The sequence below is a fragment of the Elgaria multicarinata genome, chromosome 2 (genome assembly GCF_023053635.1).
Source record: "Elgaria multicarinata webbii isolate HBS135686 ecotype San Diego chromosome 2, rElgMul1.1.pri, whole genome shotgun sequence".
NCBI classification, from domain to species: Eukaryota; Metazoa; Chordata; class Lepidosauria; order Squamata; family Anguidae; genus Elgaria; species Elgaria multicarinata.
Window position 1 is genome coordinate 107536127 of NC_086172.1, and position 144179 is coordinate 107680305.

Consider the following 144179-nt stretch of genomic DNA (forward strand, 5'->3'; position numbering starts at 1 on the left):
ATTCCAGAGTGAACAAGAGATCAAATGAACAAAAGATAAAAAGAATGAAACATATTAAAATTATTATTAAAACAAAAACGAAAAGCAGAGTACCAATAAAACTTAGGCTAGTCAACCAAGGAAGGCTTCCTGGAAAATAAGACTTTTCAGGAGGTGCCAGAAACAACAGAGAGGGCATGACTACACCATAGGGTGTAGAGGGAGGGAGGGGAGGGGGAGGATTGCAGATTTACTGGCTTCCGTGATCCCCAGCATCTAGACAGCTGGCGACATCCTGGAAGGATGTTGTAGCTGCCACCCCCCACCCCCAAAAGGTGGAGCACTACTGCACTCCTTTGCAAAAAAGGTTAAAAAGAAAACAAAAATCCCAAAGCCGCTCCCCATGGGCATGGACTGCCCCTGTGCAGCTCCATGCCCATTCCCCTGTACATATGGTGACAGGAGGACCTGGGAACAGCGGCCACACGGCCCGTGCTCCACAGGATGGTCCTAGGACAGCAGAAAAGTCAGATTTTCCTCCATTCCCTATATCCTGGGGAAAGTCCTTGGTTGTCCTAGGTTCTCCCCGGTATCCTGTGCATCATTTGGATACACAGGGATGATCCTGGGACTACTCCAGGATATAGGGCTGGTGTAGACATGCCCAGAGTTGGCACCTGCCTGTCCTCCAGAGGCAGGGATTTCCATAGGAAGGGAGGTACCACACTGAAGGCTGTCTGTCCAGCAATTGGGCCATGTGGTACCACCAGGAGCATGTCCTCTGATGACCTCAGTGACTGGGCAGGTTGGTAAGGAAGGTAGCCTGGTCCCAAGTAATTTTGGGCTTTGTACTCTAGTACCAAAACCTTAAACTTGGCCCAGTAGCAGGTAGGTAGCCAGTGCAGTTCTCTCAGCAAAGGGGTTGCATACCGGAAAAGGGGAGCTCCCAACAACCGAGTTGCTGCATTCTACACTAGCTACGTTGTAAATACATCATAAATGAGGAATAGGAGAAAGGCACAGCAGCATCACAGGTCATCGCTACACCACCTGTAGAGAGGCTGTCTGCCACCTAGACAGTGGTAGTGTGGTGTAGTGTTTAGAGTGTTGAACTGGACTCAGCCATGAAGTTCACTGGGTGCCTTTGAGCCAGTCACTGACTCCCAACCTAACTTATCTCACAGGGATGTTATGAGGATAAAATGGAGAACATTATGTAAGCTGCTTTGGGTTCCCTAGAGGAAAAATGGTGAGATATAAATAATAAATGTGATAATAAAATAAATAAATGGACTTCTGGGAGCATCCTGTGAAAACTAAAATATAGCTTTGGTGCTAGCTGTGCACAATCAAGCAAATTGGTAGTGAAGCTTTGTACCTAGATGATAATAAAGGGGCCCTGTATCACACAGCCATTGGCTGAACTGCCAGGAACCATAGTTGTAAACAAAATCTTTAATTTATGGGCAGTCAGCATTTCACAGAATCAGTTGAATACATTTGCAATTAACAAGCATTTAAAAAATAAACACCAATTTATTTGGTGATACATTTTGACTCATATTATGTTAGTTGACTTCAACATTTTGTTTTTTAAAAAATCCCAATATTAGTGTATTGCACAAACCAACATGAAAACCATCAGTCTAACATACATCATATTCAAGTGACTGAAATTGAACAGGCTTGGACAATAAGCAAACATATTTTTCCTCTTTTCCTAAGAGCCCCTCCCATTTGGTTTGCAACTGGCAACAAGAATTTCCATGAAAAGCACAATTAAAATCAGCTAGAAAATGGTACTTTTACTTCATGTTCACTTAACAGCAGTCTAATACTTCGTAATAAATTGGGTGTGGGTTGGGAGAATCCCTGATCACAATCACACTCAACACACTGGAAGTTGTCTCATCTTGTACACACATTTGCAGAGGGAAAGGAATATTCCGCAGTAAGAATGTGGTACCTTGAATTCCACATAATTCCAGCATTATTAGATGCATGAGAAAATGGAGCTAAACCTCTGTTGTATTAGGTTTTATTTATTCATTACATTTATATACCGCCCCATAGCCGAAGCTCTATGGTTAAGGATGAAGGGTTGATATTATAGCATAACTGACATCCAGAGAGAGTGATTGGGTGTATCTGGATTGGAACCATGTGCACAAAAATATAGTCGTTTTGCTTGATCTCTGTTTAGGAGTATGGGGAAAGTGAGTTTCCACCCTCACTACTGAAAGTACTGCTTGTACAGTGGATACACATAGGTTCTTTTGCCTTAGCATGTGTACAGCCTATTGATGCATATAAGGAACTTTGGATTTGAGCTGGTGGCTGAAATTCTAGACATTTATCATTGAACCCAATGGGGTTTCTGTGTTAAATTGTATAGGATTGCATTGCACATCACTTTACATGCATTGGGGAGACACATGAATGTTTGGAGCTATGAGAAAACTTGGAGGTGTTTTTTAAAAGCACAGCTTTCATTTTAAAAAACAACAACAACTAAACTAACAGCTCCTAGTCATTAAGGCATCACAGAAAATGTCAAAACTATGATTGTAATATACGTAAACAAACATTTCACAAATGTAATCACTAAATTCATCCACCAACGATCAGGCATAAAACCTCTTTGCTGCAGAAGGCAAGTCTGCTCTTAAGCTCAAAACTGTCCAATAAAAAGGGGAAAAAAGAAAAAGTCCTGTTTAGATACTAAAAAGCAAGAAATCACTCTGCATTTTTCAAGCAATAGTATGGAAATGGCTGACCAGAAATCTCACAAGTGAAAAGAAGATAATGTAAATGGAAAGGTCAAAGAAACACTAAACGCACAAACAGTTGTAGGGGATATGATAAACATAAGGACAAGAGGAGTGTTAGGCACTTAATGGGCCTCTGAAATTCTATGGCTCAGCCAGAAGCTAGAGCATATAGGTAAGCTTGTGCAATGCCATCTCTTGGTGTTATTTGTTAAAAATGAGTGGCTGGATATTACAAGGCACTACAAGCTCCCTCAAAATAATTTTATTGCAACTAAAACAATACAGCAGTACTTGGTTACTTTAGTGGGCTATAGTACATCTGATTACATACCTGATAAAAAATGAACACCATTGCTGCCATCCAGACCTCAGTTACAGAAGCTTTCCTTCTCAAATTTAGTAGGACTTGCATTTATACAACAGTGACTTAGAATGTATTATACATAGACACTCAAATCTCCAATCCTATTATGTGTGTTTGGTAGTAAATCCCATACGAAGTAGATCTGTTGGGCTTGTGATCCATCAAATGAATCCTTAGCTATGTTTGGTGGCCTACTGGGGACTCTTGTTTTTGACTCTTGTTAGGACTGCAAAAACATGGGGAATACAGGCCACACTACATGGCTGTTAGTCTGAGTTTAGCTTTGTGCATCAGAAGCCGAGATCTCTGCACATATTTAGGGTTTGCCCCATAATCTCCCCAAAACAGAAGCTCCAAGTTATTTGCATACCACAGCTTCACATCCTTTATCCCCCTAGCTAAAATGGCCCTGGGTAGAGGGCATAATAACCAAAAACATTGGTTTTGTGCAACATCCATTTCAACTGGACTTGGGAAACAGCAACACATCCATGGTGGAGTATAACACAACCACATTTCATTTCTGCCTGTGCCTGTTCTTTCAGTCCGCATCTCCCTGTTCGTTTTAATTGATTTTACACAATTGAAAATAAGTAGTGTGGCAAGCCAATAATATATTTAACGTTTATGATAACACATGAGTTTGACACAAGAGGGCATTTTTGTGTCAAGAATGACTATTAAGGTCACAATCCTATGCACGTTTAGACAGAAAAAATCCTAGAACTCTCAGGATTCCCCAGGTAATCCTAAATGTGCATAGGATTGTGCGATGTTGTTCACCTTTAGTCACACGGTTTACTCTCCTGTTTGATACACTGCAGTTTGATACACTGCAGTTTGATAAAAAGTGTTAGAACAATACTTTAAATACGAAAAAAATACAAATACTGCACATTCTCCATTTAGCTTTATAAGAACACTTGTAAAGTAGCAGCAGAGTGATGCTCAATTAAGAGGAAGCTTTTTTGGCTATATATGTAGATTTTTGGTGATTGCAATGCATCTTTGGCATACTAAATGCATATATGTTTTTTTTAAAAAATCTTAGCTGTACATACACTTCTGTAATTAAATGATGCTGTTTTAACAAACTGAGGTCATCACAAATAATGTCAGACAATTTAAGATGCTGAAAAGATTTTGATTCAAAATCTGAAGGATGTTGAATTTAGTCCTCAGTGTAATCCAGAGCAGAAAACTACAGAGCAGAAAACTAAATGCCACACTTTCCCCCAAACTCTACGCATAACTCTTTGTATTATGCAGGGATCATTAGCATCATCACATAATCAAGGGGGAGAAGGAAATGGTGACTGTAACTACAGGCACGGGGTAACTAGTTAACCCTTTCCCCCCCCCAACAGAGCACACTCTCTCTCTGATGCTAATATGCCTGCCGCAAAGCATTGATACCTATGAAATTAGGTTCACTTCATGGAAAGTTGGGCAATCCAAACCAGACTATGTATACAGCATTCTTGGTGCCTAAGTATTCACTGTGGAATAGTGTGCAATATAGCATAGCTTTCTTTGGCCTTAGCTAGACCTCAGGATTATCGCAGGCAAATGGAGGAGTTATCCTTGCCTGCTCCCAGGATCCCCTGTGTGTCATTTGGATACACAGGGACAATCCCGGGACAAAGGCCTGGTCTAGCCATGGCCATAGTTGCTAGGATAAGCATTTTCTTCCTATTAGAGGCAGATACTGTGGACCTAATCTGGGCATTTTGCCTTTAAGTTCTAGGACTTCGAATGCATTTCCACCAATAATATGAATACTGTGAAAGAACAGCCTCATTGATTTGGGTATTTTACAATAGTGTTTCAAAGTGGACAATTTGCTCTTACATCATCAGAAATGGAACCCAAAGCATACAAATATACCAAGCAGCAGGCTCTCTGGCTCACATGCAAGACACAGTCTGGGATTTTTGTTTCAATACTTAACAGGCAAGCATAAGTTTCAAAGTGCAACTACTTGAACATCATGTAATATTACAACGTCCAACATGCTTCATTTAGAGTGAAGGAATTCAGCAAGTGCTTAACTTTTCTTGGTTAGCACTCAACTATTTTGCATAGAACTAACAAATCTGGAAGTTTGCAAACCTCGTTCTTGCTCCGACCAGCTACTGCTGCACATGGTTGAGCATAAAAGCTGATACTTTCATGATACCTGTGAATTCACTCATATGATACATTACGCTACACAATTTACACTATTAGTGTTTTCACATTGTTTTCGTCCCAAGTACATATAAACAAGGCACTAAGCAGTATAGAGTAGGCTTAGCTGTAAAAATGTAGCAAAACTTCAAAAATACTTGTAATTACTTAAAATTATATAACAAAAGAAGGATACTACCTGAAAAAGGCATCTAGCTAGATGTGCATGCATAGCGTACACTGAATTTACTATAAATCTGAGAAATTGTCTCAAGGGAGAAAAAGAAATGTTTTGCTTGACAATATTAAAAAACACCCCCCCTCCCATATTTCTTTGCACTGGGGATCTTTCATTCATTAAATATTAAGAATGCATTCTGTACAAACACAAATAAAATTACTATTAAGGCAGATTCACAACAAATGGCTTTGTTTTCAGATCATGGCCCTGTGCATGACTTCTTCAAGGACTTGAATATGTGAAACTATTTTAACATTTTTTTCTGGAACAAGGTCCTGATATCCTAACTACTGTAGTCAATTCCAAATTCCAGATTACTTCAGTGGTTCTGGCTATTACTAAATGTATTTCCAATCCCATATTATATTTACTTTAAGAATACTCCCTCACCACTGCTACTCATAAAACAGTCAAAAAATGTTTTTTTAAAAAATTGTGAACCCTAAGGTAAAACAGCAAAACATCTCTATAACACTGAAATAATATAATTTCACAAACTTTCTGTATTTAACATTCACTTTGAGAAAGCATCTGATGGAAACTATGAGGCGAAAAATAAATTATGAAAATGCATTCATAGTTTTTGATTTTTGTTAGGTTTGGGTTATGAAATATAAAATTCAGCATTACAGTTCATGTACTGTTAATCTACACTCAGGTTATTTGAATCTTAGAAATAACCTATAAAATAACCTAAACACTTCAGGAGCCACTTGAAGGTGCAGTTTTGTGTGTCAGAATTGCACATCTGTGATATGTGTAAGATTTTCCAAGTAATGTTCCAAGTATCAAATCCTTGATTAAGGCTAAAGCTAGAAAACTGTATGCCACTATGAGCAAGCAGAGAATTACATACAATTACTTCTTTAATACTGAGCAAGGCATTGGATTTCCTAAAATCAGTGTTAGCTTTTAGGTTGTCTGTTAGAGTGGCTTTCAGCAAAGGCTTCTCAAAGATTCCTGTACTTGCTGTACTAAGCCCTTTCTGCCTTACCATGATTAACTATGACTAGTAGATTGGCAGTTCAGTTCCCACTGTCCCCTTGTGTGGTAGATAAGGTAAACAAGAATAAGACAGGATCACCAGAGTCTGTGGTGCACTTTAAGATCCAAAGAACAGTACAAAAGAAGGATAGAAACTTCCCTTTTGACTCTAGCATCACCAGTCAACAGTGCACAAATGGAGGACTGCATATCAGACTGTTGGCCTTATCCATTCACGTATATACACAGTAAATCTAGGCCTGGTGAGGGAAGAGTTTGTGTCTTCCATGGCAACTGCCTGAACTAGGGAAGCCCTTCTCACACTCTGGAAGCTGTGACTTCGAGCCAATGCTGGAAATATGGAACTTCAGGAGCTATTCATTACAAACACATTTAAGACAATCTTAAAGACAAGGCAGAAGACATTGCAGTGCCATGAGCCAAAGTAGGTTTTTCAAGGTTACACAGCAGCAAGAATATGGAACCCCAAAAGGCAGGCTCACTGACTGCCTAACAGCCAATCCATGCTGTCTCTTTCCATTCGCTTTAGTACAATTTTTAGGTCCGAAAGTAAATTGGTTAAAATGCCAGACAGCTTTCATGGCATACAACAACCACATTTCACAGCCTGGAGTTCCAGGCAGAAAGCCTCTCTTCAGGTCACATGACCTCTGACAACTCCACTCGCCCTTCAGTGGCTATGACTTCCTTTTCCATGCTGGCGTTGGTCCTGCCTTCACACAGCTTCTGCTTCAGTTTATTGAGTTCATACTCATGTAGGATTTTTTGCGTTAAGTACTTCTCTCGCTTTATTTTGGCTTTCACCTCAGCTGGGACATCAGGGATCATCCAAGCCACGAAGAATTTGACAATGAAGACAACATGCTGTAAGGCAGGGAGGGGGACAACACAGAAACAGGAGGATATAAATAAGGAGCTATAGAATCAAACAATAATTCCTCCCTTCACCATCTTAAACATTTGTGATGTGTATTTGGGCCTAATGAAGCTTTATTACCTCTGCAACACTAGAGTAATGTCATGTTTTGTGCAATTGCTCCAGTACAACATTGAGTTGGTAAGACTCAATGGTACACAAATCTATAAAATAAAGTATGTTCCATCGTAACTATATCACTTGGTATAACAAACTTTAGGCCCCCTTCACACATTACTCTTGACTGTCTTCTCCATTCACACACACACACACACTTAATATACAGATTAAGTTCCTGCATAGTCATTTTTGTTACCAATAGGTCACAGAAGTTATCATGGCACAGAACTGTGGGGTTCCAATTCAACAACAAAAATTATAATACCTGCTAATAGCAAACCCAGTTCTCCATGTGCCAATCTTTATGTAGCCAAAGTGTCACAGCACATGCACAAGAAGGAATTATTAGTAAACTCAGAGGGCTGCCCCCCCTCCAAGATTTGCAGAAGTACCACACAAAAAAACTTTAGAAGAAATATTAAGGAGGGGTACCCAAACCAGCCCAATGAGGACTGAGCATGCTCAGTGGTCATGATATGTTGGCTGCCTGTTGAGATGGAAAAACATTTAAAACCAGGGGGAGCAGGAATGAAATGCTGTATTTTGGTAGATGGTGTGGCTCACACCCTGAATAGGCTCAGCACTCCACACTGCAACATTTTGTTGCACATCCCACTTGTAATAATGTTTTGTTTATTAAGCACCTACAAAAGCTAGAATACTATTACAGTGGATTTTTCATGAAAAGCTCTCATGACTGAAGCATCAGGATTTGACTGGCTTTAAGATTGGATCTGTAAAAGGGTGAATTACCTCATAATTAAAGGCCAAAGTAGACATGAGGTTAATTCTGTGTATGCAATTAAGATGGGAAGGTAAAGTTTAATTCTTTCTCCCCTTGTCGCAGTCCAGGCCAAATCCCCTCAGGAAAGTCCCACTGGTGTCAATGGAAGCTTCCTTTGAAATTAAAAATAGCAGCCTTCAAGAGATTATTTTTGTTGGAAGAGAAAGAGTTAAAGTTCCCCTGCCAAACCACGAGGCTCCATGGCTAGTCAGTCTTCTCCTTCACTGTTATTTTCATAACAAAAATACATGAACATTAATCACATTCATGCAATTAATCTCATGTCTAATTTGTGCCCAAAATGATATCAAAATTTGATTGGTATTCTAGTAACCTAGAAATGTTTGCACTTTGACATACCTGGCAGAAATGAAAAGCATACAAATAAATAAAAACTTCTCTTTTCTTTTTAAATAGACCACAGAGCTAAACTAACAGGTAGAACATAAAACCTGCAAGAGGTATCCTAGGCTGTTTTTGCATTGGCATCACCTTATTTATTTATTTATTTATTTTATTACATTTTATACCGCCCAATAGCTGAAGCTCTCTCGGTGGTCCACAAAAATTAAAACCATGAGAACCATTCAAAATATAAAACAAACAACAGTATAAAAACACAGTATAAAAGTACAATATGAAAGCACAACCAGGATAAAACTGAGCAACAATGCAGAGATTAAGGCTTTAGCTAGACCTAAGGTTTACCCCGGGATCGTCCCGGGGTCATCCCTGCTTGCTCCCAGGATATCCTGTGTGTCATTTATATGAACAGGGTGACCCCAGGATGATCCTGGGATAAACCTTAGGTCTAGCTAAGGTCTAATACAGATTTAAACAACAGATATAAAACAGCATTTATAACTGTAGCTAAACTATCTCTGTCCAGATATGGGCATAGTTGGTATATCAGCCTAAGCTGATAAAAGATGTCCCTTGCCACTGAGTTCACCTGCGCCTCAAGTGACAGTTCTGGATCCAAGAGCATCCCCAAACTATGAACCCGATCCATTAGGGGAAGTGCAACCCCCTCCAGAACAGGGTGAGCATCACCTAGCTGGACAGATGAACCACCCGCCAACAGTACCTCCGTCTTGTCTGGATTGAGTCTCAGTTTATTGGCCCCATTACCATGCTCAGGCACTGATTCAGAACAGCCACTGCCTCACCTGGGTTTGATGAAAAGGAGAGATAGAGCTGGGTGTCATCGGCATATTGATGATACCTCAGCCCACATCTCTGGATAACCTCTCTAGTGGTTTCATATAGATGTTGAACAGCATAGGGGATAAAATAGAGCCCTGTGGAATCCCATGGCCTAAATCCCATGGTACAGAGCAATAACCCCCAAGCACCACCTTCTTGAATCAGCCATCCAAGTAGGAGTGGAACCATGCAACACAGTGCCTCCAACTCCCAGCCCAGACGGATATCCAGAAGGATACCATGGTCGATGGCATTGAAAGCTGCTGAGAGGGCTAGAGAATCACCAGGGTTGCACTCCCCCTGTCCTTCTCCCGGCAAAAGTCATCCCACAAGGCAACCAAGGCAGTTTCCATTCCAAAGCTAGACCTGAAGCCCAATTGAAATGGATCTAGATAATCCGTTCTATTCAAGAGTGCCTGGAGTTGTCCTGCAACCACCCACTCAAACACCTTGACCAGGAAGGGGATGTTAGACACTGGCCTATAATTGTTAACATCCTCCGGGTCCAGGTTAGGCTTTTCAGGAGTGGTCTGATTACCACCTCTTTTAAAGAGGCTGGCACTACTCCCTTTCTCAGGGAGGCATTTATGACCTCCTGGACTCAGCTGGCAATCCCCTCCTTATGTGGTATTTAGCAATGTACATTTATTTACCACCGCAGTGATTGTTCTTATAACATTAAATTTGGTGACACAACCATGGGTGATGCAGTTAAGCCTGTGAAATTGTACATTTCCTCTATAATCTGTATATGCATAAATGATACCTGAACTTTGATAAACGACTTGTATTCAGTGAGTGTTTCCCCTAATTTCAAGTCATTCCTTCACACTTCATTCCTTTTTTAAAAAAAGTTAGTTCCACTATGTGCTAAAAAGTATTTTGTATCTTTTGAGAGCTCCACCTGCTTTCATTAAAACTGCAGTAATTCTACATTGACACTCCAGCTTATTGATTTCAGGAGACAAGGAGAGGCCATACCTCCATAATAATGATAAAAGCCATCTTCGCAGCCAGAATGTGCCAGAACTGCATTGTGTGTGTGTATTTCTTCTCATGGTCTGGCGGATACCGATAGTCCCTGTACCTGTTGAATACAAACATGTAAAGGTGAAGGGCCATGCTCAAACACAGACAGATTACAAGCTCTACGGTATTTATATTCAAGTACAGCTGTCATTTAAGAAGACTTTCAATCTTGATCTTAATGTTTTGATTTATTTATTTATTTTAAGGACAAGGCTCTTGTAACTTGTTCATGTCTCTCGTTTGCTCATTCAGAGTAAAAGCAGGTTGCGAAGACATGCTACCAGAGCGTACAGCTGTCATAAGGTGATGCTTGGAAAGTAAAGTACAGTGGATCATGGGGGAGCATAAATCGCAGAATAGAAATGTAACACAAGATGGGATGTACGAAACGGGTTCAAAGCAAACCCCTAAAGCTTAAACGGTGCAAACTGAAATCTCAGAATGAAAGGGAACTAGCCATACACTTTCACAGTGGATTTTTAGGACAGATTTATCCATCCAAAGCCACTGCTAGAAATGCAGGGCATGCACCCTGAAGTGGAAAAGGCATGCAGAAAGGTAAGCATGGAGATGACAAGAGGTTGAATCTGTTCCAAAGGGCAGATTGCATATGGATCTTTTTTATATGGGCACTGCAAAAATTCACTGTGTGATACATATAGTGGTTGTGTGCAATTGATCTTAGGCCAAATCATAGGTTTCCCAATAAAAAGTACAATTCCATGTCAAATTCTCCCTCCTCTTCTAGACATGTAGTTAAAGAAATGTTATTGGTTGTTGGGGTGGGGGTGGAGAATGCATGCTGTGATGATGTCATGTCACATATATCTTTAACTATACATAACTGGGAAAGGCAGGGGGTAGAGCTCAATAGGAGATCGCAGTTCTCAGTAGCAACCCCATGATCAGTATCAAATCTTCTTCTACCATGAATTATTTTGAGTTTATATGAGAATCAGGGTGCAATCCTATATATGTTTAGACAGAGAACACTCCTACAACTCCCAACATGCCCCAACCAGCATGGCTCACTGGGGCAAGCTGGGAGTTATAGGACTTTTGTGTGTTTGTGTGGTTTAATCATACATGGAATTGCAGCCGTAATCAACAAAGAAAGTCTAAATATGCAAAAGATTGCGCTCTAAGGCAATGAAAGCCTGGATTCACTACACTTCCTTTCTTCCACAATTTCTGCTATTATGTCTTTTTTTCTGCTATCATATTAGTTGATTACCGTATCTATTTATACCTTGTCTGCAAGGTGACACCAAATTACATTCCCTAAAACTCCTGTAATACAACAAACATCTTAACTCTGATAGCTAAAGGGTTCCTTCTTTCATCTTCTAAGAAGGCAGGCGAATGTAGGTGAAGATTTGAATTTCACAACTCAAACTAATATACATGTGAATTGATTTATTATGGAAGCCTACATATAAGTAAAAGAGATTAATTGCAACTAACCTGCAAGTAATAAAGTTGCCTGGGTTTTCATCAGGTCTGTTATTTTCAGGAAAATCTGAGATTTGGAATATGGAGAGGCTGTCGTTAATGTACCCACTCATAGGTGAACCAGTATCCGTGAAATAGGCATAATAGTAAACCAATCGAGGGATCATATCAGATGTGAAGGCTACAATGAATGCCTGCAGGAAAGAAATTGTACTACATGTTACATTAATCCTTTATTTATATTTCCTGTGACTGAATATCTAATATCTAAAGATAATTTGACAAAAGATAATTTGTTTTAGACCTGGATAAGTTACATTGCCTATACTAGCCTTTCAAGTAAGTCCACAAGGTATATAGCCCATAAAAGCTTTCCAGGCTTGGTTGCCCACATATACACATGTTAGCCATAAATGGCCTGATTTTTTATTTATTTTTTGGGATTTTTTTTTAAACCCACCATTTGAAAACACGTCACTACTTTGGCACTAGGAGGACATTTTTACTTGTTAATGGCTACTAGTCATGATGACTATGGGCCTGTTCAAGCAACAGGCTAAGCCATGCTTAGGCTGCTAAGCCTTTTGCAGCAAATGACTAGTAAGCATGTTTAAACTGTAGTTAGGTAGCACCGTGGTTAGAAATGGTTCACGCAACACACTAAGTCATGGTTCACACAACATGCTAAGCCATAATGTTTAGCTCAAAATGCTTAACCTCCATGGCTTAGCCTGTTATCTGAACAGGATCTCTATATTACTTCCAGTATCAGGGGCCTTATGCTTCTATATGCCAGTTACTGGGAACATGATTGAGAGGGTGCTGCTCTACTCATGTTCAGTTTATGGACTTCCTATTGGCATCTGGTTGGCCACTATATGAATGAAATTCTGGACTAGATAGCCACACATTCATTCATTTTTACTTCATTCCAAATTACCCCAAAGCTACTGTTCTCTGGGCAGTTCACAGAATTTAAAACCCAAAAAACAATGCAATAAAAATATAATATAAAAGCTTTAATATACAGAAATTCTAAATGATTTAAAACCACTAAAAACTGTTAACAATACAATAGAACCAATAAAACATCTGAAATTAAAAGTATTTGGATCCTATCCTATACAACTATTTATGCTTTCACTCAAAAAAATAAATCAATTTCTGTAATCTTCCAGATATTGTTGTTCAGCCCCAGTCAGCATGGTCAATGGCTGGGGATGATGGAATTGTTGTTCAGCAGTATCTGAAGGGCCACAGGTTGTCTACCCCTGTATTAATCACTTCTCAGAGCTACCATTACCATGGTTCCCTCAGGTAGGACATGAATATTAAAATACTATGGGTTGTATCCCATCTCAGTCTAATTTATTTCATTACATTCATTTCAATATGTGTACTCTAAGCAGGACTAGTACAGAATACAACACTTTGTTGATAGCATGGAGATCCCTAAGGCCATGGCTAGACTAGGCCTATATCCTGGGATCGTCCTGGTATCATCCCTGTGCGTCCACATGACACACAGGGGATCCCGGGAGCATGGAGGGATGATCCCTCCCTTGGCCCAGGATCTGACCCTACCCTTTAATCCCGCTTTTTCTGCAGTCTCGGGATGATCCTGAGCCCACAGAACGTGTGGGCGGGTGTCGTGGGTTGTCCTGGCTCCTCACAAGTAACCACAAGGACCCGGGCATGGGGCACAGAGCTCCTCAGCTCTGTGCCAATCGGGGGTGGGATGGAGGTTTCTTGTGTGTTTTTTAAACTTACCTCTCATTTGAGCGCTCCTGCGCTTCTTTCCCTTTAAAAAAACACCCCAAAATGGTGGCCGCGATGTTGTGTGCCGCGTGTAGAGCAGGGCGACAATGTCACAATCATAAAGTCACGAGATCTTTGCCCTACTATCCCCTCGTCTAGCCATGGCCTAAGTGTCTTCCAATCTATTTTTCTCAAGTGAAATAAACTGTTATAGCTTCTTCTTCTACTACTTACATTTGTAACAACAGACAAGATAGCCATCCCATTTAAGATTTCTTGCCAAATTCCTATGCTATGGGCTTTTGCTGCCACTGGCCTTCTATACTGAGTAGTAAGCTTCCAAGAATCTACACGAATCTCCAAGATATTATTCATCAGAGCAAGTAGTGGAGCCAAAGGAAAAGAGGCCACAAAGAGAGTAATAAATCCAAACTGAATAACTGTATGAAAAGAAGAAAATAAAGGTAAACATTTGAATACTGACATATTAGAACATACATGAACAGGTTATTAATTGGGGGCATAAGCATACAGTGGAAATTAAAATGTAGTGTGCAAGTATTCCTAAAGGAAATGAAATATGTTAAAAGAGGAGAATTTAGTTCAGGAAAAAAATCCCAGTACTTACTGATTAATAAAAGTAACACAGAGTGAATTTGCAAGATGAACAGAACAGATTTAATTTCAGTATAAGACTGACAATCTGTTCCCTGCCTAAGGCAAAAAGGAAACCCAACTTTGGCACAACACCCCATTTTCCATGCCCTCCTGCAACTAATCCTGTAACCAAGCCTAAGCATCTGTTACTAAACTATCGCATATTCTTTATGCTTCACCTTCACTTCCTTCCTCTTCCTCTGTTATTTCCCCATCTTGAATTTACACCATACATTTTTATGTTAATGATGATGATGATGATGATGATGATGATGATGGCCATGCTATAGGGTGCCAGGAGAAGGCTGCTTTAGCCCCAACCTTGGTCCATGGTTTTCTTGTAACTAAGTGCTTCTGTGTGTTGTAAACAGGTATTGCTAGGAAAGAAGGGAGTTCCAAAAGGTGACACCATTTTTAAAAATGGAATAAATGTGGTGTAGAGATGGTTACTAAAAGATGGGACAAGTAAAGATATTGTATGGTGCCCAGAGGGAATTAAACATGGTCTAAAAACAGAAACAAAATAATTATTTTTTGTAATTTTCTCTATCTCTGAATTTTAAATTTTTGGTAGTATGGTTCCTGTACACTTTAAAGAATATTTCACTCTACAGTGCTGTCAGATAAATGGAAAGTCCCTACAAACTTGACTTATCACCCCAATGAATATGGGTATGTTGCAGCCAAGTTAAGTAGTGCTAGCATTTACTTAAACCATGAATCATGACTGAGGGCAAGCCTAGATTTTAATATTTATAACACCCTTGCTTAAAGTGCTGTTAGGTTTTTTTTCCTGAGGCTTTAATTTCTGCCTTTGGCTTCTTAACAAAGAAGCAAATAAAACACAATGCAGTAGCCGTGTCAGCATCATAGAAAAAAATTAGCTACCATGCGCCATCTGTTGGCTACTCTGTGAAATCAAAACATGACAGCTGTTGGCTTTATATCTTTGTATATATTGTATTTTGCACATTGTGTCAGCAGAGAAGGTCTATCTTTCACTGCACAGCATGGAATTCTGCTGTGTACAGCTAAGACAGGAATATATCATGCACAGAGTCAGGGTTGTTTTGCTGAATGCTTGATAAAAGGAACCTTATTCCTGTTTGTAGACGCAACACATGAAAATGCTGATAACTTTACAGTACAGAAAATATTTATGCTAACTACAGATATTACACACAGCTGTTCTTTTTTGTGTCCAATAAGTCCATTCTTATCATGCATATAGATTTGACAGGTCTCTGCCCCTAGGAGGCAACTGCTGCAATTCCATGTAAATGTGTATGTACAGTTGCACTGCCTCATTCATGGAATTTTATTGGGGGTGGGTGGGTGTCCAGATGGTTTCTTCAGTTTGTAGCCCTCCCATGTTCTTAAGGTGCTTCCAGACAGAGAGCTCCTATCACTAACAATCACAACACACTGTGCAGCTATTCCATTTTTTCTTCCATGACAGGTTTTTTCCTGGTATGAAAACAGGTGAGGGGCACACACTGAAGCCTTCAATTGGAACCCCCCACCCCTATAAAATTCCAAGAATGAGGCAGTGAAACTGCACAATAAAAGCCTTATTTGGAAGCACCCCAAGTTCACAGAATACTTGAGCCAAGAGACATATGCATGCATATGAGCCCATTCCACAACATGGATAAAAACAGGCTGTGCATCAGCATATCCAGATACAAGTAGAAAGCTCTATGCATTTCAAAGCCATCCTTTGTGCTCACCCATTTCTAGGTATTCATAGAATAAGCCCAAAGCTCCAAAGATCTGCAGATCATGATCTTGCTCCCATCGACTGTATAAATTCTCTGGATTGCTCCTGGCTTTCCGACGGCCCCACCAATTCCAGATCCAGCTGTCGGTTGGGGAAACAGAAATCAGAGGATGGAGCATGTTGCAGCAGAGACCCAGGATTAGAGAACAGAAGTGTGTATCATCTGATATGTCTGTCAGGGATAGTTCAGGCACTGTTGTGGGACCTTGTAGGGTTTTTTTTTAGCTAAGCTTTAATTAGAAGTAGTCTGGAAGGCTTTGTTCAGTCTCCGGAATGTTAGAATCTGTGTGAATTGATCTCTGTCAGAATTCACAGAGCAAGGATGAGGGAGTTGTTCTAGTCCCTGTAGCCACCTGCTTGTCTTGGCCTTGGCAGAAAAGCTAACTATGAGAACTTGATAGAGAAAGGGTGGGGTTTTGCAGAATAATTGCCCTGATTGAAGCATCATCTTGGTGGGATGAGCAGTGCCACCCTGTTTGGACAAGGGCGTTGCTGAAAGGCCAAAAGGCCCTGTCTGTCAAATGCTCTGGAAGAGGCCTATGCCTCCCTTTTTAAGCTGGTGCAAAGACCTTTGCTAGGAACATTTGCATTCCTGGAAAACCTCCCTGTTCGGATCCATCATCATCTGAGACTCTGGGGGCACTCTGCACATGCTCCCTCCTAAGTGGCATTTTGATTACTAAGAACTTGCCATGAAAAGTACTGTGAAGCTTTTCATAGAACTGAACTCTCGTTTGCAGTGGATTGTATGTCTTTGTTTGTTGGCAGCTTAGGGTACCTGCAGACTGAGGCCAGATCTACACTGAGCAGGATATAACACTTTGAAAATGGCTTGATAAGTGTATATGTAGTGTGTCCTGGGCCTAAACAGTTGTCACTACTGTTATAAACCATTATAAAGCAGTAGTGTAGATCCTGCCTGGGTTTGATTTATGATTGTTGGACCTTCTTTCCTCTGCCTGGACTCATTTGGCAAGGAGTTGCCCATACAAAAGCAGTGGCATGGAACTCCTTGAGTCTGAGGGGTTTACCTTTCCCCATGAACTTGTTTAAGCCTTGACCGTGTTGCCTGCAGTTACTAACATATGATCTGAGGTTGGGCTAGTTCTCCTTGAGTGGTTCTCCTTTCAAGAATTTGCTCCTTTGTTTTCCTGGGGGATCATGTCAGGGATCACCTCCCTCCCTTGTCCGGGCTTGACCCTCCCTTGTGTTCAGAAACATGGAGATGGCAACAGGGAAACCACATTGATGGGGATCTCAACAAGGTAGTAATGATTAGCATTTGACTGTTCTGGAATTTCTTGGAGCTTATAGTTACTGACCATCAGCTACACAATTTCTGAAGTGTTTAACCATTAAGCTTTTGCTGTGTGATTTCCTGCAATAAAGAAGGCTCACTGATTTGGGTGTCCCATATCAATTTGACAGAATGTGTGCTTGCCTGAGGAAATGGGAATCCTGGCAATGACACCTATTGCTTTTCTACTTCACCTCTCCAGTAAAAAAGACCATCCATGACAGAGCTGGAAAACTCCAGATTACAGGGTCATGGTAGCTGTAGTTTGGCATTCTAAATTAAGCAACTATAATCACATAATGCAGTTGACTGTGTCAACTGGCTCCATCACTGCTGTCATGTCCACTGCCCTTTGATTTGGGGTAAGGCATGGATTGGAGAGGCTGCACCATGTGCATAGGCTCTCCACATGATTTGAAACTCTGGCAGCACAGGGACCCTTGTGGTTAAATTTGTTTCTCTGAACTTGCTGAAGGATGAACTTACTAAAACACTGCTCATCAAATACTCAACTCATTTGGGTTATTTTTTAAAACATGCCATTGACTCAGCATTAGTGCATCACTTACGGTACAATAGCCTCTTGGATGTTACCCCAGATCTGTTTGCCAGCCATGACAATGGTAAGCTGTGTCGTCAGTTCTATCAAACATCCTGCAGGATCACACTGATGGAAGAAAAGCAAAAGCAAAGAAAAATGTAATTGGTCTGTCGCTTGAAAAAAGTACAGTGAAAGAGAGTGGCTTGCATTTTGCATATGACCTCCCTTCCTAAAAGACTCCAAGAAGGAAGAAAAGATTGCCACATGGGCTGAGCTCTGGAATTGCTTAACTATTGTATGATTTCATTATTAATGCCAAGGAGATGCAGCTTGACAACTACATTTGCTATATGCACCAACCTCACCATTGGGCTGACAATTTACACTAGGCATGTGCTCCGCTCCGATTAGGAGCGGAGAAGCAGTAGCGGATTGGCCTGCTCCGCCTTACCCAGAGGCGGAGTAGAAGCGGGCCGCGGACCCCTAGAAGCAAGGCGAAGAGAAGCGACCATTTTTCGGAGCTCCTAGTTCAGGCGGAGCGCTCCGGTCGCCATCTTGAAAACATTTCGCCATAGGATTGCATTGCGGGAAATAATCGCGGATAACTGGGTTGTTTTTGAAGCTATCGTTCTGGAAATTCTTGTGCACAGAGAGTCGTGGATGGGGGTCATTTTGAGACTACTCTCACCTCTCTGCGTTGTGCGGGTCGCGTGCTATATTTTTTAAAAAATCGGGTCAACAAACAGGGACAGCGCGGCTCAAACGGCGGTTTTCGGCTTTTCGCCCATAGGATTGCATTGCGGGAAAGAATCGGGGATAACTGGGTTGATTTTTAAGCTATCGTTCTGAAAATTCTTGTGCACAGAGAGTCGTGGATGGGGGTCATTTTGAGACTACTCTCACCTCTCTGCGTGGTGCGGGTCGCGCGCTAGAATTTTAAAAAAAATCGGCAGGAAAAATACCTTTTTCAAAGGGCTGAGGGGCAGAGTCAGCTCCCGGTCATGATCACATGATCCCAAAGTTAGAGGAGGGCATAGGCAAAACGGGTAACTTGGGATTCTGGGAAACTTCTCTTTCTTAATCTGAACGGACTTTTCCCAGTGTTTTTTAACACAGTAGCCCCACCAAATGCACAAACACAACCTGAAATCATATACTAAGCCAATAATAAGAGAGCACTGCTACCCACCCTAACTTTGGGGAACAACTGAAAAGATGTGGTGCAAGGGGATGAGCTCCCCTAGGGCATCTCATTGTGGACGTGCCCCCACTCTCTCCTGTACTGGAAGGCCATCAGAGCCTTCCAAAGAGAGTAAAACGGTGGAGCAATGCCTATCATGAGTCGAAGTGAGCGTTTACTTCTTAGTGGTGGAGCAATGCCTGTTATGAGTTGAAGTGAGCGTTTACTTCTCAGAGCTCTTGGTGAAGCAATGGCTTTCTTGAGCTGAACTGGCAGCTGCTTCCCTCTCCCCTGGGCACGTCCCCCTATTACTGGTAAAAGACAGATATAGCCTTTTTAAAAAAGTTCTTCTTGTTGTTTATTCAGCAACACTGCTGCTTTTAATTCTACCCCTCCTTTGTTTATTTATTTATTTATTCCATTTTATATGCATTACTGGCTTATCCTTGGCTCACTTCCTTATGCCCCCAGAAATGTCTGCTGCCTGCCTGCCTGCCTTCCCTCTCTCCTCCCCTGCCCGCCTTGCAGGGATGTTGTGTGTGTCTGGCTTTGACTCAGGGGAGAAGTCCTTCCTGTGCTCAAGTTCCAAATCCATTTTTCAAGTGTGGAAGAAGATTCATATAGGTTGATCTCTACTCCCCAATTCATGGCATGTTGGGATTTCCTTTGAAATGGCCCCATTGAGAGGTCTGCAGGTTTAAGCCCTGCCAAAAAACAGGGGATGATGGGACTGCCTTGAGTCTCGGCGTGCGGCGTATGTATCCCTGGATAAGCTGTCAGGGTGGTGAGTTTGAGGGTTTTTTTTAATGTGCAAATTGACAGAGCTATTGGAAAGGGGTGTGAATGGGTGTTGGATTTTCATAAATTCCCCAAAAATCAGGGGATGATGGGACTGCCTTGAGTCTCGGCATGCGTATGTATCCCTGGATAAGATGTCATGGTGGTGAGTTTGAGGTTTCTAACGTGCAAATTGACGGAGCTATCCCAAGGGGTGTGAATGGGGTGCCCGATTTTCAAAAATTCCCCAAAAATCAGGGGATGATGGGATTGCCTTGAAACTTGGCATCCGTGTGGACACGTGGATAAGCTATCATGGTGCCGAGTTTGAGGTTTCTAACGTGCAAATTGACGGAGCTATGGAAAGGGGTGTGAATGGGGTGCCCGATTTTCAAAAATTCCCCAAAAATCAGGGGATGATGGGATTGCCTTGAAACTTGGCGTCCGTGTGTATACCCCCATGAGGTGTCATGGTGCCAAACATGAGGTTTCTAACTTGAACCAAAAAAAAGTTGTTTACTTTTTTAGCTTTCAATGCAACCCTATAGGGGGAAAAAACGGAGCTCCGATCCGGATCCGGAGCTCAGAGCGGAGTGGAGCGGAAGTGGGCGGAGCAGGGGTGGGGCGAAGCGGCCTGCTCCGAAAATCGCGGATCTGCAAGTGAAGCGGAGCGGGGGTCCGTGCACACCCCTAATTTACACTGCTGGCAAAAGTCAGGACAATGTTTCCAGGTGTATTGATGATGCCAGGAAAAGAGAGGAGCAGGCCATAAAAATAAGCTAGGCTATCCAGCTTTTGTGTCAGGAAACACAGGTTAATAGGCATTTCTAGAGGGCTCTTTCAAGGGATGAGAGGTTGAATTATGTGTCAGTAACATATACAAATTGTTGGTTTCAAACAGCTGCTTTATATATTAGAAGCTTGTAATCCAAAATTTAGTTGTCTATTAAAAACCATCTCTGCCTCCTGGCCATGTGGTCCTCTAATTTTGGCCCATTTCGCCTCCTAATTTCCCTTCTCCGGTCTGTCTCTGCCTTCTGACCTTCTCTTCTTGTGCTTTCCTCTCTGGGCTTCTTACTCAGGAAAATCATCATTTTCTAAACCCTGCAGTTGCTTCTTTTCTACATGTTTCTTTTATCTTCTCTTTTTCTAGGCTTCTCTGCTTGTCCTGTCTCTTTCTAGGATCTGAGCAGCTTATCTAATGGCAGCCAGGGACTCTTATGCCTGGAATAGCCAATCTAATTAAGAGTCCCTTTTGCCAGCTCCCCTGTGCGATTAGGTTGGCCAATCACTGCTAGAGATTTCACCAATACCACCAGAAAAATCCTTCAGTGCATTGCAATATAAATGTACTATTTGAGCAGGTAGAGCCAGACCCTCAGTGCCCAAGTCAGAGACATGGCTTATTAGCCCCCTCATAGCGCAAGAAAATCCCAGTCTGGTACTTTATTTCAAAGTATTCAGGAAGTTACTCTGCATTCCATGTGAATATGCTATTGCAGATAGTATATTCCAGCCAATAAGCAGGAAATGAATTTTTAAGGCTGCAATCTTATAAACACTGACCTGGAAGGAAGACCTCTTGAAAACAATGGGACTTAATTCTGAATAGACATGTATAGGATTACACTGCAAAGATATCTTCAAGTGCATGTTTCCTTTTCAGTAAATACCTTAAGTGTCTGTAACATATTCCAGTCCAGAAAGTGATGGCTTTTTATTCAGAATATTATGTTAGTTTTCCTGACAAAAATCAAAGTGGTTGGCAATTACATCCATATTTCACTTTAAAAATTACATACCTCTTCATTTCTCCAGCTATCAAACATGTATGTGTAAGAACCAGGGTATCCCACAAATTTCCCTTTGAAGAAAGCCACGTAGAAACATGAAGAGTAATAGTTGACAAACTGAAATAGGAACATTTTCATAGTAAGCCTGTTCTCATATTCAAGATGAGTTCTTGGGATTTCTGCAAGATCAGCAAAACAAACAGGGATTTAATTCCTTTTCTACCATGTATACCATGCAATTTCAAAAGCCTCCAACAAAGGCTGACAATTATTACACGGGTGAGGACAGAATTTTTAAAGGAGGGTTATAAGACTGTAAAAATTCTATATTTTTACCAGGAGAGGGCAGTAGCTATAGAGTAATGAGGCAAGTCCATAACTTCTCTGAGTGTCACAACTACTACAGAATGATTCCTGCAAGTGAATAGTCTTTGTTACCATCATATTTATTACTTTAAACTTAAGGCATACAATGTTATCCTATCATTTATCAATTTAAGGTAAATGAAAATATTTCCATTTGCTAACTTTAATTGGGAATAATTTTCTAAGTTCAGAAAGTATTGAAGCTCCTTTAGAGCTCCTTTAGGAGCTCCTAAAGGAGCTCCTTGGCAGCTCCTTTAGAGTTCTGGCTGGTTCTGACTGAAACCCCGAATGGATTTACAGCCTACCAAAACTGGAGTCACCAGCCTCCGCTGCTTATGCGCATATTGCTGTATGCACATACCCCCCTGCAGATGATTGAACGGTTGTCATGGGAGGATGGGCAGGAGAACACATGAGACATCAGGGGCAAACCTATGCAGCATAGCCCCATTCATATCTTAAGGAAACTTTTTTTTGAAGCCCCAAACAGCTGGTCTTGCCAGATGGAAAACTGCACACATATTTTGCTTCTGCCAATGAATGTCAGTTCAGCCTTTGTGCAACATACCTACCCATATCTGTGATCCAGATGGCTATCCTCTCATATAAGAAATTCAGTATCATAATGATAACAAAATTCAGGCATGATGCAGTGACTGATGTTGCCAGTTGTGGCGTCAGTAAACCTCGAATGGGCTGCAGGGTTTGTGTGTCCTCCATGAACCTGGCAAAAGCAGCGTAGACTGCAAGGCGGTAAACTATCACAGCTATCATACTTGCTATGATCAAAGAGATCTGAGATAAACCAGAGATTTAAAAACATTGCTATCTCATCACTCAACCATTGTTAATTCATAAGAACAGACTTCACTACTTTTGAGTATACAAGATTCTAAGACACAAACTACATAGTGTGAATAATTGTGCAGTATGTCCCTGTCAGGACCATATCATTTCAGACTGTTAGCAAGAGGGGGCTGTGTGACTGAATGCTTCTCCAACGCACATGCTTATATCTTTTGTTGTTGTTGTTGGAAATGGATCATCAGAGTGAGAATTAGGCCAGACCCTTTCCCCCACTGATGCCCTAGTTTTCTAAGTAAAAGGAACTACCTTTCTTTCAGCACATGGAAGCATTTAAACACGCAGTTCCTCACTTTCAGCCTAAAGTGGTATAGTCCCAACAGAGTTGTAACACTGGTTTATTCTGAATGTTTAGACTGACTACAAGTACACCATGCAAATTCATGCAAAGCACACCAGTGGAATGGTATTACAAAACACACCAATACGTTTGTTACGGATACAAGAGCTAGGAATTCAGTACAGTAGGAATTCATTATCATTTTTCAGGCAGTACAGCAAACTTTTTTTTAAGTGGAAACACAGGCATTAGTAGGCACCTCCACAGACTAAAAAGTTGAATTGATTGAAACATGAAGGATGCAATATGCAACCCAATTTCTCCAGAGCATTAAGCTCAATGAGATTAATTAAATGACTACTGGTTTTCATGGCAGAATTTATAATTAGGCTTTTGAGCAACTCAAAATATTCTGGCAAAACCATTCTGCCAGATTAATGTAGGATTTCTGAAAAGCCAACCACTACACAGAACATAAATTCATTCAGAAATATGGCCTGGTTTTCCGTGTTGAAGAGAGCTTTCCATCATCATTAGAACTGGGAACACTGGGGTTTCAATTAGAGATCTGAATTTGGTCTACAAAAAAACAATTACCCTGTCTATTCTTGATAGTTAATGTCAAATAAATGCCTGGAAGTGCAATCTTATACATGTCTACCCAAAAGTCAGTCCCACTGAGTTCAATGGAGGTTACTCCGAGGTAAGTGGGCATAGGATTGCAGCTTAAATCCTTAAATTCATTATCATTGGCAATGCACAAGCTGTTAATCAAAAGAAGAAAAAGTCAAAGGGATGGATCTAGCAGAGGTGGGCTACGGATTATATATGATATGATTTAATGTGTACTTTGCATGAGAGCATGAAAACAGGGAGGAGAAGTTAGTCAGAAGCCCTTGTAGCAGGAAGCACACAGAGAAACAGACCCAAAGCAAAAGCAGGACTGCATGTTAAAATTCAAGGTTAAAAGGTGATTGGTTACTTGTTCTACGTGTTAAAGTGATGATTCAAAAGGATGCTCACCCAGAACAACACTGTCGTTCCCGAGATGCAGAATCGTACAGCCTGGCTAGTTAGAGGCAAATAAGGTTCCAACTCCTGAAACAGTCAAGCAAGCACAGCACATTTCACCACCCGCAGTCATGTTCTTAGACCGAGCACTGCAGAAAGCAACCTCAACCACTGTGAGAAAGCAAACACCCCCCAAGAAAACCATGTTTTTTATCCCACAGAATGCATTAGGTGGCACATTTCCTCTTATGGGAGAAAGACAGGAATGGAGGACTCAAGGAACAGTATCCATGTATCAAAGCCAAAATCCAAGAATTGTTAAAACTTTGCCAAAGGACCACTGTGTTTCCCTTCTCAGGAATCTTGGAACAGAAGGGAGCTACTGGAGTTGAATGCAGCTCTCTTTTCAATTTTCAATATGCTCGATCCCAAACTGTATTACAACAAGAACATTTATACTTGGATTGGATTGGGTCAACCCATTCAACATTGTCCTCCATGCTCTCAATTTATTTTTAAACTTTCCCATTTGAAGAAATGGCTCATTTAATTAGTTGCCATTCTTAGCTGCAAGGGTCGTGCAGCTCTGTCTTACCCAAAACAATATTCCAAAGTACAACAAGCTCAGTTTCCCATAGTCATGTACGCTCTTCCTCTTAATCAATTCAAATTCCTAAAATGTCAGTCCGGACAGTTTAAAAAGAAATAATTAAAGAATGGAAATGATGTCACTTTACAACAAGCTCCTGGTATTAGTGTGACTTGGTCTGATTCAGACAATCATATCTTGCTTAATTGAGCTAAGATATACACAGCACCATCAGTTTTCCTATCACAACATGTGCAATCAAACCAAGAAGGCTCCGATTAACTATAGTTTCTTCTTTCAACTCAGGAAACTATGGTTATCACTTTCACAACAAACCACGATCTGAAACCAACCTCCTAGATTCTCAATGGGAATCGAAGTAAACAAGTATATTATTATAAATGTTTTGGTATTCATTTTCATAGTACTTTAAAATGGAATCTCCCAAGATTTTCTGCGCTCCTGCTGGGATATAATGGCTTAGCAGCTCTTCAAAGGTTCTACTTCTCAATGGGTGGTGGATTAGTACATATGGATCTACAGGTGTTTCATGCTAGAATTATAACTCAGCTCTTACACAGGGTAGTCATTTGGATACAGGGTATAAATAATGAGATTGAAAGATTTCAGTCAGAATTCTTGGGGCCCTAGGTGTGTGGCTAATGTAGTGTTGGGCTTGAAAACTGGATTAAACTCCATAACATGAACTGCCCAAGGAGCTTTGGCTATTGAGCAATACAGAAATGTAATAAATAAATATAAATAATAAATTAAAATAAATGAATGAATGTAAATAAAGTAAACATGTGTGGCTTGGGCATCTATCCTTTGTAGATGGGTTAGGTTCTGTTTTCATCAACAGGATTCTTGCTACTGTTCTATGATCTGACAGGATTTCTGGGAGAAGACTGTACACTGTAAAATAATGGAAATGGTTATTTCTCAATTCAGGTTTTTCCCCCCACTTCTGTGTAAGAAAAAGTCAAAAGGTGTTATGTTGTTAGGATTATATGATATTGAATGGCATAATTCAATATCCTTGGCAACTAAGTAGTAGACATTATGCAATGGTGTCATTCCGCAAACTCAAATAGCACTAGCGGAACTCCTCCAGAACCCTGCCCCCTGCCTTGCCATTGAATTTGCTGCTGAAATTTGCCAGTGGCAAGCAGCAAACAAGGGCCAATGTTCTTTAAAAGTAGGTCTCCCACTGCCCCATTTCAGTGGCAAACCACAGCTTACTCTATTGACAGTGAGGGTAAATCACCCTGAGGCCATGGCTAGACCAGGCCTATATCCCAGGATTGTCCCGGGATCATCCCTGTACATCCAAATGACACACAGGGGATCCCAGGAGCAGGCAGGGATGACCCCTCCATTTGCCTGGGATAATCCTTAGGTCTAGCTAAGGCCACAGTCACCAAATCTTAGTGGCAAATTCAGCAGCCTCTGTCACAAAAAACACCAGTGGGTCTTACGACCATACCAGGTCTTACGATCAAGCTGTTAAGGGTTTTGCACAACGGGTAGTTTACTTCCTCCAGCCTATGAATCTATCCCCTAACCTGTGAGTGGTTTTTGTCTGCTGATATGCATTATTTCCCCAAATTACCTGAGTTACTGGATTCTTTCTCTTTTGGGTACATTTCGCTTCATACTCTGGCCGTAGCTGGAGCTGCTGCTGCTCCTCCTCAAAATCAACTAAATCCCACTCGTATTCAAGTCGAGCTTGCCGCCGCTTCCAGAACTCCAAGAAAAGCGTAACTGCAATCAGAGAGTATTAAGTAAACAAGAACTAATAAGAATGAGAAATGTTGTGTGACAGCGAAGTATAAACACTCCCGAATATATTCTATTATTTGATTAGATGTTTATACAGTGCACCTGTTGCATTAAGAAGAAAATAGTGCCATTGATTTGAATTCCCCTGAAGAAATCTTTACTCATTTCTTTATTCAGAAACAAACTGCAAGATTTACCTGGAATGTCTTGACGCATGACAAATTACGTCAGATTCATTACTGCACACGTGCTGGCTTACTTTTGCACATTAGGGGTTATTCTGCACCATGGAATTTGCTATGCTTAAGAATGTGGAAACTATGTTTAGTCCCACTGAAATCAACAGGACTTCAGTTAGCTATGACTAACTAGTCCCATTGATTCCAGTGGGAATAAGCCATGATTAACTTGGGCCAAATCTACACTAAGCAGGATATTGCACTACGAAAGTGGTATGAAAGCAGTATATAAAAGGCAGGAGCCACACTACTGCTTTATAGCAGTATTGAAGTGCACTGACAACTGTTGGGGCCCATTGACACATCCCATATACCGCTTTTATACTGCTATATCCTGCTTGGTGTGGCTCCTGCCTCTTATATACAGCTTTCATACTGCTTTCATAGTGCAATATCCTGCTTGCTGTAAATTAGGCCTTGGTCTGGATCATTGTTGTGCATATACATATTTGACTGAGGTTACACTACAGCATGAAGTTTGCAATGTTCACAGTGGTCTTGTTCAGACAACACACTAAACCACAATTGTTAAGCGTTCTGAGTTAAACGTTATGGATTAGTGTGTCATGTGCACCATGACTTAGTGTGTCGTGTGAACTATTCCTAACCATGGTGGCTACATAACCATGGTTTAAACACGCTCGCTAACCACTTGCTGTGAAAGGGTTAGTGGCCTAACCATGGTTTAGTGTGTTGTCTGAACAGAGTCAATGTGTTGATATTTATAAAGGCTTAGATCCAGAGTTGCTTTTCCACAAATGAAAGGGGCTCCAATCCAGCAGAGACTAAAATATACTCACCCCAAATGCCCATAAAAATGGCAAAAAAGAGGGTTGCCACATTGTCAAACAAATGGGAGTACTGGAATAGAAAAAAATAATAATATTTACATTGTGCAATACTGGGAAACATTTATTTTAAAATTGTTTTGTTTTCTTTTACGAAAATTGCAGAATTGTTACAGACCTCTGAAGACTCACAAGTGGAGTTCAGCCTCCAGTAATCACATTTTCGATCACATAGCGGGCACATAATAATCTCTCCTCCAATACTGGAGTTACATATTTCTTGGCTGACAAAGAGAAAATAAGAAGGTCTTATATTTAATTGAGTACTTCTGTGCAAACATAGGTATTTGACTTAATATTGGAATAAGATGAATCACTTCTCTCTTTTTCAGTACAGAATTACATTAAACTACATATTTATTTACGGCACTTATAATTTGCTCCACATCTAAACAGATTCTGGAGTAGTGAATAATAAAAGATAAAATGACACAAAGTTAAAATAAATAAAATTGTATTATTATTATTATTATTATTATTATTATTATTATTATTCATTAAAAACTATGGCTGGTCAGTGAAGGAAGGCTTCCTGGAATAAAGTGTTCAGGAAGAGCCAGAAACAACAGTGTTGGTGCCTGCCTCATCTCTAGAGGCAGGGAGTGAAGTCTTTTCTCCTGGTTGACTCCAGTAGGGCCACAGGTCCATGTGTAACCCCCCTCTGATGACCTAGGTGACCAGACAGGTTGACAGGAGAGAAGGCACTCTCTCGGGTATCCTGATCCCAAGTAGTTGAGGTCTTTATACCAAAACCTTGTTGTGCCCATAATTATGCTATGGTGTACAATTGTGTCTGAGTGAATGTGTGTGCAATATGTTTGAGAAAATGTGTGTGCAAAGCAGCTCAAAGGATCAGGCTATAACTCTACATAGTGTACAAGGTTCCAGAACAACAACAACAACAACAACTACTACTACTTATTATGATGATGATGATGATGATGATGATGATAACAGATCCAAAAGAGCATGCATTAGAGTAGACAGAACATCAGCCAACTGATCATAAATTTCATCAGCCAACTGATCATAAATTTACTTTAGCAAGTACTGCTTTTTCAATTACACTTACCTACTCATATTTTCATTCATAGTGAACGCACCATACAAAAAACAAATTAAACCAACGACAGCTGCAAAGAACAGCATCTCAGTGTAGAAACCCAGCCAGGCAAAATATATTCCAATCCTTTCTCCATAATACTTCCTGCAGAAAAGTAATGCAATCAGGTAAGTAAAGACAAGACACATTCAGCCCCCTTTTTTAAAAAAAGAAAAAAGGAGGGCACAAAATTGTAAAAGGCTAATTGCAAATAAAGATAGAGGGCTAAATTTTATTTAAGGTTATCAGTCAAAACCCAAAGGAATTCAACTGTGTTTACTATAAAACAACCCCTATGTATCATTACAAGGAATCTTCCAGCCTCCTTCCCTCCCACTCCCCAACACCTCACTTAGATGCATAAAAAAGCCCATCTAGCTGAAAGGCAGAGCAGGAGGAGCATGGAATGAAGATTTGACCCTGCTATGCCTCCCACTCTGCACTGGATGGCCATAAACCTCCACGTTTGGAGGCTTACATCCATCCCCATAGAACTGTGCCCTAAGCCAGCATTTTGCATCTGACTTCTCCCCTCCAAACCACTTATTTTACATCTGGCTCAGGTTTGGCAGACCTTGGAGTTCTGGTAAAAAACAAAAACAAAGTAGATAGCACAAGCTTGAAGTCTGCCCACCTCTGAAATAGAGAAAGTGTACATATTTGTCTTGTAATGGGTCCAAAATTTCATGCAAAACGGGTTTTTTTTAAAATAAAATTCTATCCACTTTTATTTATTTATTTACTATATTTCTACACAGCCCAAAAGCTGAAGCAATTTGGGTGGTTCACAACAATTAAAACCATAAAATACAACACCATAAAATAGAATATAAAAGTTTAAAAATTTTAAAACTATAGTATAAAGACTTAAAATATAGTAACATTTAAAAAAAAACCCTAAAATTGATAGATTAAAATGCCAGTGAAATTAAGGTCTTCACCTGAACCAAAAATAGCACAATGTAGGCACCAGGCAAGCCTCTCTGGGGAGCTCATTCCACAACCAGAATGTCACAACAGAAAAGGACCTCTTCTTAGCAACCACCCACCTCACTTCCTTTGGCAGGGGCTCCCAGAGATGAACTGCTGAAGACCAGGTTAGGGGCCTGGCAGGTATATGTATTTGCTGTTGTTCCCCACCCCTCAATCCAATCGGAGAGGCGGGTAAGAAATAAATTATTATTATTATTATTATTATTATTATTATTATTATTATTATTATTACATTGGAGAAGGCGATCCTTCACGTAACCTGGCTCAAAGCAGTTTAGGCTTTAAATGTTAACACCAGCATTTTGAATCGTTCCTGGAAAGTGACTTTTCTTTCACTATGGGTTCACTTTTGATGATGCCAGTGCTGCTGTAGTTTGAAATTATTTGAATTAGAGTATATCCAGCTCTCAAAGTAATCTAGCCATATATTATTAAGGTCTTTTAAAATATGTAAGTTTTTTGGTGTTTTTTTTTTCATTAAGGAACTATTTATAAAATGAATATAGGTAAACAAGGCAGTGCCATGAAAAAGCCCCAGCCCCCATTAACACAGCCAAATCGAGCAATCACCTGATAAGATCTAAGGGCTGTTCTTTGAAAAACTGAGGAAACCTCGCCCACTCTCGGTACAGTGTGTATCTTTCATTTTCACACTTTGGATCATTTGCCCTCTTCCAGTACTGGCACTGCATCAGTATGGGTGATTAAATAAAAGAAGAAACAAAAACAGGTCAATAACTGACAACGTTTATATAACATTACATTTTCCCAACTGAATTCCAGGAGGATATATGCAGATCCCATTATATATCTGGTGTAAAACACTGTGTGTGTGTGTGTGTGTGCATGTGCAAACAATCAGGTACTCACATGGTAAGAAATAATATGGACTAAGAAAATATTTTTTTGGAAACCCTGGGACAGTTTCTCAGCCCAACCTAAATAGCACCTCTTAATATATACTTCATGTCAACCTGATACCCTCCAGATGCCTTGGACTACAATCCCACCATCCTCAGCCATGATGCGAGGTGGACTCCAAGTTATCAATAGGGCATCAGGTTGGGGAAGGCTGATTTATGATTTAAGTGATTATGAATAAAACAATAAATGCAAGATTTCCTTTTCAAATTCTCAGACTGCTACTATTTAACACACACACATACACACATTTAGCATTCATATCAGAGTTCCTGATTGTAGTTTCTACCAAGAATAGGCTCTGCTCAGTAAGGCTGACCGGAGTTACAGTCCAGCAACATCTGGAAGGTGACATGTTCCCCTCCTCAGCTATATGCACAATTAAAAGGAAAATCTATAAAATGCTCCAATGAAGCACCTGCTGTCTGCCACCAGAGGGCACTGTAGCTTTAAACTCTAATTCTTCAATCAATACAGTTTTATCGCACAGCTGTAATTAACTTTCCTTCTCCTCCTCCTTTCACTTCAGCGGCTTGCACAGGTGTTGTCTTGTCTCAAGTAAATGCCTTCCCATATACATGTTACAAGCAATTTCCATGGTAATTGTGACAATTACAGAGAGTTGTAGATATTATGTCTACTAGAAGGCAGAATACATTAAAGGTGTGAGTTAAAAATGGGGAAGGTGATGTTTTCTTTTGGAAACTATAGAATGAATGAATGAATGAATGAATGACTAAAATACTTACATCATGAAGGGGGTATGCAGCAGTGTAGGTGCCATTATTTATCAACCTCTTTATTCCAAACTTCTTCTTCCCTTCTTCTGTTCCATATGGACATCTTGTTAAAATATAGTAAACCTAGAGGGGGGGGGGTTCCCAATGGCACAATTTAACATTACATTTTCTCCCAACAGAAGGATACTTCACTGCATCTTGTAAACACAAAACATTTTTTTTCTCGTCTCCACCTTCCAAAAGAAAGGCCTATGAACCAATTAAGGTATTTTATTTGACCTTTAAGCTGATTAACTAATCCATTACATTGACACACTGGCCCCATTCAGAATACACCTTAAACCACAGCTTTAACTACGGTGGTTAAGCCAGGAAGCCGGCCATGTTCAGAAGACACCTTAAACCATGGCTTTAACCATGGTGAATAAGGCTTTTTGCTTTAGTCACCATGGTTAAAGCCATGGTTTAAGGTGTCTTCTAAACACGGCCGGCTTTCTGGCTTAACCACCGTGGTTAAAGCCATGGTTTAAGGTGTCTTCTGAATGGGGCCACTGAAATACTTCAGGATCCTGGATGAAAGCAACTGTTTTGCTTTATGTGACTGTGTGTGGGATTTGATGAATCAAAATTTTATTAAATATTGAACACAGGCTCTAATCCTTGTGGGATTTTCAGAGTCTGACCCAACGAAGTACATGCTTAGCCTTTTTAAAAAAGCTGAAATCCCCAAGATCACCTGTTTAGTGGGAAAAAGGAAGTAGTGGGGACAGAATACAACTCCCACTGCCCCTCCGAAACAGCCAATCACTAGGTATATAGCATATAAAAGGCTCTGTACATGGAATCCTGACTGCTGAACTGGATCAAGGATTATGTGTGCAGCTCACAGTGGCACACATGATTGTTCATCCAGTTATTGTTTATTTGGATGCCTTTCTCAATCATCATCATCATCATCATCATCATCATCATCATCATCATCCAACTCACAATAACTTACACCAAACTAAAAACATACAAAATCCAAAACAGCTAAAAAGAATTATCCACTAAAATACCATTGCTCCAATAAACAACAACAGCATCAGTAATGACAATAAATAATTAAATTGATGCATTGAAGAGTTCACCTTTAATGCCATCAAATGCCTGGAAATAAAAGTCTTGACAGGGAGATGACAAGATGACAATGTCAGCACAAAGTTAAGATTGGCTAGAGCTATGAATAGGAAGCTAGCAGGACTGAGGCTTTTGAATTTTACTAGTAATACTTGAGACAACTGAAACTGGTGTTCTACCACTATGATTTTCTGTCTAGCTTATTAACAACGGTAACATTAAAAGAGATGCATGAAGATCGGTCCTATATCATCAAGGGGCTGATGAAGTTAAGATAAAATGTATATTACTTTGCTGAAACAAAGGTACTTTGTGAGGGGGAGGACAGTGGCCTGATTTATATATTGGCTTGACGGATATATTGAGATGCTTATTAAAACTATACTGTATCAATTACTTGATTAAAGCTTGTAGTCCTATCTAAAGACTAATTGTGGTTTGAAAGAATATATCCCCCCTCCAAAAAAGAAAAGGGGGGAAATCAAAAAAAGTTACCCAAGGTTAGAAAACTTTCATAATAAATTTGAACTGACTAGTTGTAAAGTTGATTTGTGGAAATGTTAATAACCCTAAGAAAGTCCTCATAACTCCACCCACTGAGGGAGTGAGGGTGCACAGATGTCGTTCTTTCAGTCCTGTTCTTCTATACGTGCAGTGAAGAATCTTGTGGACTGAACTGGCCATCAGCCTCACCTCCCTCATGACATTTATGACATGAGCATGACAACACAAGAACGTAAAAAGAGCCCTGCTGGATCAGATCAAGGGCCCATCTAGTCCAACATTCTGTTCACACAGTGGCCAATCAACTATCAACCAGGGACTCAGAAGCAGGACACAACAGCACCCTTCCACCCATATTCCCCAGCTAGGTATGTATGATTTTGTGTTGGTGCAGCAAAACAATGCAATCTACCTGCCAGTGAATGCAGACATGACCATTGTTAACTGTGCATTGATGTATGTAAGAATGGTTGGGCAATAGTACTCACAATTCTGTTTCTGACAGATGGGGAGAAAAAAGTATTCTCGTCATCAATGAGGTAGAGTTCCTGCCTTTCCTTGCTAAATGGGGCTGTAAAGTAGTCTGGTTCTGGGTGCATCACAATTTCAGGCAGCTTAAATGGCCAAAATATACAGTCCAAAGGGTTCTCTTCGGGACAAGGAATATCATTTTCTTTGATGGGTACTTTGATGTTCAGCACTTCAGCATATGTGATCAGAACCTCCCATGGCGCGTGAATCTTCACAAAGTAGGTTTTGCCATTTTCAGAATCCTACAAATGAAAAGACAATGCTTGATGTTAAAGAAAACAATTCCTTCCTAAATGTATGATGAACCCTATAATGTTTGAAGGAACTCCACAGCTGTACTTTCAACGATATGTAGATTATGTGTGGCAGCTGAGGCCTGTTGTGGTTTCCCAGCACATAGCACACAGTGTGTGTGTGGCAAACAAAGAAAAGGTGAGCACTTGACACATGAGGTAGAGCAGAAGTGCTTGCCTTCTAAACTGCATTGTGTGAAAGATCCCTAGGTTTACTATTCAACTCATTATTTTTTAAACATTTGCAGGTACCTCTTTTAGGCCCTGAAGCAGAAACGTTTAGCCACACTTAAATTCCAATGAAATCAATAGGGTTTAAATTAGTTGTGACTAACCTCTCCACTTAATTCCAGTGGCCAAGGTGGAAGAATAATCTTGGCTAAGAAAAGCCCAGTAGTGCTAATTGTAGAAGCATTTGATGTTTTGCTTTCAAATGCAAAAAAGGAGGCCAGTCCAAGGAGCCCTAACATTTCAGTTTTTCCAGCTACAATGCAAGGGAAATGGTTTTCATAGGGAGTGAGAATTAGGACTATGGACGATTTCCTTTTCATTGTGCCTACAGACTGCAAATGAGCGCACACTCTATTATTTTGGGACCTCTTCCTTATCACTAGAGAATGAATTGTAACCACTTCCCCTGAAGAACAAAACAGTTCTCCTGCCCTTGCTATCATAAGCATTAATAAAAGCAAATGTGTGATGTCTGATATTACATAAGAATAAATAACTTAATCATGAAAAAATGTGCAGTAGGATATTTATCCCTATTTAATATCAGACACACAGCATTTGAAGCAAATGGCAGAGAACACTGAAAAAATGGGAGTTTTACAAATACTGCAGTTTGAAAATCTATACACCTGCCAAACCTTTCTTGAGCCCTCATGCCTAGATCTTTCCTACATCTGCCAATACTATGTAGTGCTCCTCTTTTACTTCCTGTTCCTTTTGTGTTGGCCTTTAGCAAAACATCCACTGATGAGAATTGAGCAGGATTACACCCTATATGAACATGACCTACAAAAGGACTCTACCCTTGTCATCTCCTCCCACCCCCAGGACATGCATACACCAGCAAAGGAAGTTGAGTCCCAGCAAACCACAGGCATACCTTGATGAGAAAACTACATGACCTGATCAATTGGTACCGTTGCAACACCTCCTGGCCAGGAAATGAAACTCTTTAAACTTAAAATTACTCACTGTGGCTTTTGTGGCTTCTCTTGCCGTTGGCTGATGTACGAAAGTCAAGCAGCTCAGGGCTCATCTACTCCAAGCAGGATATTCCACTATGAAAGCAGTATATAAAAGGCAGGAGCCACACTACTGCTTTATAGTGGCTTGGGACCACAATACCTGATGGAACGCCTCTCCCGACATGAACCTACCCGTACACTGCGCTCAACATCTAAGGTCCTCCTCCGAGTGTCTACTCCAAGGGAAGCTCGGAGGATGGCAACAAGGGAGAGGGCCTTTTCAGTGGTGGCCCCCCGACTGTGGAATGATCTCCCCGATGAGGCTCGCCTGGCGCCAACATTGTTATCTTTTCGGCGCCAGGTCAAGACTTTTCTCTTCTCCCAGCCATTTTTAACAGCATTTTAACAGCATTTAACAACGTTAAGTTTGTTTTTAATGGACCCCACAATTGTTGTTTTTAAATGGATACTGTTGTTTTTATACTGTTTTTATGTGTGTGTGTGTGTGTGTGTGTTTTTAAATTGTATACTTTTAATGTTTACTATTTTTAAATGTTGTAAACCGCCCAGAGAGCTTCGGCTGTGGGGCGGTATATAAATGTAATTAAATAAATAAATAAATAAATAAATAGTGGAACTGAAGTGCACTGACAACTGTTGGGGCCCTTGACACATCTACATCAAGCAGGATATAACACTATGAAGGTGTTATGAAAGCGGTATATGGTATGTGTCAATGGGCCCCAACAGTTGTCAGTGCGCTTCAATACTGCTATAAAGCAGTAGCGTGGCTCCTGCCTTTGATATACTTCTTTCATAGTGCAATATCTTGCTTGGTGTTGATGAGCCCCCTGTCTCCTGAACCCATGTATTCCCAGGGAAGAGTAGGGATATCAATGTTGCACCTCACAACAGAGTTTTGGATGGCACCTATAGATTGTAACCCTCTAGGGAGGGACTCGGTGTGTGTGTTATCAGTATCTAGCATGGTGTTGACATCACACAAATGTCAACACAATCCTAACAGGAAAATAATGTTTTACTACTACCGAAGACACATTCTATTTCAAACTGAATTCTTCATTCCCAACCTGTTTGATTACATATTTTAAAAAGTAAGAGCCCCTAATGCTTCTTTACCTTCTTGTCTTCAGTTTCCAGTTCCAGACCGGCCTTTGCTAAATTGTTCTCAAATTTCCGTCTCCGGTCCTGAAGAGAAAGAAATCACTCTTTACTTTTTCTTCAAATACAAGAGTGTGTGATGCATACAGAAATAAACTTCTAAAATTAGAGAAGAGCTTTTTTTCTGAGATGATAGAAGTGGAGGTAGTTTTGTCTGATTATTATCAACTGGATTTGTTGGTTGCTTTTCTTTAAAATCCTATGCATGTTTAGACAGAAAAAAAGTCCTATCATTCTCATCATTCCCCAACCAGTCATGCCGGCTGGCAGTTGTAGGATTGGGTGGGGGAATTGCACCCTTAAGTAAACATGCATTGGATTGCACCTTTAATTGATACAATATATATATATATATATATATATATATATATATATATATCAGAAAATTAAAACACACACACACACACTATTGTCTTGTTTATTGTATGCTAACAGCAACAGCTGGGATAACGATAAAGGAATGGGAATTAGGTCTGTAAGAATGGGATTCATTAGGCATGAACACAACAATACTGAGCAAATCCTTATTTTCATTTCCCATAATATAGGATATCCAGGTCCTCAATGGGAACCAAACACTTTAAAACACACACACAGGATTTCTAGGGCCATAGCTAGACCTAAGGTTTATCCCTGGATCGTCCAGGGGTCAAACCTGTTCATCTAGGTGACACACAGGGGATCCAGTGCTCAGGCAGGGATGAACCCTGGATGATCCCAGGATAAACCTTAGGTCTAGCTGTGGCCTAGGACTCTACAGAAGCTGTTTGACATTTTGTTAACCATATTCTTCAGTTTGTGCTGTAATTACAACTTTACAGATCCATACAGCCTGGAGTCTTTTCTCTTCATTACTGTATTTCTTCAATTGTAAGACGCCATCAATTGTAAGATACACACTAATTTCAGTACCAACAGAAAAAAAGCTTTGATTCTGAGAAATAATAAACGCACCCGCGTTTCTAAGACGCACCCCGGTTTTAGAGATGTTTACATGGGGGAAAGTGCATCTTAGGACTGTGGGAATGCTGTGGACGTCATATATCTTGACTTCAGCAAAGCTTTTGACAAAGTGCCCCATGACATTCTGATTAACAAACTAGCTAAAAGTGGGCTAGATGGAACAACTATTAGGTGGATTCACAGTTGGCTACAGAATCGGACTCAAAGAGTACTTATCAACCTTCTCAAACTGGGGAGAGGCAACAAGTGGGGTACCGCAAGGCTCAGTCCTGGGCCCAGTGCTCGTCAACATTTTTATTAATGATTTGGACGAGGAGGTGCAGGGAACGCTGATCAAATTTGCAGATGACACAAAATTGGGTGGGAAAGTTAATACCCTGGAAGACAGAAACAAACTTCAAAGTGATCTTGATAGGCTGGAGTGCTGGGCTGAAAACAACAGAATGAAATTTAATAGGGATAAATGCCAAGTTCTACATTTAGGAAATAGAAACCAAAGGCACAGTTACAAGATGGGGGATACTTGGCTCAGCAATACTACAAACGAGAAGGATCTTGGAATTGTTGTAGATCACAAGCTGAATATGAGCTAACAGTGTGATATGGCTGCAAGAAAGGCAAATGCTATTTTAGGCTGCATTAATAGAAGTATAGCTTCCAAATCACGTGAGGTACTGGTTCCTCTCTATTCGGCCCTGGTTAGGCCTCATCTAGAGTATTGCGTCCAGTTCTAGGCTCCACAATTCAAGAAGGATGCAGACAAGCTGGAGCGTGTTCAGAGGAGGGCAAGCAGGATGATCAGGGGTCTGGAAACAAAGCCCTATGAAGAGAGACTGAAAGAACTGGGCATGTTTAGCCTGGAGAAGAGAAGATTGAGGGGAGACATGATAGCACTCTTCAAATACTTAAAAGGTTGTCACACAGAGGAGGGCCAGGATCTCTTCTCGATCCTCCCAGAGTGCAGGACACGGAATAACGGGCTCAAGTTAAAGGAAGCCAGATTCCAGCTGGACATCAGGAAAAACTTCCTGACTGTTAGAGAAGTATGACAATGGAATCAGCTACCTAGGGAGGTTGTGGGCTCTCCCACACTAGAGGCATTCAAGAGGCAGCTGGACAACCATCTGTCAGGGATGCTTTAGGGTGGATTCCTGCATTGAGCAGGGGGTTGGACTCGATGGCCTTGTAGGCCCCTTCCAACTCTGCTTTTCTATTATTCTATGAAATACAGTATTTATCTATCCATAGAACAGGTGAGAATTAGATTCTTAAGGCAATTTACATAAAATCAAATAGACATTTAGAATTTAAAAATACAGTAAATAAAATAAAAGAATAAAACAGTAAACCTGTGCATGGGGTGGGGAGATTTGGGGAGTAAATCTAACAACACACTAGTGGATGTCCACTAGCACAATGGGCCTTCTCTCTCTCATCTCCCCTGCCAAAAAACAGGAAACCTGATTCCTAGCTTAAGAGGAAAGTAAATTCAGCAGTGACCAGCAAACATCTGAGAAAGTATACACATTTTCAGTTGTATGTGGAACGTGTACAGGGAGCTGGCCAGCCAATACCTCTTAAAGGGGAATTCCAAAGAAGACCCTTCTGTCCACTCTCAGATCTCAACACACACACACCCCAAAAAAAGTTGGAACATGCACCAGGAGCCAGGCTCTGGGAAAGACCTAGACTTGAATAAGCCTGGATCCCAACTAGAGCCTAGTATTGACAAGCCAGTGCTGAACTGATACGTTTTGCGATGTTAGATTTACCCTCAAAACATCCCCATCCCATCCCAAATCCAAATCTAAGGTGTAGCACATATAACATGTATGAAGTTGCAATGGTCATAAATGTTTATTATCCCCCTATTTGGAATGACCAGCACAGTTTGCTTTACAGACTTCCTCTTTTGTATGTAGACCCATCCCAAGTTCAACCTCAAGATAAGCAGAATTCCATGGTTCAATTATGAAGACGATAAATTAAAAAACAAAAACAAAACAGGCCCCAAAGTTCAGTAGTTAAAGTTCTGATGAACATTTAATTTAATGAATCAGTAATATATGTTATCTTAAAAATGTTGTTACCAATATAAACATGAGTTCACTTTCAGATACCTGTGTGTGTTTTAGCTAACATTAAAGTAATAAGCAAAGAGATAACAGTTTTATAGCATATTTAAGTCAATATTCTCATATAAGGCTTTTGTTTTGGTATGACTCTTTTGGAAATCTCATAAAACTTCCCCCATTCAATCTCTCAGCTGCAAAGAACATTTTGCATTTGTAATTTTAAAAAAATCTGTTCCACTTTCCTACAGGGTGGCACAATTCACACAGGGGAGAAACGACCCCACCCCAACCCCACCGCTTTATATTTGGTGCTAATGGTTACTACAATTCTGGTTTTATAGTATAACAATGGGCAGTGTCCAATGGGGTGTTGCAACCCCTCTAATTCTGTTACACTCCCACCAATTCATTTCTGCAACCAGTGTGTCCTGCCAATTCCATTGCACAGGTGGAACGTGCTGCTTTGCACAATGTAAATTTAGAACTTCCGGGAAGAACTGGAAAGAAGCATAAATGCTTGATCTGGATCAGGACAGGTTGACAGAGCTCCCTTATGTGAGCTTTGCTGACTTGCCTTGTTCCAGAGACAAGAATTTCTGATTGCTTCTGGAAGTGTTAAATCTCCATTGTGCAAGTAGTGGGTGCCACTTGTGGAACAGAATCGATGGCATAGTGCTCTGTTGGATACTGCCCAACATTAGACAAGAGCATTAGCACATAACACTATGCCATGTTCTAGTGCTACATGCATGAACAGAAATGAGTCCACATGAAGTTACAGACTTGTGTGCTCCCCTGTTGTAACTGGCATGAGGTACAAACCAGAATTTAGTTTCACCTTAGCAAATTCCTGAGTTGTCGTTATGTAAAAACCAAGAATTGTGTTTTTTTTTTAAAAAAAAAACCTCTATTCAACAGCTAAACAAGCCAACAACAAACTCTGGGATGAATCTTGCAAAAGCAAAACTGAATTCAGTCTGACTCCCCACATGGGAGGAAGAGAAGGGAGAGGGGCAGTTCATGAGCCTGGCATTTTGTGCAGGCTGATTTTTGCTCATTCACATAGCACTAAATCATGGTTTAACATTAGGTGCAAATGTTAATTTAATCCAGGTAAACCAACATATAACCAAAACAGCGTAACAACCTCAGTAATTCAGTGCTTAGTATTAGCACTTAATATTTTGCAGAAGAAGCCAACTCCACGGGATTAAAATATATGTATAGTATGCTACCATGCAGCTGAAGAAGATAAAGAATCAATAGGTAGAGGTAACAGGATTCAAAAGAGAAGGAATATTGATTGGGAGAAAAATGAGACTGCAATAGGTTTGAGACAAAATGACTGAGGCCATAGCTAGACCTAAGGTTTATCCTTGGATCGTCCAGGGGTCAAACCTGTTCATCTAGGTGACACACAGGGGATCCAGTGCTCAGGCAGGGGCGAACCCTGGATGATCCCAGGATAAACTTTAGGTCTAGCTGTGGCCAAAATCCAAAGCATTCCCTCCCATTAATTTGTACACTTAGGGCCAAACAACATATTAAATACGATATTTAAATTCTCTTTAAAATAACAACAAAAACAACAAGCAGCCAAGGGGTTGGGGCCAGCGAGTGTGTGTGGAAAAAGAGAACAGCATCAAGAGTCTTGGGAGGAGGGTTAAGCCTTTTCCCCACATGCTGCAATTGCGACAAAAAATGAGCCTCCCCCATTAGGGAAGGATAGCTTCTATTGACGACAATAGCTTCCTTCCCAGGGCAAACAGCAGCTGGTGGGGATGTCCACTGGATTAACCCTTTCTCCGTGCATGCATCGATCCTGTTCCCTCTACTCCAGTTCCTATTTCAAACAAACAAGACTTGTTAAATTTATCATACATCTAACATAATGCATAGAATCAAATTGAGGCCAGACATTTCTCTCCCACTACAGGTGTTAAATTAGATAGGAAAATTAGGAAGATGGTGTTATAGCCACTTACTGCTGTTATGAATAGTCAATGTGCTTATCTTGTATTTGAGATTTGAACAGAAATGGCAGAGAGTATGGGCTCATCTACACCTCAGGGTGTAGCAGGAGGGAGGATAGTGGACTCACCGGCTTCTGCGATCCTCTCTCAGCATCTATACGGCCGTGCGATGTCCCAGAAGGGAAAACGGATGTTGCGAGCACCATTTTTATTTTTATAAGAGGAGCCGGTCGCATGGCAAAAAAGTAAGGAACAAAAAACCTGCACCCAACCCCCTCACCATCCCAGGGATGGCGAAATTGCTACACACACACCCATTGGGCATGGAGCCACCCCGCACAGCTCCATGCCTGTTTGAGGACCCGGGAGGCTGTGCCACACCAACCGTGGTCCCTGGAGTTGTCTCGGGACCTTGGAAAAACCAAGAAATCTCTGGTCCCAGTTATCCTGGGGAAAGTCTCTGGTCGTCCTCGGGATCCCCAGTGCATCATTTGAATGCATAGGGACAACCTAGAGATGACCCGGGGATATATGCATGGTGTAGACATGCCTACTGAGCTTCTCCACACTGAGGCTTTTTGGCCCATGATTTTACCAGGGATTCTTTGCGAGATAAGTTGAGCCTTTTACTACCTTCCCTTCCCTGCCCCTTTTCTCCCATTTATCTGCGAGATCTGTATGTCTCATTAACAACACCGCCACCAAGTGGATGTATAAATAGCACCATGTCCTTTTTTCACATACAAGTCACAGGAGATATTTTTGTTAGCTCATTATTTCCATTTCAAATTAAGCCATGAAAATGCTCAGAAAACATAGGAGGGGTGCTGGAGATTGATGACATCATGTAAAGGAGCCACAAACCTCCATGAATAACCAATCTCAATCACAGGATAAATGCTCCATGTGGGGAAGCCCTATATCTTTTGGTACCACTCTATAGTTCCCGCCCCCCATTTATAATGTTTCATCCATCTGATAAAAAGGGTTAAAATCTCTGAAAGTTTACCAAATCTGTTAGACTTGAAGGTGTCAAAATACACTTCCTTGTTTTCTTCTCTTCTTTTTCTGGGAGAAGATTAAACATACCAAAGAAATACAATGATCTCATGGAATGACTTCACCATTTCAGAGTGGGCTGATTTGCATGATCAAATAGCCCACTGTGGTTCATGCTAGCAGCCATTTTGAATACCCAAGCCACAGCAGGGATTTGTTGTGTCATTTGAAACTAGGGACCGTGGGTTATGCAAAGGTTAAACAACTACATCTCTTGACCCCAAACGTTAAACAGCCCTTGCATAACCCAACAATAGACCATGGTCCCCAAGTTCAGATGACATGACAAGCTGCAGCTTGAATATTCAAAAATTGTCTAGCACACACCGGCACATGTCATGGATCAGGTGACACAATATGCCATGATGAGCAGTGATGATCATGGAAAATGGGTCAGTACCTGTCGAAAATTGGTCCCTTGTCACAATCATTGACCTTACCTAACTACTTTCTAAGCCTTTTCTCTGATTTGGAAATTTCCACAATTTAATGCAAATTAACTCTTCATGTGAATCTAAACATCATGTTACCCTCAGAATATTCTACCTTTTAAAAGTGCATCTGTGCATTGGCCCATCCTTCAAAAAGTCAGTGAGATTTGGATCCAAATAAATATGCTAACAATTAATATTCACATCCTTCATTGAACAGCTCTTTGTATTTTGAAACCAAGGCAATTGACTTAATGCTTTTTTTTTTCATCCAATGTTATTGAAATTTGGATAGTATTTCAATTCTAGCTTCTCATTTATTTGCTTATTTATTTATGTTGTGTAGAAAGTGGAAGACAGGCTCTTTTTTTGATGGAGTTTCTTTGTATGAACATTTAAGTGCTCCATTAGCATAAGCAAGCACAGACTTCCAAATTGTACAACCATCAGATGTTTTCCCAAGAATGCTTCTATTCTTAGCCCACTGAACTTTGCCAAGTCACTGTGCTACGGAGAGGAATGTATGAGGCTTCCTAGCGATCACTGTACAGAATTACACCATGTGTGCATTTTCTCACCAAATCAGCAAAATAAAACCAGTTCTGAAATTAATCCATGGTTAAAGCTCTCTGCTTAGCCATAAGTCTTTGTCTGACAAACAAAAACACCTTCAGATTTACTGGCCCCAACTGTACATAGCTGGACTGAAGGGAATCTTAGCGCACTCAGGTAGTGGCATCTGGTACTCTCATAGCTGGCAAGATTTAATATCCCTATACATCACCTACTCATATTACTCCAGGTTGGGGTCCACGTTTAGATCCATGGAAAAACGTGATTCAGCTACACCAGGGCAGGATCTACACCAGCACTTTATAAGGGTTTATAACCCTTAAATGTTTGGAGGGCCACAAGTTGCTCACCCCAGACTAAAACTACAGCAAGCAGGATATAACACCTTGAAAACAGTAGATGTCATGTGTCCTGGGCCCAAGGTAACAGTTTCAACAACAATTTGGGCCCAGGACACATGACATATACTGTTTTCAAAGTGTTATATCCTGCTTCGTGTAGTTCTGGCCCCGGGGTGAGAAACTTGTGGCCCTCCAAACATTTTGGCCTACAACTCCCATGATCTCTTATCACTGACTATGCTGACTAGGGCTGATGGGTGTTGTAGGCCAAAATATCTGGAGGGCCACAAGCTGCCCATCCCTGAACTATACAAAATTGTTCACTGCAGTTCCATGGGTTGGGCCTTCGAAACCTATGAGAAACTATACTTGGAGTTGGTACAAATTGGAATAGGATAGCACCATAAAGTATCACCATAAAGTTTTCCTTGGGGAACAGGTTGCTTTCAGATATTATTTAGATGGTGTAATAAAGAAGATCAAACCAGTCCATACTCCAGGAAATAAAGCCAGACTGCTCACTTGAGGGAATGATATTAAAGGCAAAACTGAAGTACTTTGGCCACATAATGAGAAGACAGGATACCCTGGAGAAGAGGCTGATGCTAGGGGAAGTGGAAGGCAAAAGGAAGAGGGGCCGACCAAGGGCAAGATGGATGGATGATATTCTGGAGGTGACAGGCTTGACCTTGGGGGAGCTGGGGGTGGCAACGGCCGTCAGAAAGCTCTGGCGTGGGCTGGTCCATGAAGTCACAAAGAGTCGAAGCGACTGAACGAATAAACAACAAATAAATTATGCCTTGTCCAAAAAGGAAAGATTCATACAGGTTTTGAACTAAATAGAATAAACAGCTCCCAGTCAAATAGTTTTGCAAAACACACTGTCTTGACATCTGAAATTAGTGCAATTAAGGGAGAAATCCTATGGCCCCTAGACAGTGTCTGAGGGGCCACAGGATATTTAGGATCCCCAGCTCCAACATCAGAGACAGCGCTCTGACCTCAGAGCTCGGAATCAGAGCTCAGCTCCCAGTCCTCCCCCTCACAGCATGCTACCTCTCTGAGGTCAGGAATGGGACCATGGAGATGGTGTAGGGGAGTATTTTGGTAGGTAGGTAGGGGAGGGGTCTGGAGAGGCCAGGATATGAGCTATCCTGGGTCCTCTCCAGCCTTCTTCCCTCTCCCTCTGAAAGGCTTTCACTAAGATTACAAACCTAAAATATTTAACTGTGGATCTGTAAATTCTGTTGAGTGCATGGCGCTCATTTAGAAATGGTTCCTACTGTTTATTTATTTTATTTCATTTAAAGCATTTCTTGGCTGTCTAACAGGGCAAAAGCTCTCCCAAGGTGGTTTACAGCAGTAAAATTCAAAAACAGTTAAAATACTAAAACCTAAACACAAAAAATAGCAATCAAAACAACAATAAAAGCAAACAAAACACTAGCAACAACATGTATTCTCTAACATATATTAGAGATTAATACACATGAAAACCTTGTTTCTCAGGGTCAGATACAGAATATTATACCCCTGCAATCTGTGTACTTTTGTTTTATTCAGAATCTGAATGCAGTAAAGGCTGTAAATAGAATTACTTAGGAGTAACATGCTGTTTATTTTTTCCATCTCTTTGTTTTGCACTCTAAAGGAAAGGACTATAGAGATACAAAATCAGAACGGCATAAACAGTGCTAAAGAAGAACTTCAAAAAGGGAAGTACAGTTACCATTAGAATACTTAAGAACTTAGCTGTGGGAACATACTAGGACATTATTTGGATGCCTTTTTGGATACGGTAAGCCAAATTATCCACTAATCGTCAAACTGCTCTTGCTAGCACGGAATATGTGTTGCAGAACAGGGGAAGCTAAGGTAACAAACAGGATCAACTAAAATGAAGAATTCTTGAGAATCATCTTTTGGTCAGTTGTGCATATATTACAAGGCAACGCAAACCCTTGTAAGTAAATTCCAGTAAACTACAAATGATTTAATGGAATAGTGGAATTAGTCAGTAAAGCTTGCCTCTCTTCTGGCTGCCTCCAATGCAGAGCTAGTGCAGAGCCCAGAGACTTATGCTGTGCAAAGGTTATTGATCACATAATGGCTTCACATATCATTTGCCTGATTCTAAATAAGCCAGTCCTCCAAAGACAAGAATATTATCAACACAGGATGGTTGTTGGGGTGCCCAAAAATACTTCTCTGTTGTCTTGTGAGAATCACTTAGGGGCCCACTTCATAGAACCAGAAATCAGCCCTGGCCATGCAGCCAGTTCCATGAGCATTCCCCTCTACTCGTGACTTGGGCCACAGCTAGACCTAAGGTTTATCCTGGGATCATCCAGGGTTCGCCCCTGCCTGAGCAATGGATCCCCTGTGTGTCACCTAGATGAACAGGTTTGACCCCTGGATGATCCAGGGATAAACCTTAGGTCTAGCTGTGGCCTAAGTGGTTTATTGTTCTGTTGCATGTTAAATGTGATTTCAGATCATGACATGCAGTGTAGAAATAAGGGATGATAAAACACTTTGACAACAAATATATTTGCTGTGTTTATAGCAGATCGTTACCTTGTCGTGGTGCTGGAGCTTGAGCACCTCAAGGATGCCATGAGCTAAACCATGAAGGGACACCCAAGACGGGAAGGTCATGGCAGAGAGGTCAGACTAAATACGATCCCTGGGGAAGGTAATGGCAACCCACCCCAGTACTCTTGCCATGAAAACTAAATGGATCAGTACAACCAGAGATATGTCAGTATACCATCGGAAGATGGGACCCCCAGGTCGGAAGATGGTCAAAATGCTACTGGGGAGGAACAGAGGATAAGTTCAACTAGCCCCAGACGTGATGACGCAGCTAGCTCAAAGCCGAAAGGACGGCTAGCGGCCGACGGTGCTGGTGGTGAACGACGAATCTGATGTTCTAAAGGACAACACACCATAGGAACCTGGAATGTAAGATCTATGAGCCAGGGCAAATTGGATGTGGTTATTGGTGAGATGTCAAGATTAAATATAGATATATTGGGTGTTAGTGAACTGAAATGGACTGGAATGGGCCACTTCACATCAGATCACCACCATATCTACTACTGTGGACAAGAGGATCACAGAAGAAATGGAGTAGCCTTCATAATTAATAATAAAGTGGCTAAAGCAGTGCTTGGATACAATCCAAAAAATGATAGAATGATCTCAATTCGAATATCAGGGATAGCTCAGATGGTGTGGTCAGTGAGTTAGAGCCAGACATCCTGAAGAGTGAGGTTGAATGAGCCTTAAGAAGCATTGCTAATAACAAGGCAGCAGGAGACGACGGTATCCCAGCTGAACTGTTTAAAATATTGCAAAATGATGCTGTCAAGGTGATGCATGCCATATGCCAGCAAATTTGGAAAACACAAGAATGGCCATCAGACTGGAAAAAATCAACTTATATCCCCATACCAAAAAAGGGAAACACTAAAGAATGTTCAAACTATCGGACAGTGGCACTTATTTCACATGCCAGCAAGGTAATGCTCAAGATCCTGCAAGGTAGACTCCAGCAATTCATGGAGCGAGAATTGCCAGATGTACAAGCTGGGTTTAGAAAAAGCAGAGGAACTAGAGACCAAATTGCCAATATCCGCTGGATAATGGAGAAAGCCAGGGAGTTCCAGAAAAACATCTATTTCTGTTTTATTGACTATTCTAAAGCCTTTGACTGTGTGGATCATAACAAACTGTGGCAAGTTCTTGGTGGTATGGGGATACCAAGTCATCTTGTCTGCCTCCTGAGGAATCTGTATAACGAACAAGTAGCAACAGTAAGAACAGATCACGGAACAACGGACTGGTTTAAGATTGGGAAAGGAGTACGGCAGGGTTCTATACTCTCACCTTACCTATTCAACTTGTATGCAGAACACATCATACGACGTGCTGGGCTTGACGAATCCAAGGCTGGAGTTAAAATCGCAGGAAGAAACATTAACAATCTCAGATATGCAGATGACACCACATTGGCAAAGGTGAAAGAAGAAAGTGCAAAAGCTGGGTTGCAGTTAAACCTCAAAAAAACCAAGATTATGGCAACCAGCTTGATTGATAACTGGCAAATAGAGGGAGAAAACGTGGAGGCAGTGACAGACTTTGTATTTCTGGGCGCAAAGATTACTGCAGACGCTGACTGCAGCCAGGAAATCAGAAGACGTTTACTTCTTGGGAGGAGAGCAATGACAAATCTTGATAAAAGAGTTAAGAGCAGAGACGCCACACTGACAACAAAGGTCCACATAGTTAAAGCAATGGTATTCCCCGGAGTAACCTATGGCTGCGAGAGCTGGACCATAAGGAAGGCTGAGCGAAGGAAGATAGATGCTTTTGAACTGTGGAGCTGAAGGAAAATTCTGAGAGTGCCTTGGACTGCAAGAAGATCAAACCAGTCCATACTCCAGGAAATAAAGCCAGACTGCTCACTTGAGGGAATGGTATTAAAGGCAAAACTGAAGTACTTTGGCCACATAATGAGAAGACAGGATACCCTGGAGAAGAGGCTGATGCTAGGGAAAGTGGAAGGCAAAAGGAAGAGGGGCCGACCGAGGGCAAGATGGATGGATGATATTCTGGAGGTTACAGACTTGACCTTGGGGGAGCTAGGGGTGGCGACAGCCAACAGAAAGCTCTGGTGTGGGCTGGTCCATGAAGTCACGAAGAGTCGGAAGCGACTGAATGAATAAACAACAGCAACATAGCAATGCTGTTAAGCAGTATGATGTAAAGTGTGAAGAGCTGATTTTAAATATGCATGAATATGTTATGGATGAACAACAGGCAAAGTTGTCTCTGTTCTCTCTGTATAAAACCTCCTATATCTTGTATTTACAATGATATGAAGCATTGCACCAATCTGCAGTGCATGAATTGACCTAAATGATTAGCAAAACCCTTTTATTGTGCAAAGATAAAAAGTACCAAGGCCAAAGTTCTCATTCTACCTATAGAGATAAGATTATATTTGTTGCTTTATATTTATGCCTTTGCAGATAAGGAAATCCAAATCACAGTTAGGTCCTCAAGCTACTTTTGTCAGTGAAAGACAAGATCTAATGAACTGAAGTCATTGATGGTAAACAAAAAAGACTTCTTTGAAAAGCTGATTTTGTGATTAGAACAGAAGAGTTAAATAACTTACTTGATGCCTGAAAACCTGTAGCACCTTATATATGATGTATATTGAAAAATACATAGTTTTGATTATAAAAACAAGACATGTGAAAATAAAGGGGAAAGGACGACTGAAGAAATGGGGATTAAAGCTATCAGGACACTGATCTGACCAAAAGGCTCCTATAGTCTAGCATTTTATATCCAGTATCACCAGCTAGTTGCCTGGAGAAAGTTTATGGCCAAGGAAGTGAGACCTGAGAAGCTCACAAGTAGGGCAGGTGGGAAACAGCCTTCCCTGTGCCGTGTTCCCTTGTGTCTGGTATTTGGATGCTCTTCCCACTATAATACAAGCTTATACTCATATACACCAATGGAACGGTATTTTCAATGTCACTTTGATTAATCAGCTAGGGCAATCCGAGTGACTCTCTCTCTATCTCTCTCCCTTTTGATAAATTAGTTATATTGAAGTTAATCCAAAATCAAAGTTCATAGAGATTTCAGTTTCTTAGGATAGGGTGAATAGAGTTCAGAGTGTTACTTTCTTCTAGGGCATGTTTGTTCATTTATTTAAATACAATTAAAGCTATTTTTTTTAAAAAAAATGCCAGTGACAAAATGGCTTCTAGCATATGAAGATGTATACCACAACAACAGTGCAAACCTACACATGTCTGCTCAGATGTAATTTCCATTGAGCTCAATGGGACTTATTTCTCAGTAAGTACAGGATTATAGCCACATTATCTTTCTTGTTTTGCTATGACAGACTAGGGCCTTAGCTAGACCTAAGGTCTATCCCGGGGTCATCCCTGCTTGCTCCTGGGATATCCTGTGTGTCATTTACATGAACAGGGATGACCCCAGGACGATCCCAGGATAAACCTTAGGTCTACCTAAGGCCAATCACAATTACTTTTCATATAAAACTTTAGATCCCCAAGCTTTTACTTGCCAGTGTTACACAGAAGGCATGAAGATACTATAACTCATATTTTCAACTGGCTTTCTCAAAATAACCCTGGAAACTGTAATTTGTTACGGTACCGATAACTGTTTGAGATCCCTAGCACTACCACGACCACATTTAATTTCCAGGGCTAAACTGTTAAACCCATTTTTGCCTGTAGAGAAAAATCCTTGAAATTGATGACAGATTTCTGTTGACTAAGTATGCTTTTCTCCTGCCTAAAACATAAGAGAACCATGACAATAATAAACTCAGAGAAGTTTCCACAGGTTTTACAGCATGTACCAAAAGCTAAATAATATGATTTCTCTTAAGCTAACTGTTGTGAACAATTTAAAAGAAATCTCATGGGCAGATATGAATTCTAGTTTCAGATATCAAGAGGAGCTGTAAATACCACCTGAATTTTGATGCATTCACCCTGCCTATTTTTGTTTCAACTTATCTTTTAAAAGAAACAAATACGTAATGTAGTGCTCAGCTCTGTAATTAAAGTGGTGCTATCTTCAACAGGAAAGTGAATATATATAACATTTTATTGCTACAGCTCAACTGGCATCAGTCATCACATATTTACTTCAGAAGCTAAATTATGATTATACAACATATATCTACTGGCACTAGCAGAAGGTAATAATGCTAAATATATAAAGCAGAACGATGATCACTTTCAATGCAAAGTCCAACGATTAGAATAGTATCCTGACATCTCTGCAGAAGCATATACCAACTTAGACCATAAAGTCTGCCAGCAAGAGCAGCCATCACTTCTGGAGACGCTCTTGCCGCTGCAGACATTTTCTAATGTCACGCAGCCCTTTTGCCAGCTGGGATGCTGCCTGGCTGCAGTCGCACTGCAGTGCCTGCCAGGATACACTGAAGCCACAGTAGGAGGCCTTAGCTAGACCTACCTTTTGTTTTGGGAGAGAGGAGGGGAGATCTCGTGTTGTGATTAATGCGAAATCTCTTCCCCGTTTGCATGTAAGGTGCGACGACCTCAGGCAGAGAGGCATCGTGCCCACCATTTAAAAAAAAATTCTTAAAGCTATGGCAGCGCACTAACGGTTGTGCACAAAGGTAAGTGGTTTTTTTTTAATTAATTTAATTTCTCCGCTCCCCCCACCCTACCCCCAATGGGTGCAGCGTTCCAGAGGCACACTGCGCCCTGTGCGTGGCTCCCGGCTCCACGCGAGTAATCACACGGAGCGGGGTCAAGCTGCAGAAACAGGCCACATGTTCCGCGGTCTCGGGCTCAGCCCGAGACCACAGAAAAAGCGGGCCCAAAGGGGAGGGCTCTATCCCGGGGCAAGGGAAGGATGATCCCTCCCTGATCCTGGGATCCCCTGTACATCATGTGGACACACAGGGACGATCCCGGGGTTCGCCCCGGGGTATACCCTGGTCTAGCTAAGGCCTAAATGTTTCCTAAGTGTTTCCTTTAGAAGCTGGTATATAAAAAAACTTACCACTTTTTTTTCCCCTTCCAGTTTTGGATCATCCACATAAGCAAGTACGAAGTCTATTCGCCGGACACCATCTCTGAAGAAAACAGAGTCTTTGCTTTGATGTCGCTTGTCAATCTACAAAGAATATAACACACATTAATTAACATCTGTGGCTGCTTATGAACATGGCAGGAAGCCACATGTCTTTCAGTTTGTCTTAAGCATTCAGTCTCCTAGTTCCAGAAAAGACTTATAATCATAAGAGAGTTGGAACACCACTTTCTTTTGTTGTATGAGATTTATTAAATGATTAGCAAGAAATTCATGGATATGGGTGGTGGTAATAAAAATGTATACATTTCTGTATACATTCCCTTCCCCTTTACATTTCCTCTTGTTTGTACTCACCTATCGCTAACCTTCCAGCCATTCATGCATGAGCAAGCTCAGCACACACACATATGCACCACTCTCAAGTCACTCAGGCCTTAGCTAGACCAGGCTTTATCACGGGGTGAACCCCGGGATCGTCACTGTGCGTCCACATGACGCACAGAGGATCCCGGGATCAGGGAGGAATCATCCCTCCCTTGCCCCAGGATATAGGCCTCCCCTTTGGGCCTGCTTTTTCGGTGGTCTCGGGCTGAGCCCACAGAATGTTTGGCCCGTTTACGCAGCTTGACCCCACTCCGCGTGATTACTTGCGTGGAGCCAGGAGTTGCGCCATCGGGGTTAGGGTGGGGGAGCGGGGAAACCAAATTAATTTTTTAAAAAAACCTTACCTTCAGCGCACGAGCGTTCATGCGCTGCCGGTCCTTTCAGAAATTTTTTTAAAATGGCGGGCACGATGCCTCTCTTCCTGAGGTCATCGCGCCTTACGTGTAAACGGAGGAGGGATCTCGCGTTAATCGCGATGCGAGATCTTCACTCCTCCATCCCGGATTTTCAGGTAGGTCTAGCTAAGGCTCACTTTGTTGCATGAGATTTATGAAACGGCAGCACCTGAAGCCTGTTGTATGTATATCTTGCACACCCACCATACATCAGAAAAGTCACAGGGCATATTAGTATGACGATGACAAAAGACCACTGCCTGTAAATGCTTTTTAGTGTTTGCCTGAATCCCTGCTTTTAGAAGCCACTGCAAACATTGTGAAAGCAAGTATTTTAGTCCCAGTGTAATTATGTACTGTGAAATAATATTCTGCTGAAAGCATGACACAGCTGCAACATGTGAAAGCAGGAACCACAACAGCAGTGCTGGAAGTAAAGAAAATCTATTTTCCTTTCATATTAAGGTTTAGGAAAGCAACAGATGCCTAGCAATGAAATCTAGCTGACTGCAGAATGTGAGAACACATGTGGGAACAGCTGCAGCATGCTACATGGTGATGCACATGGTGATGCACAGATTTGGGAATGAGGTCTTTTCAGCTACTTTTTTTTTTTTTTTGGTTCTATTTCACATATTTAAAAGGAGATTATTAACAATCATGTGGTAGTGGAGTTGAGCAAATTCCCTTGAGCTTCCTTGCTAATTAGCTTTGTCTTTTGGACTTCCTCAGACAAATCCCAAACTTACTGTGCAAGTGGATGGTTAGGGGAAGCTGGTGGCAAAAAAGAAGAAGAAAGAAGCCAAATAGGCCTTAGCTAAAACTACGTGATAGCCCACATGGAGGAGGAAAGATCTCGCATTGTGTTTAATGCAAGATCCCTCCTTTGTTTATATGCGAGGCGCGACGACCTCAGAAGGAGAGGCGTCGCACTCGCCATTTTTAAAATTTATTAAAGGGGCAGCAGTGAACGAACACTTGTGCACTAAAGTTAAGTGTTTTTTTTAAATTATTTCCCCCGCTCCCCCCCCACCCTAGCCCTGATGGTCACAGTGCAGCTCCTGGATCCTTGCAAGGAATCGCGTGGAGCCAGGTCAACCCGCGGCAGCCGGCCACACGTTCCATGGTCTCAGGCTCAGCCCAGGACCGTGGACAAACCAGGGCCAAAGGGGAGGGCGAGATCCCGGGGCAAGGGAAGGATGATCCCTCTGTGATCCCGGGATCCTCTGTGCGTCATGTGGACACACAGGGATGATCCCAGGGATTACCCTTGGATTTTGCCCGGTCTAGCTTATTTTATTTATTTATTTATTTATTTATTTATTTATTACATTTTTATACCGCTCAATAGCCGGAGCTCTCTGGGCGGTTCACAAAGCTGTGGCCTATATTCCCAGACTTTGTGGGGATAACAGAGGTCTTAAGCCAGAGGCCTCTGCTGCTACAAAGCCTTCCAAAACGCCATCCAATTGCAAGAGTAAATTTGGGAAATAAAGATCTGGAAGTAAACTCCAGCTCCTTATGAGTTTGGCTAAACTTGTGGGAGTTTGAACTTGAGTCAAACTGGGCTGGGAAAGGGGGGGACGACTCTGCCAAGAAGCAAAATATGTTTCATTTAAGCAGGTGTTTGATCTACTAACCTTATTCTTCTCTACCGTTTTCTGTTTAATCTGTATTTGTAATTTACGTTTTTTAACCGATTGTCATTTTTTATCTGATTTTTGTATAATTTTATTGTGTTGCTGTTCATTATATATGTGGATTGTTTATATACTATTACTCATTCATTGTGGATTTTAGTGTTGTTCGCCACTTTAGGCATTTTTAATGGAAAGACAGGGTATAAATGCATCAGATAACTTAATAAATATACTCCTGAGTTTGCAGTTCTGAATGCCCTTAGACTTGCCACTATCAGTAGTAGCAGAAATAGTGACCACAAATAGAAAATTTAGTGCCAAAATTTACTGGAATTTTTTTTTTCATCCTCACAGTTTTGCAAGGTACTTCCGTTTTCACTATTGCAAGAGATCAAGTTGATGAGCACTATGGCACCTTTTGGTGATTGGCATATCCAGAGGACCTACTCCTAGGGAACTGTGAGGATCCCGTGTCAGGATATGGTTTGCCTTTGGAGACCCTCATTCCTCACCTACCCTTCGCTGTGAGGCACAGGGATGGGGTGATGTGGGGTGGTCTCCCCACACTTGAAGGGTGGCATATAAGTAAGGAGCCGGGTGTTTTAACCAACTCCAGGCTTTGGAGAGTGCTCGCCCATAAAACCAGGCAAGTGGCCTGAGATAGGAGCCATTGATTCCCGCACTTGCACATGCAGATCCAGGGAGGGGTGAATTATCCATATTATTCAAATAGAGGCCCTAGTTTAATCCAAGTTCTGGTGTCTGGGTCTTTATTCTATGCTTCCTTCTCCACTTGCAACACTCTGTTGCAATGCTGCCTTGAGGCCCAGCATTGGGCAAAAGGTGGGATACAAATAAATATAATAATAATAATAATAATAATAATAATAATAATAATGCCTGCAGTGACAAAGAGAGATCAAATTGATGTCTCAATGTATAGTTTCTGCTGCCATTCTTCTTTTTGTAGAGGGTTGTGCAAATTGCACCTGTGGTTGCTGATCAATTATGCCTATTTTATCATTGTTTTTGCCATTGCTGAATCATGCCATGTTTTATTTTTTCTTATATTGTTGCACTGGTTTTTGGATCTGTTTTAATCTTAAACACTTCATTTCTGAATGGAAATATGACTCATAAATGTTTAAAATTAACTAATTTACAAGATAATCTACCTGGTACAGACAATTAAATTGCAATGCCTATTATACTTAAGGGCTCTGTGTGTGTGTACACACACACACACACACACACACACACACACACACACACACAGAGTATTCCCCATTAGACCTGTTTTGGTATGGCATGTGTAACTATGTGTTTGCCATGATGACATGCCCAAATCTTCTGTGTAACCAAGCTCTATGAGTTTGTTGATCAATGGAAAATGAGGTGTTGCATTTACTATGTGTATAGATTGCTATGCAAATGTTCAACTAATGCATGTGGTTGGGTGCATTCAAGAGTCTTGGGCATGCTAATGGAAATCACTCCCACTCTGTACATACAAAAGAGAACATCTGTACAGGGCTGAGTCTAGCCTACTTGGGATTTGAATCCAAGATGTTGAAGGTTGGTATCTAAGTTACTCCCCCTTTTTTTTTTAATGGGTAGAAGAATTCTCTAAATAAAAGTTTTCAGTTAGCACCCTATATGAAATCCATCCTTGGTATATTATAACTTGATCAGATTTGCAGATACGTGGGCAGAGCCTGATTATGGTCATCAAGTTCAATATTAAATTATTTTAGGGGTGTGTGGTTTATGTTTTTGTTTAAGAAACAGGCTAAATTACAGCTCATCTTTTTTCCTGCTCCGAACTCTGTCTAGTTTAATTCTATTCTTGATTGTATCATGTAAAATACCTAAAGAAAACTACAGTTTTCTTTAGTTTAGTTTTTTTTCCCTTTAAACTAAATAAAAAAGAATCTATGGGAGTATTTATTGGGTTGCAACTCTTGTTCCCAATTAACCAGAGACGTCACATAGTGAAGCTTGTTATCACTGCAGCCATCCAAGCTGTTAGCAGTATCATTTCTCCATGGTTTACCCTGAGACGTTGCTTCAGGAACAGATTGAACCTCCTTCCCGTCTTCTGGAACAACCAACAGGGAGTTAGCATGTGAGCACAAAAAAATGAAGTCTGCAATTGCACAAAGTCAGGGGATAGAAAATATTTCTCTGGATCAGATGGCTATGTGGCTGGCAATTTTAAAAAACTGCCAGAATAAAGAGCACTTATTTCAGGGACAGGATATTCTTATGTAGGATGTCAGGTCTGCTGAGGTCTGATTCAGACATTCAAAATGTTCTCTTTGAGATATACTGTCAAATACCTTTCCATGACACATTTATATAGGGAAAATAATGTGCCTGTTCAGACAATACACTAAGGCCTTAGCTAGACCTAAGGTTTATCCTGGGGTCATCCCCACCTGCTCCCAGGATATCCTGTGTGTCATTTACATGAACATGGATGACCCCAGGATGATCCTGGGATAAACCTTAGGTCTAGCTAACGCCCAAGCCATGGTTAGGCCGCTAACACTTTTGGAGCAAAAGGCTACTGAGCATGTTTAAACAATGGTTATGTAGCCACCATGGTTAGGAATGGTTCACACGACAAGCTAAGTCAAGGTTCACACAACATGCTAAGCCATAATGTTTATCTCAAAATGCTTAACCACAGTGGCTTAGCATGTTAACAGGCATACAGTGGCTCAGTTTGCACAGTGGCTTGTTTACTATGCTGCATTCACCAATCACATGCTGCAGGGATTCACATAATTCCCCTTGGCAGCACAGCTTGCTATATTATGTGAACCCAGCCAGGGTAGCTTGTTGGGCCTTGGTGGATTCTCATGACACGACAAGCTGTGCTGCTGAGGGTAATTATGCAAATCTCCCCAGTATGTGACCGGCATGTGCAGTGCAGTTAACAAGCCACTATGGCTTGTTCACTGCCTGCCAATTGTGCGAACCTGGTAATTTTTAGCAATTTGGGATCAATTCCTGTGATCATAATGGCTGTGCTGCTGAAATCACAAAAATGTCTGTCAGAAAGCTGCAGGTGTACCTGAACACATCCTAGGCACATGTTATATCTTTGCATAAATGTGTCTCTGATGGAAATTAGGTTGTGATACATGCAAAATGTGGACATCTAAACTTGCCTACAGTCAAATATATGGCTAACCTCTCCATATGGTACCTGAGGGAAACTTTCACAGGTTGTGCAATTGGCATTGTGGAACTCCTGCTATCAGCACTGAGGTACAATTTCATTCCAAGGATGGAACAACTTTTCTTCTCCACAGCCCATTCCCATGTTTTTAGTTATGTGATATAGAGTAAAATGTGGAGTATCGGTGTGTTCTCTGTTTTACAGAGCTAAGAACAGTTATATTATAAGCCTCAAATATTATTTCTGTCTGTGCTGACATTATTCTGGGATGTGAATGTGTGAGTAGGATATGGATGTGCGAGTACCAATGAAATGTATCTGATGGACTGTGATAACAGAAAGAAGGAAAGTCACACCTATACTTTTCCAAGTCTTCAGATTCACAACACAATTAGAGGTAGCAAAGAGCTGTATTTTTCTATGCCAGACTGAGGCCTTAGCTAGACCTAAGGTTTATCCCGGGATCATCCCTGCCTGCTCCGGGATATCCTGTGTGCCATTTACATGAACAGGCATGACCCTGGGACAATCCCAGGATAAACCTTAGGTCTAGCTAAGGCCTTATTTTACTGAATGATACAAAATATTAATATCTAAATTGAGACAAGGCTAAAAATAAATTAATCTCTTAGAAAGCTAGTGTGTTGGAATGGGAGTTGGGGCATCCCGGTTCTAGTCCCACTTGGCCATGAAAGCTCACTGGGTGACTTTGTGCCAGTCATAGCCTCTCAGCCCAACCCACCTCACAGGATTGTTGTTGTGACAATAAAATATAGAGGATGGGGATTATGTACACTGCCCTGGGTTCCTTGGAGGTAGGGTGACCAGATGAAAAGGAGGACAGGGCTCCTGTATCTTTAACAGTTGTATTGAAAAGGAAATTTCAGCAGGTGTCTTTTGTATATATGGGGAACCTGGTGAATTTTCCTCTTCATCACAACACTTACAGCTGCAGGTGCCCTGCCCTCTTTTAAATCTGGTCACTCTAGTAGAGCTCCTGCAGCTTTAACTGCTGTGATGACGAGGGAATTTCATCAGGTTCTGCATGCATACAAATGACACCTGCTGAAATTCCCTTTTCCATGCAACTGTTAAAGATACAGGAGCCCTGTCCTCCTTTCCATATGGTCACCCTACTTGGAGGAAAACAGATGGGGTGTAAATGCAATGAATTTGCAAATCAATAAATATCTTAAAAACCATCCAAAACAGAAATATTCAAGGAAATTACTAAATGAAAAGATATAACAATGGTATACTTCATTTAAGCACATTAACAGCAATCCTATGCCAGTAAATTCTATGCAAGTAAATTCTCAGTAAATCTGTATAGCAGAGGTAGGCAACTGATTCCCTCCAAATGCTTTGAACTAGAAATGCCACAATCTCCAACCAGTATGTCCAATAGGTCAGAGATTATGGGAACTGTAGGCCAAACCATAGGTAGGCAGCTGGTTGTCTACCTATGGTGTCCAGGAACCAAAAAAATAGGTATGTCTTTAAATAAGCATTAAAGACATACCTAGCAGCGGCATCTCTCTCTCTCTTTTTCATTTTTACTCTAGTGTAGGTGCAGGGGCCTAATCTGAATTAACCATTTGTGTCCCTCTATGTATCTTGATTTCAATTGGTCCTTTGGGCCTGCAATTTCTATTTCAAAATAGTCCAGAATTCTTTGCTCTGATTTCCTTTCCCTAGAACATGGGTTCTTAAAAAGGGGGGAATTCCACCCTAGGGGAGAATTTTAGGGTTCCAGGGGGGGAATTGGGACCACTATTCAGCAAAGTATGATGTTCTGTAGATTATGTCTTCCTACACATTTTATTAAAAATGTCCCAGAAAAGTGTCATGCCGTCCGCAAATACCAGGCCTTTGCTCTCTTTTCTCTCCCTCCCTCGCAATCCTAGAAGTTTCAAGCTTCCCATTTAAAGGGGCAAACGCAAAGCATGGGAGCTGAGAATGTAAAAGGGGCCATGCTTTGCGTTGCCCCTTTAAATGGGACTAATATAGAAGAAAAAAAAAACGATTTTCAATATTATATGCACATTATTTGGAATGCACCTTTTAAGTTAGACTATCTTGGGAAGGGGGGAATTATATTCTGAATAATGGTGAAAGGGTGAATGCAGCAAAAAAGGTTGAGAACCACTGCCCTAGAACATTGAGGAAAGGACTACCCTGACTCTGTTTAATTGTTTTCTAATTGCTAGACAAAAATTCCCATCAGCCATAGCCATCATAGCCATTGGTGAGACATGATGGAAGTTGCAGTCCAACAACATCTGGAAGGCCACAAGTTGTCCATCCCGGTCTATGCTAATCTATCAAACATTAAAGCTTGAAAGCCTCATCCACATATCAAAGCAAGGAGAATCCATCAATTACTCTGGCATTCTGGCAGATGACATCAAATTTAATACAGATTTATCCTGCTTTGAAAAAGAGCTCCAAGGATGCACTTTCCTATGTTCCCTCTCCATTACGCCACTGTTAGAGGGACCCTTAGGGAGATAAAATGCCCCCCAGTGTAAATGCCCCACAGTCCTTGCAGTATATTTGTCTTTCCTCATCTACTAATACAGCAAAAGTTCCTTTGCTAGTTGTTTTCACATCAAAATCCTGCTAAAATTGTGCATATGCCATTGAAAGAAATATGTCTCCACATTAAATGGTCAGGGAAGAACATTTGTGCCAGTTACCTCCCAAACTACTTCAGGTGAGTTTTTTCAGTATATAATGCATCAATATAAAGCCTTAAATCATAATGTTTAAAACAAAGAAAGTGTATAATTCTTAGCTATTTCACTTCATAAAATCCTCCACACAAACTTTGATAGAACATGCATATCCCTGTTTCACATATGGATTCATGCAGATAGCACAAAACTATATTTAAATATCATATTCATTTTATAGTCTTCTAGGATTTTCCAAGACTTTCCTGTTAACAAATAAAATCTGTTCTATCATTTGTGAGATACACAAAGAAATGAAAAGATCCACAACAACAGAAAAGCATATTAGTAACACCAATACCCAAAGCAAGTATGAAGTCAGTGGTCACCTCATATAATTCCAACTCTGAAGCCAAGGAAATCCAAGCGTACCTGGAAGGGAGGCTGCCCGACATTTGTCCCATTTGTCCTCCCTTGTCTTGGAGGACAAATGGGATATAAATTTAACTAGGTGTATTTCTAGAATCCACTGAGCTAGAACTACACACAATAACAGGGGAAGAGAAAGATATCAGCAGAGGGAACTTTATCATGATTTTAATACTTGCACGCTGTTACAGTGCTAAATGAGAATAAAGTAAGATATATTACACTTGCGTGTAGATTTGTTTTAAAATGCTCACATTACTGACTCTCTGCCCATTATTTAGGCTTGCTCCTCCAGTGCAATATGGAATGGAATAGTCTATTAATAGTTTATCTAGAAGTGGCATGCACACACCCACTGATCTAAAGATGAGCATAGTAGTAGGAAATAAGCCAAAAACGCCTGTTAAAAACAGCAACACAGACCCAAACACATAATATAAACTCATTCCACAGCAAACCCAAAGATTGAAAAAGAAAAAGCTTTCCAGTTTTCAACAGTAGATGGAATTTTATACGTTTTTTTTTTACTTTTTATTCTGTATACTGTCTTGTATGCAACTGTCAATTTTAAAGAAACTGTGGGAAGTTATCTAACTCAACACACTGGAAAATTAATGTTTTGCTAAAATACTTTATTTTTATTTTTGGGATGGACAAAAGCCCTTATTTAAAGGATCCTCCCTTACATAAAATTATTATTCCAGAACCATATAACGCCATATTCCATATTGGATATCCCTTAGTTTAAAATGTCAATATAGTAAACTCGAAATATCTTAGGAGAACTGGAAAAAAATCTTCTTTTTTTGCTGCCTTTTATTATATAAGTAAGAGACAATACCATTCATGCAGGGATGCATAACCACAGCCACTTTTGCTGCTTACCCCTTGAAGGTCAGAGATGAGTAATGTAGACTCAGTGGTACTTAGGCCCTGCCAGTGGCGTCATGGGGAAGATATAATGCTGTTAGTGTTAATGCAAAAGCAGCAGGATGCTTAAAAAAAATCAGCAGCAACCAATAAGCTTTGTGTTTTCTGTTTTTAAAAAACACTGTAATGACTAATTTACAGTTTAATTCCCAAGGAAACAATAGATTTGCTAAACCATCTTTATTTCCTTGGCCACGATTGGGAACATAGGTCACAATAATTTATGTTTTACATGGTTATCTGCAGAACTGCAAATATTTTGGATACGATTTTTAAAAGTTGGTATCTAGCAACATTTTGTTTTTCCTGATGTAGGAACATAGCAAAGGGTAAGTGACATAAATTTTGGGTATGATAAAAACAGTTTTATGGTATTTCATGAAAAGAAATAAACAGTTTTATGGTATTTCTAGGCCACATTTTTTATAAGACTACACTTCATGTCAGTCACTAAAAGTTTTCTGAAATGTCTACCATGTAAATCAGAAATCTGGTGTGTGCCTCAAGAAGAAGGTATGAATTTAGCATGGATTTAGTATGAAAAATGATCTACCAGTTAATGTACCAACAAACAGACACTTAAGGTGGGTTGTATCAATGGATGTGGTAGTGAAACATCACAAAACACAGTTTTAAACTGGCATCCTCAGAGGTGTATACTGGTGCAACATGAAGAAAGATGAAGACAAATGTTTGATATGTTATTTTCCAGTATGAATACAGCATATGAAACAAGATGTGTAAATTTCATTAAAGTGTATTTTAGTGCATGACCAAAGGTTATAATACTAGACAAAGAAAGACTGATAGTGATCTTGATCTAAAAATTAAGCAGGGTTTAAGTTACTGCTTTGCAACTCAGCATCTGGTGCAAACATGGAAATAAATAATAACCTTTGTACTTGAAGTACAATATATTCAATACATTAGAGAAGAATTTGCTGAGACAAGTATGGCAATCTGGCACTATTGATTTTGGGCAAAGCATACTACTTACATCACATAATAAATGCTACTGGAAATGTGCATTTTGGTAATGGCTTTTCCATAATTCATCTTATATACAATACAACCAGTTGTCAACCGGAATTAAGAAACTTTGCAACATAACTGAAGTTGCAGAATTCTTTTTAAATTATTAACTTACCATTTTTATCATAAATATACATAGCCTACATACAAGTACCAAATTCCACACTGTTATTTTGAAACTTGAAGTGAAGAAACATATTTATACTTTCACATTATTATTCCAAAACAATACAGATTTTACAGTATGAATTAGAAACTAACGAAATTGTTCAAGTTACTCAAATTACTTTAACTGAATCAAATGATTTCACCACAGTTCTCAAAGGCCTATATAGAAAACTATCTCTATAAAGAACTTACATTTCCTAATTTAAATCACAAACATAGTAAAGCCCCTATTTGTTTCATCCCATATGTGTTGTCTGAAAGCATATTCCAGCAAGGACTGCACCATATGATTTTCCTGGTCATGTGTTTCAGGTCTTATTTAGTCTAATTCACTGCAACCTTTCCACTACTTCACCACATCATCTCTACAGCAGCATCACTTACTGGCCATGATAGGTGGGCACTGTGGCTGTTGCTACGGACACTGGGAGTGTGACTGTTGTTTTCGCTCCATACTGTCTTCTTCTGGGCTGGGACTGCCTTCCATGACATAGTACCTTCCCTATGGTTCTGATTACAATTCCCAATGATCATCCATTATGGAAATTGTAATCCGATGGAGGACACCAGACTGGGAAAGGATGGTGTAGGATACTGCACTGACCAAGTGCTGGCACCTCTCTTCCCCTGGCGTATTACATTGTATGATGTACCCTCAAATATTGCAGTATTTTTAATCTCCTTATACCTATTTATAAGGATTCACATCATAGATTATAGAATCATAGAATAGTATAGAATCATAGAATAGTATAGTTGGAAGGGGCCTACAAGGCCATCGAGTCCAACCCCCTGCTCAGTGCAGGAATCCACCCCTAAAGCATCCCTGACAGATGTTTGTCCAGCTGCCTCGTCAATGCCTCCAGTGTGGGAGAGCCCACAACCTCCCTAGGTAACTGGTTCCATTGTCGTACTGCTCTAACAGTCAGGAAGTTTGATCAGGACGCACTTATATGAAAGAAAAATAGCAGGCTGAACTACACTGATGTGATCAGTAGAACATATAGTTTGGCCCTAAGCCCTAATGGAGGCATGCCAACTCTTTAGAATGAGGAGGAGAAGAAAAAACTGCAAAAGCCAGGAAGCCGCAAAATTATTGTCTGCTGGAAGAAAGGGATTGGGCCAGGAGAAGACATGGATATCTGGGGAATTTCAGAATGCCAGGCCAGGACCCCAGACTTGACCCTAGGCCTGTGTTTCCACATTCATGTTCATAGAATCATAGAATCATAGAATAGCAGAGTTGGAAGGGGCCTACAAGGCCATCGAGTCCAACCCCCTGCTCAGTGCAGGAATCCACCCCTAAAGCATCCCTGACAGATGTTTGTCCAGCTGCCTCGTCAATGCCTCCAGTGTGGGAGAGCCCACAACCTCCCTAGGTAACTGGTTCCATTGTCGTACTGCTCTAACAGTCAGGAAGTTTTTCCTGATGTCCAGCTGGAATCTGGCTTCCTGTAACTTGAGCCCATTATTCCGTGTCCTGCACTCTGGAATGATTGAGAAGAGATCCTGGCCCTCCTCTGTGTGACAACCTTTCAAGTATTTGAAGAGTGCTATCATGTCTCCCCTCAATCTTCTCTTCTCCTGGCTAAACATGCCCAGTTCTTTCAGTCTCTCTTCATAGGGCTTTGTTTCCAGACCCCTGATCATCCTGGTGAGATTCATGAAGAATCTCACTGAAGTAATGAAAGAAATATTAATTTCTCATCAGCTTCAGGAGTAAGTACATTAATACAGTATCAAAATACATAAGGAAGTGATATGCCAATGAAAAACATTTAGTGAATATTGTTTCAGATAAGTGACTTCTAGAAATTAGTCAAAGCCAAACATTGCAACTGCATTTATGTACCTAACAAGGAACTATGGTATGTTTTAAAAACAACAACAAATACATGACATTAGTACAGAGGAAGCTGCCTTGTACTAGTTCTGATTATTTGTCTACCTAGTGTAGTACTGTCTATCCTGACTGGCAGGAGTTCTCCAGGGACTCAGGCAGAGATCTTTCACATCACCTGCTACCTGAGCTGGTGCCATGGATGAAACCAGGGATCATCTGCATGCAAAGCATGTGCTCCATCTCAGAGCTTTAGGTCCTCCCCTAAAGGAGAAACTATGTTCGGGAAATTGTGCATTCAACATAATTTGTTTTAGCAACCTGAATTGAAAAGGAGGATATACTTAATTTCCAGCACTTCAAATAAATCCTATGCAAAGAAATCAGTAGTGAGAACTTTGATAAGAATTGGGAATTAACAATGCTTTCATTCTCTCATTACATTGGACTTCATAGGTGACAAAGATCCAACTGACATCAATTCATTTAACTTTGATCACGTTGATCATCTTAGGAGATGATACACACATATAACCAGAGTTCTGTATGCATATTGTTTGTTGGAATAGGAGTCCCTTGCATAAATATGAATCTGCTGTACATCCCAATGTGCATAAGAATTAGGGGTGCAAAAATTTCCCAGGTTCCATTTTGTTTGTCTTCTGTAAACAGGTAATGCCCTGTATCCCACTTCTCCTACCGTCTGATTTTTTGGGGGGGCGGGGGGGGACTTCTATAAGTGATTTCAGAATTTACTTATCCAGAGTTGCTCCTAATCATTAATTTATTTTCTCTTTAATGTAAGCCATGAGCACAAGCAATTGTGCACATAAAAATGGCTATTGTATTGAGTTAATGGACAGTACAACGGTTAATTTTAAGTTCCTTTTCTGTTCTTAAAAGTCTATACTGAGAAATACATATATGGAGAAAACTGATTGCCTGGACAAAAGTCTGTTTAATGCCGGAAAAAGTCAGACCTTCTCACAATTTCACCCCCTACTGGATAAAAAAATCCACATCTGGGTATGCCATTAAACGTTTTAAAATGAACAGCCTCAGGCACATGATAGAAAGATACTAAGTGCAGAAGATAAAAGTTTCCAAGTAATTTCCCCCTTTTATTTAATAATGCAATTATGTGCATGATCATTTCAACATTCCTTGGAGGCTCTGTTTAATATAAGTTCACAAAATTTAGTTTTAAAGGATCACTTCAATGAAATTAAAAATTCAATGAAATAAAGGTAAATTTGGGGAGCAATCCTACCTCTGTCCCATTGTTGACAGCTGGAGGGGCTTAGGAGGTTGAACTACACCTGCAGAAAGGAGCATCAGCAATGGTGGGGCTTCATCAAGACAGTAGCCCTAACTGTTCCCATAAAGTTACTGCTAGCAGTCCTGAAGCTGGTGGTAGCAGGCGGAAAGCTCCAAATTGGGGCATTCTGTAGGCAGGTTAGAGCCATCTTTAGATCTGCTGGATCCAAAGCTGCTTCAAACCCCTCACCTATGCCATTCTGGAACTGATGTAGGAAAGTTCCCTCCCACTGTGATCAATGGAAGGGACATTTTAAAACCCCACTCCACCAGGAGAACCCTCCCCCCCCCACCGCATACACACCCCTCCTACTCTGGCTGTCGTGAGCCAACAGGGCTTTGGTAGATCCACCTCATCACTCTCATCTGACCCAACCTGGGATTGTTCTGTAAGTATTAAGAATAGTAAAGGAGGTTTAATGTAACTGCTACGCTTTCTTACCCCCCACCCAATAAATAAATAAATAAATAAATAAATAAATATGTTTTCGTATGCATAGCTTAAATAAAAAAGAATTAATCTTGATGTATATCAGGAAGGTAATGCTCTACACATGCAGCAAGCTTTACAAAGTCAAGAAATCCAAATGGAAGAAATAGTGGAAAACTAATCCTTAGATGTTGTGCCAGGAAAAGGTAATACAGAATTCCAAATTCTGGGGTAAACTTTGAAAAGAGGTAAAGAATCCTTAAATACAATATGTACATATACATACACCTACCATTCATTGCTTTCATTAGAATGCCATTTGAGGGTTAATCCCCATTCTGACAAAAATTGTAATATGGACATACCAAACAATGTTTTAAAGCATGACTAGACTGTATGTTGCTTGTAAGTCAACAAAATCTTTGAAGTTGTTGTTGTTGTTATTTGAATTCCACCTTTCTACCAAGAAAAATGGCATTCAAGGTGGCTATGCCATGTCACAGAAAAAGAAAAGTAACCTTAGCCATAGTATTAAGACACCTCTATTCATGTACTATTTTCTCATATGAAAACTAGTCTAGAAAACGTATACTAAAGTTTGGTGAAGTGAGGATAAGCAATTTAATTAATTTCCAAATGTTAAGTTTTCCTTCCCTGAAAAATATATGGTTGTCTAAAGTGGTGTTTACTTACCACATTTCCTTCAATATTAAAACCAGATTTTTATAAAGCAAATTATTCCCATAGTGAGACCTTACCTCAGAATTGCAACGAAGTTCTGAATCTGTGTTCGATATATTTTCAAATGAAGGCCCATTGGCTTCTTCTCCTAAACAATACAGGGAAAAGTATGTTTACCTCCAATGCATGTTTTAAATATCACTACTTATTTTATTGGCAGCATTTATACAGCCCTTAATAGACAATAACCAAGTTCTTCAAGTAGCTCATAAAAAGATTTACATATAAAAAAACCAATATTTTACAGCACCACTCAAATAATATAACATATAAAACAATGGATTGAATTCAACCCTTAGATCATAACTTTAAAATGCCTGAAAGAATTAGGACGTCTCCATCAGGCACCAAAATGACCACCAAGAAAGTGCCAGGTCAGCCTCTCCGAGGAAAGGATGCCACCACTTAGAAGGCCCACTACCTATGGAACTCACCCATCGTACTTCACTTGCATGTTTGAATTAGCATCCTCAACAGCTGCATAAAAGCACAGACATCTCTGGCGGACTACTGCTACTTGGACTCCTGAGAATCCAATTTCAGATTTTAGCACCTACATCCTACTGAGTGACCATGAAAATCCATAAGAAGGAATGTGCAAGTGCAGCAGAAAAAGAAGTCTGCATCATGTACAACAGAGCCGCAGCGCAGCAGGGGTGGCTTCGTACCCACCTTACAACCCCTACCAGAACTCGTGGGTTGTAGGATGGGTACAAAGCCACCTCCACTGTGCCTTGTACCAGGTTTGGATGACATGCCAACCTGCTCTGCATCATGGAGAATTATGCAAATAGTGGTCACATGCAGGCACAAGGTGAGAAGCCACGATCATCCAAACCCAGTCAATATGTTAGGTGCCTTTGAAATTAACTGGGTAATTTTGTTTTGATTTAATCAAATAGTATGAACTTGCTGATAGACACACATTCATCCATTCCCCTCAACCTTTTGTTACTGGATGAATTATCAGAACTCGGTGACTCACAACTAAATTTGTAAGCCACCATTGAAATGGTTTTGTTACTGGGATAATATGAAAGCTCATTCTTTGTTGTTTATTACACTGCTTCACATCACACATATAACTCAAATAACCATGTGGAGCCTCATGTGGCGCAGAGCGGTAAAGCAACAGTTTCTGCAGCTGAAACTCTCCCCACGGCCTGAGTTCGATCCCAGCAGAAGCTGGTTTCAGGCAGCCAGCTCGGGTCGACTCAGCCTTCCATCCTCCCGAGGTCGGTAAAATGAGTACCCAGTTAGTTGGGGGAAAGGTAATAATGGCCGGGGAAGGCAACGGCAAACCACCCCGCTATAAGGCCTGCCAAGAAAACGTCAGCGAAAGCTGGTGTCCCTCCAAGGGTCAGTAATGACTCAGTGCTTGCACGAGAGGTTCCTTTCCTTTCCTTCCAAGCCTAGGCTACCCTCTAAGTCTACTTACATGGAAGGAGGTTCACTGAAATTACCGGGCCTTAGCTTGTGATGAATTCAAACCATGTTAAAGGGCAAAAACAGCTTAATAGAAAAGAGGGAATAACTGATTTAAATAGCCATTGAAATGTGTTTGAAACATAATGGATTGTAAATGCAAAAAGCAAGCACTCTCATTTGTTGGCAGAAGTCTGACTAACACACTGCTTGCCTGAACAGGTCTAGTGTCAAAAAGGAACTGGGTTTCCATTGTGTGATAAATTTATAGTGTTGTAGAATTAATCTTTAAAGAAATTATTTTTGTTTTCAATGCAAAATAACATCTACCTTGGGCAAAGGAGTTCAAATTAACTTAAGACACAATACGTAATGATAAATTTGATTTAGACCAGCTTTACCCAGAGTTTTGTTTGCTTCAGTAGCTATGAACAAATGAACAAATTGTTCTGTGCCTACGACAACCCTGCATCTTTGATTGTAATGTAATGATCTAGTTTGAATGCAACACTTAAACATAATTTAGCATAATGAAAATAAGCTGCTGTGAGCCTCTATGGTGGCCTCCCTTCCCTCATCCACGCCCAAACTAAACGTTCAGTTAATCATACTTCACATAAGTGTGCATGGCGTCAAATCAAATTAGGACCATGCCACTCTGAGAGGGGTGGGTAAACTGCCCCCCCCCATTTTTCCTGAGATTTCACACACAGCCCTCTCTCTGGCCTGGTTCAGACAACACGCTAAACCATGCTGCTTAACCACAAAATGGTTAAGGGAATTCCCTTAACCATTTTGTGGTTAAGCAGCATGGTTTAGCGTGTTGTCTGAACCAAGTCACTCTCTCTCTCTCTCTCTTTCTCTCTCTCTCTCTCTCACACACAGAGGGCTGTGGGTTAAAAAAAGAAGAGCCTTCAATGGACACTTTTTTTTCTTTTAACCCTCCCGTCACCCCCAGTTGTGTGTGCATGTGTGGAATTTCGGGGGGGAGGGGGGAAAGGAGGGAGGTTCATCCCCATTTCTAGAATGTTATGATTTTGATCCAAATTGGGCTGCACATGCTTTTATGAAGGAAAATGAAACCGAACATTTAGGCCTTAGCTAGACTAGCGGTTATCCCAGGCTGATACCCAGGATCGCCCCATGCGTCCAGATGATGCACAGGGGATCTCGGGATCAGGGAGGGATCATCCCTCCCTGGCCCCGGGATGCAGCCCTACACTTTGGGCCCAGTTTTCCCCGCAGTCTCGGGCCGTGAGTGTCTGGCCCGTTTCTGCGGCTTTTCCCAGCTCTGTGCCGGGAGCCGCGCACGGGGCTCAGCGCTCCTCAGGAGAGCTGCGCCTATTGGGGCTAGTGTGGGGGGAGCGAGGAAATCAATTTTTTTTAAAAAAAAACACCCTACCTTTAATCACTCTAGCGCTCATGCACAGCCAGCCCTTTAAAAAGTCAAAAAATGGCGGGCACAACGCCTCTCTTCTTGAGGCTGTCACACCTTACTTGTAAATGAGGGCAAGCTCTCACGTTATTCACAACGAGAGGTCTCCCCTCCTCTCCCCCGGATTTTCAGTTAGGTCTAGCAAAGGCCTTTGCTTCCATTTTAAATTAAGCAAAGGTTGTCATGTCATCTGAACCTGGTCAAGCAGTTGTTAAAACCTGGTAAAAATGCATTTTGTTAAAATTAACCACCGTGTAGGATTCTGCCGGCAGGATAGACACAGTAAATCTAAAACAGAAGTGGAAGCTTCCATATCTCCCTCTCAGCTGCACTGGAAGAGTTTGCACAAACCCAGGGTTCTTTCTTGTAACACTAATAAGGCAGATAGATATAGATATATAAAATCCTGGCGTCTTCTGTACTAGCTATTAGCTATGAAATTGTCATCTATTTGTCACTCACTTTTCACAGGTAATACACGCGTATTTTGTGTTCCCATATTTTCTCTTGTTTTTCTCCCATTTCTGCCCGTAGTCATTGTTTGTTCCATTTTATTTCCTCTCTTCTTTCCGTTATATTGAAATAGCAGTATTTTGTCTATGTATTATTTAAAGTATCATTATCCTGCTCTTAAGCCAAAAACGGGGACCAGAGCACCTTAAATATCAATTAAAAAAACAACACAACCCCTGCCATAACAATATAAAAGTCATCATATGAAAAGAACAAAGGGTTGAAAGGGAAGGGTTGGAAAAGCAAATTCAGACACCAATTCTTAATGTTACGAAGTCATTAGAAGGGCAAGCTGGAATGGAAATTATGGTTTTGTTATAATAGGAAAAAAGAAAGAAAGAAGGGAACATCAGAACAGCCCTGATGGATCAGACCAAAGGCTCATTTAGTCCAGCATTTTGTTCACACAGTGGCCAAGCAGCTGCCTATGGGACATGGGTGCAATAGCACTCTCCCACTCATGTTCCCCAGCAATTGGTGTACGTATTGCCATCAAAACTAGAAGCTATTGATACTCTTATCCTCCAGGAATTGTTGTGAACCAACCAGAGAGCTTCAGCTATTGGATGGTACAGAAATGTAATAAATATTAAGTAAAATTTGTCTACTCCCTATTTAAGGAAAGGAAAGGAACCTCTCGTGCAAGCACTGAGTCATTGCTGACTCTTGGAGGGACGCCAGCTTTCGCTGACATTTTCTTGGCAGGCCTTATAGCGGGGTGGTTTGCCGTTGCCTTCCCCGGCCATTATTACCTTTCCTCCAGCTAACTGGGTACTCATTTTACCGACCTCAGGAGGATGGAAGGCTGAGTCTACCCGAGCCGGCTGCCTGAAATCAGCTTCCGCTGGGATCGAACTCAGGCCGTGGGGAGAGTTTCAGCTGCAGAAACTGCTGCCATGCAAATTTATGGCCATTACTGCATCTTGTGAAGGTGAATTCCATAGTTTAACTATGCGTTGTGTAAAGAGGTGCATCCTTTTATCTGCCCTGAATCTCCCACCAATCAGCTTTATGGGATGATCCTAGGTTTTCATATTGTCTCCCTATCCACTTACTTCATAGCATCATGTATAATTTTGTACATCGCTATCATGTCTCCCCTTACTTGCCTTTTTTTCTAAGCTGAACAGTTCCAGATGCTGTAACCTTCCCTCATAAGGGAGTTGTTCCAGCCTCTCTTAGGCCACAGCATCCACATGATGGACAGGGGATCCCGGGATACAGGAGGGATGATCCCTCCCTTGCCCCAGGATCTCGCCCTCTCCTTTAGGCCCGTTTTTTCCACGGTCTCGGGCTGAGCCTGAGACCGTGGAACGTGTGGCTGGGCGCCGTGGGTTGACCCAGCTCCTTGCGATTCCTTGCGAGGAGCCGGGAGGCGTGCACGGGGTGGAGGGTGGGGGGAGGGGGAAATATTTTTTTTTTAAAAAAACCCTTACCTTTTGCGCACGAGCATTTGTGCGCTACTACCCCTTTAATAAAAAAAATGGCAGGTGCGATGCCTCTCCTTATGAGGTCATCACGTGTAAACAGAGGAGGGATCTCGCAATAAACACATCGCAAGATCTTCCCTCTTCCATTGCGGGCTAACAGGTAAGTCTAGCTAAGGCCTTAGTTGCCCTTTTTGGCACCTTTTCCAAGTCTATAATAACCTTTTTCAGGTGTGATTACCAGAACTGTACACATTACAAAGATGAAACCAGTAATTTGACATCCCACTGCCACTGCAGTGGGCAGAGGCTGACTAAATGAGGGGATATTATTTACTAATCCTCCAGCTATGCTGAGCAGGTAAACAATAAAACACATATTGAGCCTACAGAAAGGAAGTCTACAATTAATTGCAAGGACCTTTGCTGAATGAACTTATTTGTGAGTATATAATATAGACTGGTCTTTGCCACGGGGAAGTGATTGGTGACAATATAGTACTATTTTAAATGTGCTGTATTAAATTCACTTTAATTTCCCTCTTCGTTATAGCAGAATTGTCTCAGGAGCGCTATAGACTCTAGTGTTGAAGCAACCCTGTCTCCAAGTGGCTCTGTTTAATTTGGGGAAATGAATGGCAGACAGTCAGACTGACACATGAAATACCAAAACCATTGCTTTACTACTCTGAAAAAGAAAAGAAATGTATTATCACCAAGTATTAGTAAATGTTTCTTTGTGCAAGTAATATGTTGTTCTTGGAACAAAACCCCACACACATTTTGGTTTCCCCTCACTGTAAATGACTGAAACTTGTGCAATTAAACACTCCCACTCTTGGGAGTGCAATCAGGTTGACATATGAAGCAAGAGGCTTTCAAAGAGCACTGCTCCAACAAAAGTACTGCCATATGGATGTGGTTTAGATGGGCTGAAACTCTGCAGTATCTCCCAAAGTCAAATTTAGTTCCTGATTTATTTGCTTTGATCTCTGTTCCTGTTCCTCTTTTGGTCCTCAGTTTCCTTATTCAACACAAATCTCTTCATTTCCCAACCCAACCCAATGTCACAACTAGCCAATGGAAATGAATTGCTAATTCATTACTAAAAAAAACTAATCAGTGTCACTTCTTTCTGTCCTCTTTCGCAACACCTTCCATTCTGTGTGTTCTTCCTCCAGTTCCATAAGACAATGCTGGATTCTTTTTTAATCTTCTCAAGGCTGGCCCCAATCCCCAAACCCACCTTTTTTTAGATCTTTACAAACTGCAATACTGCCCTGACTGACCCCTTCTTCATCCAGGCTCCCTCAACTTCAGCACATAGCTGCAACAAGTGGTGAGTTAATAAAAACAAACAAACATATGGATCTGTGCAAATTGCAATCACACTTTAAATATCCTATTTTCCTTTATTTATTTATTTTAAACCTAACATATTAAAGTTACTTTAAAATAAATACAATTAACTTGGAAATCATTCAATTCCTATCCTAGATTATCTGGGAAAAGATCAACCAATACAAAATAAGTAAATCTTTTTTACAAATAAGAACATTGTTTTGAAACTTAAAAGAGTAATCCCTAGCTCCCTGAAGTTAAAGCTAAATCTTCCACAGACTGTACATTTGTGTGTTACACCCATAATAAAGTAAGTGCTGGCTGCTAACTTTACTGTGGCTTTGCAAAGTTCTCCTCCTCCCCTCACCCCCAAGCACGAGTACCCGTTTTCAGTTTATAATTGTCAGCATGTTACATGTCAAGATTGCTCAAAATTTACTAACACTAGTCTTTCAGACCTCTGAACATATAGTTAAGAAAACCTCCTTGAATAACAAACCACAGATCACTGTGTAATTTCAAAGTCGAACTACAGAAAAATTAAAGGCCAAAGGAAGTTAAATTTAGCAGTGCTGCTTGCCCATATATGCCCCACCTACAGTTTTCATGCTGCAGGGATTTTTGCCATCTTGCCACATTCTTGGTAATTCTGAAATACCCCAGCTATCAAAATAACCCTGTTGAGAAAAGCTATATTATGACTTGGAATGTCCAATTATAAAATTGCACCACACGTAAAGATACTGTGGCTTCTGACGGGCATACTCTCTGGAACTCTTATCAGTAATTGATACCTAGGATAAAACACCAGCCCTCTCAAGGACTTCAGATAGGATAGTAAGCTATGTGATTTATTTCAATATCATGCTTCTCTGGACTTGAGGAATTGGAGTGCTTCTTTTAAAATTTGTTACTGTCTCTATGAGCTACATAAATGACAGATATTCAGCTTGAAACAAATCTATTTCTTCAACTGTATCTATTTTTTCAACAACAATGTATTCATGTTTTTAAATTGTTGGTTGTTTTTATGCTTTTCATGGTTTTAATTTTTGTGAACCGCCCAGAAAGCTTTGGTTATTGGGCCATATAAAAATGCAATAAATAAATAAATAAATAAATAAACTCAGAATGACAATGTTCGCATGTCATAACATCCCACAGCTAACAAACCATGGCTTGTTGAGAAGATGAGTGGTAGCAAGTGTGCAAACTGGTTCCTGCCTACCCATTTGTGCTGCAATAAACAACTCAGGAACAATTCATCCCAGGGTTGTTTATCATGATATCTGAACCCAGAATTCTGGATTGTTGGGAGATGAATAATACAAGGTTTGAATTCATGTTTTAACCATGGTTTCAAACTCTGGGTTGTTCATCCCCCAATAAACCACAGTTTCAGGTTTGGATGTCATGATAAGCCACCAAGTGACAAAGCATCCCTGGGTCATTTATCACAGTAGGAGCTGGTGGGTAGGACCCAGCATGCATGTTTTCACCTCCTCATTCATGGCTATGCAGGGTTTCATTAAACTCTGGGTAGCCATGATGGTGTAAACTTGGTCATTATACCAAGGTTCTAAAAGAAAAAGAAAAAGAAGTTAAAATTTCAAGGGCTGCAACAATCATGTAAGAGAATAAAACAATAAATTTCAGAACAGACAAACTGTCCCTTCCAGATTAGAATGGTAACTGTTGCCATCGGAGGCTGAAAAATAGCTTGATACTCCCATTTTTCACATAAATTAGCCTTATTGAACTATGGCCTTAGCTAGACCTACCTGATAGTCTGCGACAGAGGAGGGAAGATCTCGCATTGTGATTAATGCGAGATCCCTCCTCCGTTTACACGTGAGGCGCGACGACCTCAGGAAGAGAGGCGTTGCGCCCGCCATTTTTTAAAAAATAAGACGGAGCACATGAACGCTCGTGTGCTAAAGGTAGGGTTTAAAAAAAACCAACACCTTAATTTCCCCGCTCCCCCCACCCTGGCTCCGCGCGAGAAATCACGCAGAGCCGAGTCAAACCGCGGCAACGGGCCACACATTCTGTGGTCTTGAGCTCTAGAGGGAAAATCTCTCCCTGATCCCAGGATCCCCGATCCCGGGATCCCCTGTGCGACATGTGGGGTTCGCCCTGTGATAAAGCCCAGTCTAACTAAGGTCTATGTCTTTGCACTGGCCACTTTAATCATTACAGGACACAAATATTATAAAGAAAGAAAGAAATTAAGTAGAATCAAAATATAAAATGAGTTTAATAACAGCCTTATACATATAAATTGCAATTTATTTATTTATTATTTCATTTCTATACCACCCAGTAGCTGGAATCTCTCTGGGTGGTTCACATCCTCTTGTGAACCTATTATGCCTATTGATGTTTAGACTCTCATGGGCCAGATCTACACCAAGCAGGATATGGCACTTTGAAAATGGTTTGAAAACTGTATATGGAGTGTGTCTTGGGCCCCAACAGTTGTCACTATTGTTATAAACCATTTAAAAGCAGTAGTGTAGATCCTGCCATGGTCTCTCCCTACTGCAAGGGTAGGGAGTTATTAAAATGGATTCCAGAGAGATCTTGGGGATTTTCCTACTAGTATGACAGGTGCTGCTGTTGAAACCCACGTCACCGTGTGTAATGCAGAAATGACTTGGGCAGTTGATATGACCGTGTACAAGTTCCCTCTTCCTCTGAGCAGAGCCCAGGCAGCTCTTTATACCAGCTGATCTGAGGGCAATGAAGCAAGAGGGAAGACAGAATTCAGGTGAAGAAAAACTTGACCCAAGTCTGATTAAACACAAGCCTACTCTGTGACAGAGATGGTGGCAAAAAGACAGTTATTTTCCACCACCATTGCATCTTTTCAGTGCTGTCTAGCACAGCTAGTTTAATTAGTACATAGTCTTCTATAATATGGGCCAGGGAGAAATGGGAGCACACTGTGACAAGTTTGAATGGCATTTTGGAGATAATTATGTCATTAATTTGACACCACAATTAATGCAGTTCCATTAGAAGAGGTGCCCAGAACACCATCTGGTTCAGTTTTTACTGGGTGGCTTTTAGTTGTTCAGGCTCAAGGATATGGACAAGGTGCTTGGCCAAGTCCAGTTGACCACCTTTGGTGAGTGGTGAGGTTGTAGTTAAGGTCTTGTAGGGTTGTATGCAGGCCAGGGGTTGTGTACCCCTGTTGAATGGCTACTGGATAATGTATGTGAGTGCTTTGATTATGCCAAAAGAGAATATAATAAGTGCTAAGGATTATTATGTTGAATAGTACTTGCTCTTGGGTGTAGCTGCAAGTGTTAAATGCATCTGCTGTTGACATCTGTTGTCAGCAGTGGACCATTTTCCTAGAACACAGAGAATGCTTAAATGCCAAACGTATTTGAGCAATGTCTGTCACAGATGTTTAATCAGCTGTTCTATCTTGCAGATAACCCATTCAAATCATCCTAATCTTCTATCAAAGGTAATACATTTGTTTCAAAGTTGATATTTTTCATTTTGCTGTGTTGTAAGAAAAGGCTACCCAAAAAAATCCTTCTGCAATTGCAACAAAAGAGGAATTGGGAATATTAGTCTATTTCTTTTTCTAATTTTACAATCGATAGTGTCACAAGGACTATGGCTAAGTAAGATACAATGGCTATGTAATCAGGTTACTGATGGATATCAGATTTTATTTGATTTTAATATATTTATAAACTATCTGTTCTCCAAGGATTTGAACTCAGATCTCCCCAGTCCTAGTCCAAAACTCTAAAACAAGGTTGCCCAACCTTGAATGTGATGCTGTCTTAAGGATCGGGGGGGGGGACATATCACACACACACACACACACACACACACACACACACACACGTTTATTGTGACAAACAGACAACAAAATCATTCAACTTATTTCCTTCCTTATTTTTTCTTCATTTTTTATTACCTTGTGTGAAACTCCACAGAGCAACCCCTCATTAGCCACAGAGCAAAACTCAATCAACACATTATTTCCCCCTTAGGTTTAGAGAGCATCATCAATTACTTTATTTTTATTTTTATTTTATTATTTTTCTATCTCATTCCCCCCTTTCCTTAATGTTTCCCACTTGCCGTATGTAAAACAATTGCGGCAATAGCAGAGGCCTTAGGAGACCATGTGCAGCCCCCAGGCTGCAGGTTGTGCGTCCCTGCTCTAAGCACTACACCACACTGGCTCTTTCTATTTGATCCAGAGGGAGAGGCAGGTAACAAATAAATTTGTTGTTGTTGTTGTTGTTGTTGTTGTTGTTGTTATTGTTATTATTATTATTATTATTATTATTATTATTATTATTATGTCAGTCACTTGATTAAAAAAAAAGCAGCAATAATACCTTCCTTATCATCTTCAACATGTACACATGGAGATTGCTCCTGTAAGCTCGAGACATTACAAGCATGCAAAAACGAGGTCATATTTGCTTAGTCATCATCCCAAGAGAAGGTTAATTATTCCACGGGAGATGCTCAACAAACTGAAAATACATTTTCCTAAGTAGTGGCCTGGGAATAAGCATTCTACCCTTTCTCCTAGTGTTGTTAGAAGGATTGTTGAAGAGCTAAATACGCACAATACCCTAACATCTTTGAAAACTCACAATGTCTAATCAGTTTCTGCAATACTGATTTCATTAGTCCATGCAACATGCTACAGAGGAACTCAGATGTGCTGGCTCTCGGACACGTGTATTGTGTGCTATGTATTCCAAATGGCTCAAGAATCCATTTTGATTCTGGAAGCAGCAGCATGGGAAAGCTGTCATGAATGTTGATAATGCTCTGGATGAACGCAGAGGGGCAGGACCCACTGTGTGTACATACTTCCTGCACTGACTGGATTAGATGGATCTGCTCCCTGTAACTTCAGAAACATGCAAATGACTTCTGGGTTGCCATGCCACCACCCAGATGATAAAACCACAAGAGTATATTTGAATTGGTCAATCCCCAAACTCTAGACAAATTAATAGATTCAGATAACACCTGGGTGACCTTAAAGGATACCTTTTGATTGGAATACAAATTGCGAATTGTCTTCTAATGCACTGCTATGGTATAGCATTCTCCAGATCCAAACTATTGTTCTCTGACCCATCCTGGGCCCAGTCTCTGGCCAACAAGCCTTTTGTACAAGTTGTTTTGAACCCTGTAACAACCCTGAAATTTGGAGAGCAGTTGTTCATTCTTCTGTTTGGCCATAGGTTGTGAGTCTCTGCTCTAAAAATAAAATGGGGTGGGGTGGGGGGTCGTTGGCTTCTAATATCATTCCTCAGAACTATTTCCTAGCAGGACTCTCCACTCCATTCTGGCACCTATTCCATGTTTCCATGCCCAGTCTCTCCTGTTTTCCTATTGAACCCTCTTGTTGCCACTTTTGCCCAGAGAGATCCATTTGCTTTGAATACCCTGATAAGAAGCACTATCACTTGGTGATGTGCCCCAATAAGTCCAGGGCCTAGTTCCATATGCTATAGGAATGCAACTTGACCTGCAAGGCCATGCAGGCAGCTTCATCCCTCTGAATGAGTTGCTATCTCTGAGTTCAAAGGATGGTCAAACAAAGAGCCCAAAGCATAAGGAAATGGCTACTAAAGGTCTCAGGCTATGTGCAACCACTCTGAATCACATTGGGAATTCTAATTTTAATGCTTTCCATCCAAATTTTATTCTGAACCAAAGTGTGGTGGCTCTATTTATTTATAATTTGTAGGCCATCTTTAAGGATAAAATCCTCCCAACATGGCATGCAACATTAATAACAGTTAAGCTTTGGCTTGGTCTCCCCATCATCCAGGAGTACCAATAGAGGCTCTTTCTGCCTTTTCTTAATAACCACATGGGGGCAAATGTACTTAGCATTTATTTAAGTCAATGGAGCCAAGGCTCCATTCCAATTGAGTGCTGAATTTGCCTTTGGGGGAGGGGAGATTTTAGGAGACTGATCTTTGCTATTAGTATAGGGGGTTGTTGACTGGGAATCCAAACCAGCCGCTGGCCCACCTCTGACACCAGACTACATCACAGGGCTGTCATAAGTGCCCCTCTCTCAGCACAGCCCTCCAACCTATAATAGTATAATTGTAAAATACATTACTGAGTCACTGTATGCTACTTTCTCAGCCCAATCTTCAACATGGAGTTAAATTTGTATCCCATCCAGAGAACTTTCATAATTAGACAATTTAAAAATGTAATAAAAAAAATATGAGTAATGGTTGTATTATGGAAAAATAACTGATTTCCCACTACTCCCTTCGCCCATCTCTTCTCTCCCCTCCTTCTTCCAAGATCCCTCATTTCCCTTTCCCAAAATGCCATCCTTGGGTGATTTCTAAGTGATTTAGACGAGTAGAATAAACCTTCTACTCCCAGGTAGGAGAGAAAAGTCCCATTTACCTATTTGGGTAAGGTCGTTTACTCAGGTGTAAAGGACGAGCCCTAGCCGCTGGTTAAATTGCCAGGCGCTTGCTTGCGCAGCTGGCATACACCCCCCCTCTTATTTCTCTTTCCTCACAGCTCAGCAGGAAACCAAGGAGAGAAATAAGAGTTGGGAAGCTCGCCCATCGAAAGGAATGTCAGGCACCATCTTGAGGGCTGGGGGCTTCTTCACCTTCCTTTCCACAGGCTCCGGTGGGAATTTGGGAAGGGAAGGTAAAGCGGGAAAGTTTCTGCCACAGGCAAGGTGGGACACGAATGTCCCAGGGGACATTGCGAGGTGGGTACCAGGGAGGGAGTGGTGGACAGGGATTAGTTAAAGACAATGGAATACGTGACAGAATGTCCCAGGATTCATTACTAAGGGAATCATGTGATAATGGAGTTTTGCAAAGTCAACAGGGTCTCTCCCCATCTGGGCATGTCAAGAAAACAGGGAGGAGGATCAGCTGTGACAATTTGAGCTAGCAACAAATTATTTGTATACAATGTTTCCCCTGTATAAAATGAAACATAAACTTCTGTTCCAGGCCTTTTCCTTTACATTGGTAAGGGAAAGGGACCTTTGTACAAAGAGATTTTTGGTACCTGAGGTGGAAAATAAACTTTCTTTTTGAAACTGCATCCGGATGCCTTTTTATTTAATTTAATTGGGTTGTAATCCACAATTTTTCTAACAGTTGCCCTCCTCTCTATTGTCCTTCCACCAGAGGCAAAGATGTTTTTATTGAGGCAGGATTTTGGCATTTTAGCTGGTCTGTTGCTGAAGAGCGCTTTTTAAAAGTTACTTGGAACAGCTTGGGTTTTTTATTGCTGTTTTTTATTTATTTGTTTTTATGTTGCATTTTAATTCAGTTTTTGTTTTTACTCCAGGTTTTATTGTTAGCCATTTTGAGTGCCATCCTTTGACAGAAATGCAGGGTATGAATTAATGAATTAATTAATTAATTATAAATAATAACACTGCAGAATTAACTATAAGGTACTCCTCTCAGCTTCAGTGAAAACCCCATAATGCAACAGGAATCTAATACTTCTTGATCCACTAGAGGGTTGTTGCAAATTACTCAGAGTAGTTTGCAACAATACCAGCAGTATTTAATGTAAACTACACTGCAGGGTTGTCACGTCACTCTCGCCCACCCATATACAATAGCAAGATGATGAACAGCCCTTTCTTTAGAATTTACATTAGCAGGGCTATTTTAAAAAATGTTTTGTGCTAAGTAAATTGAAAGCCAAAACTCTTCTCTTTGCTGCTACCTTTTGGGGTTTGGGAAGGGGTGGATATACTGGTTCTCAATCCCAACATTAAAATCTTGGATTCCTCCACTGATTTCTATGGGCAGCTCTCATTTCTACCTCTGAGGACATTTAAAAGTGCCTTCTCAATGTGAACCAGGAAATGAACTATCCAGACAATGAGATGGTTCGCTTTGTTCTTTTAATATGAAGGGCCCTTTCTATACCTAAGGATTATCCCAGGAAAATGGAGGGATCAACCCTGCCTGCTCCCAGGATCACTTGTGTGTCATTTGCATGCAGAGGGATAATCCTGGGATGATCCCTGGAAAAAAGGCAGGTGAAGAAACGGTCAAGGTGTCTCTTCCTCCATCCTGCTTTGATCCATTTCTCTCAGAAAAGGGAAGGGAAGAAATACATCAAAGGACATAAGAGGAAGAGAGAGGTGCACGCCTTACCTTCTCTCTCAAATATGTAACAGCCCCTCTTCCATTCTCCCCCTTAACTCTCTGCGCTCTTTGCTTTCTCTCTCAACTAGTCTCTCCTACCTGCCTACCTACCTGCCAAATGATCAGAGGCATTTTGAAGCTTCCCTGGGCTGCCATGGTTATCTTACTGTCCATTTCCAGCCAGCAAGCCAATTTCATTACCCCTCCCCCTCCCTCCAGTTTACTTTTCCAACTGACTTAACATTTTATGGCTGCTGAAGATACTTGGTCTACATTAGGCTGCTTTGATTCACCCCTTCCTTTTTTTTGGGGGGGGGGGGGCGGTTTCCCCTACAGATTTTTTTCCTGCAAATCTTGAGATCCTGCAAATCTCCAGACAGTCTGCTGTATGTAAATGATGTCACTTGAGCAACATAAGCATTAGCATATCACAAATACAGGGAATGGTATTTGTTTACTGCCTCACAAATGAAGATCTCATTGCTCACATGTTGCCATGGATAATTTTAACACTTATACAGAGCGAACAGGCAAAATATATGTTTTTAACTTCAGCTGAAATTCTAATCACATACATACTGCTGGTTTATCTGCAGAAGCATTCATTTGCTAAGAAACAAACCAGTAAGAAGTGGTTTGAAAAAGTAAAGGAAACAAGAAGAAACTAAGAGCTGAACTAAACTTTGGCAAATGCTTGTTCCCAAACTTGCATCTGGCAAGGTAACAAGAATATAAGAGTGGTGGAGTAAGGGAACTTGCAGGGGAAGGTCAGTATGAGGTAATCCTGTTTATACTCACAGTTTCTCCTCTGCAAATCCTGCCCCACCCCCCAACATTTACCCTCTCAGCCAGTTTTTGCCAGTTTTTTTCAGCAGGGGTGGGGCGGGGAAGGGGAAAGGATGAAAAACCACATAGGAACATTTACTTGGAGAATTGGTAGGCAGGAAAGATTTTCAAGTGCAGTATCTAATTTTACTCTAAAAGAATAAAAGAATTACTGCAGTATTACATTGCTTTTCATGATTCTGCACTGGGGCTTCTTCCCCTTGTTTGTGAAAGGGGGAGGGGAGAAGAACAGAATTAAGATACACTAGGTTAGTAGGTTATTTTTCATTATACTGAATTGGAAAGTACATCACATTTCAACTTCATATGACTCAGCAGGATAGCAAAGCTATATTTGGTCAAAATTATAAACAAAAGGTTTCCCTCCCTTTTCCCTGTAGGAAGTTGATACTAGCCTGTGTGTTTAGTAGATACAGAATTAATTATTTTACTTCAGTATTGCCTTGGTGAATTCTAAATGTTAGGAGTTCATACTCTGACCTCATTTATGTGAACAGGGTTTTCAAACATGTAACAGCTAAGGCCCACAATTTGTTCCAATTTGCAGACTCCTGTAAACAAAACGTTTCCTTCAGACTGAAATGTTCTGATAGAATATCATGCTCAGCCTCTGCCTTTGATTCAGCTCTAAAATTCAAGAATTTGCTACCGTGGAATACAAATATTTTGCACAACATGGTAGCAATCCTATACAGTGGATACTTTCTGTTTGAATGTCATTGTTTTCATAATGCCCACTGGCTGGTGAGTTCATAAAGACTAAGGCATAAAAATCTTTACTGCTTTTTGATATCACAAAAGTGTGTGTTTTGAACGTTGTGTTCTGAAAATTGCCCAGACACTAAATCCTGTGCTGTCGACCAATCTGGCCCAATAGAGCTGTACTGCTTGTTTGCAAATTGGGAGCAGAACTCAAAGAATATGCCTTTCTTCAATGATGGGTATACACCTGATTGTGCAACTAATACCAACATATCTAAATTTTAACACAACACATAATCTAATGCTTTTATCGATGAGTTCTGCTGCATACAAATTAATGAAAATCACAAAGAAACAAGCAGGGAAAGAGAGACAGAGGAAATTTTATGTATCAGGAGAAAGTACTATGGACAGCTGGAGTGTCTGTTTTCTAGATGCAAAATAATTTCTCTAAGTAAAAAAGAATGCATATGTATGCTATTCAGTGAAGACATTTAGCTGTCCTTTATAGGTGAAGTTTCTGAATAATCAATGTTTTTTTAAAAAAATCAATAATTTTGCAGAAAGAAATGAAAAAGTAAAAAAAATCAACTGATATTGGTAACCTATAATGTAGAGTAGTAGGCAACATCCACTTACTACTACTTGTATTTCCCCTTCACCAAGACAACATTAAGAGCTAGTTGCAACTGATCTTTTGTACATGCAGACTTAGGCCACAGCTAGACCTAAGGTTTATCCTGGGATCATCCAGGTTTCGCCCCTGCCTGAGCACTGGATCCCCTGTGTGCCACCTAGATGAACAGGTTTGACCCCTGGATGATCCAGGGATAAACCTTAGGACTAGCTATGGCCTTAATCTATACAGTGTTATCTTTTGTCTCCTGTGTGTTCTTGTCCCATTCCAGCAACCATAGGTGGGATATAGAGTTTCAGGGCTTCTATCCACCTGCACCTATATATTTTCAACTTGGCTAATTGCAAAATTTTATCTTGGACATTTGCCTGTTCACCTGAGGCAAGAAGGAATTATTCTGCATGCATAGCTAAAGGGAAGAATCTTCTTCCAGCCATTATGATACCTCTAGCCCAGAGGAGAAACAGTCTGGAACTATCACAGAGCTGCCTACAATCCTTTTACTGGCCTTTAAGGATGGAAGACATAACATACTCAGCCCTAATAGCAGTGTGGTGGTACCCACTGAATGGGTACCACCACACTGGGAAAACCCACAAGAACTATTTTGTGGTGCTTTATCCTGACCCTTCAGTGTTCTCTGACCTGGAATATGGCTTCTGTAGAACCTTTGTAGCTTCTTTTCCCAGCCTTAAAAGCATAAGATACAATTGAAATGTACAACCACCTCTCCTAGCGTTAAAGAGATATGCAAAGCAGGTGTAACAGCATTCCAGAGGTCCTTGGGGAGGGGACAAGGAGAGAGGGAATGCATGAATGACCTCGGGAAGGGGGCAGGTTTGGAACCAAGAATTGTAAAAGGAGAATGGAAGTTGAGAGTGGAGCAAGAATTGATGGGGAAAGACAGAACAGGAAACTTTAGTTTGCTTGTTGTTGTTGTTTACATCTCTATACTATTCCATAGCCGAATAAGATAAAACAATTAAAAACAATATACAAAATTTAAAACCATAAAAACATACTGTATACACAATTTACTTCCACTTTCATTCTAATTTCATCTCAAAGGGTTAAGTCAACCAGAAGTGGACACTTTTAAGGGATATATGGCTACGGCCTAGTTTAGAAGAGACTTCCAGAAATCTAACATGGTTTCTGTTTCTTGAATAAGAGCAGGAGCTTCTTCTCTGCTTCATTCCACCACTACCTAATGGAAAGGAGCTGATACTTCTATGCAGTCACATCATTGAGAGAACCTATCTTAGTGCAGGGGTGGGCAACTTGTGTCACTCTACAAGTTTTGGCCTACAACTCCCACAATCCCTCACCATTGGCTATGCTGGCCAGGAGTGATGGGAATTGTAGGCCAGAACATCTGGAGGGCCACAAATTGCCCATCCCTGTAGTGCATGTGACTGTTTATGGATGCGTAAGTATTGTGCATATGTTTGTGTTCATGTGCATGAAAGAGGGAAAGGAAGTATAGCACACTGACTATTTTAAAACTGGAAATGTGCCCTACAGCCCCTCATAATCATCTGATGTTTCTAAAGTATTTCATAAAGTATATTAGATGAAAAATCACAGAAGGTCAAAGCTGCCAGAAGTCTGGCTTCAATTTATTCAAATATAATGCTCCCAACCATTGGCTGACATGCTGTGAAGTCATGGGATTCTGAAAAAACAAGAGTAATGTCTCAGGTCAATTGGCATAGAGACAGAATGATCATTGTGTTGGTGGTGGGAGGAGGACCAGTGAATACCGCTACAGTTCTCACATGCATTAATGAAAAACCGAGAGTAGATCCACATCAAGAATTAATGCAATGATGTTTTTTAACCTGAATGACTTAGCAACTCTTTTGGGAATGGCATCAGCTATGTACTTTGTAAATATTAACCTTTCCCTTAGTCATAGGAATGATTTCATCTCATACTCCTAAAGTAAAAAATACTCTTATTTGGAAGAAGGTATTTAGTCACATTTAGGCAGTATTTAAAATTGTAGTATGCTCCTTAGGATGTTGAATGATCAGTACAGAATGCAAAGTTTTCCAGCATGATTGTAATTACACATTCTGACTTTCAGGTTACAATGGTTCATTTGATCAAACTCGTAACAAGAGATGTGGAACTTTTTTCAGCCTTGGATTTCTCTGCCAATTTTAAGTTAACTAGTGGCAAACACCAAAAAGCAGAAGTGCACACACAAAAATACTATTGACTTCCTACCATGTCAGTTTCCATTGCAGCCTCCTAACAACAACAACAACAACAACTGCTTTCCTCACTCAGCTCTCCCCAATCTACTCATCATCAGAAAGTCACATCTTTTCCCCTGCATAAACATTATTATTATTATTATTATTATTATTATTATTATTATTATTATTTATATAGCACCATCAGTGTACATGGTGCTGTACAGAATAAAACAATAAAATAGCAAAACCCTGCCACATAGGCTTACATTCTAACAGAATCATAATAAAACAATAAGAAGGGGAAGAGAATGCACCAAACAGGCACAGGGTAGAGTAAAACTAACAGTATAAAAGTAAGATCAAAATCAAGTTTTAAAAGCTTTAGAAAAAACATGGGCCTAATCTACACCAATCAGGATATTGCACTATGAAAGCAGTATATAAAAGGCAGGAGCCACACTACTGCTTTATAGTGGTATTGAAATGCACTGACAACTTTTGGGGCCCATGGACACACCATATATCGCTTTCATACCGCTTTCATAGTGCATTATCCTGCTTGGTGTAGATTAGGCCATCGTAACTAAAAAAAAAAATCCAGAGTGACAAACTGTTATTCCTCAATACCTCCTTTAAACTTCTTTTATTTATTTATTTATTTATTTAATTTTTGTAGGCCTATGGACACAGTGCTGGAATTAGGATTATCTTTTCTTTTTTTCCATTGAAAAAGGACCAGATGGAGCTGGAGATGCTTGGGAGGCAGACAGCATCATCAGAAGAATTTTACCCTAAGTTTACCCTACCCTGTGCCTGTTTGCATTCTCTTCCCCTCCTTATTGTTTTATTATGATTTTATTAGAATGTAAGCCTATGCGGCAGGGTCTTGCTAGTTACTGTTTTACTCTGTACAGCACCATGTACATTGATGGTGCTATATAAATAAATAAATAAATAATAATAATAATAATAATAATAATAATAATAATAATAATAAGAACCCACAGATATCTGTAAGGGGCCAGTAACAACAAGCAGGCTATAAAATGCTCATCTGATGATGCTCTGTGTGACAGTGGAGGACATCCCCATTATTTGTTTCAGTGTCTTATTTCCTCTACAGCTTTTAGAACCTAGCTTCACAGGGAAAACTCACTGGCCAAAATTGTAGAAAATAGATTTTCTGTTTATATCCCATAAAAGAGTGATCCTACTGGCCATGGCGAACTTTGCCCTCTCAGCTTCTAGAATTCAAGCTAATCTCCTACCCCTATGTACAATGACAAGGTAAGTTTTAATTATTATTAATTGGTTTTTAATGTTTGATGTGTTTATGTGCATTTATATCCCATAAAAGGATGGTCCTATTAGCTGTGATGAACTTCACCCTTTTAGCTTCTAAACTCAGTCCAGCTTCCCTCCCACTATGTGGAATGACAAATAACAATTATTGAGTACAAATTGTTATATTTAATGTTTTATGTGTTTTAAAGTGTTTACATTCGATAAAAGGACAACCGAATCAGCCATGGCAAAGTTTGCCCTTCGGCTTCTGAACTTTGAACTCATTTCCTACACCCTATCTGGAATACTAAGTAACTTTTACTGATTATGAATTGTTGTTTTAAAATTTTTGTGTGTTTTTATGTATTTTATGCCATATTTTTCCACTTCCAGTGACCACTGTTGTAACCAGTGGTTGTAACAATAAAAACTGCATCCATAATACAAAAGGTTTCTTGGGTATACCCTACACACAAGCAACTGTAACCCTCCTCAGCCATGCCTGTGCTCATAATTGCCTGGATAAATATTAGTGTGAGTTGGGATGCACACAAATATCAATTTCCACAATCTGCTGCAGTATTTTTCCAGGTGCAGTGAGTGCAGGAATTGTTGGGATGACCTATATCATACTAACATGATCCCACTCACAAGGTGTTTGGGGAGCAGTTTAGAATTGTTGAATAGAGGGTGGAGATGCCAGTCTCAATGGGGCCGAGTGGGCCTACTAAGCCTGCATCAATCCCCCAATGCTACTACCAGCTTATCCAAAGTACCTATTCAAGTAATGACCTTCTGCATTTTACCTTTTGGATGATTCAAGTATTGATTTAAAGGCAACAGCAAAATATTCAACCTATATATCATAGAGGTAGCCATTGCTGCAGGGGAGTTATCTTACTGCACAGAAGCATGTTGTTATTTTTATTATTACTATTACTGGAATGCTGGTTGATCAGTACAGGACAGTGTTCCTGTCTGGAAAAGACAGGAACTCCAAACTTCACAGGTGTTTTTTGTTGTTGTTGTTTTACCTTTACACCCATGTGCATATACACCTGCCAATTGAGGATTATAATTCATGAAGGAGACTCCAGTCCAGAAAGGTTATGCCATGATACATGTGTTAGTCTTTAAGATGCTGTAAGACTTGTTGTTGCTCTGAGAACTAACAGCGGAACTGTCAATTCAGCCTTTCTACCATTTGGGCTTTTTTACATTTCCTGCAACTGTAATGCAAATTCAAAACTCACTTTGGTTCTCTCCTAATCATTCATGTAGTTATTCATTTAACTAATTTATTACTCCACATGTTCTGCATAAAAAAGGCACTCAGGGCAGCTTACATCCTCTGGCAAATTAAAGAATTCCCCTGACTAAAAAACAAAACAAAAAACACCCACTTTGTTTGAAAACCATCCTTCAACTCCTCTTATCAATTTAGGTGCCAACTAGACTATCACCTTTCACCACCTTTCAACTTCTTTACCATTCTTCCAATCCATTTTCCTCAGCACCTTATGAGCCCCTCTTCCTTCCAATTCTGTCCCCCCACATTCTACCCCACTTGAACAACTTTATGGCAATGAGACTCAAAGGCCAGTTCTGACCATTTTGCTATCTTAAATGGGGCCCAAATGCACCATCCAGACACCAATTTCTGCCTATTTATCCCTTTCCCCTTCATGAAGCAGGTCACATTATCCTGCTAGACCAGCCTTGTCAAAGGTGCTTTTAGTGTCACGTGTAGTAACAGCCTTTGCTTTCAGACATCTGTTTCATCGCTTGTGCAAGCCCACTCTTCACAGATTTAAGTGCTGTACATTTGTAACAGAGGTGATCCTGTGTGAACCAAATGATGTTTTGAAGAGACTCTCAGGCTCATCCTTTCTATTAAACAGCATAAGGTGCATTTCTTTTGACATGCTCGAAGTGCTTCTGGGGGAAAAAAGCACCCTTGAGAAAATAACAGTTGTTAAGCAAAAAAAACCCTGAAGGCTATTGGTCTGGACTAAATAGGACATTCCAACAAATACTTTTCTGAGAAAGGAGAACCCAAATAGCACTTTATCCTAGCCACCCAGATGGATGGGGCTTCGCTGTGTTACCTGTCCATTTCATGCACTGATGAAATGACAACTGGAAAGAGGCTTTGGCAGGAAGGAACCCATTGGTCCAAATTCTGTTGATGGCAGATGTGTTGTTGCGACTTCTCCCTCTATTCCCAGAATGCATTGCATCTCCCCATGCTGCGTGGTTGAGGCCTGGCATTTGAAATCTTCTGAACTATGGTTGGCGCAAATTAAATCCTAGCATAAGGTTCCTCTTATTATCTCAAAGATCCTTCAAGAATGTTGAACATTCCTGGTGTGATCTATTTCCCCTTTCCTAGAGAAATATATGCTTCTTAATATATACTTTGATCACCCTCAAATGCATTGTGTGTTGAATTCCTTAGTAGGCTATTTCACTGTCTGCTATATCACCGTCTGCTATATATTCAGGGGTGGACAACTTGTGGCCCTAGTGATGTTCTGGCCTACAACTCCCATCAGTCCTACCAACACAGCCAATGATGTGAATTGTTAGCCAAAACAAGTAGCCCCTGCCTGATAGAAAGCACTTTTGTTTAAGAATGAATGTGTGATATACATATGGACTGTAACCTGACAGCCCTACACACGTTCAGTTTGCTGCAGTACACAGCGATTAACACGCATGTAGTTTTGTCACATTAGGATCCGTCCCTCGTGCTACAACTCCTCCGCGATAGCGCCTTCCTACAGGTCCGAGGCGTTCCCTGGGGCTGAAGTTGAACGGGATTATAAAGCCCTCAAATGCCGGCCACTTGAGAGGGCGCCGCCCTCCTTCCATGGCCGCCTGGGAATTCCGCGCTCTGTCCTGCTCGTTCCCGACAACTCGAGGCGCGCCTTGCCGCCCACCCTTTCTCCACACACACCGCAGGTGCCCGCCTGGAAAAAGTGAGCCTGAGGAGAGGCTCTTCAAGCGACACCGGGCGGCAGGCTCAAGAGCCGCCAATCAAGCCCGACAAGCAGGCCGGGCTGCGCCAGCTCCCAGCCGCACCCGGGCCTGACCAGCTGGCCCAGCGGCACCGTTATGTCCGTCCCGGGTCCACGTTTTCAGCACCGGCACAAGGAGAGCGGGCGGGCAGCGACGGGCAAGGGAAGTCCCGGGATTCCCAGGCACTTACAGAGCAATCGCGACGGGGGGCAAGTTCTTGCAAAATTAGGGAGCCACCAAGCCGCCAGCCCGCCCTCACTCACCGTCGTTGGCCCGATCCATCTCGATGAGGGTCTCCTCATTCTCCTTCTTCCCCACTCGGTTCATGGCTGCTTGAGAAAGGCGGCCGGGGAGGCGACCAAAGCAGCCTGGCGTGCAGCAGGAGAGCGCCAGACTGGAGCGGAGCGGAGCAGTGGGAGGCGGGCGAGGCAGGCACCGCCCCCACCACTCTGTCTGCCTGCCTGTCTCTCTCTCTCCTCCTCCTCTTCCCTTGGCACAATCCCTTCCCCTCCTACAACCGCTTATCTCTGTCCCTTGGAATCCCGGCGGAGAGCGGAACGTAATTAATCGGTTTCTGTCGGCCCAACTGAAAGGACCTGGGTAGGTGGGGGAGAATTGCTTAGTCGTTAAAGGGGAGGTGCCTCGGTCGGCCCCGGAGGCTGAGTCGGGGAAGTAAAGGCGAGGTGGGGGAGAGAATTGGGTGAGTCAGGGTCTGCGCGCGCTGCCAAGGATTGGTCTCGGATTACTCGTGCGGATTGCGTCACGGGGAGAAAGAGGCACCACGCTTCTGCTCCTGGCGCGCACTCTGTACGCCTCCCTTTTCCTGTTGCGTCTTTCGGTCCTGATGCTGCTTGATGGGTGGGTCTCCCTTCTTCCTGGCTCGCATCTACGCTCCGTATTAGGAGAGGCGAATTCAAGCGTAGAGCCGAGGCCGGGTTTCTAATCAGCCCTGTGCTGCCTCTCCTTTATTTCTTTTTATTTATTTATTTATTTCATTTCTATACCGCCCAATAGCCGAAGCTCTCTGGGCGGTTCACAAAAATTAAAACCATGAAGAGCATAATAAAACAACCAACAGTCTTCTTCACTGAGAGGAATATTTTCACTTTGAACTGCCTGCCAGTGCGGGCTGGTGGCTCCAATTTCGGTGGAGCTGTGATTCCATCCTCAATTGCAGTCAAAACCAGCGAGAAATCCAAAAGAGTTATCAGGAGTGCTGAAACCCAGCCCCAGATAGGTTCAAGGTGCTGAAACCTAGCCCCAAATAGCTCATTTAGGGTTCTGGCTACTCCAGACTGAAACCCAGAATGGAATCACAGCCGTACTGAACTCAGAGTCACCAGGCTCCACTATCGTCTGCTGTCTCTTTTCCCTGGTAATGATTATGAATGACCCAGTTCAGATGACAAGCTAAGCATTTTGATCTAAGCATGTCCTGTGAAGCATGACTTATCATATTGTATAGACCATTCTTAACCATGGCAGGTACATAACCATGGTTTAAACACACTAATCATTTGCTGCAAAAGGGTTAGCAGCCTAACCATGGCTTAGCGTGTTGTCTGAACAGGCCCAATATTGTACTTATTTTACTGCAAAGAGGATCAGTAGGCTGTGAGTATAAAGAGAGGAAGGGTTGGAGAAAGAGAAAAGAATCACCTTGTACCTGTCGTTCATTCTCAGCTTAACTTACCTCACAGGATTGTTATGAAAACAGGATTGCAACAGGGGAACTATGTGTGATGTCCTGAGGTCTTTAGAGGAGGATAATAATAAAATAGGGCCTGCTTGTCTCTCTTTCTCCTCTGATAGGTTTCCCTCCCACTCAAAATTGTCCCTTCCTCAGGCTCCTTTTATACCCGCACAGAGGACCATTGAAATATTTTCTTTTGTTTACAAATTCTTAGGGGATTTTATTTTGCAAAATATATCATGCAAAATGCCACAAAACAGTCTGCATACATTTCCTAAGAGTCAGAATAATGTATGAATAACGTGAAAGATGTAATGAATAAGAAGAGGGTGGGAGAGAGAAAGTGCCATCTCAGCCAGTTTTAAAACTTGCTTGCACACTTTTTTCTGTTTTTTAAATATTAGAGAGTACACATTTTTTGAAGGGTCTAGTTTATAGATTAGAATTGCTGTGGTGGAACACGTGAAAATTTTCACTGTCACAAAAGCTATGCTCCTTACAAATGCAATCCTATTCACGTTTAGACAGAAAAAACTCCACCGACTCCAACATTTTCCAGACTGCATAAGAAAAAGTCACAGCTCCCAGCCTTCCCCAGCCAATAGAGTTGGTTGGGAAATTTTCAGAGGGCTGGGACTTTTTTTCCTGTGTAAACATGCATAGGATTGTGCTGTAAGGCACTGGCCTTGCCTACACCAGCCGTTCATTCCTGAATAATATCACAGTTATCTCTACTAGGCCATATGATGTTCACCTACTCCCGTGGTGATCTCAGGTCGACCCCTCAATTATTCAGGAATATCACTGACTAATTCTGTCATGGCTTTTCCAGCTCTCTTGCTACGGTCCTGAAATCTGCAGCTGGTGTGTCCCCTCCTTCAGGAAGCTGTTGCTGTTTGGAGCAAGGCCCTAGACAGTGAACAGCCAATCTTCTGTGAGGGGTGTGTGCATGAACATTGGTGTGTTTCATCAGCAAGTGATTCTTTTTCTTTTTTACACAAACATATTGATGCGCAGGAGCGCATATTCAGCACAGTACCTATCCCCTCCTCTGCGTTGCTATGTGTTTGCGCTCGTGCACATCTTGGAGTTACTAAAAAATAATAATTCCGTGCCCCATACCCATCTGTCCAGTCCCACCCACTTCTCCCAATACCCATTTGGAACCACCGTCACGGGGCACACATCCTCCCGCAAAGGCTTTCCTTTACTTGCGGGAAACCTCCCTCACGTGTGCCCCATGAGGGACGATCCCAGAAGTGGGAAACCTTGCAATTATCCCTCTTTCATTGTGAAAGGGCTGTAGGTGTAGATTAGCCCAGTGTTTCAAAGTTATTCACAGCTGAATTGGCTCAGTGATAAAAACAAACAAACCAGTATTTAATCAAGGTAATGCTCTTAAGCATAGTATGATTCACATTGTATCCTGGGGCTTTGAAATAATTGTGCCCATGGTGCAGGTTTTCCCTCAGGAACAACGAACAGAGTTAAGCAGGTGCAAGATTTTTAAGGTTAAGCCAATATGAGACTTGGCTGCTCATCAGACAATCAGGGAAAAATTAACAAAATCTCTCTGCTACCAGTCAGATATTTTCTTATATCTATGAGTCATTAGTATACCTGGTATTCTCTTGGAATGCAAAGTTTACCAAAATAAATAAATTACATGAAGATCAGCTCATGAGGATCTGCAACAAATAGATCAGCCAGCCATTGTGGTTGACTATGGCCTTAGCTAGACCTACTGAAAGTTTTATCCCGAGGTCGTCCCTGCCTGCTCCCAGGATCCCCTGTATATCATTTACATGAACAGGGATGACCCTGGGACGATCCTGGGATAAACCTTAGGTCTAGCTAAGGCCTTTGTATTTCTTAGAGATCAATGTCAGATATAACTACTTAAAAGGTGAAAAAAGTTGTGTGACAACTTCAATTCAAATGAGGCTGAAATATAACTGCTTTTGCAAAATGTTAGTGATTAGCTGAGGTAATAAAACAGTGTGGTGTTTCTAAGAGTCCTATATATCCCAAAGATCATAGCAACCGTCTGATTGAGCTCTGGAAGAGTTGTGTAACATTTTCCTCACTACCGGTTTTCCAATGGAGTGTGTACATACTGAACTGTGAGAGCACATCTCAACAAGTCCAAGCAAGATCTTGGAAGCTTCCCACGTTGTATTCTTACAAGAATATGCTTAATACATAGAACTGATAAAGTTTAAAATAAATACTGTCATCAAACCCTTTTTTACAGATTAACTAAGCACTGTGCTCTGTTGACAATCTCTGTTCATAAACTGTGTGCAAGATATAAGAATATAATAATTGACTTCTTGGATCAAGCCAAGGTTCTTTTAGTTATCACTTTGCTTCCATCAGGGGCCAGCCAGAGGCATCTTGGAATCTCACACATAGGATATGGCAGCAATGTCCACCTGTTTATCTCCATCATGCAGTACTCAAGAATTGCATTGCTTCTGAACATAAAGCTACAGCTATTACACTTAATATGCATTGACAGAATTATCCTCCCTCACTTGTTTAATGCTTTTTAAAAACTATCTAAGCTAATGATCATCATATTGTTTAGTACCTGTTTAAAGTGTTTAAACAAACTACGGTGTTTAGTACCTGTTTAAAGTGTTTAAACAAACTACGGTGGCCATAGAGGTACTAATCAGAGCCCCTGCAATACCTTAAAATCGCAGCCTAGTTCTCAAGATGCAGCTGCGGCGATGACAGCAGGAGCAAGGTGGCAGCAGGAGCGAGGTGGTGTCAGGAGCAAGGCAGCAGCGATGGTGATAGTCGTGAGGCAATGGCAGTGGTGGCAGAAGCGAGGATACCCAGAAACCCCATGCTCCCTCCTTGGCATCAGAATTTCCTGACACTAGGAGAGGGAAAGCATGGGTTTGAGGAGGGAGGCATCGCCAACCTGGCACCATGAAGACAGCCCCCAGGAAACCAGGGGCAGGGGGCAAAGGGCTGAATCCCCCCATACTAGCATCCCAATCTGGATCAGGCCCTTTGTGCTGGCTAATTGTGAAAGAAAAATCCTGCTCACACCATATGATTGGCATTAGCAGTTTGGCATTGTTTTTCCTGGCTTAACCCTGTGCCTGCCAACTGGAAAGTCTGGTAGAAAGATGGCACATCCTTTGGTAGTTCTAACATCACTACTGTCAGTTCTGCCAGGGAAGATGAACAGGGAACCATCATTGGATGAAATCCCTCTGTATATGAACTGCCAAAGTAAGTGACAAATAGATGTCTAGGAGAGTCATACAGCATCCTACAGCATTTTCATGGTTACAACAAGTTAACACAGTTTGAACCTCTATTTCAACAAACTTGGGTTATCCAAGCACCACAATTATTTCCCATGAGCCATATATGTGTGTATATATATATATATATATATATATATATATATATATATATATAATAATTATCCACAGAATTTCTGTTTGCATGTTGGACAGAACCTGCAACAGAACAGATGGACAGAAGGTGGATGCATTTCCTCATATACATTGTGGATGATCCTGTACACCTTGGGATGATTGGCAAGGTTTTCTCACTTAACAGTAGCAAGTAAAATTGCAAGAAACCCACCCCCATGAATGTCCTTGTGCTAATCACTTCTCTCTCAGCCTCTACATATGTTTTAATTTAATGTCTTTGACCCATTCATGGTGCACTCTTCTGGCCAGTTTGGAGTTAGAATCTCTGCTCTATAGTAACTCAGGTGTAGATTTGTATTTGGATATGCAGGTCATCCCTGTGCATGGTTCATAGGGTGGACCTTCTCAGCCACCACTTTGTTTCTGGCTCTGCTCCAATCCACAATTTTGCACCTAGTTCTAGTAGTGAACCTTGGAGCTCTAGTAAAAAACAAAAGTTGGCCCTTATTGCTGTGTGTCCTCATTTTCACACACATACGGACTTGTGTTTATACACATATAACAATGAGCATGAGCCTAGGGCATGTTTACCAGAGATGTGGTTGCACACACAGCAGATTTATGCATTACATTCTAAATAAATGGGGAATAACTACTCCTAAAATGAGGAAATTAATTCATCAGCTGATGGAAGTCTAAAAGCATACACTATATTTTTACAGTTGTTCTTTTCTCTCACTCGTGCACACACACACTCATACACACACACACACACACACACACCAAAAGAAAGAAATGGTTTAGTATACCCACTTGTACCACATGGACCAATATGTTATTTCTGATAGGTCTAATGCAGAGATAGAGACAGACTAAGATTGGGGGAATTGGCGTTTGCCAGATAGGGTGTGAAGACAGAACTATGGAAATGGCAAGGCAACAGCATGGGAGGCACTGCTTGGGTGCTAGTGGCAATGGTGGACTATGGGGGCAGAAAAGGAGCCAGCTACCTGACTTCAGCATAAGGGGGACCCAAAGGATTTCACTTCCTGGTTTATGGCAAATAGAAAAATGTCATGGGCACAGACTATACTCAGGTTTCCCAGCTTTTAAGTATGAGTTCAAAAATGGGGCAAAGCTACTCTTGGCCTGGTTAATGATGGTGAAACCAAGGCCACAGCTAGACCTAAGGTTTATCCTGGGATCATCCAGGGTTTGCCCCTGCCTGAGCACTGGATCCCCTGTGTGTCACCTAGATGAACAGGTTTGACCCCTGGACGAACTAGGGATAAACCTTAGGTCTAGCTATGGCCCAAATGGAGGTTTAGCCATTGTTAGGGACCCTGGAGCTACCATAATTTGGTTTGAAAAAATATTTTGATGTAGTAGAGGCCTCTCCTTGGAATCTACAGTCAGATTTCAAATAGCTACATTGAGGTCAAGACCTTTTGTAGCAGCTTCAAAATGCTCTAAGCTCCCTGTTTGATGGCCACTGGCTTGGAATCAAAACCAACAACTCAATCGTAGTTTGTAGATCCCTGCACCCAAAATGAGCATAGGGAGCTCACAGGTGCTCAATTGAACCTGGCTTTGACTCAATGGATGCTTTACCAAGGGGTAAGGTTTTGTCTCTGGATATCCAAGGCAAACAGATCTCTTTGGGCAAACAAGCCAACAAAATGGATCAACAGGGATTCTGGCCTTGGAAATGTGGGATAGTTGCCAGAGTGGAGCAGGGAATCATCCTAGGAAATGATCTTGGAAACCAACCAGACCTTGGTTATTCTTGGACCCACAAGTGTGATGGATGGCTAAACAGAAAGAATAAACAACTAACTGCTGCCCCACCTGCAGGGCAGTTACACATTTCAAAACAAAGGGTACAAAAGGCTTGATGGCTCAGAGACTGGAGCCAAGAAGGGTCAGAACAAAGAAAACAATGGTTTTGCTTAGGGAATTGAAAAGAAACCCCTTGATTGATATCTAGATGGCTATTCACAACAAAATACAGTAAGAACATAACATAAGAAGGGCCATGCTGGAGCATACCAAGGGCCCATCTAGTCCAGCACTCTGTTCACACAGTGGCCAACCAACTGTCAACCAGAGACCAACAAAGCAGGACATGGTGCAACAGCACCCTCGTACCCATGTTCCCATAGGCTTAACTGCCTCGGATACTGGAGGTAGCACATAACCAACAGGGCTAGTAGCCATTGACAGCCTTCTCCTCCAGTAATTTATCCAACCCCCTTTTAAAGGCATCCAAATTGGTGGCCATCGCCAATAGTGGACTATAACTATAAATACACAAAACAAAAGGTATCACAAGGGCGATCCATGTGGCAGTGGACTGTTGACCTATCTAGGGTTTAGCCAAATATTTTGCCCATGCTTTGGATTGGACAATTTAAAGGTACCTTCATGGATTCACCATCTGAGCAGTGGTTTGGCAATCCATGATGACAGTCACAAGCATGAACCCTGCAGTGACCATCCAGAACTTGATCAACATCCCTGGTAGCTTTGCATGCTGCCTCCTCCAGAACAGAAATGGATTACTGAGCCAAGCTGTCAATGAACTTCACAGCAGGGAATTGCAAATGAACTGCACAGCATCAAAATACAAATGTTCAAACAGCCAGCCTGTCTGAGCTTTTTTCTGTCTTTTAGCACCCCATTAGTTCAAATGCAATATAGCATTTGAACTAATTAACCTGCTGTTTATTGTTCACAATTTTAAAGGCTTGAGCTGATCCTGCAATGCTTATGTCATTAAACATCTATTAGTAATAAATTTTCCTTCCAAAAAAGGACACTGAAATATATACTTATCTTCTCATGCATTAGATGTTTCTTTTAAATGTCAACACAAAACAGAAAATAAAATAGGAAATAGGAAAAATAGACTGGGTTAACTATTCTCCATTCTGTAGGTCAGAGCTTGCAAGCTATCATTTATTTAAAATTACTTCAAGTTTTAAATATATAAGAGCATTTTTGATGACAGAGAGTGTAATTAGAATGTTAAGACCCCACTAAAAGCAGACCAAGAATGCCAATCACTGCATCTAGATTGCTGGCCTACTAATTACAGACAGTCCACCCAAGATTCCACCCACCAAGTTCAACAAGGAAAACAAACAGTTACTCTGCAGAAATAGTTTATTTAGCATTCCAATAATGTTTGATAATGTCTTCCAGCAAAGTGGGCTACTATTTGAGGTTTATTCGCATATATGATCAGATTGTGTTGATTTCAGAGTGGCCCAGGGGTGTGTTAACCTGCCTCAACTCCATCCTACAGAATAGTGTTGTTGGCGTTTTTTTTAACTGTGCAAATGTGTTTGTGTGTGCTATGCAAGCAGCAACAACATATTTCCAAGGGTACTGCCATGATCTTTTGCCCATTCAGTTAGATAGGCAAGCGTTTTAGGTTTGGGAACTGTTCTGGGATGAACCTTTTTTGGGTTCAGGATTTACACTGGGCCCTGAGAGAGTGGGGCTGCTGGAGAGTGGGACATTCTCTCACATACATGCATCTACATTGTACATTGTACATTGATGGTGTACAATGTACATACATGTACATTGATGGTGCTATATAAATAATAATAATAATAATAATAATAATAATAATAATAATATCTCTCTCTCTCTCTCTCTCTCTCTCTCTCTCTCTCTCTCTCACACACACACACACACACACACACACACACACACACACACACTTTTCCTCTTCCCCCTGCACCCAGCAATCCCAGTCAATGAAAAACATGTTATCTCCAAGGTATATAAACTACTGTTAAACCTTGAGACAGAGAAGGAACAAATGAAGGATTGTTTGGTAAAATGGGGAAATAATTTTGGGTATACAATCCCAATGGAATTATGGAAAAACATGTGGACAAAAGGTTTAAAATATACATTAAGTACTAGACTTACAGAGAATTTTTATTAGATGATGTATAGATGGTATATGTCTCCTTCAAAGTTAGCGAAAATGTACAGGGGTTGTCCGAACCTTTTACCACATGTGGAGGCCTTGTAAAAAAGCAAAAACCTGTTGGGTTAAAATTCATTCAGTAATGCAATTTTTTTTAAAGATAAATATAAAAATGAAACCAGAAGTATTTTTGCTTGAACTTATGGATGATCAATTAAAAGATAAAGGATTGTTATTTCAGCACATGACAACGGCAGCGGTACTATTATATGCACAATACTGGGGGAAAACCCAAGTTACAACAACAGAAGAATGGTTGCTCAAGGTGTTGGAATTGGCAGAGATGGCGAAATTAACGGTACTAGTAAGAAAAAAAATCAATAACTTCATTTGCAATGGACTGGAATCTTTTGATAGAGTATATACAAGAACTGCAAAAGAACGATCTGTTTGTATGTGGATTCTATACATAGTTGTGGTTTCTTTTCTGGAGTTTTTTTCTTTTCTTTTTTGTGTGGCCTTTTCATTTTTATGCAATTCTGGGCTGGCTGAATATTAACAATTGATGGTCATCATCTGACATGAAGATCACTTCAAATGGAGTATAGCCTTATGTATATGTGTCTTTTATTAGATGTGTTTTATTGTGTCAGATGTAAGTGATGTGATGTATTTTGTACTGTTTCCCCTTTCCCCATGTGTTTTGCTTTTGTAGAAAATAATAAAAGTATTAAAATTCAAAGTGGAACTTTAACAAGATGGCTGATCAGCTGGTCATTGGGGAAAGTGGGCAGCTCGTATCCACAACTATACACTGTGGAGGCTCCCATGAATGGTGGATCCATGATTTTTCTGGTACAGTGCATGGAGGCAGATAAGCTCTATGATTTGATTATGGTTTAAGGAGTGTTCTCTTAAAAATATATCATATAAAACCATGAAGATCCATCCCTCAGGTCCATGTTTTTGCACCATGGTGGCACCTATGAGTGCCAGATCCATGATTTGTATGGTTCAGTCCATGGAGGCAGATGTGGCCAGGATACTGAAATCTTGGCAAGTGTTACCAGATTCCTGATTCAAATCTGGTCCAGGTGTACAGAATCATTCAGACTCAGAGAGAGTAATGCACCCTGAACAAAACTGGTGTAACCCTTTGCAATATATAGCCCTCTAGGGGAAATATCTAGAATTCAATCCATTTTTGACCCTGAAGGGCTAATGGAGGAAGGGAGGTTCTGAGAATCAAAAGTGAGACTGAGATGTTGAAGCGAGGTCCTGTGACATGGATGTGGGAAAGAGAACGACAGAAAAGACAGGTCCTGCGGCGGCAGAGAAAAGACCAGGAAAAAAAGCAGCAGCACTAAACAACAGTCCCCAATCCTTTTGGGTCAGTGGGCACATTTGGGATTTTGAGAGAATGTCATGAGCTCTCTAACAAAATGACTACCACAAAGGTATCTTTTCCGTTCATAAAAAGGCTGCCGTAGTGGGCATGGCCAGTAACAAAACAGCCAGTTCTCAGAAGGTAGACTGGCAAGGCTAAAAGAAAAATGACTTGCCTGAGAACTTAAATCCAAGGCAGAGGTGGGGTGCAAACTCCAAAAAAAACCAAAGCCCCTCTTTTGAACCCAAATAAAGATGGTGCTGGACAGCAGCACATTAAGCCTTCCCATGTAAAACACACACACATTTTAATTTTTAAAAATCATACAAAATAAAATAAAAATCAGGTAGCCTAGTGGATGCCAAGAGAGGCACCAATGGACACCACATCACAGAGCCCAGGGCTAGGATGCCCAGCTGTTCAATTTTACCTAAGACAGTCCTCTATTTGAAGATCTGTCAGAGGACATTCCTCTATTTTAGATACCCTCAGCTGGATGGGCTGTTCAGTCTAGTTTGAGGTCAGAAATTTTCTCCCTTACCCATCTCACTACTAAATGAACTCAGGCCTCATGATTTCCACCACTCCCCATTACTTGCAGCAAGGAAATGTGGGATTACATTGGGGATGAAAACCAGTCATCAGACTTATTGCAGCTACAATGGCCATCCAGAAACTCAGTCTCAGGGCCAAACTAGCCATGACATCATTCACACAATAGGCAACTGGATATTGATTTATTAAAATATTTATATATTGCTTTATAGACTGACTTCACAAAGGAATTTACATTAAATTATTAAAACAATAAAATCAATAGAAATATGCAATAAAAAAGACAACTCCTTGTCTTGGAGAATCTGATTCTGTTTCTTCTCCTCTCAGGACAAGCTGGGGGCCTGCATGCCAGTGGTGCCACCCTCCACTGGGTTTTGAGAACTGGGCAAGTCTACAGCGCCCATAAACCCCCCACATATAATCACCACCCCTGCTGACTTTCAGAGTGTGTTCGACCCATCTATGGCCATTCATAGAATCATAGAATAGCAGAGTTGGAAGGGGCCTACAAGGCCATCGAGTCCAACCCCCTGCTCAATGCAGGAATCCACCCTAAAGCATCCCTGACAGATGGTTGTCCAGCTGACTCTTGAATGCCTCTAGTGTGGGAGAGCCCACAACCTCCCTAGGTAACTGAATAATTCTGTTCTGAATACAATTCTTTGATGTCGTGATGATAGAATCAGGGGAATTGTAGCATTCTTGACTTGGAAGGGGCCATTGAGGGCAACCCCCTACTCAGTGCAGGAACCCAGTTTCAAACATCCATGACAGATGGCTGTCCAATCTCTGCTTGAATACTTCCATCTAACTTAAGCCCATATACAGGGACATGGCAGGAAATTGCAGGAGAACACTTAACAGATGGGCAGAGCGAAGAAGTCCTAACACAAGCTTCTTGCGAACCTGGCTGTTGCTGTCCTCTTGACATTGCTTCTGTTCTATGAAAAGTCACGAGACTTCCCATAGCCTAGTTAAGAACATAAGAAGAGCCATGCTGGATCAGACCTAAGAACATAAGAAGAGCCATATTGGATCAGACCAAGGGTCCATCTATTCCAGCAATCTGTTCACACAGTGGCCAGCCAGCTGTCAAGGGGAGACCCATAAGCAGGACATGAGCGCAATGGCACCCTCCTGCCCATGCTCTCTAGCAAATGGTATACATAGGCACATTGCTTATGATTACTGGAAGTAACATAGAGGCATTAGGACTAGTAGACATTGATAGCCTTCTCCTTCAGGAATTTGTCTAACTTAAAGCCATTCAAATTGGTGGCCATCATTACATTGTGTAGTATAACAAATTCCATAGTTTGACAAGAAGTCCTTCCTTTTATCTGTCCTGAATCTCTTACCAAACAGCTTCATGGGATGACCCCAGGCTCTAGTATTATGAGAGATGGAGAAAAATGTCTCCCTATCCACATTCTCCACACCATGCATGATTTTGTATACCTCTATCATGTCTCCCAGTACTCGCCTTTTTCAGACCTAAACAAACCAAGGTGTTGTAATCTTCACTCACAGGGGAGTTGCTCCAGCCCCTTGATCATTTTAGTTGCCCTTCTCTGCATTTTTTCCAGCTCTATAATGTCTTATTTTTAGGTGTAGTGACACAGTATTCTAAGTATGATTGCACCATAGATTTATATAAGGCCAGTGTGATATTGGCTTTTTTATTTTCAATTCCTCTCCTAATTATGTCTAACAGGGAGTTAGCCTTTATTTTATTTTATTTTATTTTATTTTATTTTATTTTATTTTATTTTATTTCAGCAGCCAGGCACTGTGTTGACATTTTCCAGCTGTCCACCAAAACCCTAAGATCTCTTTCTTGATTGGTCAACACTCGCTCGGATCCCGCCAGCTTATACTGGAAGTTGGGATTCCCCACCACCACTGCCATTATGCATCACATTACACTTGCTTCCATTGAACCACATTTGCCATTTAGATGCCCATTCTCCCAGTTCGGAGATATCCTGTTAGAGCTCCTCACAATCTCCTTTTCTTTAAACTACCCTAAATAGTTTGGTGTCAGTTGGCAAACTTGCCATCTCACTGCTCACTCCTAATTCCAGATAATTTATGAACAAGTTAAAATGAATTGGTCCCAATAGAGACCTCTGTGGGCCCCCGCTATTTACCTCCCTCCATTGGGAGAATTTACCATTTATTCCTACTCTCTGCTTTCTGTTATTGAATCAGTTACTGATCAATAAGAGGACCTCTCCTCTTATTCCATTACTGCTAAGTTTGCTCAGGAGTCCTTAGTGAGGGACTTTGTCAAAAGCCTTTTGAAAGTCCAAGGAGATCACCCCAGTCTACATGTTTCTTGAGACTCTCAAAGAACTCTAAAAGGTTAGTGAGGCAAGACCTACCTTTGGGAAAGCTATATTGATTCTTTTTCAGCAGGGCTTGTCCTTCTACATGGTTACTAATTTTGTCTTTAATACTACTTTCAACCAATTTATCTGGAACAGACGTTAAGATAACTGACCTGTAATGTCCCAGATCCACCCTGGATCCCTGGGAATGGTCGGACAATGATATATTAACTCCAAACGTGTCTGTGCGAGCATACACACACACACACACACACACACACACACACACACACACACACATCAGGGCCTGGAGTCATTCACTACCCTTTAGTGAAAAGTTTTCAATATTCTTTTAAATTACAATTTGGTGTTGGAATGGTTTTTCTTTTTGGATACATGGCGCCCTCTGCTGGGCAAAAGGCTTTTCCGTTTTATTTTGGCTTGTCACGTTGTGCTCATTTACAGTACATGGATAAAGTGATGAAATATTGGGTAAAACTCATAAGACATTCATTTCTATTTATAGTCCTCTTCACTCCCTAAAGCTCAAGGCAAGTAACCACATTTTAAAAAAATCTGTCTTCATGGTGAATGTGATAATTAATCTGATTTTCATATAAAGTATTGAAGCTAAGTAATCATTTGTTGAAGGCCAAGAAAGAGCTCCATCAGACGAGCATTTTATTGCACACCCATTACTAGGCACTCATGGATTTTTGCAGGTCCTTCTCATGATGTTGTCTGCCTCTTGAGCGCCTCCTTCCCCTTCTAGCCTTCTTTGCGCAACAACAACACAAAGCCAAGTAAGTCCAATTTAGTTTAAAGACAGAAGTTGCTGCCATCTTCTGCTGTATGCAGAAGAAGCAGAGTGATCAAAATGGCCCACTGAATCCGCTATGTGCACGTTATTTATTTCCTCTTTCAAAAGAGGAAGCAATGAGGGACAAACGCACGGGTGGAGAAGCGACGGTAAGCGAACACCCACAAATGATAAGAAGCATCATTAATGTCCACATGAAAGGCCAAGGCTGGATTTTAAAGAACTAATAGTTGAGTATTTGGGCAGTCCAAGATGCAGACAACCAGATCTTTGCCTGATATCATTGCATCAGTTCCCAACACAAAAAAGAACAAACTGCCATTCAATGTGAAGAGTATCTTGTCTTTTCACACTGGAGTGATCTACTGCTGTTCCAACAGATTTGAACTTGGATCAATTATGTGAAGTCTTGTGTTCATTTTGCTTTTTAAGAACATGACCCATATCAGTCGTTCCTTTGAATGCTCACTCCGAACAAGTTTTCGTGCTATATGATGTCTATCCAGCTCATTTATGCTAGTCAAATAGTATGAGTTATTGCACACTAAAAGTGAAAACTAAGGGGAAATGTTGCCAGCATTTATTTTCAGACAGCCATACAGTCAAAGCCATAATCTTATCCTAAATTGCTGCAATAGTTCAGAAGGAGGAGGGAGTAGGAGTCACAAAACTAGACACTATGGTGACGTATGATCCCATCTGTCAGGTATTCCTGCAGTGAGCAGGGGATTGGACTCGATGGCCTTATAGGCCCGTTCCGACTCTGCAGTACGACAATGGAACCAGTTACCTAGGGAGGTTGTGGGCTCTCCCCAGGGCTGGTGCCAGACTATTTTGCACCCTAGGCAAGGTGAGCTACTTCCACCACCACCCCAAAAAATTGCCAACTTTGATTCAACTGTTCAAGAAGAGTTTCTGAACTATTGTATTTTCCTTTTATTATGTTTTTTTCTTAAAACAGCTAATTTGTAGGAGTGTGCACGGACCCCCCGCTCCGCTTCACTTGCAGATCTGTGATTTTCGGAGCGGGCCACTTCACCCCGCCCCCGCTCCGCCCACTTCCGCTCCGCTCCGCTCAGAGCTTCGGATCGGAGCTCCGTTTTTCCCCCCCATAGGGTTGCATTGAAAGCTAAAAAATTATACAACTTTTTTTCTGTTCAAGTTAGAAACCTCACGTTTGGCACCATGACACCTCATGGACGTATACACACGCACGCCAAGTTTCAAGGCAATCCCATCATCTCCTGATTTTTGGGGAATTTTTGAAAATCGGGCACCCCATTCAGACCCCTTGGGATAGCTCCGTCAATTTGCACGTTAGAAACCTCAAACTTGGCACCATGAAAGCTTATCCACGTGTCCACACGCATGCCAAGTTTCAAGGCAATCCCATCATCCCCTGATTTTTGGGGAATTTTTGAAAATCGGGCACCCCATTCACACCCCTTGGGATAGCTCCATCAATTTGCATGTTAGAAACCTCAAACTTGGCACCATGACAGCTTATCCATGTGTCCACATGGACGCCCACACTCAAAGCAGTCCCATCATCCCCTGATTTTTGGGGAATTTATGAATATCCAACACCCCTTTCCATAGCTCCGTCAATTTTGCACGTTAAAAAAACCCCTCAAACTCACCACCATGAAAGCTTATCCAGGGATACATATGCACGCCGAGACTCAAGGCAGTCCCATCATCCCCTGTTTTTTGGCAGGGCTTAAACCTGCAAAATTTGGAACTTCCAAAACTCCAAGTGAGCGCAGGAAGGACTTCTCCCCTGAGTCAAAGCCACACACACACAATATCCCTGCAAGGTGGGCAGGGGAGGAGGGAGGGAAGGCAGGCAGGCATGCAGCTGGCATTTCTGGGGGCATAAGGAAGTGAGCCAAGGATAAGCCAGTAATGCATATAAAATGGAATAAATAAATAAACAAAGGAGGGGTGGAATTAAAAGCAGCAGTGTTGCTGAATAAACAGCAAGAAGAACTTTTTAAAAAAGGCTATATCTGTCTTTTACCAGTAATAGGGGGACATGCCCGGGGGAGGGGGAAGCAGCTGCCAATTTGACTGGTCCTAGTGACCAGTCTTTTAAGAAGCAACACTGTCAGTTCAACTCATGAAAGACATTGCTCCACCACTAAGAAGTAAACGCTCACTTCAACTCATGATAGGCATTGCTCCACCGGGTTACTCTCTTTGGAAGGCTCTGATTGCCTTCCAGTACAGGAGAGAGTGGGGGCACGTCCACAATGAGATGCCCTAGGGGAGCTCATCCCCTTGCACCACATCTTTTCAGTTGTTCCCCAAAGTTAGGGTGGGTAGCAGTGCTGTGTTTCTATCTCTTATTCTTGGCTTAGTATATGATTTCAGGTTGTGTTTGTGCATTTGCTGGGGCTACTGTGTTAAAAAACACTGGGAAAAGTCCGTTCAGATTAAGAAAGAGAAGTTTCCCAGAATCCCAAGTTACCCGTTTTGCCTATCCCCTCCTCCAACTTTGGGATCATCATGACCGGGAGTTGACTCTGCCCCTCAGCCCTTTGAAAAAGGTATTTTTCCCGCCGATTTTTTAAAAAATTCTAGCGCGCAACCCTCACCACACAGAGAGGTGAGAGTAGTCTCAAAATGACCCCCATCCACGACTCTCTGTGCACAAGAATTTTCAGAACGATAGCTTAAAAAACAACCCAGTTATCCCCAATTCTTTTCCTCAATGCAATCCTATGGGCGAAAACCGCCGTTTGACCCGCGCTGTCCGTTTGTTTACCCGTTTTTTAAAAAATTCTAGCACGCGACCCGCACGACGCAGAGAGCTGAGAGTAGTCTCAAAATGACCCCCATCCACGACTCTCTGAGCACAAGAATTTTAAGAACGATAGCTTCAAAAACAACCCAGTTATCCGTGATTATTTCCCGCAATGCAATCCTATGGGCGAAATGTTTTCAAGATGGCGATCGGAGCGCTCCGCCTGAAATAGGAGCTCTGAAAAATGGTCGCTTCTCTTCGCCTTGCTTCTAGGGGTCCGCGGTCCGCTTCTACTCCGCCTCTGGGTAAGGCGGAGCTGGCCAATTCGCTACTGCTTCTCCGCTCCTAATCGGAGCGGAGCACATGCCTACTAATTTGTATAAAACTGTGACCCTTAAAGGTCAGTACTGCACCCCTCTGAGGTCTGCGCCCTAGGCGGCTGCCTAGTTGGCCTAATGGTAGTGCCAGCCCTGGCTCTCCCACACTAGAGGCATTCTAGAGGCAGCTGAATAACCATCTGTCAGGGATGCTTTAGGGTGGATTCCTGCATTGAGCAGGGGGTTGGACTCGATGGCCTTGTAGGCTCCCTTCTAACTCTGCTATTCTATGATTATGATTCTATGATTCTAATTATTTAAAGTGTAGAGGAAAGTACACATAATTCCTGCTGAAGTTCAATAAATTAATGTTGTATCTGAGACTCAACTGAAATATATGAGTTTCTGTTGTTCACCTTGCATTAAGTTTCAGATTAAATTTAAATTAAATTAAATTAAAACTTAAATATCTGGATTCAGATAGCTACATATTATGATATGTTTCAGCCTTGTTAATTATATGAGTTTAAAATGTAAGTTAATAGCTCAATATTCTATGTTTGTTAACTCAGTTAATGACATAGTTTTCTCCCCAGTTCATCTGGAAAGAAAATTGATTGTGATAACTATTGGCAATTAAATATATAGTGAATTTGGAGGTTGGCTGGGAGAGTGTTAGAGGGACCAGAATGAGAACAAATGTCCCTCAATAGTCAGCAGGCCAAGTTGCAACTCTGGACGTTTGGACCTACTATTCCCATAATGCTTCACCATTGTTGTGTTGGCTAGGGCTGATGAGAGTTGTAGGCTAAAATATTTGGAAGGCCACATCTCATTTGGAAACTACTGATGCAGGGCCTTGCTATTTACTGTTTTACTCTGTACAGCACCATGTACATTGATGGTGCTATATAAATAAATAAATAATAATAATAATAATAATAATAATAATAATAATAATAATAGTTTGCTACAGCAAATGGAATAGCATGTACAATTCCAAATTACAGTGCCATCCTTCCTGTTGTGGAGATAATGGTCGTGGGGATCCAGACTGGCAGCTTTACACAACTCATTACTAGGGCTGTGCTCCACTTTGCTTTGGAGCGTAGAAGCAATAGCGAGGTGGCCTGATTCGCCTCCGACAAAGGTGGAGATGAAGTGGGTCGGGTGGGGGGCTGCAGATCGAGGTGAAGAGGATCAAGACCAAGCAGATCCTTCGCCTCGATCCGGAGCTCCAAAAAAAATTGTAAGTGGGGGCTTACCTGCCTCTGTCACGGTCCAGCGGTGGCATCAACTGAGGCTGAGGCTCAAACCAGAAGAACAGGCCGCAACCACAGCCTGCCCTTCCACTTTGAGCCTTGGCCTCAGGTGAAGCTGCCGCCGGAATGCGACGGACACAGATAAGGAGTGAGGGCCCTTACCTGGCATCACCGCCACCGCCGCAGTCCATGCAGCGACAGCGGCGGAGCCAGGCAAGGGGGCAGGGTCTTACCTGAGTCTGTCGCATTCCGGCAGCAGCTTCAACTGAGCCCGAGGACTCAAACTGGAAGACCAGGCCGCCTGGTCTTCTTGTTTGAGTCCTCGGGCTCAGTTGAAGCTACTGCCGGACCATGACAGATGCAGGTAAGGGGGGAGGAGGGAGGGGGGGCTTACCTGGCGGCGGCGGCAGCACTGCAGAGCTCCGATTCAGATCTGGAGCTCCGCAGCAGAGTGGACCATAGGCAGATCGACGTGGGGTGGAACGGGCCCGATCCGGAATTTGCAGATCAGGTGCGGAGTGGATCGGGGGGGTCCATGCACAGCCCTACTCATTACTAACTTCATGGTTTCCAGTTTCAGTTAAACAGGAGTATAAAAAGGGATAGATTGAGTGAAGGGAAGGGGACAGAATTAGGAAGTGTTTGCAGTGGGTGTGGTAGTCGTGGTGTAGAACCCAGAGTGAGATACAGAGCATTCTAGAATGTAAACATTGGATTGCTCATCTGTTGCAGAACTCAAGAAGGGACATGATAGAAGAGTATAAAATGATGGGAAAAGTGGAGAGAAGTTTTTTTTCTTTCTCATTACTAGAACTCTGGCTGATCCAATGAAGCTGAATAGGGCTGGGGGGAGATTCAGAATAAACAAAAAGAAATATATCTTCACCCCAACTGTTTCCAGATGAGATTTTTGTTGTACAATGTGACCTAGCCCCCATCTTGATGGCGGGGACTTTGGCACTGCAAGGCGCCTGGCTTCCACACTTGTGCTCCTTCCAGGCAACTGCATGGGAAGGAACGCAAGTGCAAACTTTCCTCACAGCGCTGAGGGGGAAAGGAATGAGGGGAAAGAAATGAGGCAGCCAGGAGGATGAGGAGAGGGATGCCAGGTGCCTGAACCACCTCTTCTCCCTCTGAACTTCCTCTGGCTGCCTGTTCCTTCTCCCCCTTTTAATTATCTGTATCTGCCCAGCTGCAATTAAAAAGGGGGGAGGAACGGTCCCCGTTCCTCTACCCCCCCAATTTTTAATTTTTATTTTTAAAGAGGCATGGGGCCTGTTCCTCTTCTCTCCCTCCCCCTTGTTTTTAAAATTATTTTCCATGGGGCACAGGGCTCTCCTGAACTCTTGAGATCCACCCCCTTCGCTGTCCAGCCCATGGCGACCAATCAGGGGGTACCCTGGGCTGTGACAAGCCTCTGCTGCCAAAGAAGTTGGGTAAGTGCCCGCCTTTTTTCAGTGGAGTTTCTGGGGTTTGCCCCCGGATGGCTTCGCAATGGCGGCTGCATCATGTAGATGACGTGCTGCTACTGCTAAGACACCCTGGGGCAAACCCTTTGTGTAGACCTGCCCAAGTCTCATTCTCAGAATTATATGAAGTCCAGACAACATTGTCTCCCACTTGTAAATCTCTTGTGTTTTCCCATTGCGTCTTCCACTTTTTGTTGCTGTTGTAGTTAAACTATGGATTTTGCTACTACAAGATGTAGTGGTGGCTACCAACTTGGATAGCTTCAAAAGGGGGTAGACAAATTCATGGAGGATATGGTTATGAATGGCTACTGGTCATGATGGCTATATGCTATGTCCAAGATCAGAGGCTGCATACCTTGAATAACAGTTGCGGAAGAGGGCAATTTTATTTTATTTATTATTGACATTTGTATACTGCCTTAAGTGCTAAGAGCTATCAAGGTGGTATATAACAATTTAAAACAGTCTAAGTTAAAAACAATAGAAGCAGAGCATTAAACAAGTAAAAACAGCAAAACATTTAAACTCCATGATTTGGAAGGCCAAACAGAAAAGATGAGTTTTTATACCTCTCATGTCCTACATGTGGGCTTCCTTTAGGCACCTAGTTGGCTACTGTGGGAAGTAAGATGCTGGACTGGATAGTCTTTAATCTGTTTCAGCAGGTATCTTCTCATGTTGTCCTGTTGATAAGCCTTGTAGTCTTCATTAGAATCAACTCAAATTTCACATGGTTCTGAGCAAGATTTTGAGTTCTCCAGAAATCTTCATCAAGCAAAATATTGAACAAAACAAAGCACGAAGAGGGGCGGGGGAAAGCAGGGAATGAAGTGGTTTATGAATCAACATGTCCTCCTTCTATTTTTATGTGCAACGTTCAAGAATGGGCCGTGATGAAACATGGCTGCTCTGGCATTTCTTTCATTCCCTGTCAGACAGATGAGCCAGGCAGGAGGTATCATTTTACACTTCCCAAATAATGCCTCGTTTACTTCTAATGAGAACTCAGGCTGAGGGCCACTGAGCAACTTGTGATCAAATGCTCCATCATGCAAGGCTCTGCAGTTCTGTTTATTACACACCGCGATGCTTCGGCGAATGAAAGAGACAGGCGTCAAATCCTTTGTGAAAGGCATCTGGCAAACAAGCCAGAGAGAAGTGCACCTCTTTGCTATGAAACAAACCAAACCAATGTGTTCGGGACCCCATCTACAGATGACTGAGCTTTTTCAATTGGCCGGCTGTATTAAAAAATACACACCTGAACTCATTAAATGGGTATCATAAACCACAGAGCATTCTGAAAACCAAGGAGCAGCACCCAAGTTCAAGTTTATTGAAAGAATGATTGATTGATGGCAGAGCAATAAGAAATTACACGGCGAAGCTCTTTCTGTGAACAGCTCTCTTACTTGTGCTTTTTATTCCCCAGCTAACAGAGGTTATAAAATGCTAGTTACAAGAAATAAAAAAACCCAACCTTTATATTTTGATATATAATAATCCTAAACTTAAGAATAGTACAATGCTGGATTTTTAAAAAGATTTTGATTATATTGTGGGTTACTCTATATAGTTATAAGAGATCTAGTATTTTTCACCTAAAATATATAATTTGGGACACTTTTACCATTTGAATTTCAGTAACGCTGGCAAAAGGTTCTGTCCTGCCATTGTTCAGCCTGGGTAAGAACAGAGTCAAGAGGGCCAGATTATAAATTCCATATTCAAGCTGAAATAATTTCAGAGAGAGCTTTGTGGGGAAAAGGTACTAATGAATCAGTGTAAATAAATGTTTTAAATCACCTGTCTTCTATAAAGTGATTTTATACAGGTATATTCTTGTTATAAACAGTTCAGAATTTGCCAAGTGTTGCTTGTCCAACTTAAGCCGTTTCTACGCCTGCCTTTTTTCCAGGGATCGTCCTGGGATCATCCCTGTGCATCCAAATGACATACAGGGGATCCCGGGAGCAGGCAGGGACAATCCCTCCATTTTTCTGGGATAATCCTTAGGAGTAGAAAGGGCCTTCATATTAAAAGCCACAGGTGCATCACGTGGCATATTTTATTTACTATTCTTAATTTAAAGACCTGTGCTCTGTCTTTCCACTGCATTTGCATCACTGTGGGCAGCTTACATCAGTTAAAAACAACACAATCAACTAATAGTAACAGCAATATGACCCAATAAAATGAAGGCAAATTCAGCAGATATAGGGCCTGTTCAGACAATGCTAAGCCATGGTTAGGCCGCTAACCCTTTTGCAGTATATGGTTAGTGAGCATATTTAAACTGTGGTTATGAAGTCACCATGGTTAGGAATGGTTCACACAACACACTAAATCATGGTTCACAAGACATGTTAAGCTATAATGTTTATCTCAAAATGCTTAACTGCTGTGGCTTGGCATTTCTTCTGAACAGGGTCAAAATCATCTTAGAAATGAGGGATCATCACACCGACAACACACATCAATTGAGCAGATCAGATGCTTGCTGGGATAAGAATATTCCCACTTGATTAAAACAATGGGTGAAGAAACCAGAAGGAAAGGAAAGGAACCTCTCGTGCAAGCACTGAGTCATTACTGACTCTTGGAGGGACGCCAGGTTTCCCTGACATTTTCTTGGCAGGCCTTATAGCGGGGTGGTTTGCTGTTGCCTTCCCCAGCTGTGATTACCTTTCCTCCAGCTAACTGAGTACTCATTTTACCGACCTTGGGAGGATGGAAGGCTGAATCGACCCGAGCCGGCTGCCTAAAACCAGCTTCCACTGGGATCGAACTCAGGCCGTGGGGAGAGTTTCAGCTGCAGAAACTGCTGCTTTAATGCTCTTCACCACACGAGGCTCTCTCACAAAGTAATATGTTCCATAATCTGGCCATGGGAACAGAAAAGGCCCGCCTCTCAACCAATGATGCCCCAGCCACAGACTGAGCATGGAGAAGGGCCTCCCAAATAGAATTTACAGAGTAGACAGGCTGGTGTGGGAGGTGATGGTCCTTTAGAGATCGTAGATCCATGTTATTTAGAGGTTTAACGTTAATCATCAATATTTTGAATTATGTGCTGAACTGGCAACTAGCATGACCATTGCAAAATGGATGTAATATGGTCCTAGACTACAATCCCCAGGTACAGCTCCTGGCTGGCTTATCTCAGTCTACAGCTCAGCCCACTGTTGCCCACCCTGGCCAGCCAATCTTGAAGGATGGCTCAATTGCATCAAATACTACTGTGAGGTCCAGCAGGATTAATAGGGACATATGCCCCTTATCCAGCTCTCTGCATTGGTTATTTTCCAGAGCAGTAGCAGAATCCTCAGCTCCAAAACCATTAGATACCCTCTTGGTGGTTCCCAAGGTTTCAGAGGTTCAGTCCATCATGGCTCAGACTAGATCTCTTAGAGTCATAGCACCCACTCTGGCAGGATCTACACTACTGTTTATAATGGTTTTGACAACTGTTGGGGCCCAGGGCACACACTATATACAGTTTTCAAACTGTTTTCAAGGTGTTATATCCTGCTTGGTGTAGATCTGGCCCATGGAACTCCCTACCTCTACAAAAAAAAAAATACTTAAGGGTTTTCAGTACCTAATAAAAACATACCTTTTCCAAGAGGCATTCCCAGGAAGGTAACCTTGTTCTCTGTACATTGCTTAGAAATTTCTTTAAGATTTGCGACTGGGCAAAAATTATAGTATGATTGGATCCAATGACGATTTCCCCCCCAACTGAGGGATTCACGATTCACGCATAGCTGACACCATGAAAAGCAGTACACAAAAGAATTAATTACACAGCATAAGAAACAGAACATCTACGCATGCTTATCCATAGTGTGTGAATTAATGACATGTGAAGTGCCCCTCATTGACACGGTTCACATATAAGAGCTAACTATGGGCTAAACACCCCATGGTGCATCATGGCCATGCTGGAGCAAGTGAGAGCTCTGCCTTCTGTGTTCTTCTGCTTTCATTCCACATCACATAACAACCCAGGAACACCATTCCCGGGTTGTTGTCATGACGTATGAACTTGGCCGGTTGAGGGAGAAAGTTGCCTGAAAGATCGTCTCCCCCTAAATAGACCTGTTAGACCACTGTGACCTTCAGGGGAGGCCTTGCTGTCTGTGCCATGCCCTGCAGAGTCCCATCTGGCAGTAATATGGCAATGGACCTTCTCAGTGGTGGGACACTTCCTCTATAATGACCTCCCTCTTTGATACACCAGGCACCGACAATCTTGTGCTTTTGATAGTTATTAAGAAACATAATTGTTTACCCTTGCTTTTTGAAACCATTAACTTGTCTAAATATTGTTCTTTTATAATGATTGTATTGTTTGACAATTTGCTGTAAACTGATTTGGATTTTTTTAAAAAAAAATGGGACGCAGAATACTAATTTTCTAAAATGAACAACCTAGGGTTTTAACCCAACAACTAATCATGGGTTAGTGTTGGGTTAAAATTCTGGTTTGTTTCTCCCACAACAACCAGAATGCCAGGTTCACATGTTGCAACAATAACCCAAGAATGGGGTGTTCCTGGAGAGAAAGTGGAAGTGGTGAGCATCTGGGAGACAGCACTCTTGCTCATGTCCTGCATTGGATGCAGCAGGACTGAGTGAAGGGGCTTATCAAAATGTAAGGTAACAAAACAGGCAAATGTTCAAGCACACAGGTTTCAGGCCAGTGGGACTCAGTCTAAGGTAGAAGTGGTCAAGATAGGCAAAGGTCAAAGCAAAGGCAAGCGGTCAGATACATAGGGTAAAGACTGGTTGAGTTAGCAAGCAGAGGTCAAAACACAGGTCATCACATACATTACACAGTCCAAAAGCAAAGTTAAGCAGGGGTCCAAAAGTTAGTAGCATGGAACATCATTCACAAGGCGAGGTCCAGAAGGGAAGATAGCAAACACTGGAGCTGAAAAACCAGCATTGTTTCCAGCACTCACTAGGAAAACTCTGAAAGCTTTTTCCACAAGAACTTGTTGAGCACCACTCATGTCTCAGCTACAGTACATTAGAGCTCTCTGGCCAGAGCCCTACTCATGAGGATTCACTTTCTCCTAACGAGCCCTCCCTTTGCAATACAGCACTCCTTCTCACAGGAGCCCTACTGGCCTGCCACTTGAGGTAATGACAGTCTTGGGTGATAGGTGGTCACTCAACCACTGCTTCAGAGGCAGAACTCCCCTTCTCTTAGAGGGACAGAACCATGGTTATCTCCTCTGAGGAGCCAGGTTCTCTCAGGTCTCCTGCCATGGGTCACTCCTTGGCTTCGCTTGTCTCTGGGAGCTCTAGCTCCTCTTCAGAAGAGGATTCCTCTAGTGAGGGCATGGCAGCTCACTCTGATACAGTCACTGCTAACTATGGGTTGTTTAGCCCATCGTCTGTGAATGTGAGCAGAGGAAGGTAATGTGGCTTGCGGGTCATTGTGGTGTGAGATTGCAAAATGTGTATTAGCATATATGGCCCCAATGACCTTTGAGTGCTCTGAACAGGCAATTGGAAGAGATGAGGAAAGGAAGATATGGGATGCAATAACCTGTAACACTTATGAGATCCAATCTGCTGTGAAAGGCATCTTCCTTCAATTTGTCTCCATTCATTGATCTCACAGTATGCACCTGAGCCTTATTCCCCAAAGACAATCATTTTCAATGCAAGAACTCAATTTACTCATCGTATATTCTGACATTTCCAGAAACTCATAGGATTTCATTTCTCAGGAAGGGAACTCTGTTGAGCATGCAAATTAGGCTACAGTATATGTCAAAGAAGTTTGAAAGGAGAGCAGCCAAGATGGCTAAAGATTTAGAAAGTATAAAGTATAAGGACAGGCTGCCAAAAATAGACTGAGGTAAAATATAAGGCAAAACTTCCCAATTTATGAACAGTTGAACCACTACTATATTTCAAGTAATTTTGGGCTAATCTAGGTTTCTTAATTGTACTCTACACAGTGAGTTGAAGCCAATCCTGGCTCTTCTCACATGTACACTTCACTTATAATGTACACGTAAAAACCTTTGGGAAATGTTGGTGTATACTTTAGAAAACTGTAATGTGTGAAGCTGTTCTAGGGTGTTTTAGTTATAAAGATTTCTGCTTTAGTGCTTGGAGGTCTGACCCAGATGAATCATTTCATTTCAGGTTTCAGTAGGTGGAGACAAAGATTTCAGTAAGTGGGAGATCTCCCAGGAAAATTTAAAGGCCCACTTTTGGATTTTATTCAAGATTAAATTGCCAAAACAAATACCTTTAAAGCATTTGTTATGGTGACATGTTTTATAGTTCATAAAAAACTGTTACATAATCAACAAAAGTAACCTTTTTATATAAAGGACCAGTCACTTTTTTTTTTAAGCAAAGGGATTATGCCTTTAACATGAATAGCAAATACAATATTGTTTATCGTGACCGCTGCTTAATAGAAAGAATGAGTGAATTGGATAGAAACAAAGATGGTCTGAAGAAGAATCCCATATGGTCCAACTGTGCCCCAGCCAGTGACTACTGGCTGAGGTGGGTCACTTGATGAAACCGCCAGTCTCCACAGTGAGGCGACAGAAGGGAGAGGGGCCCTCTTGACCTTGACGTGCCAGGAAGTGATGATGGAATATGAATTACCACCCAGCCAGCATTGTGTAAGCATGCAGTTGCTGAGTGGGAGGTCATCTTTATGACAGGCTTATGACATTATTGGGATAGCCATCTACTTAGCAATGGACCACTTGCACAGAGCTAGTTGTGGCACGCGTCACCTCTACTGCTGCCTCCTGGTGCCTAAGGTAACAGCAAGAAGACCCTTTCCTTACCCATTCTATCAACGTACTGTGGCAACCATCAATTTACTCCTAGTGAACTTCTTCACCACCTAGCATTACTCTCAGCCATCCCTAAAGGGCATCCCTGATGGATTTTGAAGTCTTTCCCCATTTAAACATTTTTAAAATGGTAAGCAAGCTACCCTCACCATGGGAAGGCCACCAAAAACAACCAACCCGTGGTGTTGCTGTTATGACAGTTTCCTTGGCTCTACTAGATGCCAGGAAGTCCAGTGGGGACATGGAATCTAGAAGCTTTACGTGGAAATCAAATTAAGTTTATCCATAAAAGTGGCCAGAAATCACCTGAAGTCCTCCAGTCAAAGTTTTTCTTCTTTAGATGTGAAATGCAAGCTGCCCGACATCTGAAAAAAGAGTTCACCTTAATAAAAGAGCAATAAACAAAATATGCCTCGGTTAGCCTGGGGAACAGCAGGCTATTATTAGTCAGTATTCAGCTTTTGAAAAAACTAAATACTGACTAATATATCTCTGGAGTTCTGCATAGTGAAAATGTTGATTTTGTCACCAGTGCTGGATAGGTTGGGATGGGGTGAGTTCAGAACCATTATCAGAAATGCTGATAACACAGGTCTGTGAAATATGCCTAAAGTTTTGAATGTCTAACAACTGATGCACCAAAGACACTTTATGCTTCCCCCCTCCCTTTTCATTTTTACCAGACTGAGCTTTTTTACTCTAATAATACCCTTATGCAAAAGTGATGCAACAGCTTTGAAGGTACTGATCAACTGCTCTTGTATGTATAAATAGAATATATTCACCTAAACAGTTAGTATCGAATTTATTCTGGTCCACAAAAGTAGGACAGAATTAACAATAACAGACTCAGTAATAAAAAGAGATAATGTTGATGTTGTGCCTATTTGCCTATTGAAGGATGGTTCTGATAAATTATACACTTTCCTTTCAGTGGTCATATAATTCTCGCCCCACCTGCCCTCACTGCTGTTTAAGTTAGTTAGCCTGCCTTTGTTTTTGTTGTGATCACTCCATTCCTAGCAGATATGTGTGTTTTTTCTATTTATCATTTCCCATCTTTCTCACATATACAAAATGAAAACAGGCAGGCATTAAACACTTGTTCTTTTCTGTCCTTCTGTTTCCAAAGCTGAAAGTGATCCTGCGGTATCTGAGGCAGGGCAGGGTCTTAAATCTTGACTTTTATCAAGGATGTCATATTATCGATAGCTGAATTCCTTGGAACAAAATATAATGGAACTCTTTCAGATAAACCCCAAGTTCTGTGATGCATGGTATTCATAGTAGATTTGATGGTTGTTCTCTCTTCATCACCATAAACGACCACTATTAAATGTGGCTGGGAAAACATGCATCTCTACTTAGTTTCCAATGGAGAGATAAAAGTGATATAGGGCTCTGTGGACTGAACATTAATTTATTGGGGGTTGGCTTCATGCCAGCATGGAGAATCCTGTTCTTTGATTGTGCCAGCAGTCAAATTTGCTACTACCTTGCTTGATTCTTAGGGCTGTATCTAACAGCGTCATCCCCCAAACTCAAATAGTGCTAGCGGAGCTCCACTAAATATTTGCATTGCACAAATGGTTGCCTATTACTTTTGCACAACTGGTTGTGTGAGCAGTTGTGCAACAGGTTGCACAACAGAATGCACAATGTGTTGCACAAGAGTCATGCAAAACCACTTGCACAACCAACTTCCTTTGGGATTCTTCTCTTCCACATAGTTCAGAACCTAGTTTCCACTAATGCAACATCAGTTGTGCTAACTGAAAGACATAGTTGGATACTTAGTTTCCCCCAAGGATTTCTATCCATCCAGTTCATGATGTTTTCATGAGGACTTTTACTGACAGATCTGTCCACACCAAGATATATGGAAACACTTTGAGAAGAAAGATAAGATTCAGTTTGAGCCAGTTCTCAGTGCCAGAGCTCAGCCAAAGGTCCTGTGAACAAATAATAAAGAATAGAAAGAATGAAGAAGTAATAATAAATATCTCCCTATGAGTCTGTGCAGCATGTATTTTGCCCTCCACTGAATTATCACCTTGAAGAGTCCACACACATCAATTAATTAATGGTGGGAGGCGGATTTCCCAGATCAGAATACCAGTAAACCACAGGAGCAAAGGAAGCTGCCTTAAACATAGTCAGAGTATTGAGCCCAGCACTGTCAGCTCTAACCAGCAGCAGCTCTCCTGAGCTCTAGGCAGGAATCTTTCCTAGCTCTACCTGGAGATGCCACGACTGAACCTGGAACTTTATGCTACGAACTGAAACTGGGATGTTCTTCATGCAAAACATGTGTTCTACCACTGAACTATGGCCCTTCCACTTTGAATCTTGGCATGTCACATTTTATAAAAGAAGCACAACCTTACCAGTAAACTCTGTTTTGGCACAGCTTCCATTCATTCCAACGTGGCTTGAACCAGAGAGAGATTCCCTGATAGATTATGCCACAGAATTTCAGTAAGCCAATTCTCATTTAGTGATAATTCTGGGGTTCTACCACCTGGAACCTCTGCCTTCCCCTACTCTCATCTCTAACTATGCCAGAGCTATGGTTAGCTACCAAAGTCCACAAAAAACTGGAATTTCATGGCAGGAGAGGTACAGATTGTACAGAAATCTAGTGAATCCTATTTTCCCCACATGGCTGGAACAGAGTTCCAGATGTATTCAGATCTATACTATAGATTAGTAGGGATTGGACAGAGGTTTGAATCTACTGTTTTACCTATTGGCAATTCAACTTGTATGAACTCATAAGAATGGAATATTTCTTTTGTTATTTGCTATAATTTATAGCCCACATTTATTTGACAATTGAGGTGGCTTACAAAACGGGCCAAAGCAGACCAATGTAAGATGCAGTGCCTTGTTCTTCTTTTTCTGGCAAGTGATTGGCACTGATGGAATCCAAGAGGGGTGAACCTGGACTGCAGGTGGGCCTGGAAAGCTGATGGAAGTCCTCTTTCCCACTCCGCAGCATGTAAGAAGAAATCACATATTTTCAATGTAAAGCAGAAGTAGGCAACTTGGTGCCCTCCAGATCTTTTGGACTACAATTCCTATAAGGCCAAGCCAGCAAGGCTAATGGCCATGGATTGTGGAAGTTGTAGTCCAAACCACTTGGAGGACACTTGGTTGTCTACCTCTGCTCTAGGATAATCTTCTTTCTCTGGGACAGTGTAGTCAGGGTCCTTAAGCCATTGACAGATTGGAACTGTGAGATATATTTCTAGATCAAGTGCATCTAGACGTGTGTTGTGATATGATGTGTCTTGTCACATGATGTGTGCTAACAATAGTGCCTACGCATGTAATTAATTCACTATATACATATGGGAATACTGGATGGGTTATATCCAGTGTTGAACATCTGCCAGTGGAATGGAAACTGCCCATGGAATGGATTTCTCCTCCCCCTGGGAGGGGAATCCCCAATCAAATTTTAGGGGTGTATGGGACACTGTCAGGCAGAGGAGAGCAAAAGGAAATTCCATTGTGAGAGTGGTCTGCTCACATAACATTAATCCAATATGTAATATGTATAAGATGCAAACATTTATCTTAATGACAGACAGACAGATAGATATTGCATCCAAAGGATGTGCAAGATGACTAGCAATAACATCTGTACAAAATACATTTGAAATGCATACAATATTTTAATTCCTAAGAGAGATACACAATCAAAACAGCAGCAGCTCAGGAATTTATCCTCCAAAGACCTGCCGCAATAAGCAATTCTTAACCAGGAGGGATGGAGCCTCACAGGGAAGAGTATTCCACACTTGAATTGCCACCACTGCTCTTGTAGATCCCAACTTCATGTCTGCTGAAGAAGGCACCTAGAGCAGGTTCCGACCAGAAGATCTCAGCATCCAAGGAGATGCATAAGGGAGAGTGTTGTCTCTAAGCAGTGGTGTAGTGGTAAATTTGGAAGTGCAGGTGCTCATCATGACAGACCCCATCACTGTGCCCCCAAAGAGAATCCCCAAAGAAACCAATTCTAGCCATTTTCATCTCTACCAGTTAAGTGAATGGGTCTTAATTGCCCCCTTAAGACGGAGGCACCCCCAAATACTTGCATCCCAACAGGGAACAATATATTGTTGCTGGGAAAATTCATTTCCCCACAGCCACTGTGAGGATTGCAGCTCAGCTTAGAGCATATAGAGAATTCTGCATGCAGCGGGAGTTGGAGGCAGGGGGAGATGAAGTCAGCATCTATGATAATTTTAAGAAGTGCCAGTGCTGTGTCCCTGCCAGTTCTGGCTCCACTAAACCACTGCCTCTAACGTATCCTGGTCCATAGTCATGCAGAGACTTAAAGTTTAACACTGCCATCTTGATACAAACATGAAAATATACCAGTAGACAACCAGTATAGTTTTCTCAATGCCGATATAATGTGTCCCGTGCAAGTAACATCAATTATCAACCATGCAGTCACATTTTGTATCAGAGGAAGTTTCAGAACCTTAATACACTGCAATTATAAAATAGTCAATTCTCCTGATGGAGGGAAGTAAATAGTGGGGTCCCACTGGGATCGGTATTTGGACCAATTCTTTTCAACTTATTCATAAATGATCTGGAATTAGAAGTGAGCAGTGAAGTGATGAAGTTTGCCGATGACACCAAATTATTTAAGGCTGTTAAAACACAAAGGGATTGTGAAGAGGTTCAAAGGGATCTCTCCAAGCTGGGAGAGTGGACATCCAAATGGCAGATGCAGTTCAATGTGAGCAAGTGTAAGGTGATGCACATTGAGGCAAAAAACCCCAACTTCAAGTATAACCTAATGGCATCTGAACTGGCGGTGTCCAAACAAGAAAGAGATACTGGGATTGTGGTGGACAGCTTGAGGAAAGTGTCCACCCAGTGTGCGGCCGCTGTAAAGAAGGCAAACTCCATGTTAGGCATTATAAGAAAAGGAATTGAGAACAAAATGGACAGTATCATGCTGCCTTTATACAACCACACTTAGAATACTGTGTACAGTTCTGGTCACCACACCTAAAAATGGATATTATAGAGCTGGAAAAAGTGCAGAAAAGGGCAACTAAAATGATTAAGAGGCTGGAGCATCTCCCCTATGAGGGAAGGTTACATCAACTGGGATTGTTTAGCTTGGAAAAAAGGAGGCTAAGGGGGGACATGATAGAGGTGAACAAAATTATGCATGTTATGGAGAATGTGGATAGGGAGACATTTTTCTCCCTTTCTCAAAATACTAGAACCCGGGGTCATCCCATGAAACTGATTGGTTGGAGATCCAGGACAAATAAAAGTAAGTACTTCTTCACACAGCGCATAGTTAAATTATGGAACTCACTGCCTCAGGATGTGGTGAAGGCCACGAATTTGGATGGCTTTAAAAGGGAGTTGGATAAATTCCTGGAGGCAAAGGCTATCAATGGCTACTAGCCCTGATGGTTGTGTGCTATCTCCAGTATTTGAGGCAGTAAGCCTATGTGCACCAGTTGCTGGGGAACATGGGTGGGAGGGTGCTGTTGCACCATGTACTGCCTTTTTGGTCCCTGGCTGATGGCTGGTTGGCCACTGTGTAAAGAGAGTGCTGGACTAGATGGACCCTTGGTTTGATCCAGCATCAGGGCACTTCTTACGTTCTTATACAAACATCTAAAATTACAGTGAACTAATATTCATTTGACACTCATTGTGTTTCTAATTATCCCAAAAAGATTTTAAATACTTGTTTTTCTTTTCTACAGGAAAAGTGTTGTTGACCATTTATATCTTTCAGGGCAGGATCTACACTATTGGTTTAAAAGACTTTATAACAGTAGTGACAACTGTTGCCCCCCCCCCCCCAGGACATGCTCCACATACAGTTTTCAAACCATTTTCAAAGTGTTATATCCTGTTTGGTGTGGATGTGGCCCAGATGATTTAGACTTCAACTCCATTCAGCCCTGACTAGCATGGACAAGGATCAGAACTGCTAGAGGCTGTAGTCTAAATCACCTGAAGGGCACCAGGTTGGGGAAGGAGGAATAGCCTGGATAACACAATATACTGGAGAAATGTTATGACAGAGCCAGCAGGGGGTGCTGACAGATTGTTTTGCACAATTTCATAAAAGGTTTGCTAAGAGCTAGTTTTGGAACAACTGCAGAACCCCATCCATCCCATGGAAATACTGCTCCGTACATTGTAACAGCATTAAAGTAGCAGATTGGGGGGGGGGGGGGAGAATCTACTTAACACTCCACTCACTCTCCATCACTTCTTGCCATTCTTGACTGTAAGGTTAGTTATAAGGTTTATGTGCTAATATATTGCAAATCATAAATTTGGAAATAATTGCAGGCCCAACATAAATGCTCTTTTACATTTTTAAGGCTTGACTTTCGCCTCAAGTATCTGCATAGACTTTTACCCCTGTCATATTCTATCACCAGACCACATGTGCTGACTGGGATGAGGAATGGCTAAATCAATTCAGACATTCCCCACTCCATCACTCTTTCTCACTCTCTCTCAGGCCATGGCTAGACCAGGCCTATATCCTGGGGTCGTCCTGGGGTCGCTCCTGGCTCATCCCTGGATCCCCTGTGTGTTATTTACATGAACAAGGATGACCCCGGGACAATCCCAGGATATAGACCTGGTCTAGCCATGGCGCCTCTCCCTCTCCCTCTCCCTCTCCCTCTCCCTCTCCCTCACACACACACACACACACACACACACACACACACACACACACACTCACTCTCACACACACCTCTTTAGATCTATCTTACCAGAAAGAGTCTTTAATTGTTTTGCTTTTCTACATGCCTTCTACCTTAATGCGTATCTTGCTTTCCGTGAGAGAAGTTGGGGAGGGCAATCGCCGCATTTCCTTAGCGGCTTCGCTTCTCTCAGAGTGTCATTGCCTGACACCAAATTGACTTTGCACAATATCATCCCTCAGGCAGTAATTCGCTCTTTACTGCCGATGATGGAAGGCAGTTTGGCTGTACATGCTCTTTTATGGTTTTAGGATTGGATGTTTACTTTATGGCATGCTAGGAACTTCAACTCGCTTTTGTCTAGATGAAGTAGGAGAGCAAGCTCCTTTAGCAGGACTGCTCTAAAATGAACAGGGGAGGCAGTGGGAGAGAAGTTCCAGCCATCTCTCCAGCTGCAGAATCTAACTATATTAGAGTGACCAGATAGGAGAGAGGTCAGGGCTCCTGCAGCTTTAACTGTTGTCATGAAGAGGGAATTTCACCAGCTGCTGAACGCATACAAATGACACCTGCTAAAATTCCCTTTTCTAGACAGCTGTTAAAGGTACAGGAGCCATGTCCTCTTTTTCATATGGTTACCCTAAATCTGGGAGCTTGGGCAATGGATTTTTTTTTGGGGGGGGGCTGTCACATAGGGGGCTTTAAGTCATGTGAGTGGCTCACATTTTATTTTAATGTGCTCTGAGGAAAACTGCCCTGTTTGCCTCCACTTCTGGGCAGGCATGAGCTTGTATAACTGAAACAATATGGTACTCATTACATCCCACCAGACTCTGATATTGCTTGCTAGAAATGAAAAACAACAGAATGGTCCTTTTCATCCACTTAACCTCTGCGTCAATATGGCAACTTCTGTGGCGTAAATGGAAGGGAAATTAACTAAAATAGTTCCCTTAGAGGTCAGTTTTGGAGCAAAAGCCCCAATCAATATACACTGGATGTTCTCATCAAAAACAGGCAAAGGCAGAGTTCAGGATTTCATCTGTTTTTCCCTAGCACCACCAGGTCCACCAAACAGAGCTAGGTGCAAAAAAGCGGCTTGGGAGTGGGTGGGGCAAAATGGTACCCTTAGAATTGGGACAAGACTTGGTGATCTACTGCAAATAACCCAGAGACTTAGCAATAGACCCCAATCTATCCTCAGTCCACCCTTGTTCTAAAAAATAGCTATGCTTTGGAAGATAGTAATTTATTATTTTATTTATTATTACATTTATATCCCCACTTTTCCCCGCTTGCAAGTAAGGGAAAGAAGCTTACATGATCCTTCTCCTTTCCACTTAATTATGACTGAGTAAGGACTAGCACCCCACGTCCCAGTCCAATACTCTAACCACCACACCACACTGGCTCTCATGGCTGAATGCCTCACATTTGGAGAATATTTAACAGGCAGTTCTGAATAAAGTTCTAAAAAAAGAGAGAGAAAGAACGCTGTTCACCTTGTGCAGATAGTCCAAAAGCATACTTACGGTGTAGAGGATTTCCAGTCTTGACAGGAGTTGCTTGTAAGGAGTTGGGTGAAGTGATATTAATGACCAAAGATTACTCTATAAAGTTTATGGAAGCAGTCCTGCTGATACAAGCAAATACTTTCCAATATATTAATGCCTATTTAAATAACCAATTGCCAACTGCTGACTTTATATAGAATTTCACCAGATGCAAGAGGTGAGGTGAGTGGGATTTATACTCCGGCAGCCAACACACCATTAATAAAAGGTCATCCGACATTTAAGGCTCACAGCTCCAGAGGCCCCTTTGATGAGTGATGTTTATCAATTTCCTTTCAATGCAGTAATAAAGTCAGAAATTACACAGACTGAGGTTGAATGCTCTGGTGAATCAAAGAGAAGAAGAAATTTTTAAAAAGTGAATTAAGGTTAGGAAACCTTTAAGGCACCGAGCAGCCTGCTGCTTGCCGGCATGACATTTTATCCCGTGCAGCCTGCTGAAATTTATCAGCCAAGCTGATGAGCTGTGTTTCTGCTGGAAAGCACAGGTGCAGAACTAGTCAAATTCCCTTCCGAGGAGGTCACCTCATCACAATCTGTTTGACAAAACACCTAATCAAGGGTACTGATTTCCCATGAACCCAAGAAAAAAAGAAAGGGAAAGAGGAAATAACCACAGGGAGTGAAATTGGTTGTCAGGACAAGCGCATGTCATGTAAGATGCAATGCAAGAGCCACCTGTACTGCAGCTTTTCTTCTGAGATTTCCATCTAGAAAAACTTTTTTTCTTTCCCTTCATCCCAGATTCTGTGTAGGAATCAGGTGGTGGGTGTGAGGGTGGAATTTTGCAGGAGCTGAGGAATGAGTAAAGAAGCAAGATTACTGCTGAAGGTGTCTCATTAACAGTCCTGATTGTCAGAACAGACAGCTGTATCTGTTTTCACTGTAAAAGTACAGGTTGTGAAGGATTTCTGTGTTCCCCACTTCCATGGAGGTAGTTTGGTTTAAACAGGATGCACAGCTTAAACCAAAGCCCACTGCCTTCCAAGTCAAGATGTGCCTTTTGGGATAAAACAAAAAGAACCACCCGCTGTTGTTTTCTTTATACATGTTGCCCTTGGGTAATCTTATTCAATCTCATGGCCTCCAATATCATCTGTATGCCGATGATACACAATTATATCTTTCATGTCCGGATCTTTCTCCTGATGTTCACGATCGTATCTCGGCATGTCTTTAAGATATCTCCGCTTGGTTGCTTCATCGTCGTTTGAAACTTAATATGGCAAAGACTGAATTGCTTGTTTTTCCTCCTAAACCTTCTCCTCATCTCTCATTCTCTCTTACTGTCAATGATGTTACACTTACTCCAGTCAGGGAAGCTCGTAGTCTTGGCTCTATATTTGATTCCTCGCTCTCCTTTATTCCTCATATTGAGGCAGTAGCTAAATCCTGTCATTTTTTCCTGTATAATATTGCCAGGATTCGATCATTTTTGTCTGTCTCTTCTGCCAAGACTCTTGTTCATGCATTGGTTATTTCTCGGTTGGACTACTGCAACCTTCTTCTCACTGGCCTTCCTTCTTCTCATATCAGTCCATTGGTTTCTGTTCACCACTCTGCTGCTAAGATCATCTTCTTGGCTCGCCGCTCTGACCATGTTACTCCACTTCTGAAATCTCTTCATTGGCTTCCAATTCACTCCAGAATCCAATATAAACTTCTCCTGTTGACCTACAAAGCTTTTCACTGTCTAGCTCCTTCCTATCTTTCCTCTCTCATCTCACACTATTGCCCCGCTTGTGCTCTTCGCTCCTCTGATGCCATGTTTCTCACCTGCCCAAGGGTCTCTACTTCCCTTGCTCGGCTTCGTCCATTTTCTTCGGCTGCCCCTTACGCCTGGAACGCTCTTCCAGAACATTTGAGAACTACAAGTTCAATCGCAACTTTTAAAGCTCAGCTAAAAACTTTTCTTTTTCCTAAAGCTTTTGAAACTTCATTTTGCTCTGACTTTTATACTGCCTGTTTGGTGCATACCCTGTGCCTGTTTGCATTCTCTTTCCCTCCTTATTGTTTTATTATGATTTTATTAGAATGTAAGCCTATGTGGCAGGGTCTTTCTATTTATTGTTTTACTCTGTACAGCACCATGTACATTGATGCTATATAAATAAATAAATAAATAAATAAATAATAATAATAATTCTGAAATCTGGGCCAGGACTTAAATTCTCATAACTAGCATATAGACTTTATCAGAAACTAGAGTTTAGAAATCCATGCCGATAATTTTTTTGAAGCTGCATTTCCTTTTTCTAGCTCTCATAGTGATGGAGGATATTTTTCTTCTTTCACCCCCATAGATCAGGGATAGGCAACCTTTTGGGGAAGATTTGGCAATTTGAGAAACTGTCCTGGGCATCACCACAAAATGGCTGCCATGGAAGGTAGAGCAAAGGACAAGTAACCTGGGCCCCGTCTACACACAGTCTTCTGGGTGCCCCAAAGGCGCTTCAGGGCGCCCCGAAACTCCTAGTGTAGCTACCTGGTCAGAAGAGACGGAGGAAGAGGCGGCAGCAGTGAAAAGTTCCCAGGGCTCGGCGGCTTCTCTGGTGAGTCCTTGCCGCCGAGCCCGACTCCCCGCCAGCCTCCTCCTGCTGCCGGCGAAAGAGCCACCCGGGTTGGAGAGCTCAGCGGAAGAGCCCGCCTTCTTCCGCTGAGCTCTCCAACCCAGGTGGCTCTTTCGCCGGCAGCAGGAGGAGGCTGGCGGGGAGTCGGGCTCGGTGGCAAGGACTCACCAGAGAAGCCGCCGAGCCCTGGGAACTTGCCGCCGCTGCCTCTTCCTCCATCTCTTCTGACCAGGTAGCTACACTAGGAGTTTCGGGGCGCCCTGAAGCACTTTCGGGGCACCCCGAAGACTGTGTGTAGACAGGGCCCTGCCCAAAAGACTAAGTACAAGGCAGGGGTGGAGTCTGAGCTCCAACACAATAACAAACTCATTTGAACATTTTCTGCACCAACAGAAATCTATTTCACAACAATCCCAGCTGCCAGTAAGAAAATGTGTGATGGATAGGGCACCTTGGCGCATGCTAAGAATGGTGTCTGTGGGCATCACATTATCTATCCCTGCCATAGATAAATGCACACCTTCAGTTCTCAGTCAAATCCAATCTGAGCAGATGGCATTCTACGAAAGGACCTTCTATTCATTCAGTCTGATAATGGAACTAAGTTCACCCTGCAGATCCATGACTGGCTACAGCTGTGTTCTTTTTAGACTATCAAATGCACATTATGCCATCTTAGAAGTTGTTATCACCTCCTTTTCTAATGCCTGCTCTTTCTGATAACTATAATATCATCTCCCAATAATGGATCATTTTAAGATGATATGGCAGTAGAATACAAAACCCCAGTTAACCCCTTCTGTATGCTTTTATTCAAGGATACTGTAATCTAAAGCCAGGTTGACACATGCAGCCGAAGAAAGTGGTAGAGTCCTGAGATGTTGGAGTGGATCAGTCAGGGTGAACTGCAGGTCAAAAAAGGCACAGAAAAAAAAAAGAAAACTAGCAAATCAGGGAGAAGAGCAGCATTCTCCCTGCTCTTCTAATATTTCATTTGCAGTGTGTGTGCATGCACGTGTGTTTTAATATCAGGGGGACACCTCTATCTGCAGTCTGAGGACAGTACCCAACAGTGTCATTCTTCAAATTCAAATAGTGCTAGCTGAATCTTTCAGTTGCACAAGCATTTGTCCTTTGTGTTAGCAGAGCATGTGCTAGCAAAGCACATGGCCCACTCCAGACAGTGCTTGAACAACTTCTTGTCGAAGTGCTTGCACCAGCAGTTGCTCTTGCACGTGTGGGGAGTTGGATTCTCCCCTTGCACATAGTTTGGAACCTAGCTTCTGCTACCACAATGTCATTTGCACTAGTGAATGACATAGGCCTTAGCTAGACCTAAGGTTTATCCCGGGATCATCCCGGCGTCATCCCTGTTCATGTAAATGACACACAGGGGATCCTGGGACTATCCCAGGATAAACGTTAGGTCTAGCTAAGGCCTTTGTTGGATACTGCCCTGAAGTGGGATGGTACGTTCCATCACTTGACCATTTCATTTCCACATCATTCTGCTGCACATGTAGGTCTACCCTAAGTAAAAGTTGCTTTTGGAAGGCTTTTACTCGACCCATTCTGGTTTGAAACAAGGAAATGCAATTGAGCTCACTCTCCTTTTCCTGCCAGAGGCAACATAATAGCCTGTAGCTTCAGAGAAAGAAAATATCTAGACAGCATTCTGTTCCTTTCTTTAAGAAAGCTCCACTTTGAATGCCCCCCTTAAGGGACCACTCTAGCATGCTATTGTAAACTTAAGTACTCCCCACTTCCCTAAGTGGTGAGAAGCTCCTGGTGTTCTGCTACAGGGCTTAGTTTCCTTTCTTTGAAAGAGCACTAGAGAGTTAGGGTGTCTTTGTATACACACGCACAAACACAGCCCCTGAAGCCTCAGTTTCTAGAAGTTTTCTAAAACCAAATCTCCAAAATCCATAGCACTATAATACTTTTATTAGGTGCGTTCAAAGTTCACAAAATAGTGTTTAATGACAATGTCTGTAGAGTCCATTATGCCCATTTACTTAAGTATAAATTGCACAGGGCTAAATGCTTCCATTCTTGTAGAATGTTTATAGTAATCAACAATCCCATCTGTAGTCTTCAGTTTGCTGTTAGAGGTCTACAGCAAACTGCCAACTTATACATATAACATATATACTCAGAAGCAAGTTCCATTGAATGAAACAGAGGCTTCAGTGATGGGCAGGTGAAGTTATTAAAAAACATGGCCTTCACAAAGAAGACAAATTGAAATGATTGAGAGTTTGAAGACAAGCTGATGAATTGGGGAAATAGTAAAGGCAGGTTGAAGAGTGGATTAGATAGTGAAGTCAAATACAGTTTTCCTGCTTGTTTCTTTTCATGCTACAAGTTGTGGCAGTCAGAGGAAGAGATCAACAGTAGAAATGACAATATTAGAAAATAAATCACTGTGCTTGAGGAATGAATAATTCTGGGATACCATTGTACATTTGATACAGAGTCTTGACTCTTATTTTTGGTTGATCATCTTCACCTGGTCACTGACAGGGGAAATTGTATCCTGTTGATCCTATTGGACAGTAGAGTAGTTTTTAATATTGTTGATTGCAGAATGTTGGTGACATGACAAATAGACCTTGCTGGTGTTTACAGGACTGTTCTTGCATTGAACCACCTAGAGAGCTTTGTGAACCGCCCAGAGAGCTTCGGCTATTGGGCGGTATAAAAATGAAATAAATAAATAAATAAATAAAATTGTTCTGCTCAATCTAGCAGGCAGAACTCAATGGATGATATGGTTGTCTATCACCTCTTTGGTAAATTCTCTGTGGACCTGTAAAGAGTCCTATCCCAATTAGTTTATGACGCTATGGGTTAAGTTTTTGAGTAAGGTGCCAACTGTATACAAATACTGTGAGCGGCTTCTCAGGAATTAGTCTTCTCCCAAGTGCTTAACAATAAAGCACTTGAGAGAAGTGTTGTGGAAGCTTCAAAGTCATTACTTGGCAAGCAAGGCCTAGTGTGAACTGCAAGTTGAGCAGATACACTCACCCCCTTTCTGGGGAAGTTGACTGATCATGTGTTGGAAGAACAACTCCAGAGCTTCCAGTATGACATTACCTTCTTTTGACTCTTTTTTAACCTGGCTTTTGACCTGGTTGGTTTGTAGTAGACTCTTTGACTATCGTGTTCCTTTTATTCCTTGCACCATTTATTTTAATCCAGATGCCCTCAATGGGGCTCCCAGGCTCATCCTCCTGTATTTCTGTGCAGGGATAAAGTGTGGCTAAACATGCCCGATGACCTCCTAGCTAAGAGGTTCAGCAGTGTCCTTGTAATGCCCATCTGTTTAGGAAGATGTTTAGCTAAATGGAAGTAGGGATGTGTTTTGTTATCTGTTTTACAGCTTATTTCGTTCAGCTTGTTATGTTGTGCAGAATCCTTTATAAATGGCTTTAATTGACCCTTTGCCTAAAGCAGCTTTGGTAGAGTATAGATGTGCTCAGTTAAAATGTAAGTGTTAAATAAATGAATAAACACAGCAGCAACTGCATTCTGAAGAGGAGAGTAATTGGCCCCTTTAGCACAGCTGCCCCATCTCTCTCCACCAACCTACTTTATTACTTCTTGGACTGCCTTGGAGTTCTCTCTTGCAGATTATTTTAGACGATTAATATGTGATCATGATGTTTGACTAGGGATGGAATTTCTCCACTCTTATGATCCATTTCAGAATTATTATTTTTAAACTCTCCTGAAAATTCATTAGTATCTTTGTTCACATTTGTCCTAATGCATGCATTTTTGAATGCATTTTTATCTAATCTACCCATTTTTGCAAACAATTTCCCTAATATAATGCATTTTTTGAAAGCTGATTCTCCAAATATACACATTTTGGGCATATTTTTTGATTGGAGAATTCCATCACAAAATTCAGAGTTGTGCAAATTTCAAAGGATAACTGAGTTTGGGTCTGCCTAGTGGTTTAAAAGTGAGAAATTAGGAACATTCATGTAAAAATGCAAACTGAATGCATTTCTCATCCATCCGAATGTTTAACGTCCATAGATTCCCTTCCTCTGGACTAAACAATGGATTGTTGCTTTATTCTCCCTCACAAAGGCATTAGCTAGACCTACATTTTATCATGCAATGGAGGAGGGAAGATGTCATGTGTTTAACGCGAGATCCCTCCTCCATTTACACATGAGGTGCAATGATCTCAGGAGGAGAGGCGTCGTGCCCGCCATTTTTTTTAAAGAAGCAGGAGCGCACGAGCAGTTAAGCAACAAAAGGTAAGTGTTTTTTAAAAATAATTTAGTTTCCCCGCTCCCCCCACCCTACCCCCAATGGGTGCAGCACTCCTGAGGAGTGCTGCACCCCGTGCGCAGCTCCCGGCTCAGCGTGAGGAATCACATGGAGCCAGGTCAACCCATGGCAACGGGCCACACGTTCCACAGTCTCAGGCTCAGCCCAAGACTGTGGAAAAACTGGCCCTAAAGTGTAGGGCTCTATCCCGGGGCAAGGGAGTGATCATCCCTCTCTGATCCCAGGATCCTCTGTGCATCATGTGGATGCACAGGGATGATCCCAGGGTTTGCCCCGGGATAAAGCCCCATCTAGCTAAGGCCAAAGTTTACCTACGCCTATTCTGCTCAAGAGGAAAAAGCAACTATCTTTTGCTGGATATTTTATAAAGCTTCTCCCTGTGGGTAGGTTATTCTACCACATTCTACACTTTCCCCCCTAATGGATTAAGTTATTCCCTCCCCAGTTGTCACCAATAGAACACCCAACCAGACAATCCACTGTTTGATTTTCCTGTGGTTTTTCTATTAGATTTGTCAGTCACAGAAATGTCTGAGTTCTCTGCACTGCGGAAGCCCAGGCTTCCTTTCAAAAGCTACAGCTGCTGAAAAACCTTTCATTTTTCAGGCTTGTATTTAGCACTGTCCATTTCACCCTCAATTACTTAGGTCTACATATTGACTTCACTACTCCCAAATGAGAAATCATGGGAAAGAACAATGAATACATTCAAGCAGGGATTCTCATCAAGAAGTGTATGTGTAAATATTGCTGTGATCTAAAGAAGCAGAAACCTTTTCTCATGGAGGTTTCAAGTCCCCCTTTTATTTAGGGATCAAAAAGATGAAATCTCAAATATGGCATTTTGATAATCCTGACATTGATCAATACACCCTCCTTTTCTAATAAGACCTGTTAAAAACCACCTCCATGACAAGACAATGGTGAATGTTTATTGTCCCCTGCAGAATTTTAGTCAAGAATTTATTTAACTTATTGGCCACTAAAGGAGGACAATGGATAATTGCTACTTTGCTAGCCTGGAACACACTTATTTAATGAGGCACTTAGAGGGATCCATAAAGATTAATCATAATGGCGACATATATTTTACATTTGTCCACTGACACTGCAATTAAACTCAATGGGACTTACTTTAGAGTAGACAGTATTCAAAGGCTGTCTTCCTTTTTGCATATGTGCTCGAGGTGGGTGGCATAGCAGGGAGACCCACCTCTTTTCGGCACCAGGTCAAGACTTTTCTTTTCTCCCAGGCATTTAACAATGCTAAGTTTGTTTGTTTTTTTAACAGCCCCCAGATCTGTTGTTTTTAAATGGATACCTTTTTTTTATACTGTTGTTTTTATGTTTTTGATTTTGAGTTTTAAATTTTGTATATTTTTTAATGTTCACTGTTTTTAACTTTTGCAAACCACCCAGAGAGCTTCGGCTATGGGGTGGTAAATAAATTTAATAGAATAAATAAATAAATAAATAAAAGGAGCATGCTTTGGTATTTTTAGGGACTCCCTTCAACAAAGGACAGTACAAAATAGCCTGCCTAAGGGATGCTTCTCACCTGCCCTCTCCCCACTTGGTAATTCCACTTGTTGCCATGGTCTCATCCCATTTCATTTAATACTGTCATTCCAAGGTTAAGGTTCAGACACTGGAAGCCAAGACACTGGGTTCTGACTCTCTCATGTCTACCACCATTAGCTTCTTCATATGGTATTAGAGAAATCCATTATCTCTTTGTGCTTTTATCTATATAATGACACCCAGACTTCTTAGCTAGCCTTCATTAGCCATTCCTCAGAGGGAGAAGAAAGATTGTATAGCTGGTGAGAACAACATGCTGCCTGAAGGCTGAATAGGGAATGCACTCTCTGGAATAGATTTCTGCAGCCTGTCTCCCATCTGGCAGACACTATATAATGTGCCATGATCATAGTTCATCAATACCACTGCCAGATGGGGTAACAAGTCACAGAAAGCCCCCAGAGGCTAGGCTAATCCAGTGATGTCAAAAGGGCCTTGTCCCAGTGACAGAACCCTCCCTTCCAATTTTATTTTTTGACCTCAAGTCAATTCTTGCACCATTCAGGTACTATGGGGCTTTGCTCCAAAGGGGTTTCATTAAGGCAGACTTCCCCAACCTGGTGCCTTCCAGACAAGTTGGATTACAACTCCCTACAGCCCCAGCCAGTGATGCTGAGAGTTGTAGTCCAACACATTTGGAGGGCACGAGGTTGCAGAAGGCTGCTTTAGGGCTAGGAAATCATATAAGTATTTTTATAGTGGTGCCGAGCGGTTGAAGCTTTACAAAGCCTCAATAATTTCCACAGTTACCTCATAAAGTAGGTCAGTATTAGCTTGCAGGTGGTAGGCATGCTTAAGGCCAGTGTTTGTCAGGTTTTGACGGAGGTGAAATGTAAATAGAAGACTTCCTTCTCTCAGTTCACAGGCATACTCTTAGTGGCTCCAATCCTTCCCCAACCTGGCGCAGTCCAGATGTTTGGGACTTCAATTCCCATCAGCCCCAGCTATCATGGCCAATGATCAGGATTGCTAACCCAAAACATCTAGATGGCTCCTGGTTGGGGGAAACTGCTATATCCTTTTACCTCACTGTAAGCCCCATTGAACTTCATGGAATTTACTTTGGGCAGGTGTAATATTGCCTTGTTAGCCAGTATGCTACATCAGTCCTTAGTATGTACCATATTGATACATACTTAGTGGGACTAAGGCAGAGAAAGTAATGGTTTACATAAGGCTAGCTAGTGAATTTTTGTCTGAAGTAAAACTTGAACCTTGGATTTCCTGACTTGGTATTTATACTCTTAGCCAATATGCTAACCAGCTTTACAGCACAACCATCAAATGTAAGCACCATTTGAGTTCAATACGCCCTTTTCCAGGTAAATGTGCATGTGGTTTCAGCCTTGTTATGGGAGTCCATTTTTTGATAATCCATTCCTTTCCTGCCGTTTTGAAGGAAAAAGAAGTCAGGTTAATAATCCCACAAATGTGCTAAGAAACAGAGAAAGGGTGAATGCAAAATGAATATATACAGGGCAGCAAACTATATCCAAGGCAGAAGAATAAATACCAGTCATGAACCCCTTATTTTTAGAATCAATTCACAAGTTGGTTTTTCTAATGATGTTACAGGTTTTCTGATTCTGAGTACACTAAAGACATTATTATTATTATTATTATTATTATTATTATTATTATTATTATTATTATTATTTTATATAGCACCATCAATTTTCATGGTGCTGTACAGAACAACTCCTATGCTAGCTCCACCCTCTGCTCATGGATTCCATCATCTGGTACTTGTAGTGGATGATGTTCTGAAGAGGAGGAGCCTCCTGTAGACATGGAGACTCTCCATGTCAAACACAATGCTCCTTTTTCAGAAGTCTCTTCTCTTCAGAACATTGCACTCCATGAGTACAGGAAATGCATGAAGAGAAGGGGCTAGTGTGCACTTTCTCCCCGCCTGTTCAGTACACTCAGAATCAGAATACCTGAATTGAGCTATCCATGGATGCACACAAAGGAACACAGTTCAATTGAACATGTTGTTGATTTTGGTTGTTCAAAGATCATCCTGTAGCATAGGCTGTATTCCAGAAATCAGCAACTCCAGTGAAAGGGATCATCTTTGAATGAGCTGAATGGGTAGTGACACAATTTTCACATATATGCATCCCCCTTCCATAAGGTATTCCACACATGCCAGCTATTATGTTAGCCTCGGCCCTGAATATACCACAGCTCTTGCAACAGTTCTTTCCCAAAGGAATAACAATCTATCGTCCGCCAAAATGAGCAATTTAATAAAGCACACGAGCTCCTGTCTGCCACTGCCAGTGCCTTTGGATTAGTCAAGTTGATTTGAACTTCTCACACCCCTGAGTTGTCTACTGCAGCATTAAACACTGACTGCTTAATGAACTCCTATATTTACTTCTCACCATATCTGAAAACCGTCTTTAACGTTCACCTCTCCTTTGTGTGAGAGAAGCCTGCATTTGCAGCTGAAGCACTGAAGCAAAATTATGAAGAGTTAGATGGGAGATTTGCCCTTTAAAAGTCTATACTTGATTTGACAAGGAAAGCTCAAGGGGAGGATGGGAATGGAATTTTGATCAGGTGCATTTCACATCAGATCACCGGATCATTTTGACCCCCACAATATGTACTCTGAGGAAGCAACAACAACAACAACAAGATCTGAAGCCTACACAAAATATTTTGCATTCACTTAGCACTGTGAAACTACTTTGCATACTTTACCCTGCTTCCAACCCATCTCTGCCATGTCTTGGCCAAGTCTATCTTTGGCTTTGTTTTCAATCCCTGATGCTGCCCAGAGTTCCAAAGCATCTTGGCAAGGAAGATGGCTAGAGAAACTTATTCTACTTTGGTTTTCCATAAGTGTACACTGAGAAGATCAAGGCACCAAATTCTATAGCAGATCTGAAGCTTCCTTTGTTTCTCATTAGCCCTTCCAAAGGGACACAGACCTGCCAATAATATAGGTTTTATTATGTAAATGTGACCTTCAGTTAAGGTTGTCAAATATTTTGGCAACTTCCAGTGCTGTAGCCTCCATAATGGAACAAAGTTTCCCTGCTCCTCCTCCCTGGCATGTTACCCTCCAAAACAAAAATACTTTCTCTGGAGCATTATTGTACCTTCAAAGAAATGAGGGTTTGAATCACTCAGGCCTTAGCTAGACCTATGGTTTATCCCAGATCATCCCTGTTAGTGTAAATGACACACAAGGGATCCCGGGAGCAGGCAGGCACGACCCCGGGACGATCCTGGGATAAACCTTAGGTCTAGCTAAGGCCTCAGTTACAGTTTCTGTCTACTAAAGTAAAGTATGATATTAAGCAGCAGATAAGGTGACCATATGAAAAGGAGGACAGGGCTCCTGCATCTTTAACAGTTGTACAGAAAAGGGTGTCATTTGTATGCAGGCAGCACCTGGTGAAATTCCCTCTTCATCACAACAGTTAAAGCTGCAGGAGCCCTGCCCAAGTGACTACATACAGAAGAGAGCAGGGCTCCTGCAGCTTTAACTGTTGTGATGAAGAAGGAATTTCACCCGGTGCTGCATGCATAAAAATGACACCTGCTGAAATTCCCTTTTCTATCCGACTGTTAAAGATATAGGAGCTCTGTCCTCCTTTTCATATTGTTACCCACTGCATCCCTTGTCTTCAACAGTAATCTCACATTGGCCTGGTTTGTGTGATCACATACCTAATTATCCACCTGTGTGTAGTTTGTCATGTTATCCAAACCCATGTGGCAGGGCTTGCTGGAGGAAGAAATAACCCTCTATTCTGACAGAGCAGAAGGATCAGAGTTGTTTTCCCCTGCAACAAGCCATTCCCATTGGGTTTGGATGACATGACAAGCTGCATCTGGGCAGGTAATTTGGCAAATGGCCACTATGGCTTTTTGAAGCTGCGGTGATTGTGTGAAGAAGGGAAAGATCAATCTTTCTCTTTCACCTCCCTCCCTGTGAAGGACTTCTGCTGGAAGTAGGCTATGAGAATTTCGCAAGTGAAGCCCCGGCTGTCTTTTCCGCATAGCTTCTGCACAAGCTCTTTTAACTAGGACATGCTCTCCGAGTTTCCACATGGCGAATGCTCTCTTTCTATAGGGCCCCAATGTACTTTGCCCTACTTGCCCCCAGTGCAAAACAAACAGAGACCTGTATTATATGAGCACAAGAATTCAATTTCTTGCTGTCAAGTGTAATAGATGCACTAAACTCTGAAGTGGTTCACTGTACTAACACAGGTACACTTTTCTGTAAACATAAACATATGCGCTTCCCTTGTGCCCAAAGATTCGATCGACACAAAACGGCTCTTTTAAAAGAAACAAGGTCATGCCCATCAGGTCTAAAACTCCACTGACCATTGCAGTTACTAGATATCTTATTCAAGCTTGCTCTTTCCCCTCCAATGTCAATTAGGCACCAGCAATCCTACTCACCCTTGGCTTTGGGCTTTGGCTTTCCACATTTAGGTCAAGTCACTTTGGTTTGTACATGTTTTGAATGAAAACATCTATACAGATTTAGACTTTTTCATTCGGAGGTCTGTCTGTCTGTGAGCCTGCCTTCTGCTCTGGAGCTGCTTCACTTGGCTGAAGACAGAGGGACTATTGGAAAGCTGACAGAAAGGTAACAGGCTCTCTTTGAAGAACCTGTGGCATTTCACCCAGGAGGAAAGCCCCCAAATGTGTCCCCCTTGGGAACTGCAATGAGGCAAACCAAAAGCATGAAAAATATGCAGGATTGTATGCCTTTGTGGTTACAGCATCCACATCAACTTGCATGATTGGAAACAGCGAGGGATGGGCTGTCACAGAGTAAGATGAATGTAAAGAGGAGAGGCAAGCAAGGCAAGGTGAAAGAATAGAGGGCAGGCAGAAGAAACAGAGAGGAGGGAAACAGGAATAGATGCAGCACAGGAAATATGCTGTGGCAGAAGCAAGTGCCCATGCCAAGCGAAGGAAATCCAGCCTAGGAAAGGAGAAACTTAAGAATATAAGAACATAAACTCTTAAGCCATGCTGTGTCGGACCAAGGGCCCATCTAGTCCAGCATTCTGTTCACACAGTGGGCAACCAGCTGCCCATGGGAAACTCACAAGCAGGACAAGAGTGCAACAGCGTCCTTCTGCCCATATTCCCCAACAACTGGTGTACATGGGCATACTTCTTCTGATACTGGAGATAGCTTATAGCCACCATGACTAATAGCCATCGATAGCCTTATCCTCCATGTATCTGTCCAATCCCTTTTTAAAAAACCATCCAAATTGCAAGCGCATTCCAAGTTTAAGTGGTATGTGAAAAAGGACACCCTTTTAACTATGTAGTACGTGAATATGTAGATCCTTTTATCTCTGCTGAATCTCTAGCTTCATGGGGTCACCTTTTTGGAAGCCATGTTGAATCTTTTTCAGCAGGGGTTGGCTTTCTATTTATTTATTTATTTATTTATTTAAAACATTTATATCCCGCCCTATATCAATAAGATCTCAGGGCGGTGTGCAGATAAAAGCATATAGTATGATTACTAATGTGCTTACTAATTTTATCTTTACTTGTGCTTTCAACTAATTTACCCCAACCAGATGTTAAGCTAACTGGCATGTAGCTTCCCAGATTCTCCCCTGTATTCCATTTTAAAAATTGGTGGAAACTTGGCCATACTCCAGTCCTTTGGTACAGAGGTTGATCTTAGGAACATGTTACATGTTTTTGATAGGAGAACAGCAATTTTACATTTGAGTTCTTCAAGAACTATAGGATAGATACCATTTATGAATAAGGTTGAACACTTGTCACCACAATTTGCAACAGTTCCTCAGTCACCTTTCCTAAATTTTTGTGAACCGCCCAGAGAGCTTCGGCTATTGGGCGGTATAAAAATGTAATAAATAATAATAATAATAATAATAATAATAATAATAATAATAATAATAATAATATCCATTCGGGCACAGGTATCTGTCCTATAACTTAGACAGATGAAACAATTCATTCAGCTTCTCAGCAACTCCTTTAGTACACCTTTAATTCCAGCAATCCAGCTGCCCACCACCACCACCAAAAGCTGGTTTCCTCCTCCTGATATATTTAAAGAATTCTTTATTGTTGGCTTTGCTGTTGTTAGTGATATGCTCCTCAAAAAAAAAATTTTTTTTTTTGGCCTCTCTTATTGTCTGATTACATCTCTTGGTGCTCCCTTTTGGTTTTCTCATTTGGGCAAGACCTCCAAGAAAGAAGCAGGAGTTTGAAGAAAGGGCTGTAGAAGCACCAGAGGCTGGAAAGAAGGGGAAGATCAGTCCAGGGGTAGGAATGTAAAGATTTTATTAAATCTATTCCACTTCTGTTTCACAGATTGTCAAGCAGCTTTCATTCTATCATCTGCTCATTGCCAGAATAATTTGTTTAACCCCCCCAAATTTCATTTTATTTGTGTTAATTCACATTGATGCTCATTCACATTAGTGATAATTTGAACAAGTGTGCATTAGCATTAATGTGAATTAGTGCAAACCCGCTCCCTCAAAGTGAAAACCCAGTCTGCAGAATCCACATGACTCAGAAAAAAACCAAAAACATGGTACACTGTGGAATCTGCAGGTCGTATTCATAGAAATCTGAAGTCATTTGAATCTATTGCTGATTTCTCTGCTTTTCCCTAGTCTAAGGACCAAAAGAATGAAAGATGGAGGGAGTAGGACTGGAGGGTGTTGAAATTGCCAATCAGTCAACATTTATTGGCCAAATTGGTTAGAAAGAGTTTCTTCCAGTAGCCATTACTGGGATCAGAAAAGTCAGTAAATTGCAGATTCTGCCAGGGTCCACCCAAAACTCACTGTGTTCTGACCAGGTTCTTTGTTAACCTACCGAAATCCTCCCCTGGCTTAATACCTGATCCACCAGATCCTAAATTGGCTCCACATGTCTTTGCTCTGGCTTCCTGGGTGGGTGGAGACAATATGGAGCAAAACTGAGAAAAGGGGAGGCTAGGAACAGGGGAGAGAAGTTAAACCTGTCTTCTCAGCCCTTGCATAGTTTCATGGCTACATTTCCATGAACATTCTCACAATTTTTGAGGTCACCTCAGTAGCAATAAGATGAAGAACTTTTCTGTACTGCTGCAGCAAGAGATAGCAGTATCTGAGGGAATAAAACTAACACAGATTTATTGGAACCAATAAGCTGAAATATACCTTAAGTAAGCAGATAATATCAATCTCATTGACCTTAGCTAGTGATTTGTGTCTTATTACACAGCATTATCTCCTATGTCTACTGCAGATCACTCTGTTATAATTTAGTTTCTACAATTACTGCTTTTTTTGTAGTTAAATCATTTTCTTTAGGTCTAGATTCTAAACAATTGATGAATGGGCACAGGATGGAGAAAGCATTACATGACATCCGTTTCCCTGATAACAAAGAGTGGAGACAGATTTTGTGGGAATTAGACTGTCCTATTTCCTATCCATATAAGTAGAGAACAGAATCAGAATGACTGTATGCTGAAAGTAGACCTTAAGCTAGCAATGGGCATCTGTCAGTTTCTGTTTCTCATTTACCCAATCTTAAATTTGGTTCATTTCAGACTCGAATAATTTCTCCAGCCTTAAGTTTTGTTCAAACCAAATGTTGAGATTTTCTTTAAAAAAGTTTACATGAAAATTCATAAGCATTGTTGTACATGTTTCCCCTAATATATGCATTTCTGTATGTATTTTTTGGTCTGGAGAACGCCATTGCAAAAGAGGCAAGAATTAGGGAGGGTAACTGAGTTTTGGTTTCCATAGTGGTTCAAAAGTACAATATTAAATAAGAGTGGTAGAGCTAGTCCTGGGCCCAGTGCTCTTCAACATTTTTATTAATGATTTGGACGAGGAGGTGCAGGGAACGCTTATCAAATTTGCAGATGACACAAACTTGGGTGGGATAGCTAATACCCTGGAAGTCCGAAGCAAACTTCAACGTGATCTTGATAGGATGGAGCACTAGGCTGAATACAACAGAATGAAATTTAATAGGAATAAATGCCAAGTTCTACACCTAGGAAAAAGAAACCATATGCACAGTTACAAGATGGTTGTAGAAGCCCATGTTGAAGTGATTAACTCTGCATTTGTGTTCAAGCCCATGATCTTTCGCTAGTTTATTTCCATTTATTTTTTATGCGATATTTGAATCTCTGAGGTTTAACTAACACAGGAATAGGAACTAACACTAAAACGTAGTGTTGTGCTTCCCTTATCTTAACTGTTGGTATTCAGAGATGGATCCTTGCCAATCATTTGTTGAGTCCAGGGTGCAGAGAAAGACAATAAGGAAAAGAAATGCATTCTGTAAGTGTCTTGTATGAGATGGGCTTCTTCCCAACCTTGCTTTTTGCTCCTGCAATCTCTTAAATCTGCCCTTATTCCAGGACTGGATTCAATTTTGGAAAACCGCTTGGGGAGAGGGGCACATTCCAGTGGCGGGTCAGACCAAAAGCAAAACGAGTAGGCCAAGAATGCCCAAAATACCAACATATATTAATGCTACTACTTAGAAAAGGCATTTCAGTCTTTTAGAATGGGGAGAAAAACACAAAAGCTGGGAAATGGTGAATCAATCAGCAGTTGAGGAAAAGGGGCTGGGACTGGGGAAGGGCTGGGGCCATCTGGGGAAACCTGGAGGGCTGGACTGGGGTGGGGTAGATTTGGCCAGTGAGGCTGAGGCTCCACACAACACTACAGAGCAACACTGTAGGGAGATCTAAGACACTTCCAATATGAGTGTGATGCTAGAAAAACACATGTCAAAGGACTTGACTCTCATACCTTTCACTTGAATCAGACAGCTAAAAAGAAAACAGATGGGACCGAACCCTTAAGTGGCATAGCGATATATACACCACATCGATAAGAAGTAGCACTGAGGGAGGAGGGGAAAGCTCACCCACTAAGGAGGCCCCTCATGCTCTAGTGATCGTCTTTTGCTCCATGCTCAGTTTTGGTCCATAGCGTGCTGCCAAATCAAGCAGTTCAGTCTCAGAGATACCCACGGGGAGTTCCTGAGGCTGGACTGGATGCACTGCTTTGGCAACGGAAGATGACAGGCTCTGACAGAGCTCTCAGGGCACTTGATCCCTGGCTGACAAAGCCCCTCACACTCTGTGGCTGATGAACTCTCCTGGGAATACAAAGCATTTATCAGCCAGGGAAGCCAGCAATCCCTCTCCAGGAAAGGTTTTCATTTCAGCTAGTGAAGGATTCAGCAGCTTGTAAAGCACTCCTTTCCTTTGAGGTAGGCTTCTGTGCACCCCCAAAGTTCAGCTCTGAGCCCGTCTAGAAAGAACTTTAGGTGGCACCTCTAACAGACCCAGACTAGGAGATGGGTTCGAGCACAGAGAGTGCAGACACCTTGTTTTTGGGTGGGAAGGATTTCAGGGTTGAAACCTTTATAAAAGGAATTGAAAATGGAGGGCTGGTTCCAGGATTTTGGATCTTCTTGGATCCAAGGGTGCACAGTCTTTTCAACCCTGAGGGCTGCATGACATGGTGGCTCAGGAGTCAGGGGTAGCATGCATGCACGCACATATAGATGTGTGCATGTATGCATGAATACACTTCCCAGCGATCCTGATACCGATCACTCTTCTGTTAGCATCAGCGGGGGAAGAATAATCTGTATGTGTGTTATTTATGTGTTTTATATTCACTGTTGTTCCCCACCTCAATCCAAGTGGAGAAGCAGGTAAAAATACATTATTATTATTATTATTATTATTATTATTATTATTATTATTATTATTATTATTATTATAGGATCTCTGGATGATTGCTCTGCCCCAGCAATCCTGATAGAGGTCGCTCTTCCCAGGGAGGAAAGAGTGAAGTGTATGAGGATCTCTGGGGAAGGAGCAGAAAGCCTTCTCTCCACCTACTCCCCCAGAGATCCTGATGCAGAACACTCTTTTCTCCTTGCTGCTACCAGCAAGGGAAGAGTGGTCTGTAGCAGGATCACTGTGGGAGGGAATTTGGCAGTCTGTGTTTGTGGGGTAAGGTTATTTTTTGAGTGCATAGTTAAGTCCTTCAGGGGTGCATGTGGGCCCTAGGCCGCAGGTTGTGCACCCCTGCCTTAAGCAATAATCCAGGGGTGGGCAAAAAGTCAATCTCCAAATGTTTAGGAATTCAGCTCCCAGTATTCCTGACCATTGTCCATGCTGGCAGAGGTTTCTGGGAGTTGAAGCCCCAAACATCTGGAGATCTTTCTTCTGCCCAGCCCTACAATAGACTCTCTGTATTTCTCCCTTCCTATTAACAGTGGAGGGGTAGGATTTCACAAATTAAGAGAATGTCCCAGAGTACATGAGACCTTCACCCCTCCTAGAATGGTCCTCTGTCCTCCCATTCTCCCAGAGCGTTTCATGTGCTATAAAGGATTCTGGCAGAGAAGCAGGAAAAGCAAAGGAATTTAGAGGCACAAAGGGTATAGAGGTTCTAGTATTATAAGAGAGGGAGAAACAATTCTCCCTATCGTTCCAGGTGTTCTATGTGAAGGGGCCCCTTATTGGCCTCTGGCTGGTAGCAAGTGGCCCAACTTGGTTATTTTTTAAATCACCAACAATGCAAGATGGAGAGTTGGCTCTGCTTCTTACCATTTCTACTATTTCCATGCCAAGTCTCTTATGCCCATTTTTCATAGATTTTCCGTAAAAATGGTTTTATACATAGAAATAACTACTCATTTTCATTCCAAGCGAAATACCAAAATAGCAATCAAGTGCTACTTCTTATCGATGTGAGATATATATAATATGCTACTTAAGTGTTCGGTCCCATCTGTCTGATTCGAGTGAAAGGTATGAGAGTCAAGTCCTTTTACATGTGATTTTCTAGCATCACACTCATAATGGAAGCAGCTCCTCTCCTAAGCTCAGTGGCAGAGAAGTTCATATGGTGAAAGCAGAACAATTCGCTTTTACCTTGATTACTGGCAGGATGATTGTCCAAACTCCAGAGGTTAGTGCAACCTGACCCTGAAAGTAAGTGGAAAGATTTCCATTGACTTTGATAGGATTTAACTCAACAAGGCC

At 41.5% G+C, this 144179-nt stretch overlaps 1 protein-coding gene across 5 annotated transcripts; it reads right to left on the bottom strand.

The window, feature by feature from the left end:
* Positions 1–1419: 1419 nt before the first annotated feature.
* Positions 1420–90007, bottom strand: ANO5 (anoctamin 5). 5 transcript variants are annotated; one of them, XM_063117351.1, is made up of 22 exons: positions 89855–90007; positions 66609–66679; positions 61019–61066; positions 55896–55940; positions 51391–51504; positions 36338–36406; positions 33666–33950; positions 31564–31677; positions 30464–30579; positions 28871–29005; positions 27917–28022; positions 27751–27811; positions 26542–26693; positions 24353–24427; positions 22758–22980; positions 21829–21998; positions 18098–18195; positions 16182–16312; positions 14029–14234; positions 12049–12230; positions 10537–10642; positions 1420–7393 (listed from the first exon to the last, which is right to left on the bottom strand). In XM_063117351.1, exons 1-22 carry the CDS (start codon positions 89916–89918, stop codon positions 7169–7171), a joined length of 2796 nt encoding a protein of 931 aa, XP_062973421.1. In that variant the 5' UTR covers positions 89919–90007; the 3' UTR covers positions 1420–7168. The 5 variants fall into 5 exon arrangements, with proteins under 5 accessions (XP_062973421.1, XP_062973420.1, XP_062973423.1 ...); XM_063117350.1 differs by lacking the exon at positions 24353–24427 and adding an exon at positions 24936–25013; XM_063117353.1 differs by lacking the exons at positions 24353–24427; positions 61019–61066 and adding an exon at positions 24936–25013.
* Between the last annotated feature and the right edge of the window lie 54172 nt (positions 90008–144179).

Excerpts from the sequence above, each read along its gene's own strand:
- ANO5 (XM_063117350.1), bottom strand. The coding sequence starts at position 89,918 with ATGAACCGAGTGGGGAAGAAGGAGAATGAGGAGACCCTCATCGAGATG. Across the intron at positions 26,694-27,750 it reads CATTTTTATGGGCATTTGGG|TTACGCTTTTCTTGGAGTTC; the intron begins GTGAGTATATTT and ends CTCTGATTGCAG. Across the intron at positions 7,394-10,536 it reads CTTTTATCATTATTATGGAG|CATGTTGTCTTCATTGTCAA; the intron begins GTATGGCCTCTC and ends CCTGCCTTACAG.